Source organism: Rhododendron vialii, chromosome 12a, assembly GCF_030253575.1.
Source record: "Rhododendron vialii isolate Sample 1 chromosome 12a, ASM3025357v1".
In the NCBI taxonomy this organism is placed as follows: Eukaryota; Viridiplantae; Streptophyta; class Magnoliopsida; order Ericales; family Ericaceae; genus Rhododendron; species Rhododendron vialii.
The window spans coordinates 20,017,210-20,139,105 of NC_080568.1; the positions used below are offsets into that span (position 1 = coordinate 20,017,210).

General features: G+C 38.2%; 5 protein-coding genes, 1 long non-coding RNA gene and 2 pseudogenes across 7 annotated transcripts; 6 read left to right on the top strand and 2 right to left on the bottom strand.

The window, feature by feature from the left end:
- The first annotated feature begins 40,670 nt into the window (after window positions 1-40,670).
- LOC131309539 (uncharacterized) lies at window positions 40,671-41,326 on the top strand. The gene is made up of 2 exons (XM_058336156.1): window positions 40,671-40,847; window positions 40,971-41,326. Exons 1-2 carry the CDS (start codon window positions 40,671-40,673, stop codon window positions 41,286-41,288), a joined length of 495 nt encoding a protein of 164 aa, XP_058192139.1. The 3' UTR covers window positions 41,289-41,326.
- Window positions 41,327-42,164: 838 nt separating this feature from the next.
- On the top strand, window positions 42,165-45,165 carry LOC131310003 (uncharacterized). Its single transcript, XR_009195080.1, has 3 exons — window positions 42,165-42,213; window positions 42,779-42,875; window positions 42,992-45,165. It is a non-coding gene; the product is annotated as an uncharacterized LOC131310003 (long non-coding RNA).
- A 19,791-nt stretch (window positions 45,166-64,956) lies between these two features.
- LOC131310005 (uncharacterized) lies at window positions 64,957-67,498 on the bottom strand (annotated as a pseudogene).
- Window positions 67,499-68,239: 741 nt separating this feature from the next.
- Window positions 68,240-78,247, top strand: LOC131310004 (D-cysteine desulfhydrase 2, mitochondrial). 2 transcript variants are annotated; one of them, XM_058336765.1, is made up of 7 exons: window positions 68,240-68,398; window positions 70,021-70,347; window positions 70,778-70,820; window positions 70,964-71,308; window positions 72,363-72,492; window positions 72,658-72,834; window positions 77,901-78,247. In XM_058336765.1, exons 1-7 carry the CDS (start codon window positions 68,312-68,314, stop codon window positions 78,127-78,129), a joined length of 1,338 nt encoding a protein of 445 aa, XP_058192748.1. In that variant the 5' UTR covers window positions 68,240-68,311; the 3' UTR covers window positions 78,130-78,247. The 2 variants fall into 2 exon arrangements, with proteins under 2 accessions (XP_058192748.1, XP_058192747.1); XM_058336764.1 differs by having other exon boundaries at window positions 68,243-68,398; window positions 70,015-70,347.
- An 18,098-nt stretch (window positions 78,248-96,345) lies between these two features.
- On the top strand, window positions 96,346-97,002 carry LOC131309541 (uncharacterized). The gene has a single exon (XM_058336157.1). It carries the CDS (start codon window positions 96,346-96,348, stop codon window positions 97,000-97,002), a length of 657 nt encoding a protein of 218 aa, XP_058192140.1.
- A 24-nt stretch (window positions 97,003-97,026) lies between these two features.
- Window positions 97,027-99,851, top strand: LOC131309542 (uncharacterized). Its single transcript, XM_058336158.1, has 6 exons — window positions 97,027-97,304; window positions 97,608-98,076; window positions 98,266-98,439; window positions 98,509-98,688; window positions 98,871-98,939; window positions 99,774-99,851. Exons 1-6 carry the CDS (start codon window positions 97,027-97,029, stop codon window positions 99,849-99,851), a joined length of 1,248 nt encoding a protein of 415 aa, XP_058192141.1.
- A 7,910-nt stretch (window positions 99,852-107,761) lies between these two features.
- Window positions 107,762-109,218, bottom strand: LOC131310006 (F-box protein At5g03970-like). Its single transcript, XM_058336766.1, has one exon. The coding sequence runs from the start codon at window positions 109,187-109,189 to the stop codon at window positions 107,984-107,986; it is 1,206 nt and encodes a 401-aa protein (XP_058192749.1). The 5' UTR covers window positions 109,190-109,218; the 3' UTR covers window positions 107,762-107,983.
- Window positions 109,219-113,737: 4,519 nt separating this feature from the next.
- On the top strand, window positions 113,738-121,451 carry LOC131310009 (putative multidrug resistance protein; annotated as a pseudogene).
- Window positions 121,452-121,896: the final 445 nt, after the last annotated feature.

Below are 121,896 nucleotides of genomic sequence, written 5' to 3' on the forward strand. Positions count from 1 at the left end.
CCTACCATTAGCGTTTGTTCCTGTTCAATACACGCGATAAAAAAATGAGATTGGTTTTTTCGCTCCCGTGTATTGAACGAGCACAACACTAATGATAAAAAATATAGTTTAATACTTTTTCGGTTCCGTGTTCGATAGAAACTAACATTGGCCTCATTCTATGTTTGCTAGAAAATGAATTTAGAGTACCACGTGACAGTACCCCTCCAGGGGCATAGAATAATTTTTTCTCAATATTCCACCCCAAAGTTTCTCTCTTCTCCCCTCTCCCACGTGCCTTTCTCTCTCTCTCTCCCCCCCCAACTTCCTAACATTTCTCTCTCTCCCTCTCTCTCTCGACACATATGCACACAGACACACACACACACACACACACACACACACACACACACACTCTCTCTCTCTCTCTCTCTCTCTCTCTCTCTCTCTCTTTATTATAAACAAAAACAAATTTCCAAAATGTGGAAAATTAAGATTGAAGGCTTGGAAGTTTTTAAAGGAAAAACATATTTTCTTAGAATATAGTAAAGATAGATATAGATTCAAAACCATCTCAGGAGGGACAAGCATCGTAACAATAACACTTAAAATCAGAGGATTCTTTTATGATCGCCAAAAGTGAACCTTGAAAGTCCCTAGTATCTAGAATGTAAAGCATAATAGTAGAGGGTAAGAAACTGTTACCTCGATGATGTTTTATCTTCAACATTTGGCTACTTAAGGAATGGTTTATTGGTTAATTTTATTAGGAAACCCCTTGGATATCAGTAGAGTTAAGGTGTCCTGTTCAGGCTACTTCTTTTTCAAAGATTGGCTAATAAGAACATACAATGAAATCGCTCCCAATGAGTACCTTTGAATTGGAACAATGCCCTTGGGATAGGCTACTTCTTTTTCTTATATTACTGAGTAAGTGTGTTGCTTAAACTTCACTACTCTAAATTTATGTTTTCCGACTGCTTTTTGATGAATGTCTTGGGAGTGAGCTTAATAATTTTATTTTTGGCTTGTGTGTGTTTGTGAGTTTAGGTGCAAAGAGAGAGTTTAGTGTTATGAGAGGGCTTAAGCCGGCACATGTGAGAGATGGATATTGTGTTGGGTTTGAAATGAGTAGCATGTTAACATGACACTTATGATGTTGGCTAAATCAATTTCAAGCTCGAAGGTTACTAACCGTGGTGATGGTATGCTCTTCTCTTTTGTCATATCCATTTAGTCAAATGAGTTTGCTTGATTATTATGCATGATCGTTCATATCCTGGTTTGAACTTTATAGGAAGGTTGTACCCATATTCTTGTTTGATGCTTGATGATTTCGTATTGGATAAAAATTGCCATTCTTCCTAGACCATATTTGTAAGTATCCTCTACCATTCGTTACCACTAGCGTTTGTTCCCGTTCAATACACGGGATTTAAAAATCAGATTGGTTTTTTTGCCCCCATGTATTGAACGGGCACAACACTAAAGATAAAAAATAGTGTTCAATACTTTTTTGGTTCTGCGTTCGATACACACTAACATTGGTCTCATTCTATATTTTGTAGAAACTGAATTTTGAGTACCACGTCACGGTTCGCCTTCTGGGGCATAGAATAATTTTTTCTCAATATTCAACTCCAAAGTCTCTCGTTTCTCCTCTCACCCACGTTCCGTTCTCTCTCCCCTCAACTTCCCACCATTTCTCCCTCTCCCTCTCTCAAAACACACACAGATAGACACACTCTTTTTATTTTTTATAAGCAAAAAAAATAAAAAATGTAGAAAATTAAAATTGTAGGCTTGGAAGCTTTTAAAGGAAAAACGTATTTGCTTAGAATATAGTAAAGATAGATAGATATAGATTGCAAAACCATCTCAGGAGGAACAAGCACTGTAGCAAAAACACTTAAAATCAGAGGATTCTTTTATGATCGCCTAAAGTGAATCTTGAGAGTTCCTAGTATCTAGAAACGTAAAGCATAATAGTAGAGGGTAAAAAATTGATACCTAGACGATGTTTTATCTTCAACATTTGGCTAATGAGGGAAAGGTTTATTGGTTAATTTTATTAGGAAACCTTGTGGATATCAATAGAGTTCAAGTGTCCGGTTCACGCTACTTCTTTTTGAAAGATTGACAAATAAGAACATACAATGAAATCGATCCCAATGAGTACCTTTGAATTGGAACAATGTCCTTGTGATAGGCTACTTCTTTTTCGTATATTACCGAGTAAGTGTGTTGCTTCAACTTCACTACTCTAAATTTTTGTTTTTTGACTGCTTTTTGATGAAGGTCTTAGAGATAAGCTTAATAATTTTTTTTTTGGCTTGTGTTTGTTTGTGAGTTGAGGAGCAAATGGAGAGTCCAATGTTTTGAGATGGCTTAAGGCGGCACATGTGAGAATTGGATTTTGTGTTGGGTTGGAAATGAGTAGCGTGTTAACATGACACCTATGATGTTGGCTATATCAATTTCAAGTTCGAAGGTTACTAGCTGTGGTGATGGTCTGCTCTTCTCTGTTGTCATATCCATTTAGTCAAATGAGTTTGCCTAATGATTATGCATGATCGTTCATATCCTCGTTTGAACTTTATAGGAAGGTTGTACCCATATACTTGTTTGGTGCTTGACGATTTCGTAATGGATAAAAAGTGTCATTCTTCCTACACCACATTTGTGAGTATCCTCTACCATTCCTTACCACTAGCTTTTGTTCCCGTTCAATACACGGGATTAAAAAATCAGATTGGTTTTTTTGCCCCCGTGGATTGAACGGGCACAACACTAATGATAAAAAATATAGTTTAATACTTTTTCGGTTCCGTGTTCGATACACACTAGCATTGGTCTAATTCTATGTGTGGTAGAAAATTAATTTTGAGTTGCACGTTACGGTACCCTTCCAGGGGCATAGAATAATTTTTTCTCTATATTCAACCCCAAAATCTCTCTCTTGTCCCCCCCCCCCAACTTCCCCACATTTCTCTCTCTCAATCTCTCATTATTTTTTATAAACAAAAAAAAATCCAAAATGTAGAAAATTAAGATAGAAGGCTAGGAAGCTTTTAAAGGAAAAACACATTTGCTTAGTACATAATAAAGGTAGATAGATATTTGATTGCAGAACCATCTAAGGAGGAACATGCATTGTAACAATAAAACTTAAAATTAGAGGATTCTTTTATGATCGCCTAAAGTGAATCTTGAGAGTCCCTAGTTTTTAGAAAGGTAAAGCATAATAGTAGTGGGTAAGAAACAGATACCTCGACGATGTTTTATCTTCAATATTTGGCTATTTTTGGAATCGTTTATTGGTTAATTTTATTAGGAAACCTTGTGAATATTAGTAGAGTTCAAGTGTCCGGTTTTGGCTACTTCTTTTTCTAAGATTGGCAAATAAGAACGTACAATGAAATCACACCCAATGAGTTCCTTTGAATTGGAACAATGTCCTTGTGATAGGCTTCTTCTTTTTTGTATATTAGTGAGTAAGTGTGTTGCTTCAACTTCATTGCTCTAAATTTATGTTTTCTGATTGCTTTTTGATGTAGGTCTTAGAGATAAGCTTAATGATTTTATTTTTGGCTTGTGTGTGTTTATGAGTTGAGGAGCAAAAAGAGAGTTTAGAGTTATGAGAGGGCTTAAGCCGGCACTTGTGGGAGGTGGATTTTGTGTTTGGATGGAAATGAGTTGCATGTTAACGTGATACTTATGATGTTGGCTATATCAATTTCATGCTCTTTGGTTACTAACAGAGGTGATGGTATGTTCTTCTCTTTTGTCATATTCATTTAGTCAAATGAGTTTTCTTGATTATTATGCATGATCGTTCATATCCTGGTTTGAACTTTATAGGAAGGTTGTCCACATATTCTGGTTTGATGCTTGACGATTTCGTAATGGACAAAGAGAGTACCATTCTTTCTACACCACATTTGTAAGTATCCTCTTCCATTCCTTACCACTTGCGTTTGTTCCTGTTCAATACGCGGGATTAAAAAATCATATTGCTTTTTTTGCCCCCGTGTATTGAAGGGCACAACACTAATGATAAAAAATATAGTTTAATACTTTTCGGTTCTGTGCGGCCCGTGATCCTCGATTTTTTCCTCCGCTAGTGACTTGATGGTTGTTGAGACTTCTTCTCCTAGCCTGCACATGGAGCGCACGACTAAGACCTGGCCGAGGGTTGCCCGGCAAGGCCTTCCGGCGAGAGGATGAGTATGTGCAGGAAGAAAGGGAAGAAACTAGGGTTTGAGTGGATAGTCGCGTATATGAGTGCGTACCTTTCCATAGGCGTTATCCTTTGGTATTTATAGAGCTCCCTGACTTGCTCTCCTAGCACGGGCACGTGCCTGACGCGTGCCAGGTGATGTCTCCGTGACGTCACCAAACAGATCTAGCAACCGCTTTTGGGGATGAGCTGGCATGATCCATGTGCGCTCATGATTATCCCATGGCGTAACCATCTCCGCACGTGGGTGAGCACGCGGCTGCGCGGGTGGCAGAGCCCAAAAGAACTTGTCGGTTGCCTAGTTCGCAGGGGAGCCGAGCCTGAAGGGAGTTCGGGCTAGGTGACACAGTCCATGGGACCGCCCCCAAATGGTGGCCGATCTTGGCGTAGATCATCTCCGTCGCCGAACGCAAGGCAAAAGTAGATACGTTGATTAGTATGCCTCGGCTAAGGCCGAGCCCAGATGGAGTGGGTTAGCCGCCTTTCGTAGGGGAGTAGAGGTGGTCCACGGTGGAATCACAATTGAGCTCGGTCTGCTACAATAGCCCCTCAATCTCAGCCGTCGCCGAGCGCGCGGTTGGGATTGATGTTTAAACTTTGGCCGAGTCCTTTTAACGCCGAGTGCGGATCATAGTTACCGGACAGAATTTTGCCGAACCCAAACATTTTTCAACAAATCGTCATGGACATGGATCAATGGAGATGCGCCAGGTGTCCCTCTTTTGCTGGGTACGGCTGACAGGGGGACAGTTGGCACGCGCAGGGCTCTGCCAAGCCATCTAATCAGGCCACGCGTCAGGTGATCAATGGCTGTAGGTTCGGCGGTGCAATGATTTGGGTGGGAAACTCAAACTCCCAAACCCTAGCTCTATATAAAGCGCTGGGGGTAGAGAGAGAAGTCACGATCACTTTCTCTCTCTAAACCTCCATTGCCAGAGCTCCATTTCACGCCCTTTCAACCTCCAGCTTCGATCCAGCTCTAGATTTCCCAAAAACTTCAGGTATATGTTCGACTCCTATTTCTCTTCACCTTTATGTAGTTTTTATGCGCTTTCTCCTTCGTTTTTGGAATTTTTTGTGCTGTATGAATAGTACCACGCTGGGGATGAACAACCTGTTCATCTTCCAGATACAACCTGTTCTTCCGAGCTTCAATAGAGGCAGTGGTTGGTTTGGCTGACGTTGGGATTGGCCGAACCTAAGCCTCGGGCTCAACCGACGTGGCGTTGGTCGAGCCCCACTTGTTTGTAGGTGGGTTTGGCCGACGATGAGATTGGCCAAACCCCTCATCTTTAGTGTTAGAAATTTTTGAGTTCGAGTCTTTGTAGAGTGATATCGGGTGAGCCAGTAGGGTAGCCGAACGTAGTGAGATCCTTGCCTTTTGCCGACGACGAGGTTCCTCATCAATTTCTTTGTGTTGATAGGACTGGCTCACCCAGTCGTAGTCATTTCTTCCGACTCTGAAAGCTCGGGGGAAGATTCTGGAGATTCGTTTTTCCGCGAGTGGTTGGAAAAACACAGACGCCGACACCAAATATCGTCCATCGCCTCAAACATGTCTTCCGACTCCAATGACTCGAATGCCGAACGTGTTTTTGAGTACGGTGCCGACGAGTTCGTAACCGAGCCTGAGATCTCGTTTACAACATCAACCCACTCTGAAGCCGAGCCTCATCTGGGGCCAGAGGCCGAATCCAGATTCGTCCCACAGGCCGACGCCCCAACCTCTGTCCGTTCAGGGCACAGTGAATCCCAATCCGAGGGTAGAGGGGACGATGATCTCTACGAGAGGGGCCAAGTTTGCCCCCATGCTCATTTTTTCAGCGGAAACCCTAGGGAGTACCAAATTTTTTGCCGAGAATACAGTATCCCTGATGATGTTGTAATTAGTCAAGTGGCGAGCAACAGAATAAAGGACACAAGAGGAGACCATCCCGAGCACATCACTGTCCCTTTGATGGCGATATTTGAGGCTGGGTTGAGGTTTCCTCTCCACCCCTTCTTGAGGGAACTTCTGGCTCGGTTCAGCATCGTCCCACATTTCTTTGCCATCAACAGCTACTGGATAGTAATGTCGGTGATCAAGTTGAAGGAGCTTCACAACCTTGAGTTCACCGTCGCCGACCTTTTCCATACTTACAGTATGTCTAGGCACGGCCAGACCGAGCGTTGGTACTTGTCTACACGTAGCAAGAAACAACCACTAGTAGATGGTTTGCCCGACATTGACAAATGGGCCAATTTTTATGTTGAAGTGAGCGGTAATTTTGAGTTCGGCAACCAGTCTAACCGTAGATTCATCGTTCCAAAGATCAAAGACTTTAGAGGTAGCTTGACCACCTTTGTCGTAGCCGAGCATGGTTATTTGTAAGAATTTTTTAGATCGTTGACTGTTGTTTCTTCTTGCAGATCACCGAGCCATCACAAAGACCCAACAGTCCCTGTCCGTCGAGGCGCACGTCGATATCCTCTTGTCACGAGCTTATAGAGACGCGCCGACGCTACTTGGTTACGAGCCGTCCTACAAGGGAAAATAACACTTAAAATTAGAGGATTTTTTATGATCGCTTAAAGTGAATCTTGAGAGTTAGTAGTATCTAGAAAGGTAAAGCATAATTGAAGATTGTAAGAAATAGATACCTCGACGATGTTTTATCTTCAATATTTTTCTATTTAAGGAATGGTTTATTGCTTAGTTTTATTTGCAAACCTTTTGGATATCTGTAGAGTTGAAGTGTCCGGTTTAGGCTACTTCTTTTTCAAAGATTGGCAAATGAGAACATACAATGAAATCGCTCCCAATGAGTACCTTTGGATTGGAACAATGTCCTTGTGATATGCTACTTCTTTTTTGTATATTAGCGCGTAAGTGTGTTGCTTCAACTTCACTACTCTAAATTTATGTTTTCCGACTACATTTTGATGAAGGTGTTGGAGATAAGCTTAATAATTTTATTTTTGGCTTGTGTGTGTTTGTGAGTTGAGGAGCAAAGAGAGAGTTCAGAGTTATGAGAGGGCTTAAGCGTTCACATGTGGGAGTTGGATTTTGTGTTGGGGTGGAAATGAGTAGCTTGTAAACATGAGACTTATAATGCTAGCTATATCAATTTCTAGCTTGAAGGTTACTAACTGTGGTGATGGTATGCTCCTCTCTTTTGTCATATCCATTTAGTTAAATGAGTTTGCTTGATGATTATGCATGATCGTTCATATTTTGGTTTGAACTTTTTAGGATGGTTGTCCTCATATTCTGGTTTGATGCTTGACGATTTCGTAATGGATAAAGAGAGTACCATTCTTCCTCCACAACATTTGTAAGTATCCTCTATCATTCCTTACCACTAGTATTAGTTCTTGTTCAATACACGAGATTAAAATATCAAATTGGTTTCGTCGGCGCCATGTGTTTAACTGGCACAACAGTAATGATAAAAAATATAGTTTAATACTTTTTCAGTTTCGTGTTCGATACACACTAGCATTTGTCTCATTCTATATAGCAAGTTTCTAACCCACCCTATCCACTTCTAAAATTCCTAACACATCTAGCCCACTAATAAGTCTAAAGACAAAAATAACTTATATAAAAGAAACAAGGGCTTTGTTTGGCTAATACAAAAAAATGTATTTTTTTTCATTTTTTTCGATCTTGTTGCAACCACATAACCACCACCACCATAATGACCTTCATCACGTCGTCGCCACCACCACCACCACCACCACCACAACGCCGCCACCTCCACCACAATTACAACCACCACCAAGCCGCCACCACAACCACCACCACCGTCACCAACCCCATCACCATCACCACCACCACCACGCCGCCGCCGCCACCACAATTACCTCCACCACCAAGCCCCACCACAACCACCACCACTCCATCACCACCACCACTACTGCCACCACCACAACCACCACCACCACCATAATGCCGCCACCACAACCACCAATACCATCACCACCACGCCACCACCACAATGACGACCACCATGCCATCGCCACCGCCACCACCACTACTGCCACCACAACCACCATCACAAACACCACCACCGCCGCCACCACCACGCCGCCGCCATCACTCCACCACCACCACCCCTTCTTCTTTGGTAATTCACCTTCCTTTTTGGTCACACTTGCTTTTTTAATGTCTCATTGGCGTTAATGTTTTAAGAAATTAATTTGAGAACATTCTCAAATTTGTGTGTAGACTACAAATTTGCACTTTTAGACTGCAAAATTTACGAAAAGTGCCTTTATTTGTTGTCTAAAAGTGCAAATTTGCAGTCTAAATTTTCTCTAGCATTGGTGTTCATTTAACAAATTTGCAATCTAAAAGTGCAAATTTGCAGTCTAAATTCTCATTGTCGTTCGTGATCATTTAATAATTTGCAGTCTAAATTTGTGTGTAGACTACAAATTTGCACTTTTAGACTGCAAAGTTTATGAAAGTGCCTTTATTTGAAGTCTAAAAGTGTAAATTTGCAGTCTAAATTTTCTCTAGCATTGGTGTTCATTTAACAATTTGCAGTCTATAAGTGCAAATTTGCAATCTAAATACCCATTGGTGTTGGTGTTTATTTAATAATTTGCAATCTAAATTTGTGTGTATACTGCAAATTGACACTTTTGGACTGCAAAGTTTACGAAAGTGCCTTAATTTGTAGTCTAAAAGTGCAAATTTACAGTCTAAATTTTCTCTAGCATTGGTGTTCATTTAACAAATTTGCAGTTTAAAAGTGTAAATTTGTAGTCTAAATTCTCATTAGCGTTCGTGTTCATTTAATAATTAGCAGTCTAAATTTATGAGTAGACTACAAATTTACACTTTTAGACTGCAAAGTTTACGAAAGTGCCTTTATTTGCAGTCGAAAAGTGCAAATTTGTAGTCTAAATTTTCTCTGGCGTTGGTGTTTATTTAACTGTAGGGAGGTATTCCCAAGCACATATATTTAGTTGCCGAACACGTGATGTCTGGAAGCACGCGGTAAGTACGATAGGACCTACCGCCGGGCAGTTCGGTGAACAGCAATATGGACCAGTGATATGAGAAGTCATGGCTATAAATAGACTGTTCGGCAGTTAGAGACATTCTGATTACATTGGACCAAGTTACATGTGAAGTAGTTGGTCCAAGCAGACTGTTCGGTTATGATACAGCCGAACAGATGTAGTAAAAAACCTAGCACGTGATACGAGTGATCACGGGTTGAAAGCAATGCAATTGATATCCGAATAAATGGTACGTGGGACCATAGTTTGAATATAGACAGGACAGTCATCATGCTAAACAAGTGTTCGGCAATATGGACCAGTGACATGAGAAGTCAATGGTCCAGAAAGGTTGTACGGGCTCAAGGACCAGTTACATGTGAAGTAACTGGTCCAAGCCGTCTGCTCGGCCATGAGACGGCCGAACAAAGATGGAGCTCCAATCGAGAGTAGGAGCAAAGGGAATACTCTGGAAGATTCCAGAATAGTCATGTCCCATATAGGGATAAAGATCCCAAGAATATAGGATCTGAGAAAGATACCCAACAAGTATGGGATGTTCGGCTCTTAAAGGAAAAGAATCCTAAAAGGACTCTTTTCCATAAACCGATAAAGGAAACGAGATTCCTTGATATCCTGGGTTTCCTATACGAGTTAGGAATCCTATGGCAATAAGGATGCTTGGACAGCAAGCATCCGTAAATCTATAAATATGAGGAAAACCTAAAGGTGAAAGGTACGCAATACGTTGCATTATTATTGCTTTCCTACTGATAATTAGGGTTTAATTGCTAGTACGTGATACTAACAAAGGCATCGGAGGGCCTTTGCCACGAGAGGCAGAGGTGCACTCACCCCCTGTCTATTTTGCAGATTAGGGTTCAGACGACGAGTTAGGGTTCCGGTGAAGAGGCACGAATAAGCCGTTGCGATCCAGTTGATTCGAAGTACCAATTGTTTTCATCCCCCTACAATTGGCGCCGTCTGTGGGAAATGAAGGAATTCCCTTTTGAAATACGACCATGGTGGAAGTAACTCCAGCAACATCGCATGAACCAAAAGATGTGTTAGATGAGGGAAGGGACAAATCCCCACCTGGGGCTCTGAGAAAGCTCCAGGGTGGGCACAAGAGGAACACGAGTAAGGACCGCCCCCTTACCGTGCATCATAACTCCAAAAATAGAGGAGATGGAGAGACGGCCTTGAGATCCACGAGAAGGAGTAAATCCCATCAAAGGGATGAATCGATCGCGCACTCCAGGAGTGTGCACCATAGCGACGACGTTCTTGATAGGAAGAGGCAAGAAGTCGAGGAGTATGCTCGTCTGATTAAAAAACGAGAGCATGAGATCAGAGAATTGGAAAGGATTAGGGAGCATCCGGAGGATTCTGGACTGTCTCGAAGAAATTCTAGAGGCAGTAGGTATGCTGTGGTACAATACAGAAAAGCTCCTTCACGAGGAAGAAGGAGCAGAAGCAGGAGCAGAAGTCCTGTTATAGGGCGTCATGAAGCTTCTCCACGAAAAAGGGGAAGAAAAAGTAGAAGCCGAACACCGGAGAGAAGGACTTCTTCACGAAAAAAGAAGAGCAGAGACCGGAGTTCTACCCCCGAGGAAGAGGACACGAGAAAGCATCATCGAGACAGGTACGAGAGACCTGATGCTGATTGGGTCAAGACTTCGGCCCACAAGTCAAAGGAGCAAGAGGATGGGACAGTGACTGCACGAGAAGCAGCACGCAAGGCCCTGAGTAATATTGCAGCCTCCCCCTTTACAAGGAGGCTACAAGAAGCAAGGTTGCCGAGCAGAGTGAAGCACGGTGCATTCGTACTTTACGAGACAAATACGGATCCCGTAGCTCACATACAACATTATCAACAGGCCATGTTTATGCATGAGGGGGATGATTCCATCTTGTGCAAGATGTTCCCCTCCAGTCTTGGCAAGGTGGCTTTATCCTGGTTTCATAAGTTGGCCCCACGATCCATACGAGGATGGAGGCAGTTGGCAAAGGAATTTACTGCTCGGTTTTTAACAAGCAGAAAGGCCCCAAAGACTTTTGAAAGTCTTTCCACCATGAAGCAGGAGGAGAACGAGCAGATCAGGGATTATGCAAAGAAGTACTAGGAAACTTTCAACGAGATTGAAAGTTGCAGTGAAGAGTATGCAATTGCTACGTTCAAAACTGGTTTGCCTGTTCGGGGAGAGCTACGCCGTTCGTTGAATAAACATCCAGTAGCCACCTTGGCTAAATTAATGGAACGGATAGAGCAACACGCCAGAATGGAGGATGACATACTCCGTGAGGATGGCAGGGCGGTTGCCGAACAGCCGAAGGCACCTGCCAAAAAAGTGGATAAGCCAGAACCCAAGTCTTACAAAGATAGAAGGGAGTACGGGCAGGCTAAGAAAGAGCCATACAAGGACAAGCAAGCTCCTGACCCCAAGTCCTTCTTCTCTATCACTACGGTTTGGAAGGAGCCAATATACAGGATTCTTTATCGAATAAAGAATCAGCCATATTTTAAATGGCCCCCCAAGTCTAGGCGGAGACAAAGATGCAAAACGTGCGACGAATCAGCACTGCAGTTACCATAAGGATTGGGGCCATATGACCGAGGATTGTGAGGTATACAAAAGGCACCTTGATGATTTGGTCTCTCGGGGCTATCTCAAGGAGTTTATCCAGGAGGACCCAAAAGAGAAAGCTAAGGCCATGGAATTGGGTTACGAGCAACACCCTAAAGGCGTGATCCATATGATACACGGGTTGGCTGCACCTTATACGAGGAGTGAGGTGAGGTTGTTGCAGAGACAGATCAAGCATGATCAGCACGTGATGCGGTTGGGAAACAAGAGAGGGCGAGAGACTGATGTATGCAAAGAGAGCATGGCATTCAGTGATGATGATTTGGGGGAGGTCCAAATACCCCACAATGATGCATTGGTCGTAACCCTGCGAGTTGGGGAATACGACATCGAAAGAATTCTAGTGGACTCGGGCAGTTGTACAGAGGTATTGTACTATGATGCATTCAAAAAGATGGGGCTGGCCCAATCAGACTTAGAACAGTCTACAACACCTCTAATTGGGTTCGGTGCAGGAGCAGTCTGGCCCCTCGGAAAGGTAACGTTACCTGCTCGGGCCGGATCAGTGGTGTTAAGAACGGACTTTTTGGTGGTCGATGTCCCATCTTCCTATAATGCGATTATAGGGAGGACTTGGTTGCACAAAATGAGAGCAGTCTCCTCGACTTATCACCAGATGGTGAAGTTCCCAGGATCAAATGGGATTGAAGTCCTTAAAGGAAACCAGAAGGTGGCACAGCAATGCTTGATTTCCATCATTAAAACAACCCCGAAGGTCCACCATGTTCACACATTAGAAGTACCAGACCAACCAACTATCGAGGATGTTGGAAGAAGCCCGGCTGAAAAAGTGCTTGAGGGCCTGGAGAAGATTCAGATCAACGAGACTGATCCTGAAAGATATTTTTTGATTGGGGAATCATTACCAGCAAACGAAAAGGCTGAGTTGATATGATTTCTGAAAGAATATATTGATGTTTTTGCATGGGTACCTGAGGAAATGCCTGGGGTGGATGCAGATGTGATCTGTCACCATTTAAACATTGATCCTCTGCAAAAGCCGATCATTCAGAAGAAACGAAGGGCAGCCGTACAGCATGTAAATGCTGTGATCGAAGAGGTCGATCGTTTATTGGAGGCCAAGGCAATACGTGAAGTCTATTACCAAGAATGGTTATCCAACACTGTTGTGGTAAAGAAGAAGAATGGGAAGTGGCGTGTCTGTGTGGACTTCACAGACCTGAACAAAGCATGTCCTAAGGACAGTTTTCCTTTGCCTAGGATTGACCAATTGGTTGATGCAACCTCTGGTTATGAGCGAATGAGTTTTCTCGATGCATATCGAGGATATCATCAGATTGCAATGTTTGAACCTGATCAAGAGAAGACTTCGTTCATCACACCACGAGGGTTATACTGTTACAGTGTTATGCCCTTTGGACTAAGGAATGCTGGGGCTACATACCAGAGACTTGCAACCATTATGTTCAAGAAGCTCATCGGGAAGACTTTGGAAGTTTACATAGATGATATGGTGGTAAAGAGTCGAGAAAAAGGAGGGCATATTTCTGATCTGAAGGAAGTGTTCGAAATCCTGAGGAAGTATAAACTGAAACTCAACGCCTCGAAGTGTGCGTTTGGAGTTGGTTCAGGAAAATTCCTGGGTCATTTGGTAACTTTGAGAGGGATAGAGGCAAATTCCGATCAGATTGATGCCTTACAAAGATTACAGAGTCCTAAAACTACCAAGGAAGTCCAGAGGCTGACTGGAATGACAGCAGCACTTAACAGATTAATCAGCAGGTCAAGTGACAAATGCAGACCCTTCTTTCAGTTATTGAAAAAAAGGGAGGGATTTGAATGGGGAGCAGAATGTGAACAAGCTTTCCAGGACCTGAAGAAGTACCTGGCCGAGCCCCCACTGTTGTCAACTCCACAGCCTGGTGAGTCTTTAATTCTGTACTTAGCTGTTTCCGAGCATGCAGTAAGTGCAGTCTTGTTGAGGAATTTGGGGATCGAACAAATCCCCGTTTATTATGTTAGCAAGACATTGTTGGATGCAGAGACGAGATATCTGCCTTTAGAAAAACTTGTCCTGGCACTTAGGACAGCAACCAGGAAATTGCCACACTATTTCCAAAGCCATAAGGTTGTGGTTTATACTGAGTATCCATTAAAATCACTGCTTCGAAAGGCAGATTTCTCGGGAAGGATCTCGACGTGGTCCGTAGAGTTAAGTCAGTATGATCTCGAGTATCGGCCACGCACAGCAATTAAAGGCCAGGTGTTGGCTGATTTTGTGGCAGAGTTTTCCCCCACTGTTGCTCCCTTGCCTCCTACGAGAAAGGAACAGGCAGCTAAAACATCATCCTTGAAGGATCAATCCGTAGCCGAACAGGATCCCAAAGAATGGAAGTTATTCGTTGATGGATCAGCATGTAACACTGGTTCTGGAATTGGAGTTGTCCTCTTTCCTCCTCAAGGAGTTTTGATTGAACTCTCTGTTCGGCTTGGATTCAGTGCATCGAATAATGTGGCTGAATATGAAGCACTCTTGGCAGGATTAAGAAGTGCGAGGACCCTTAAGGCAGAACGGGTCAGGGTGTATTGTGATTCCCAGCTCGTTGTGAATCAACTGTCCGGCGAGTACGAGACTCGGAATGAAAGGATGGCAGCCTACGTGCAGGCAGCAAAAGACTTGCTTGATACCTTCGAGAGGGTATATATTGAGCAAATAAGTTCTGGACAGAATGCTCATGCAGATTCTTTAGCTTGGTTGGCTGCAGCAGTACCAACAGAGTTTAAAAGAAGGGTGGCAGTAGAATACCTCAATGAGCCGAGCATTGGGAGGAGTGTAGACTTGGTCTTGGACGTGAACCAAGGACCAAGTTGGATGGACCCAATAATGGAGTTCTTACGAGACGAGATACTCCCTTCTGATAAAAAGGAGGCCCACAAGATAAGAGTCAAATCTGCTAGGTTTTGGCTGTCCCCAGAGGGTAAGTTGTATAGGAAGTCCTTTACGGGTCCCTATTTGCTATGCGTACATCCTGAGATGGTACAGAAGTTCCTTCATGAAATCCACGAGGGAACATGTGGGAGCCATGCTGGAGGCAGATCTATTGCCCACCGAGCAATTACTCAAGGCTACTGGTGGCCACACATGCAAGAAGATGCAAAGGTGTATGTAAAGATTTGTGAGAAGTGTCAAAAGTTCTCACCAATGATTCGAACACCCGCCGAAGATCTAGTGCCATTAACAAGTCCCTGGCCTTTTGCTCAATGGGGGATGGATATCGTGGGTCCATTGCACAAAGCAACTGGGAATCGAAAATTCCTGCTTGTTGCAACTGACTATTTTACAAAGTGGATTGAGGCAGAACCACTAGCCAAAATCACTGAGCCTATGATAGAAAGGTTCGTGTGGAAAAGCATCATCACTCGTTTTGGGGTTCCTTATTCATTGATTACAGACAATGGATCCCAATTTCAGAAGAAATTCAAGACTTTTTGTGCCCAATATGGAATAAGAAATTTTTATTCCACCCCAGCCTACCCTCAGAGTAATGGGCAAGCAGAGGCATCCAATAAAACCATCCTAGATGGGATAAAGAAGAGGTTGGACAAAGCAAAGGGAAAATGGCCTGATGAGTTACCGTTAGTTTTGTGGGCTCACCGAACAACGCCTAGGAGGTCTACGGGAGAGACCCCCTATTCGTTGGCATTTGGAACAGAGGCTGTCATACCTCTGGAAGTGGGTCTGCCGACCAACAGGACAGCTTTGGTTGAGAGTGGAGGCAATGACAGGGCCCTTGAAATCGAGCTTGATCTTGCCGAGGAGAAGAGAGAAAAGGCCTTGGTACATCTTGCTTCTTACCAAGAGCAGCTGATGAAAAGCTACAACAAACATGTTCATCCTAGAGAATTTGGTGTTGGGGACCTTGTGCTATTAAAAGTGCTCGGCAACACCAAGGTGGCAAACGAAGGCAAGCTGGGGGCCAACTGGGAGGGCCCATATAGAGTAACTGAGATTATAGGCATAGGAGCCTATCGATTGGCAGATTTGGATGGTGATCCAATTCCAAGGCCTTGGAATGTTCATAATTTACGAAAGTTCTTTGTTTAGAAGTATTAAATCCTGTTTTGGATTTACACTACGTGATTGTGTGGGAATTACGAATATAATTCCTTTGTTCTAGTTTTGATTATTTTTTAAAGGGTACGAGTAACGCCCTCTTGTGTTTTACAGATTATGAATAAAATCACTTCTTTCAATTAACTGTTGTGGTATTTAAATACGAACTACGAGTTTGGTTCTCCTTATTCGTATTGGGGAGCAGGGTATACCTTTTGAGTATGTGAAACTTAAAAGTTTTTATACATTTTTAAGTACGTGGCACTTAACGAATACAAGTACGAGACACTTGTATAGAATCCCAAGTATGTGAAACCTGGGTATACATTTGAATGCAAGTATGAACACACTTGTATGTATTTTCTTAAAATACGTGATACTTAGCAAGTATGAAAATACTTGTGTGTTTTTAACAAATACAAGTACGAAATACTTGTATGGACGTTCAAAGTACGAGATACTTATATGGTGTTATAAGTACGTGATACTTAGGAATCCAATACACTAGTAGTTCTAAGTACGTGATACTTAGAAGTTGTGGTGTGAGTACGTGAAACTCAACGAATGCAAGTACATGACTCTTGTAAACGTTTATTGGTAAGTACGAGAAACTTAAACAAACATTAAGTACGTGAAACTTAAAATTCAGAACAGGCGTGAAAGATTTGCTAAAAGTACGAAATACTTATGCAAACAAATGATACATAAACGGTACGAAATACTTAGATTGAAAATTGCATACGAACAGCTGCATCAAACATGGAAGCCGAGCAAAATATAAAAGTAGTGCCACGAAGGGCCGAATACCTGTATTATCCAGAGCATTACCAAACGAAAGTACTGGTACCACGCAGGGTTTAAAAACTACGGTCACGCAGGACCAGCTCAAACTGTTTTAAAAAAAAAAGTCTTTTTTCAAAAACTTACCAAAGGTTTAGTCCAGGTTTTGGACATCTGAGTTTGCCCTGACAGGTCCTTCAGTCGTGACATCCCCTACAGTCACATTCTCCTCCAAGTTGATAGGTTCAGGATTTGAATCTCGAACAGGAGACTGGACAGTCTGAGATCCAGAGGGAATATCTTCTTCTATTCCAGTAAAATCTTCAATTTGTTGTTCAACATCATCTTCCAGAGGAACTTCTTGCTCTTGGGAAGCTGCAGCACGGCTGCTCGGTAGTTCATTGTCAATCCAGAGAGGAGAGTCCTCAGCAACGCCAACTTTCGTTAAACACGTTTCCCAGCAAGCAATCCAAATCTGATCTTGGATAGAGGGAATCTGTTCAACATAGTTAGCAGTTGTGGTGTCGAAACCCTTCTGGTACCCTTCTTCATATGCAGCTTTCTTGGCATTGTCGATCTCTGATAGAGCCTGGTTGAGACTCTCTTCGGCAACTTCAAGTTTTTCTTTGGTTTGGTTGAAATCCGCCTTGGATTTGTCTCTTTCTCTTTCAAGACGAGCAACTGTCCGAAGGAGTCGAGTGTTGTCATTTAGCAATCTGATTTGTTCGGCCTCAGCTTCTTGGTACTTTTGCCCTATGGTTACCATTTTTTGAATGAACTGGCAAAAACAGCGAGTGGTAAGTGACAAGTGTAGCAATATATGATATGTGGTATACGAAATATACATAAAGACTTATATGAAAAGGTTGAGTCACATTACCTTAATTCCATTAACGAGCCCAGTAGACACCAGCCGATCAGGTGACGACAGGGACTCCTTTTGCAAATCAACAGGGAGCATTAACCCTTGAGCCAAGGCTAGAGCAGTCTCAGATGAACTAGCACTATCCCCAACATGAACAAGACGGTCTCCTCTAGTAAAAAGAGGAGTCCATGTCTGGGGGAGTACTTGAGCAGTTGGTGACACGGGGAGATGGGTTTCTGTATCAGCCTGTGGAACAGAACCAGCTGGGTCATCAGACCTAGGCCGTTTGTCCCGATGTGCGTTAGCAGCATCAAGGGAACCCTCCTCTCCCCGAGGAGAAGATGACGATCTTGCTGATCCCCCCCTGTTGCGACGTGATTGTGGGGGCGGGGCGCCAGTTGATGCTACCCTGTTGGTAGCACCACGTCCTCGTGCGGACACAGTAAGTAAAGAACTCAGATTAAGAGGTTGACGGGTCATTGTACCTGGGTTACAAGGGGATCGAGAATAACCAGAAGAAGAAGACTGGCTGGTATCACGATTTGCAATTAACTGCTCGGGTTGTTATTGATTAGAGACTGATCCACGAGTAGATCTTCTGAGTCTCAAACGAGGAAGTGGCACGCCTTCTGAAATGGGAACTTCACCAGGTTGGCCAGCAACAGTAACCCCAGTTTGAAGTCTTGAAATACGTTCTTGAGGAGCAGTTGAGGTGGATGCAGCACTGGTACTGGGATGGGCAAGTCTTCTATCAATGACCCCTCTGTACGAAGGATCGTATCCCAGCAGTATATCGGCGTCTCGACCCCGACCAGCTGTTCGGGTACCAAGTTCGCCTTTATATTTGAGGATTTTGTTGATGTCCTCTGTTCGGACGTAACTAGGCTCTCGTCTTGGTCGTTTGTTAACGTTCTCGGCTGCAAGATTGGAGTTGTAAAACCACAATTAGGCACAATGAAAGCTACGAGAAAGCAGTAAAATGAAGAAATTACAAAAGATGAAAAGCAAGAGCATACGTGGATAACCCCATATGTGGGGGCAATGGAGCCCTAGCACTTGGCCATCTTCCCCTAAAGGCTCGAATGCTCCAGTCACATAGAGGAAGTCGATCTCGTGGTCACGAGCAGAATCAGGCAGATTGAGCACGAAACGCTTTTCTGCCCTCCTAACTTTGAAATAGTAGGTATTATAGTCAGGGTTTAGTACAATACTGTACCACCACTGAATATCCCAAATTCCTAACTGGGTCCCCAGAATCCTATTCAAAGCTATTACACCCATTATCAGCCTAAAGACGTTTGTTGATACTTGCATGGGGGTGAGACGATACCAGTTTAGGATCTGGCGAAGTAATGGGTGGAGGGGAAATCGAACTCCACCTTCGACGATGGCAACAATGGGGATACACATTCGATCCCAGGAACCTCCGTCTCTATCTGCGCCCAGGGGGGCGAGTTCGAGACCAACGTTCTCTGGAACGTTATATTCCCTCCTAAATGCCGCCATGGCAGTAGGGGTTTCACATAATTTCCTAAATTTACTGGGTCTCAAAGGATTCTCACCATCGTCAGCCATGGGTATACTCAGGAAAGAAGAAAGACTGAAGAAAGGTGTAATTGAAACCCTAGAAAAACGACCCACGAATCTGAGAGTGAGATCTCAGAGGGAAGCCTAAGTAGACGAAATGGAGTAAGAACGAGAATCTTACAAGAATAATATGACGATTCCCTGGAATGCAATTGAATTTGCAGGTGGCAGCAATGGCGGATAGCGGGATGCTTTCGCCTGGTTTCTAGAGAGAGAAGGAGCGCGAGTAAGTTTTTGGTAAAAACCCAAAGAGAGCCCTTTCAGGGGTTTAAGGGTAAGAGACGGAGACGAAACGTCTCCTCTCACGCCGTTACAGGTAAAAGTAACGAAAAGCAGAAACCGTTCTGACGCCGTTTCATAGAACGTCAGTTCGAAGTTAATGTTAGGCATATGAAACATGCCACGTGGAGTCATTACCTCGAGATGGTATAATGACAGAGGCGCCAAAAGGCATCAATGAGATATTGAAATTATAACTGCACGGGATCAAAAGAGTTTGGTCTAGATAGAATTCTGTTTCTAAGCATCATATATTGCCCCCGAACAGTGGTAAATACATGAAGCTGGGGAGCAATTGTAGGGAGGTATTCCCAAGCACATATATTTAGTTGCCGAACACGTGATGTCTGGAAGCACGCGGTAAGTACGATAGGACCTACCGCCGGGCAGTTCGGTGAACAGCAATATGGACCAGTGATATGAGAAGTCATGGCTATAAATAGACTGTTCGGCAGTTAGAGACATTCTGATTACATTGGACCAAGTTACATGTGAAGTAGTTGGTCCAAGCAGACTGTTCGGTTATGATACAGCCGAACAGATGTAGTAAAAAACCTAGCACGTGATACGAGTGATCACGGGTTGAAAGCAATGCAATTGATATCCGAATAAATGGTACGTGGGACCATAGTTTGAATATAGACAGGACAGTCATCATGCTAAACAAGTGTTCGGCAATATGGACCAGTGACATGAGAAGTCAATGGTCCAGAAAGGTTGTACGGGCTCAAGGACCAGTTACATGTGAAGTAACTGGTCCAAGCCGTCTGCTCGGCCATGAGACGGCCGAACAAAGATGGAGCTCCAATCGAGAGTAGGAGCAAAGGGAATACTCTGGAAGATTCCAGAATAGTCATGTCCCATATAGGGATAAAGATCCCAAGAATATAGGATCTGAGAAAGATACCCAACAAGTATGGGATGTTCGGCTCTTAAAGGAAAAGAATCCTAAAAGGACTCTTTTCCATAAACCGATAAAGGAAACGAGATTCCTTGATATCCTGGGTTTCCTATACGAGTTAGGAATCCTATGGCAATAAGGATGCTTGGACAGCAAGCATCCGTAAATCTATAAATATGAGGAAAACCTAGAGGTGAAAGGTACGCAATACGTTGCATTATTATTGCTTTCCTACTGATAATTAGGGTTTAATTGCTAGTACGTGATACTAACAAAGGCATCGGAGGGCCTTTGCCACGAGAGGCAGAGGTGCACTCACCCCCTGTCTATTTTGCAGATTAGGGTTCAGACGACGAGTTAGGGTTCCGGTGAAAAGGCACGAATAAGCCATTGCGATCCAGTTGATTCGAAGTACCAATTGTTTTCATCCCCCTACATTAACGATTTGCAGTCTAAAAGTGCAAACTTATGTCTAAATTCTCATTGGTGTTAGTGTTTATTTAATAATTTGCAGTCTAAACTTGTGTGTAGACTGCAAATTTGCACTTTTAGACCGCAAAATTTACGAATGTGCCTTTATTTGCAGTCTAAAAGTGTAAACTTGCAGTCTAAATTTTCTCTAGTGTTGGTGTTCAAATAACAAATTTACATTCTAAATGTGCAAATTTGCAGTCTAAATTCTCATTGGCGTTAGTGCTCATTTAATAATTTACAGTCTAAATTTGTGTGCAGACTACAAATTTGCACTTTTAGACTGCAAAGTTTATGAAAGTGCCATTATTTGTAGTCTAAAAGTGCAAATTTGCAGTCTAAATTTTCTCTGGTGTTGGTGTTCATTTAGCAATTTACAGTCTAAATGTGCAAATTTGCAGTCTAAATTCTCATTGTTGTTAGTGTTTATTTAATAATTTGCAGTGTAAATTTGTTTGTAGACTGCAAAGTTTATGAAAGAGCCTTTATTTGCAGTTTAAAAGTGCAAATTTGCTGTCTAAATTTTCTTTGGCGTTGGTGTTTATTTAACAAATTTGCAGTCTAAAAATGTAAATTTGTAGTCTAAATTCTCATTGACGTTAGTATTTATTTAATAATTTGTAGTTTAAAAGTGCAAGTTTGCAATCTAAATATATAACGAAAAGTATGTATAGTGCAATTTGTCGTTGTGGTGGTGGTAGTGGTAGTGGTGGAGGTGGTGGTCGGGGCAGGGTGGTGGTGGTGGTGGTCATGGCGGCGGCGTGGTGGTGGTAATTGTGGTGGAGGTTGCGGCATTGTGGTCGTGGTGGCAGTGGAGATGGTGGTGTGGGCGTGGTAGAGGTGGTGGTGGTGGTGGAGGTGGAGATGGTGGGGGTGGGGGTGGCATCGTGGTGGTGGTGGGGTTGTGGTGGCAGTGGTGATGGTAATTATGGTGGAGGTTGCGGCATTGTGGTGGTGGCGGCGGTGGGGGTGTGGTGGTTGTGGTGGCATGGTGTTGTGGTTGGGGGCATGGAGGGGGTGGGGGTGGTGGTTGCATCGTGGTGGTAGGGGCGGGGTTGTGGTTGAAGTAGTGGGTGTTGTGGTTGTGGTAATTGTGGTGGAGGTTACGGCATTGTGGTGGCGGCGGCGGCGGCGTGGTGGTTGAGGTTGTGGTGGGGGTGTGGTGGCGTTGGTGGTGGTGGGGTTAGGGGCATGGTGTTGGTGGTGGAGTGATGGTGGTTGCGGTGTTGTGGTGGAGCGGTGGTGGTGGTTGAGATGATTGTGGGGGCGGCGTTGTGGTGGTAGTGGTGGCGGCGGCGGCGTGGTGGTTGTGGTGGAGGTGATTATGTGGGCGAGGTGGTGGTAGATGTGGCGGTGGTGGTGGAATGGTTGTGGTAATTGTGGTGGAGGTTACGCCATTGTGGTGGTGGTGGTGGTGGGGGCATGGTGGTGGTGGAGCGGTGGTGTTGGAGGGGGGGGGGGGGGGTGGTGTTGTGGCGGTGGCGGTGGCGGTGGTAGATGTGGTGGTGAGGGCGTGCTGGTGTTGGATTTTGTGGAGCGGTGGTGGAGGAGGTGGTAGGGGTAGTTGAGCGGTGGTGGTGACGTCGTGGTGGTAGTGGTGGTGGAGGTTTTGATGGGGGCGGGGTGGTGTTGGTGGTGGTTATGGTGGCAGCATGGTGGTGGTAATTGTGGTGGAGGTTGCGGCATTGTGGTAGTGGTGGCGACGGCGTGGTGGTTGATGTGGTCGTGGGGGCGTGTTGGTGGCTGCGGTGGTTGTGGTGGCGTGGTGGAGGTTGTGGTAGTGGCAGCGGCGGTGGAGGAGGTGGTCGTATAAAGTTTAATGAAGGGACAATTTTGTCCTATCAAAAAATGAAATGAACCTGAGGCTTTAAAAAAAGTATCGGGCTAGACTAGAGATGTTTTGGAAATATGAGGTGGACTGAACATGTTACAAAATTCTATAATGGACCTTACAACAATTCTTTATTCTAATAAATGATAGAAAATGAATTTAGAATATCACGTGATGGTATCTATCTAGGGGCATATAATATTTTTTTCTCCATATTCAACCCCAAAGTCACTCACTCACTTGTCTCCTCTCCCACGTTCCTTTCACTCTCTCTCTCTCCCCCAACTTCCCCACGTTTCTCTCTCACACACTCTGGTATCCATCTAGGGGCATATAATATTTTTTTCTCCATATTCAACTCCAAAGTCACTCACTCACTTGTCTCCTCTCCCACGTTCCTTTCACTCTCTCTCTCCCCCCCAACTTCCCCACGTTTCTCTCTCACACACTCTCACCCTCTTTTATAAACAAATAAAAAAATTCAAAATGTAGAAAATTAAGATTGAAGGTTTGGAAGCTTTTAAAGGAAGCATATAGTAAAGATAGATAGATATAGATTGCAAAACCATCTTAGGAGGAACAAGTACTGTGACAATTACACCTAAAATCAGAGAATCTTTTATGATCGCCTAAAGTAAATCTAGAGAGTGAATAGCATCTAGAATAGTAAACAATCATAGTAGAGGGTAAGAAATAGATACCTCGACGATACACACTAGCGTTGGTCTCATTCTATGTGGTAGAAAATGAATTTAGAGTACAACGTGAGGGTACCACTTCAGGGGCATAGAATAATTTTTTCTCCATATTCAACCCCAAAGTCTCTCACTTGTCCCCTCCCATGTTCAAGCGTCTGGTTTGGGCTTGTTCTTTTTGAAAAATCAGCAAATATGAACATACAATGAAATCACTACCAATGAATACCTTCGAATTGGAAAATGTCCTTGTGATAGGCTACTACTTTTTCGTATATTAGCGAGTAAGTGTGTTGCTTCAACTTCACTACTCTAAATTTATGTTTTCCTACTACTTTTTGATGAAGGTCTTGGAGATTAGCTTAACAATTTTATTTTTTTGCCTTTGTGTGTTGGTGAGTTGAGGAGCGAAGAGAAAGTTCAAAGTTATGAGAGGGCTTAAGCCTTCAAATGTGAGTTGTTGATTTTGTGTTGGATTGGAAATGAGTAGCTTGTTACCATGAGACTTATGATGCTTGCTGTATCAATTTCAAGCTCGATGGTTACTAACTGCGATGATGGTATGCTCCTCTCTTTTGTCACATCCATTTAGTCAAATGAGTTTGCCTGATTATTATGCATGATTGTTCATATCCTGGTTTGAATTTTATAGGAAGGTTGTCCACATATTCTAGTTTGATAGTTGATGATTTCGTTATGGAAAAAGAGAGTACCGTTCTTCTTGTACAACATTTGTAAGTATCCTCTAACATTCCTTACCACTAGCATTTGTTCCCGTTCAATACACGGGATTAAAAAACGAGATTTATTTTTTCGGCCCTGTGTATTGAACAGGCGCAATACTAATAATAAAAATATAGTTTAATTGTTTTTTTGGTTCCATGTTCGATACACATTAGCATTGGTCTTATTCTATGTGTGGTAGAAAATGAATTTTGAGTACCACGTGATGGTACCCATCTAGGGGCATAGAATAATTTTTTCTCCACATTCCACCCCAAAGTTTCTCTATTTCCCCTTCTCCAATTCCTCACATTTCTCTCTCTCTCTCTCTCTCTCTCTCTCTCTCTCTCTCTCGCTCCCTCCCTCAAACACACTCACACACACACACACACTCTCTCTCTCTCTCTCTCTCTCTCTCTATTTATTTTTTATAAACAAAAAAAAATCCAAAATGTTGAAAATTAAGATTGAAGGTTTGAAAGCTTTTAAAGGAAAAATACATTTGCTTAGAATATAGTAAAGATAGATATAAATTGCAAAACTATCTCAGGAGGAACAAGCACTGTAACAATAACACTTAAAATTATAGGATTCTTTTATAATCGCCTAAAGTGAATCTTTAGAGTCCCTAGCATCTAGAAAGGTAAAGCATATTAGTATAGGGTAAGAAACAGATACCTCGATGATGTTTTGTCTTCAATATTTGGCTAATTAAGAAATGGTTTATTGGTTAATTTTATTAGGAAGCCTTTTGCAATTAAGTAGAGTTCAAGTGTCCGATTTAGACTACTTCTTTTTCAAAGATTGGAAATAAAAACATACAATGAAATCGCTCCCACTGAATACCTTTGAGTTGGAACAATGTCCTTGTGATAGGCTTCTTCTTTTTCGTATATTAGTGAGTAAGTGTGTTGCTTCAATTTCGCTACTCTAAATTTATTTTTGAGACTTATGAAGCTGGCTATATTAATTTCAAGCTTGATTGTTGCTAACTGTGGTGATGTTATGCTCCTCTCTTTTGTCATATCCATTTAGTCAAATGAGTTTATATGTATCCTCTACCACTCCTTACCACTAGTGTTTGCTCCCGTTCAATACACGGGATTAAAAAATCAGATTTGTTTTTTGGGCCCTGTGTATTGAACGGGCGCGACACTAATAATAAAAAATATGGTGTAATAGTTTTTTGTTTCCGTGTTCGATACACATTAGTATTGGTCTCATTCTTTGTGTGGTAGAAAATGAATTTTGAGTATCACGGGACGGTACCCATCAAAGGGTAATGAATAATTTTTTCTCCGTATTCAACCCAAAAGTCTTTCTCTTGTCCCCTCTCCTACATTCCTTTCTATCTCTCTCCCCCAAACTTTCCGACATTTCTCTCTCTGTAGAAACACACACACACACACACACACTCTCTCTCTCTCTCTCTCTCTCTCTCTCTTTATTTTTTGTAAATAAAAAAAGTCCAAAATGTAGAAAATTAAGATTGAAGGTTTGGAAGCTTTTAAAGGAAAATCACATTTGCATAGTATAGAGTAAAGATAGATAGATATAGATTGCACAACCACCCCAAAAGGAACAAGCACTGTAATAATAACACTTAAAATTAGAGGATTCTTTTATGATTGCCTAAAGTGTATCTTCAGAGTCCCTAGCATCTAGAAAGGTAAAGCATAATAGTAGAGGGTAAAAAACAGATACCTCGACGATGTTTTATCTTCAATATTTGGCTAATTAAGGAATGGGTTATTGGTTAATTTTATTAGGAAACCTTTCGGATATCAGTAGAGTTCAAGTGTCCGGTTTAGGCTACTTCTTTTTCAAAGATTGGCAAATAAGAACATACAATAGGCTACATGTTTTTCTTATGTTAGCGATTAAGTGTGTTGCTTTAACTTCACTACTTTAAATTTATGTTTTCCGACTGCTTTTTAATAAAGGTCTTGGAGATAAGCTTATTAATTTTATTTTTGGCCTCTGTGTGTTTGTGAGTTGAAGGGCAAAGAGAGAGTTCAGAGTTATGAGAGGGATTAAGCTTTCACATGTGAGATGTGGATTTTGTGTTGGGTTGGAATGTGTAGCTTGTTAACATGAGACTTATGATGCTGGCTATATCAATTTCAAACTTGATGGTTGTTAACTGCGGTGATGGTATGCTCCTCTCTTTTGTCATATGCATTTAGTCAAAAGAGTTTTCTTGATTATTATGGATGACCGTTCATATCCTGGTTTGAACTTTATAAGAAGGTTTTCAATGTATTCTGGTTTGATGCTTGACGATTTTGTAATGGATAAAGAGAGTACCATTCTTTCTGCACGACATTTGTAAGTATCCTCTACCATTCCTTACCACTAGCGTTTGTTCTCATTCAATACATGGGATTAAAAAATGAGATTGGTTTTTTCGGCCCTGTGTATTGAAAGGGAACAACACTAACGGTAAAAAATATGGTTTAAAACTTTTTCAGTTCTGTGTTCGATACACACTAGCATTGGTCTTATTCTATGTGGTAGAAAATGAAGTTAGAGAACCACGTGATGGTACACCTCTAGGGGCATAGTATAATTTTTTGTCCATATTCAACCCCAAAGTTTCTCTCTTGCCCCCTTTCCAACGTTCCATTTTCTCTCTTTCTCCTCACTTCCCCACATTTCTCTCTCTCCAATCACACACACACACACACACACACACACACACTCTCTCTCTCTCTCTCTCTCTCTCTCTCTCTCTCTCTCTCTTTCTCTTTATTTTTTATAAAAAAACTTAAAACTTAAAATGTAGAAAATTAAGATTGAAGATGTGGAAGCTTTTAAAGGAAAAACACTTTTGCTTAGTATATAGTCTAATACTTTTTCAGTTCTTTGTTCAATACAAACTAGCAATGGTCTCGTTCTATGTGTAGCAATGGTCTCGTTCTATGTGTGGTATAAAATGAATTTGGAGTACCACGTGACGGTATCCCTCCAGGGGCATAGAATAATTTTTTTTCCGATATTCAACCCTAAAGTCTCTTGTCTCCTCTCCCACGTTCTTTTCTCTCTCTCTCTCTCTCTCTCTCTCTCTCTCTCTCTCTCTCTCTCTCACACACACACACACACACACACACACTCTCTCTCTCTCTCTCTCTCTCTCTCTCTCTATTTTTTATAAACAAATAAAAAAAATCAAAAAGTAGAAAATAAGATGGGAGGTTTGGAAGCTTTTAAAGGAAAAACACATTTTCTTAGTATATAGTAAATATAGATAGATATAGAATGCAAAACCAATGCGGAACAAGTACTGTAACAATAACACTTAAAATCATACGATTATTTTATGATCGCCTAAAGTGAATCTTGAGAGTCCCTAGCATCTAGAAAGGTAAAGTATAATAGTTGAGGGTTAGAAAAGATACCTCGACGATGCTTTATCTTCAATATTTGGCTAATTAAGGAATATTTTATTGGTTAATGTTATCAGGAAACCTTTTGGTTATCAGTATAGTTCAAGTGTCCGATTTAGGCTACTTCTTTTTCAAAGATTGGCAAATAAGGACATACAAAGAAATCGCTCCTAATGAGTACCTTTGAATTGGAACAATGTCCTTCTGATAGGCTTCTTCTTTTTCGTATATTAGTGAATATGTGTGTTGCTTCTACATCACTGCTTTAAATTTATGTTTTCAGACTTTTTTTGGTGAAGGTCTCGGAGTTAAGCTTAATAATATTATGTATGGCCTTTGTGTGTTTGTGTGTTGAGTAGCAAAGAGAGAGTTCAGGGTTGTGAGAGGGCTTAAGCCTGCACATGTAGAGATAGATTTTGTGTTGGGTTGGAGATGAGTAGCTTATTAACATGATACTTATGATGCTGGCTATATATCAATTTCAAGCTCAAAGGTTACAAACTGTGGTGATGGTATGCTCTTCTCTTTTGTCATATTCCTGAAGTCAAATGAGTTTGCCTAATTGTTATGCATAATCGTTCATATCCTGGTTTGAACTTTATAGGATGGTTGTCCACATATTCTGGTTGGATGCTTGACGATTTCTTAACGGATAAAGAGAGTACTATTCTTCTCGCACCACATTTGTAAGTATCCTCTACCATTCCTTACCACTAGCGTTTGTTCCCATTCAATACACAAAATTAAAAAATCTGATTGGTTTTTTCGGCCCCGTGTATTTAATGTGAACAACGCTAATGATAAAAAATAGTCTAATACTTTTTCAATTCTGTGTTTGATATACACTAGTATTGGTCTCATTCTATGTGTGGTAGAAAATGAATTTAGAGTACCACGTGAAGGAACCCCTCCAAGGGCATAGAATAATTTTTTCTCCATATTCAACCCCAAAGTCTCTCGTCTCCTCTCCCATGTTCCTTTGTCTCTCTCCCCCCCCAACTTCCCCACATTTCTCTCTCTCTCTCTCTCTCTCTCTCTCTCTCTTTTTATAAACGAATAAAAAAATAAAAAACTTGAAAATTAAGATTGTAGGTTTGGAAGCTTTTAATGGAAAAACACATTTGCTTAGTATATAGTAAATATAGATAGATATAGATTGCAAAACCATCTCAGGAGGAACAAGTACTGTAACAATAACACTTGAAAACTTAGGATTCTTTTTTGATCGCCTAAAGTAAATCTTGAGAGTCCCTTGCTTCTAGAAACGGTAAAGAGTAATCGTTGAGGGTAAGAAACAAATACCTCGACGATGTTTTAACTTCAAGGTTTGGCTAATTAAGGAATGGTTTATTGGTTAATTTTATTAGGAAGTCTTTTGGATATCATTAGAGTTCAAGTGTCCGGTTTAGACTACTTCTTTTTCAAAGATTGGAAAATAAGAACATACAATGAAATCGCTCCCTATGAGTAGCATTGAATTGGAACAATGTCCTTGTGATAGGCTACTTCTATTCGTATATTAGCGAGTATGTGTAATGTTTCAACTTCACTACTCTAAATTTATGTTTTCCGACTGCTTTTTGATGATGGTCTTGGACATAAGCTTAATAGTTTTATTTTTGGCCTTTGTGTGTTTGTGAGTTGAGGAGCAAAAAGAGAGTTCAGAGTTATGAGAGGGCTTACGCCTGCACATGTGAGAGGTGGATTTTGTGTTGGGTTGGAAATGAGTAGCATGTTAATATGAGACTTATAATTTTGGGTATATCAATTTCAAGCTCGATGGTTACTAACCGTGGTGATGGTGTGCTCTTCTCTTTTGTCATATCCATTTAGTCAAATGAGTTTGCCTTATTATTATTATTCATGATCGTTCATACCGTGGTTTGAACTTTATTGGAATGTTGTCCACATATTCTAGTTTGATACTAGATGATTTCGTAATGGATAAAGAGAGTACCATTTTTCCTGCACCACATTTGTAATTATCCCCTACCATTCCTTACCACTAGCGTATGTTCCCATTCATTACATGGGATTAAAAAATTAGATTGGTTTTTTTAGCCCCGTGTATTGAACGGGCACAACACTAATAATAAAAAAATATAGTTTTATAGTTTTTTTGTTCTGTGTTTGATACACACTAGCATTGGTCTCATTCAATGTGCATGTGCTAACAAATTATTTTAGAGGGCCACGTGACAGTACCCCTTCAGGGACATAGAATAGTTTTTTATCCATATGCAACCCAAAAGTCTCTCTCTTGTCCCATCTTCCACGTTCCTTTCTCTCTCTCTCTCTCTCTCTCTCTCCATAAACTTAGTTTTTTATCCGTATGCTCCTCTCTTTTGTCATATCCATTTAGTCAAATTAGTTTTCCTGATTATTATGCATGATTGTTCATGTCTTTCACACAATTTTTTCAAGAGATCATTTGACACAGTAGGTCGAATTGTTATTTAAATTTTAAAAAAGAACCCTTCTTATTTCTTGTGGTAACATAGTATCATATTATGAGGAGTCCTGATCAATTTGGAAATTGTTATGTTATGTTCCTTTCATGGAATACGAGAGGCATTTTCTCTCTTCCACAGAGTTAAATAGGAGTTTCGACTACGTAAGTATTTTCCCCAAAATTTATATTGTTTTTAGAAGCAAACTTGTTTGGTTACTACCGGTACAACACAAAAAACTGAATCTATCGATGAACAAAGCAAGAGTGGGTAGAAATTGTCGTTTAATACATGTTCTCATTGTAAGAGTTACAATGGCTGAGTTAGGAGTTCTATGGTTGTTAGTATCCATTTTCATTTTAATATCATCTAAGGTGCTTTAGATACCATTGATCTAAATCAAATTATGTTTCTGTATTCTTGCTTGTTTTTAAGGTTAAGGATTACCTAATTTAGAATGGAAAAAAAGGGCCATGGATCACATGTTCCTATTAACCAATCTTGTTGTGATTACTAATATTACCAAAGAAAGTCTTCTTGGGGTAAAGGAAGCCTTCAATTTGAAGCATCCATTAATTTTCGTTTTATTTCTAGATACCTGGTTGAAGTTAGTCAAGCTAGTAAGATCATGGATTTTTTTTTCTCGTTTGTAAGATCATGAAATTAGGAATTAGAAATGAGAAGCTTGATTTTAGAATTACCTTTGGGTGAAATTCCACTGCTGTTCCAATAAATTTTGAATTGCCTTGAATTTAGATGATGTGTCAAAGGCTTTAGTGGATTAGGTGGCTGGTATGCTTGAAAGAAATGATTTCTTGGAGGTAATGGAGAGGGGCTGAGTAGTAGCAACGAGGCAAGGAAGGAGCAGTTCAAAGGATAGTGGGATTTAGCAGGCTTGTCTCTCTTAGTCTCTGTTATGTAAGTATTAATCCTGAAATGGTTGGACGATTCATCTCTCATTGCCCCTTGCTAGGATGGTAATCGTTGACGTACTGCAGTCAATTCAACTCCCTTGAAATCAATGCCCCTAATCTCAAGACTTTTAATTTTTGTGGCGTTTTCGAAACAGCTTATTTCAAACATAACCCACTTCTTTCAGAAATTTCAATTACCTTGCTTTCTGATGAATATGTTTAGCAAAAGTTTCCGTTTGACCAAAAAAACAATATGTTAAACTGCCTAAGGAAGAAACAGAAATCGAATGGGTGAAGTTTTTCCAGTGTTTACTTGTTGATATTCAGGACATGCGAGTAGCGCCTTTTTGGAGGTAAGAAAACTTCAATTCCCTGAAATCCACTTGCTTAGTAGACTGTGTTTTTATGGTCTTTTCCGTATTTGCTTCAAGTCATTCGGCGCAGGTCATGTTCCAGAGAGAATTCCAAGTACCTTTAAACCATCTGAAATTTCTGGTTCTATCTGATATCTGTTATTTTACTCTTGATTACGTCTCACGTCCTCTTTTCTCGCTGAACTAAGAAGGGAAGGACAAAAGCGACTCGGTATGCTAATTCCTCATCCTCAAATCAGTCCTTCCCATGGGTTATTTTCTCAACGAAAATGAATAAGTAATTTAGTTATAAGAGTGAAATCTTTATAGAATTTGAAGTTCTTAGTTAACATGAATTTGAGTGATGGAATAATTCCATCATCATTCATTGGTTTATCGTATCATTAACAATGTCTTCTTTTTTTTTGTGTGAGGAACTTCTCATGAATCCATTGATTTCTACCGCTTCCGTTATTGTTGCTGGATTGGCCATGGGACTTGCTTCTATTGGACCTAGAATTCGTCAAGGGACTGCTGTAGGCCAAGGTGTCGAAGGGATCGCGAGGCAGCTTGAGACGGAGGGAAAAATACGATGTACTTTATTGCTTAGTTTAGCTTTTATGGAAGCTTTAACAATTTATGGATTGGTTGTAGCATCAGCACTTTTATTGGCTAATCCTTTTGTTTAAGCCTAGAGATCTGAAAAATACGTATTTTTCAGATTTTATTACCCTGAACCTGTCCTTCCCCAACTTAAAGAAGCTTGAAATCAGTTTGAGTTACTGCAGAGTTCCTTTTCCCTTACTATGCTTAAGCTTAATGCTATTAGTGGACTTTTTTTTTGGGATGAGCTATATATGGACTATGTAGACAATACTCCGAAGAAATGATTGTTCTTTTTTTTTTTTTCCAGATAATTTTTCTTTTCTATGTTTATTATGTAAATGTAAATGCTAAATCTGGACGGTAAGGCTGTTCGTTATTCCAGGTGTTCCCCGATGCGATTTCGGCTATTAGTGTTGTTCTAGCTTTTTCGGAAGTGCTTGGTTGTTTGGATGTCTCTTTGAATAAACTTCGCAAAGTGCAAGTGAAAAATGTGTCTTTGGCACAAAGCTTGAATTGGAGTTTATTAAGCTTTTGTTAGCCAAGTCTTTGATGCCGGAGACAATGCTCATCGAGCTGAACTCACAGGATGTTGCACATGAATTGTGGATTGTCAAAGACTTGACTGGATTTCAACGTGCATCACCTCAAGGACAAATGAAATTCGTACTTCAAGATAGATAAACAGATGCATTTATGTCCTTTTTGATCAGGTATGGTTCAAGTGCTTAATTTTTTATGATCTTTTTTTTCCCACCCTATTTTGTTTGCTTGGTCCAAAATTGTGAGGACCGGAAGATGTGTGTGCGGCACAACTAGTAGCTATAAAAGAAACAAATACAATATAGTCCAAATCTAAACCTAAGAATTAATTCTCAAAATTCAAACTCTATAAAACACAATGATTGTCAAGGTGCATTTTAGGAGTCTCCTTTTAAATTCATACTTCAAAATAAACCACAAAACAAAAAAAAAGAAAGAAAATAGACAGACCCTTGCTACCCTCCTAAAAATTTCATTTTAGAGGCTATCTCTTTATGGTATAGATGTTACATGTTTTTAGTATCAATTCATATAATATGCAGATTTTTGCATTTTTGTCTAATTTCAATTCGGTAAAGCAAAAGTTACCCATGGGATGTTAATAACTCTTGAGATATTGGTGATACCATGATGGTACTCACACTTTCAGATGTGTTTTTAGAAGCCTACAAAGAATATTAAGAATACATATTAACAATCACAACTCCAACTGTGTGTTTTTATTTCAGTCACATTAAAATAATAAGAAAATGAAAGGCAAAGGAGAATACACTAACGTCTTATTTTTGCATTAAGTAAGTCATTCATTGGTGTAAATTCACTTTTGCAACCAAATACCATGCCATTGTGATGTTTATGTAAACTACATATATGCTTCACATATTTAAGTTTGTTAGATTATGTATGCGAACATATACTTCAAGGTCTTTTGTTGTTGTGCATCGGAGTCTTAAATTTGTTAGTTGTCTATAAATTATTTTTCAGCTCTTGCATTCTGTGTATCTTCACGTCAATGATTCGATTTACGAGTGGTGGGAAAAATTTGGGTGTCAACATCAGTGATACTCCCTCGGTCTCATTTTTCCTGCTATGCACGAGACCCTCAACTTTTTAAAGAGTCATTATAAATTTTGATTCGAATTTGAAAGCCTGGTCACTTTCCACTGCAATGTAACGAGTAGGCCTTCAATTGCAATGTAATGAGTACGCCTTCGGTTGCCTTAATTTGTTCTTCTCACAATAGAGTCCTTCATTCAAGTCTGTTCACCCCGAATAGAGGTCAGTTTTCTCTCTTTTGCTCTAACGTAGTTAAGATTGGATTCTTTTACTACTTGCAAAAAAATGGATTAGATTTGAAGAAATGTTGTTTTGATGTGCCGTTTAGGCATGCTTTGTGTGTTAATTTGTTTTTATTTAAGTTGATCGTCAATGGGGATGTGTTGCTTGTAGAGCTGTCAATAATTTCATTGGTAGCAGAAAAATGGCTTTCAAAAATTGTAGTTCTGTTGTGAACTCAATTTTCCCAAGTATATACCAGCATTTTCAAAATTTGAGCTATGTGGCAGGGCATTTGTAACACTGTTGAATTCTAGCGACTAGCATTTGGCGGTGACTTACTTTGAGGTTTCATTTATAAGGGCGTGTTTGTATTCTTGTTGAAGTCATTTTCATCTTAAAAGAGGAAACATGGACTCAATTTATGGTATATTTGTATTATATTGTTGAGCATAAAAGGTGGCCTTGATAGATCACATAATGTAACATAGATTTAATCTGCCAAGTCAAAATGTCATGGTTAACCTTGGAAAAATTGGAAGTTAAGAAATGCTCTTCCTTTAAAAAAGAATGCTCAAAGTCATATGTTTACCCCTAGTCCCACATTGGTTTGCCACAGAAACACAAGTTTGGTTCTTCTATTTATTCTGAGTGCTAGCCTACTTTCCTTCAGCGCTGTCAAAGGCTGGCAAAACAATAAATGCGTTGTGCCTTGAAGCATGAAGTAATTATTTAACAACGGGTTGGGTTGTTAAAACGGTAGCAGTTTTTCAGGTTCACCGGTTTGACCGTATTTCCAAGGCGGTTTTATGAAAATAGGCCGGTTTAACAAACTAAGTAATTTTGGGATTGAACCAAACCGGACAAGAGGTCGGTTGGCTATTCAACCGGCCGGTCCGATTTTTAAAACATTGATTTGCTGGCTTGGATGCATGCCCATTATGATGCATATGTTATGGTGCATAAATTTTGTAAAAAATTATTGGGAAGTCCACTATAGCATATTTGTAACCCACTAAATCCACTTCTAAATTTCAAAACCCCTCTAGTCCACTAATTAGGTTTTGGTGAGGCCTTAAGTCCAATTCAATTAAAAAAGGAATTAGTTCAGGACCAAAATATCCTTACCTTTAAAAACTGTTAATCTGATATATTTCACTCCTATAAAATCTCCCATATCCCACTCCTATAAAATCTCTCATATTCACGTTGTTCCCATATCCAGAAGGGAAACAGAGTCCAAACGAGAGAGAGAGAGAGAGAGAGAGAGAGAGAGAGAGAGAGAGAGAGAGAGAGAGAGAGAAAAGATTACCCTTTCCATTCAAATCCCATATTTTAAACCCATTATCCGTTCTACGTTTGAAATCCCAGCAGTTACGTTGAAATAAAGCGACAGAAGATTCTCCTTTTCTGATACACTGTATATAACGTAATTGTACATATATAACGTTATATACTCGTTCATCAGTTCTCATTTAACGTGCGATACTTACATTTTACGTTATATACTCATTCATCGGCTCGCATTTAACGTTATATGAGTTTTTGAAATCTTTTTTTATTATAATACAAGAACATATAACATTCCACGTTTACATCTGAACATACATATATTAACATAAAATGGTATATATATATAATTTTTTTGGAGTTTCGCTGCACAAAAACTCCCATATAACATTATATTTTTACTTTATTGAATTGGTCCGCGCAGCGGCCTCAATGACTTGCTTCGAGTAACAATATATGTTCTTTTTTTGTTGGGAGGTACACAAGTCAAGAACTTTCATATAATGTTATATGTTCTATTTTTTTGGAGTTTCACAGCACATAAACTCACATATAACGTTATATGTTCTACTTTATTGAATTGGTCCGCGCAGCGGCCTCATTGACTGGCTTCTGATAACCGTATATATATGAGCTTCTGGAATCTTTTTTATTACAATGCAAGAACATATAAATAATCTTATATATGTTTACAATGCAAAAACAAACAAAAAATCTTATATGTATTACTTTGCCACATAAATAAATACACAAAAAAAAAAGTAATACGTGTGAAAAAAAATAAACATATAACCTTATAACGTTATACATGAGATTCTATCTTTTCTAACTCTAAAAAAAAAAAAAAAGGAAAAAAAAGAAGAGGAGATCTCGTAACTTCTTTCCCTTTGTCACCGTCGCCTTCTTCACAGTCGACTTCACAGGTAACTTAATACTCATCCAAATTTTCTTCGACAATACCCAACAAAAGTTCTGCAAATGGTGTCTTCTTGATCTCCTGGACTTGAAGTTGTGTGAATTGCCCAGTAGGAATACTCCTTATCAGTTTTACGACAGTATTTAAAGTTGACCTGCATAAAATACAGACATTGTTACCGAATTTCATATGCAACCATCTATATTTCAAGTTATAACATCATATATGACCTTTCAATAGCCATTACATAAAATATAACATTATATTAAAGTTAATATGGAACATATAACATTTGTATGTTGTTGTAAATCTAATGAAAATGATACAGATTATCATATATAACCATATATATAATTGGTCCGCGCAGCGGCCTACTTGATCCGAATATATACCCAACATCGATATGACCTGGACAAACCATAAACATTATATGTTATCTTATTTCGGGTTTACAAATCAAGTTCAATCAGATTTCACATATAACCATATTTATGCAGTCTTAATGACAAACAGAATAACAAAAACTGATACCTTAGGTGACTTAGTCAAGATCAAATCTATATATCAAACAGTTAAACATATGCAAACATAAGGCATTATGTGTTACCTTATTTTGAATTTACAAAACTAATATAACCATAGTAAGGCAGACCACTGAGAACCATCAACTATAACCATAAGCATTAGCATTAGCATATCACCATATAAACATAGAACCATGTTGCAGTGCATGTTCAATGAATATTACTGTCTTCCCATATGCAACCAAATAAATATGCAGATAACCGTTAAGGGGATAAAATTGTGTGGCTGCTACTTGTGACAGTTTGCATACTCTACGACAGAGGTTGAGTTTACTTATTGCAAAGATTCCTTAAGTTCGGAAAAAGTCTGGTTTGAACTTCGAAGAAAAGTAATTACTTTCTCAACCTCAAAATCTCTTCCAGTGTAGCTCATCATCATGCGGGATATGGACGTGGTAATAAAAAAATGTTTTACACTGTTAGTTGGATAGTTTGCAATCAGCAGTTACTCTAGGATTTTTTTCCTCCTTGAAAGAGTTACTATGTGCTGTTTTAGAGCTTTTAAAACACATTACATAAATTTCAAGGCCTGCAAGCATATAAGTAGGATTCACTAATTTTTTTCCTTCGGACCATGTGAGGGCTTTGTCTTATTCCATGGAATTTGAGCTATATATCATCATAATTGTTTCAGTAGAGTGATCACTATCAAGAATTTGTAGATGATGAAATTTAGCTGATAGGGACCAATTCTTAGACACAGGGTCATTGAGATTTGTCATGGAAATTCCAAGTAATAGACATACCAGTATACACACACAATTTACATTCACAATATATAACGGAATTCATATATAAGCATCATTTATATAACCATATATACCATCAATGAAATCCCTAACTTAATTCAGCCACACCCTTACGGATCAAAGATTCATATAACCACATATTATCGCAATCAAAACCCTAATTTAAGTTAACCAATACGTAACCGATCAAAGCTCTAACTTAACTTAACATAACTTAGCCAACCCATTCATATAACCATATATACGAAGACAAACATACCTGGTACTCGTTTCCGATGTAGGATTTGACGGCGATGGATTAATGAAGGTGAGCAATTGCGACGAGCGCGACGGCGTCCGATGGAAACGAAGGAGAACAACCGCGAAGAACGGCAACTAGGACCCGACTAGAACAGTCGAATAATGGCGATTAGCGTCCGACTAGAACAGGCGAGGAACAGAGAAGAATGTCCGACTGAATCTGGGTGAAGAACGGCGATCTAGTGCTTTTCTCGATTCTTCTACGGTTTTTCACGAAAAGTATAGTTCTTTCTGGAAAAATAATGGTGGGGGGGGGGGGGGGAAGGGAAATGGGTTTTGTACTGGATTGGGGAGAAATTTTCGGGATAGAGAAATTTCAAATGGATGTTTTTGAAATAAATGAAAAAACAGGGCAAAAAGATTTTTTAAAATAAGGGTATATTAGTCTAAACATGATTATTATATCCTTACTAATAAGTTAGTGGACTTAAGGGGTTTTGGAATTTAGAAATGGACTTAGCGGATTTGGAAAGTGGTATAGTGGACTTATGAAAAATTCTCCCTAAATTTTGTTGCTCAGCGAATGTATATTTTGCCACATGCGATTAAATTTGCTATTGTAATATTTTTTTCTCCTAATTTAGCAGTTTTGGAGACATTTGTAGGTGGATGACTTGGAGGAGGTCAGTGAATATTATTGATGCTTCAACATTCCTAAACTAATTCGAGCTGGGTGTCCTATATGCTAGATACTGCTATGAGAATCTTATGGAGCATATCAAACTGTTTTTAACTCATCTAAACATTCCTAAGCTGGTTTAGAATCTTACATGTAAAATGTTTTTTTAGAAAAGAAATTTTAAATTTTTATTTTTCGGTGTTTGGTTTGCACATGAAAATATATTTCAAAATAATGGTTTTCCCTTAGAGTGAGTATTTGATATTTAGAGAGAGAGAGAGAGAGAGAGAGAGAGAGAGAGAGAGCTGGTTGTGGGATCATTGGAATGGGAGAATGACAGCCTGGACACCCATTGGAAAACAACTTACCGGGTTTTCTATGGTAAATCATTTTAACGCCTAAGGGTGTAAAAAATTTCCCCAAAAATCATTTTTCGGCAATTTCAACAACCAAATACCGAAAAATTTGTAAAATATTTTACGTTCAAACAAACGGAGCTTGAAAGTAACTCACATTTATATATTCAGTACGACGAGTTCGATAATACTGCCACGACCTTCATGAATCATTCTCCAGAAGCATGGGACAACATGCAGTTCAAAGATGTTGCAGTCAAAGTTGCGAACGTTGAACTGGAAGAGCATCCTGATCTTATAAATGAAATGCTTAACGTGCTTGCACTTCGCGTGACCATACACGTTTGGTTGGAATAATGCGAAAGGTTTGTAATTCTCCTAGAAAATGTTTCTATTTATATCACCATGGATCAAAATGTCATTTCCATATGTTGTTTCAGTTATCTGGGAAAATAAAAATTTTGTGTACATTTTACGGATGTTTGGGAGACGTAGCTGGAAAATAATAATAATAATGCCCGAAAATTGACAATGTATGAAAATGTCATTGTTGAATATTTTCTGACCGGTGACACCAAGTTTTGAGGTATGCCTCATAGTCGTAGAATCCGTTTTCCTACATATTGACAAATGACATTCTAAAAAAATTGTTTCGATTATTTTGAAGGAAACAATTCAAATTTTCTTTCCTTGTGTATCATTTATATGCGCTTCACTACATGGTGCATCTCTTTGGAGCCTACTATTTCCGTTTGGTAGGATAATTCTGACGTTTCAGGTTGGTCACTTGCTTCTTGTGAAGCCAAACATGGTTGTTGTTCAGAGCAACAATCTGACTACTATGAATGAAGCTCTTAATGAGATTGCGAGAATCAATTACTTTCGTGATAGCTTTGATCAGATTGGACTGCACAGAAGGTTGTTGCAACTCTCTGTAACTTATGCTTCTTCTCTGTTTGTGAAGTCTGAATCGCGAACTTATGTTGCTTTGTTTGAGCAGAATGAAAAGCATGAGCTTCTGGAGATGAGGCGTGTTGCTACTTATATTTACAAAAAACCTGGTAGATGGAAGTAGTCTATTGCATTATCAAAGAAAGACAATCTGTACAAAGATGCCATAGAGACTGCCTCACAATCTGGGGATTGCAAACTTGCTGAGGGTTGCTTGTTTACTTCATTGAACAGGTATAAACCTTGATGCAAACTCCCTTGTTACTGTAGCGGACATGCGTAGAAGCTCCTCTTTTGTTATGTTCGTGTATTGTATTTAGGGGTGATACTAGGCCGGTCCGGTTTTGGCCTATTTCTAAGAGGGTTATCCGGTTTAAAGAATTTGGTAACCAGGAACCGGTTGAAACAAGACCGGTCTGGTTTCAATCAGTTCCACCAGTTTCGGTCTGGTTTATCCGATTTGGCCGATTTCTTTCTCTACCATAAAAAAAACCACCATACACGGCCACCACCACTATTAGGCCATCCTCGCCGCTGCCACCATCATGCCCAAACCACCATTGAAAGGTTTTGAAGCTGGATTTAAGGGGTTTTGAAGCAAAAAATCAGTGGATCCAAAGGTGTTTCAGTCGATTCAATCGGAGACGATGGATGACTGGAGTGAGAATAAGAGGGATGATGGGTTTTGTTGATCTCCTACTTCCAGATCTGTGGTGTGTGTAAGAGAGAGAGAGAGAGAGAGAGAGAGAGAGAGAGAGAGAGAGGGTGGGAGGGAGAGAGAAATTATAGCACAACAAATTTTTTATGGCGCTATTTATATGCTAACTGGTAAATTTATATACTATGGTTTGTTTTATTTGTCTTTATTCTTTTGCATATGAAAATTTTGAATTTCAATTTGAACTTATGATTTTTTGTTTTACTGGAGTTGTACTCCTTGCACACGCATTTCATGCAGTTGTTCATGTTTTCTCTTACACATTTAGTTTAGCTTAAAATTTCATGCTATAAAGTTCAATACATACAAGGTTCTAATTTTTCCTTATTTTTTACATACTCCAGATTTTCACTGCTATACACATTTTCATGTATATGTTGTAAGGGTATTTGAGCAATACGTTTTGGTTTTATTGAGCCTTGAGGTAACTAATTGTATCCAAATGATTTATTTAATTGTTGGTGATGTTTCTTGACTTTATTGGGAGGCGAGTTCTGCTTTTCACTTAAGTACCTAAAAAGGCTATGAAATTTTTACCTAGTTGACCATCATGCAACATTTCTATCTTTTGAATGCATTTATTTATGTACTTGCTAAATGCAGTGCCGATCTCAGGAGAATGTAAAACTTCTCCCTGTAGTTGTTCAAGAGGAAACTAATCTGAATGGAGCTCAGGACATGGTGCAATTTCAATCGTTATTGGAGGAGACAAGAAATAAAGTGGAAATCGAAAAGGATATTGCAAATTTGGGTTCATTGAAAACTTCTGAAAAGGTCAAGTTCTAGATTTTCTAATCAGTTTTTGTTTGGAAGACAATTAAGACTCTGAGTTTTTTTTTAATTTCTTAAGTTTCTAATTGTGGAATTTTTTGTTATCTTACATGTGGTGGTGTTTAGATAATTCCCACCAGAAAGGAGAGGAATTTGGAAGGTACAAAGAAGAAGCCAGCATCTCCTTTACTGAAAAAGTCACCACAAATTTCCACGCCGAAATTAGCAAAACCAACACCAAGCCCCACTCTAATGTCTGCTTTGCGGTCCATAACAAAAAGGGAAAGTGGTTTAGCATTGCCAAGGAACAAGAATCTTTCTACAGGAGAAAGAAAGGAAATCGTTCCTCCACCACTACACATGTCACGTAGTTTGAGTCTTGCAAATTCTGAATCTCCTCCCACCACGACTGGAAGATCTTACTATGGAGAAAATCGGGGATAAAGACATTGTTAAGTGGGCATTTAAGACATTTCAGAGCAATTTCAACCATGTTAGGTCTTCTAGTTATAGGATGTCTTCTAGGGAAAAGGAGGTTGGTTATCCTTTGGTGATTATTATGGCTCGTACATCTATGGCTATCTTTTTTGAAATATATTGTTACGTGATCGCAGTGAGTTTGGAATTTTTTCCATTTTGTGGATTTTGATCTCAGCCTCATTTGGCAGGTGTCAACCGCCAAGCTGGAGCAAAAGTTCTCAACTTTGACTTCTCGTAAGGAGAACGATGGGTAATTTCGAATCTTGATTTCCTTAGAATGGAGTGTGGTAGTTATTTCTTTCCTGCACTTTTGCTAATTTCAACTCTTAAACGAGATTCGACCAACATAGTTAATCGACTATAATATGCTTGTTTTAAGTGCAGAACTCCACAAACTTTAGTACATACCTTCTATGAAGTTTACCGAAAGGCTTGATGGCCTTTTAATTGCTCTGTCTACGTTCCTTGTCTCACCCATTACTGTGTTCCAAAGTCTGTTGGCGGCTCATCATTGGAGAATGGTTTTTGAAATTATACCAACGGAATTAGATTTCGGTAAAAACTATTTCCTGCATCGTTTCCAATACGGTCACTGAAGTACAAAATTTGGCAATGTGTAGTAATTATACCGTGTTTGCATGGATCACATTGCCTCAATGTTAAACAATGGTGCATATGTGAAGGTTGTCATCTCTGTTGTGTGCACTTTGTAATTTCACATTAGACAATCTATCTCCATTGTGTTTGTGTTTAAACTTTTCTCCGATTTGATCGAATTACTAGAGCTGTAAACTAAACTTTGTTGTTCTCAGATTGAGGAAAGCAGTAGAGAAGATGGATATGCTCAAAAAGGTCAATTGGGAAGAAGCTTGAATTCTCGCTTGGCTAGGTATTCTTTCTCTTTCTACACTCCACGTACTCTCTTTAAGAAGTGCAGTTCACTTTGACAAAAAAAGAAAAGAAAAAGTAGAACTGCAGTTATGGTGCTACAGTGCATATGAGTTTGACCAAACAATCTTAGAGGGGCTTTCATTTGATGTTGTGAAAATAGCATTCAAAATTTCAAAGTAATTCGATATGGCCGACAAGAACCTGCTGTAACTTGAGTCTACACATTGTCACGAACGATTTATGGCATCTAAAGCCCGTCTTTCCGAGCTGTATGTAGTCAAGCAATGCCATTTTCACCCTATTCCAATTAGCTAGATTACTTAACTACCTCAATTATATTCCTATTCTTTGATGCTTCACAATTGTAAACCAGAAATAATTGCATAACTCGTTTTACAATTTTTTAAAAATAAAATGTTCGCAGAGAATGTTTTCCAGAGTTTTAGTACCAGATTATGAATGCAAATCTATGATAAAGTATTATAAACTATAGTTGATTTTCTAATTGGATGTCATAGTCAGTCTTCCTTCTGAAAACAATATTATTGACTTACCAAGATCAGGTTGCTTAAAGGAGCTAGTATGGATCAAAGGATCGCAAAGCTTGCGCCATCTTCTATTGGCTCGATAAGTGATGGAAGAGCTGAAAAACAAAGAGAGGTATATGTTGATCTCATGCCTTTCTATCTCATGTAAACCATCTTCACATTTGAAGATGTAATGGTGTCTTCTGTTAACCACGTGCAGGTGTTTATTTACATTTTTGTTTGTTACAGTTTTCAAATAAGCTGGAGGGAAAATCATATGCCAAAGAAGTGGAAAAAACAGGCCTTCATTCAAAGCCAAAGGTAAACTTTAAATTGTTTAGAATTTTGTCACTCATGTCTTATTGTAGGCAATTAAATGAAGCACCTCTATTTTGTTTGCATTTACTCAATCTAAACGGCAATTATAGGGGCCATGGGATATCAAAGAATCTTTTAGATAAGGTATGCCTTACAACAATAACTCAAGAACTAGTTTCTTAGCGAAGGGCATTTCCCTTTGGAATATATCCTCCCATGAGTTCGAAGGGAAATATATAGATACATTGAAATTGAATCTACCATGAGGAGTCATCGGGGAATAAACACGGAGTTTCCTTTTATATTGGCAAAAGCTATATATACAATTGACAAATGTATTGGTAGACACATTTTCTTTCTGATATATCTGGAATAGTGGGGCTAAACAAGCTATATTACTCAATATATGTTCTCTCTTCCGTTTTATTTCTACTTCAAATTACAATTCTAAACTTCTAAGATCAAGGAACAGATCAACTTAGAGTAGATTTCTACTGATACAAGTGCGAGATAAGTAGATAATGGTTGGTGATCACTGGATGGGCCAATTGTTCCGTTCTTTGGTGTTAAAATTGAAATTGATTGATTGTCAAGTGGGCATCAGAGTGAGTGAGTCACATATTCTGTATTGACTTTTAGGGTTCATTTGGTTGGCCAGGTTAAACATGAGATTGGATTACCATTCCGGTGGGTGATAGTTTCTAGATTTGGAATGCAACAATTGACTGAGAGATTACTTGTCCTTTTTATGAAACCGATCCTACAAACCATGCAATATACAATACCTTGGGAGATGTGTTTTAGATCATTCTGCACTCACATGAATCTGCGGAACTTTTGCAGAGAAGTGATTGTGATGGCTAGGACAAATGCACCTCTTTATGTTGTATATATCTTGTGGTTTTTTTCTACATGTCCATCTTGATAGATAGTGACATTTCGAAAATCGGCAGACTTGAGTAAAAGTTCTTGATAGCTTTGTTATGTAAGACTACGAAATATTGGTCAGTTTTAGTGGTCCTATGATGATGTCATTTTGACTGCGCCTTGTAAATCTATGAAAAGATAGCTAAAGTCAGATACTTTCCATGGTCCGCGAAATTCTTAATGTTGATTCCAATTGTGTTGTAGGGTCAAGTAACAAACCCAAGCCCTTAAATTACTTGTAAAGTTTTGATTCTGATCCTCCTTAGACCCTGCAGTATCAGGACCTCATTGGCACTTTTCTAAATTCCAGGTCTGATACTCCTAGAAAATAGGAAAATTTCAGGTAAGTTATGCTTCTTGTCACAAGACAAAAAGAAAGCAAGAGAAAAAGATATATAGAGATGGAGAGAAAGATAAGCATAGGATTAGTTAGTTCATTCATGATAACATTTGGCTTTTCTAATGACTTTGTTTTCTTTTTTCTGGGACAAGTCCAAAATGATCCCACTGATACAACCTTAGTTCGCCTAGTCACACCATAAACCAGACCCCCTACTAGAGTCACTTCGCACCAGCGCAAGTAAAGTCTCTGGCTTTCAACTGCGGGGATCTAATGACTTTCTTTGCTTATTTCCCTTTCATTCCCTCTAAACTTACATGAGATATCCGATGCAAGAGGGAACCAAGAATCAACACCATCTTCGACCAAAAATGCAGAGGTGAAATATTCACTGGCAAGTATCCAGGTTAATTGAAGGCATAAGTTCCTTTATCTGAAATTGGGACATGGGCCTGTTTAACAATGATGCAATATGGTATTCTTATTATGCATATCCTTTTCGGTAGGTATATGTCCTTTGTAGGTCGAAGATACATCACTACTTTACTTTAAGTGCTTGTAGGAGACAAATGGTGCATGCGTGGACCAGAGGCCGGTTTAGGATGCCTTTGAGGGGCTGAACTGGAGAAGGCGCAAGATTAGCAGTTGGTCTCTTTTTAGCCATATCTTTTGAGCGAAACTTAGCCTAAAGATTTTATTTTGTTTGAGTTTTTGATTTTGCATTAGTGAGTTCTCTAAATCTATTTGTTAAATTGTCAATTATCTTCATTACATACACAATCTCTTCTACCTGATCCGTAGCCAAGTACACAAGTTTGTTTTGGTGTGATTCATTTGATATCAGTTTATGTTTTTGTTCGTCTATTGATTTTTTTAATCGATTTTTTGGTTTTTTTGTGGGATTGACATAGCTGAATTGGGAGTGGCTAATAAAGTATAGTTTGGAGAGGATTGTTGAATGATATTTATGCTTTGTGGATTTTCATGTTTTGTGGTAAGTTTATAGTTTTCATTTTGGAGTTTTTTTTTCTACCTATTTTCTGTAGAGACCCATATTTTTGGAAATAGTTTAAAGGTTTTATTAATATTAGAATCTTGGATAAATGTGAAATTTATTTGATTTGGGGCTTAAATGATAAGGATTGAAAATGGAGGGAGTGCAAGTGTGATTAGTGTATGTGTCAGTATATATGTGTGTGTGTGTGGGGGGGGGGGGGGTAGGGGATTAAAATCCCCAATCCCACTCTCTCTCTAACTCCCGACCTCTCTCCCCTCTCTCACTCCATAACTCAAAAATTTCACCCAAAACTTAAAACCCAAGATAACCATCCTCCAATCCATCATCTACGCGCATATTGGAGCTCGTACATCGTTGGCTAGTGCTCACTGGAGATGTATTGCTCTCAGAGTTGATTTTGGAAGCTAGGGCTCGATATCTCGTTGGGGTTCAGCTTTGATATTTGAGGTAGGGATTTCTTACACTCTCTATATGTTTATGAGATGATTTTGTGCCATGAATAGTGCCTGTGGTTATTGTTGTTGTGGTTGTAGTTGTAGTTGAAATCTACAGAAAATCTGCTCGAACACCCATTTGTATCGATACTGTAGAGACCCGTATTTTTTTATATAATTAAAATGTTCATTAAATGCTTAATTGGGAAAATATGGATTTTGTGGTGAATATTTGAATTGTGGTTTAAAATGATGCAATTGTTAGTAGAGGGGTGTGTGTGTGATTTGCAAAATATGTGAGTATATATAGTGGTGTGAGTGGTAGGAGATCATTTTTCTCCCAACTCTATCTCAAACTCTCGGTTCTCTCTCCTCTCCCTAACGGCTCTCTCTCTCTTGCTCACTCTCACAAAACTCCACCTTATACCTCCAAAACCTTAAAGATCAACCTTCATTCGACCTTCCAATCGCGTTGTTAGGCTTGAAATTCCTTGGGTTAAGCTTGGAGGAGAGGATCTCGGTTGATTTCAAAAGTTTGGAGCTAGGACTCATTCGAAGCTCTTGGGTTTCGCTCCTTGAATCGAGGTAGGGATTTCTAACTTTCTATGTATGTTTATGAGTTGATTTGGTGTCCAAAACTTGCTTTGGATCGATGTTTGGAAGCCTTGTGTTTGCCCTTGAAAGTTGTCAATTCGTGCTGAAAAACCCAGGTGCTACATGTACCAGCGTTTACCCCGGTACATGTAGCAAACCCAGATTTCTTTGATTTCGTTCATTGGGTACATGTAGCGCCCTTAACTACTACATGTACCAAACTCAAATTGCATCTTCTGTTCGCTGGGTACATGTAGCGCCCTTAATTGCTACATGTACCAAAACCCAGATTTTTCATTCTGTTCGCTGGGTACATGTAGCACCCTTAACTGCTACATGTACCAAACTGGAAATTTCTAAAAAGTTTTCCCCTTCATGGTTTGGAACCCCGATTGCTTCTAAACCCTTTCGGACACTTCCAAACCTATCTTAAGCATATTCAATTAAATTCCTATGATTGATTAATGTTATCTTTGGTCCATTGGTCTTCCATTAGTAAGAAACGAATAGGGAATTACATGGTTAAGACTTCATTAAAATGCATCCTATTAATTGTTGGTTACTTGTGAATGTTTATCGCTCGTTAGTGACATTGTTGATATGTTGTAAGATGTCCCTTGTATGAGTGTGATCGTTTGGAAGTCATAGCTAGCATAGTGAATAAGAGAGTAGTCGTAGGTGTCGAAAGTTGGGGTAGGGAGTCTCGTAACGCAAGGAGTGGTAATACGGAGACTCAAGTGGGTCACGTAACGCAAGGGGTGGTAATACGGTGATCCAAGTTGTTAGGGTTTACGTAACGCAAAGGGTGGTAATACGATAACCTTCGTGATTGTTATACGGTGACGCAAGGGGTGGAAATACTGATGGTGGAAATTGACGATAGAGAGCCGCTTCGAGATTGCTAGAGTTGTTAATGTCTTGTGAACTAGTTGGCATATTAAGACAAAGGCACATCTTAGAATGATCTTATTGGCACTCTTGTGAGTTCGTTGTTGACCATTGATTGAGCTGAATCTCTTGACTTCATCCCTTCTACCCATATCATTATATTCATACATAGAATTGGTAGAGATTTTCCTACTGGGCTAGTGTAGCTCAACCTAATCTTTCCTTTCAGGTTCAAACGCTGGACAATAGCTCGCATGCAATGTGTGCTTGGGAATGAAAGACTTTTTGGAAGCTAACCTCATGTAGTTACTTAAACATCTTTGTAATTGACTTTCTTTTGATAAAGATGGGTTTGTAACTATTCATTCAAGAATTTTCCTTTGACGAAACCTTTGAAACTTGTCAACTTGTTCGTACTCGTACTTAAGTTTATTTAGGGCCGGAGTGCCAAAGTTGTAAATCTTTAAACTTGGGGACTTGTTTGTAAAGTTAAGTGAATGGGAAATCTTTTGGGTATTATTCATGTTATGCGAAGACTTTTCAATAAATGAGTTATTTATTTATGTATAAAATAGAGGGCGTGACAGATACCAGCTTCTCTGGAGCGTTTTTAAGCTATTGTTGCATCGATACTGATATTCTTAGTATTTATACAACAGAGCTTAAGGCCAGATTTTGTTATTTTGTTCCAAACTCCATTGTTTTGACCTCAGATCACTTCTAACACTTCTAAAACACCCTTAAACCATCTCTAAGCTTGGTGGCTTGTCCTTTGGTGGCTCGTTGATCATTCCTTTTCCCGAGACACTCGTAAAACGTTACCTTGGGTAACGTTGTAAACGAATGATACATTGTATGGTTGTTTAGGAGGGTCGTAGGTTATGCGAGGCATTGGGGTGAGTGCGAGTGGGTAGATGGGTGTCGTCTAGTGATCCAAAAGGGTAAGACCGAAATCCATGTTCTCATGATCCGTCTTGTTGTTTTCTTTTAATTCTTTGGGTGCTTATCCCATAAGGTCTAGGTGTCAACGATAGCAAGAGATATGCCGTAGGGTGGTGATGGGTTGGTACGTAATGTGTGGTATTATGGTCTACTTAAAGGGAAGGATGTGTATTAATTTATTAGCCAGAGTCATGCTATGGTTGATAGTTTGGAATGTTTTGAAATGTAATCAATGTGGTGTATTGGTAGATCGTTTAGAATACTTGAAGTTTAATCAATGTTGTGATAGAACTGTTTGGGATGATTGAGTTGTGATTGATTAAATGGCCTTTGGATTCGATTGAATGATTTGATGTTTGTGAAATGGGAATGTGGAAAGAATGTAATTGTTAAATGGACACAAAGAGGATTTTCAGGGCTCTTAAAGGATCGTAAATGCCTGGCAGGAGCTAAATGCTCATATTGTATGCTTTCAGGGCTCTTAGATGAGTAAATGCCTGGCAGGAGCTAAATGCTCATATTGTATTTTTCAGGGCTCTTAAATGAGTAAATGCCTGGCAGGAACTAAATGCTGTCGAATCCGAGAGATGAATAATACTGAGAGTACATAAGTTATGTTTGCAATAACGTGTAAAATTGTAAGTATATTAAGTACTTAGCTTGACTAGAATTACTGAATGTGAGTATTCGCAACTGATAGGAGAACAAAAAAATGTGAAAAACAGTACGAGATTGAAATGAGAATGATTACTGTTGGACTTTCTAGAGCCATGAATTATGAAATGAAGAATACTCTGTGAGTCACTGAGTGAGTCTGTTAATGCATATATGTGTTCGGTGTTGTGTAAGTCATTAAATTGTACGGTGGATTATGTGAAATGTGCTACCATTTAGTTTAAATATTACTCATTTGACATGTCGTGTAGTCATAGTGTGTGAAACTTGTTCTTTGAATGCGGTACTGAGTAGATGCTGATGTGATATGTGGGTACTTGTTCCTAGTTAAATAGGTAATCAAAAAAAAAAAGGGGGGAAAGAGAGAAACGTACTAGAGTAGATTGGCTTGAATTCTTTGCTTAGACGTAACACTATTCGACGATTGAAATATCTAGTCTCAGCTCCATGCTTTGTTGTATCCTATGACTTGATGATGATTTTGCATGCCTTTCAATTCTTAAACTATGGCTTTATTGAAATTACTACTGGCTTGGTTGATTCTTTTAAGGATATGCCGGTTAGGCGAGACTAGTTGGGATATTGTAAGCACATGCTGAATATGAATTGAGTTCTTTGCTTGGGAGTCGGGTGAGTATGTTGCAACATGTGGAGTGGTAAACTTTTGTTTCGAGAGTTGATTTGGTGGTACCTATTTGAAACTCAAATCTTTCAAAAAAATGAGTGATGCTTTCTGAAAGTTAATTCTTTGTGTAGTTCATTTGAAAATGGAAATAGTATGAACATGAAGTCAGCTACCTTATAGTGGAGTCAACCCCATCGCTAGTTCTTTATTATGTTATCTCGATTGCCGTATTTTAAAATCAACATGTGAGGCATATATGAGTGATCATTGGAAATACCTCTCAAAAACAAACATTCCTTTGCAAATTTTTATGAAATTTCATCACGGATGGACCAATTTCAAGGACTTTTGAACTGCTCAAACTTGAAGTTCCAATGTGGTAATTCGTCAAAACTACTTAGTGACATGCAACTTTACACTTTTGTTTTGGAAATTGTAACTGGAAATAAATGACTGTTGTTTAGTTTAGACTTCATCGTGTCGGACACTTAGGCATCTTCTTAGTGTTTGTCTTTTTGAGGGAGCTTGTTTTGAGTTAGAATTGAGAACTATTAGAGCTTCACTAGTGTGAGTCTTGGGAACGAGAATAAGTTGGAAAGTAAGAAAAGAAGTAGTTGTGTATTGAAGTTGTTTTCCTTATAAGAGTACGTGGAGGATCTTATAAATCTTGAAATAGAGGAGTTAATCTTAGAACTCGTTGATTATGTATTGCTTAGCAAGGTTATTAAGCTATGATGTTATGGAATCTCGCTATGTGATGGGACACAGTATTTGGAGCCAGAAATGCTTAATGGAAATTAATACGAGTGGATACGGTTTATGGAACCAGAATTGGTTGGTAACATGAGTACGGTTCATGTGGATATAATAACTTATGAATTGATATGTGTCTGTTATCATTGCAGCTTGGTGATTGTTTCGATTTGGAGTTGTGCTAGTCAACTGTGATATCATAGGGTTTTCTTGCATTTTGGACACAGAAGTAGGTGGATACAAAGTGTTGTGTAATGGACACGGACTTATAGAATGAAAATCCTTGATGAAGTGACCTTGTGTGTTGGCTTAAATTTCGGGGACGAAATTCCTTTAAGGAGGGTAGGATGTACAGACCCGTATTTTTGGAAATAGTTTAAAGGTTTTGTTAATATTAGAATATTGGATAAATGTGAAATTTATTTGATTTGGGGCTTAAATGATAAGGATTGAAAATGGAGGGGGTGCAAGTGTGATTAGTGTATGTGTCATAGTATATATATGTGTGTGTGTGGGGGGGGGGGGGTTTGTAAGGGATTAAAATCCCCAATCCCACTCTCTCTTTAACTCTCGACCTCTCTCCCCTCTCTCGACTCCTCTCCCTCTCTCACTCCATAACTCAAAAACTCCACCCAAAACTTAAAACCCAAGACAACCAACCTCCAATCCATCATCTACGCGCATATTGGAGCTCGTACATCGTTGGCTAGCGCTCGGTGGAGATGTATTGCTCTCGGAGTCGATTTTGGAAGCTAGGGCTCGATATCTCGTTGGGGTTCAGCTTTGATATTTGAGGTAGGAATTTCTTACACTCTCTATATGTTTATAAGATGATTTTGTGCCATGAATCCTGCCTGTGGTTATTGTTGTTGTGCTTGTAGTTGTAGTTGTAGTTGTAGTTGAAATCCTTGAAATCTACAAAAAAATCTGCTCGAATACCCATCTGTATCGATACTGATATGCTCAATGTCGATACTAGCTTCTCTGGAGCATTTTAAGCTACTGTTGTATCGATACTGATATTCTTAATATCTATACAACAGAGCTTAAGGCCAAATTTTGTTATTTTGTTCCAAACTCCATTGTTTTGATCCCAGATCACTTCTAACACTTCTAAAACACCCTTAAACCATCTCTAAGCTTGGTGGCTTGTCCTTTCGTGACTCGTTGATCATTCCCATTCCCGAGACACTCGTAAAACGTAACCTTGGGTAACGTTGTAAACGAATGATACATTGTATGGTTGTTTAAGAGGGTCGTAGGTTATGTGAGGCATTGTGGTGACTGCGAGTGGGTAAATGGGTGTCGTCTAGTGATCCGAAAGGGTAAGACCGAAATCCATGTACTCATGATCCATCTTGTTGTTTTCTTTTAATTCTTTGGGTGCTTATCCCATGAGGTCTAGGTGTCAACTATAGCAAGAGATATGCCGTAGGGTGGTGATGGGTTGGTACGTAACGTGTGGTATTATGGTCTACTTAAAGGGAAGGGTGTGTATTAATTTATTAGCCGGAGTCATGCTATGGTTGATAGTTTGGAACGTTTTGAAATGTAATCAATGTGGTGTATTGGTAGTTCGTTTAGAATACTTGAAGTTTAATCGATGTTGTGATAGAACTGTTTGGGATGATTGAGTTGTGATTGATTAAATGGCCTTTGGATTCGATTGAATGATTTGATGTTTGTGAAATGGGAATGTGGAAAGAATATAATTGTTAAATGGACACAAAGAGGATTTTCAGGGCTCTTAAAGAAGTAAATGCCTGGCAGGAGCTAAATGCTCATATTGTATGCTTTCAGGGCTCTTAGATGAGTAAATGCCTGGCAGGAGCTAAATGCTCATATTGTATTTTTCAGGGCTCTTAAATGAGTAAATGCTTGGCATGAGCTAGATGCTCATATCATTTGTCTTCAGGGCTCGTTATTGAGTACGTGCCTAGCAGGAGCTTTGGCTCAGACTCTTAATGATACGTTGTTGGTTTATGAAGTTAATGAGAGGATTTTGGTTTTGGTTAATGGATTTTGATGAAAATCCTCTGGTATTCAAGCTCGAATTACGGAGCTTGACTCGTATTGGTTTGGTTTGGTTTGGTTTTCACAAATCATTTTGCAATCAAAAAGAAAGTTTTAAGGGAAAGCCATTTGATATTCTGTAATGTGAAATTGTGATAGATTGTGATCTCCACGCATGATGTAAATGAGGTGGTTGAGGGCCTATCGTAGGTTTGTTTGGTTTGAAGTGAACTTAGTATAGCTTCTAGTTTGACATGTGCCTCGATAGGAATCCCGATAAGATGCTTAGAACATTGAAGTCGATATCCGTTTGTCTATTATGGTAAATCTTTGTTGCTCATGTTTGTTCATTGAAACTCATTCATCTTTGGTGCATATTTCATCGCATTTTCATATAGCTTGTGTAAAGATTTTTCTACTGGGCGCGTGTTTGCTCAAACCTACTATCATTTCAGGTGAAATTCAAAGAGTTGACATGGCATACTTGTTGTGCATGCATGATCATAGTATTGAAAGGTATTCAAGAGGAGTATTTGGAAGAATGACTATCGTAAATTGTAATATTATTTTCTTCGGGTACTAGTATTTGATAATTTGGGGCCTCGAGCCAAGATTGTAACATTTGTATTTAAATTGAGAACAAGAAAAGAAATGTTATTTAGGTATTATCTGTATTTCAGCGAGGATTTTATTTATTTAAAATGATTATTATTTATGTTGAAAATCGAGGATGTGACATTTTCTATTGGATGAGATTTGTTCTTTGGAATTTTCACACTTCTTGGTCATCAATGTTTAAGGAATCTTAACACATACAGGTTTTCATTAATTGTCTGTGTTAGACACAATGTCCATTTGGATGGTTTTTGTAATTCTAATTTTTCTTCTATTGGTAATCTAATAAACTCGGGCTGTCTATAAGAGTGGATGATACATGCCAGTGACACTCAGGACATAAACCGCCCGAATTCATTTATAATCCAACTGACAAAACTTGTCAAGATGACGGAAGATATTAGTTTACAGTTTGATTTTCGGAATTGTTTTTTTGGCTTTTGGTTTTTTTTGTTTTTTCTTTTTACACTCGACCAATCCTTTTGGTAGTATTTTATAAGTTAATTTCTTCTTCTTCTTCATTGTTTAATTAATATTCATTTTCTACGTGGTTGTGAACTCAGAAAAAGAATGGGAAATTCTGGCGGAAGGAATGCCTGCAGTTACCATTGTGGTTTACTTTGAGTTGTATGCCATAATTTGAGCAAAATCCTCGGTTGTTTTTGGTTAAAGGTAATGGTTGATGTTATGAACCGCAAATTCATTTGTATATTGTTTTGATTATATATAGTGTTGATTGGCTTGTAATAGTTTAATATACTTTTACTTGATTTCTTGTTTGTAAGGATTTTCTTGTTTGTAACGCAACTTGTCAGTCCCTTATCAGCAAAGGCTTGGTTATTATACTTTAAGGATTATTTGGGATCCATCAACTTATAGTTTGGTCTGCAATTCTTATCCCTAACATTTTCGATGAACTTATGGCCTCATAGAGTTTTCTTGTTGTATTATTTTCACATTGAGATTTTTTGAGGATCTAGTTTTGGTATAAGCTTCAACATCTAGGAACAATAATTCAAGAAGAAAAAGAATATTCCTGGAAGGTTTTTTTTCCATTGAATGGATGCTAATAATGCTTTGATGTTTTGGTTTGCTTCTTATTATTCTTGCTCTGCTGCTTGTCTCTTAGAAACTGCATTGATGTTCTCTTCAGTGGTTTCCAAGTTTATCTGTTCCGTATTTGTGAATTGGCGGTATTCAATCTAGGTTTGTTCTTTTGGGATTCAGCTTTTTTGTGGTAATGATCTGCTTGCCTTTGCTAATACATTAGCCTTTTTTCAGCAACTTCATGTGCAGGGGCGACGCCACTTGTAAAAAAATGGGGTCGGATGACCCCATGGAGGTGATAATTACTACAATATTCTATTAGAACTACTAATTCCTCAATGCGTGACCCCAACATGAGGTATTATCACTAAATCTTTTTTCCTCATTTCAAATTTAATGAATTTCACATTCTAAATGTCAGTAGGCAATTTACAAAAGTATTTGAATTTTTTTTTTCATCACAAAATTACATGAACCTTGTGAATCCAAACCAATCAACTTTTTTCTGGAAAGGATTCTCTAAAATTTTTAGCTTGTAGTTTGCCTTTTTCCTAGCTAGTAATTTGTAACTGGGTGAAAATTAATGATTAGTTATTAAGGAGTATGAAGTTATTTATTTATTTTTACAGATCAAGTGAATATTGAGTTTGTGAGTGATCCAATGGACACTAGTTCTTGGGCATTGGAATGGGAAAGAGAGAGTGATAAATTGGTAATTATTTATGAAATGGAAGCGCACTATATGTATCTACGGAGACATCAAGTCAAATAAGTTGACATCCTGTCAACATTTGGAGAGCTTTAAGATGCTGCTTTATGAAAATGTTAGCGCTACTACCGCCACAGTTTTAAAAACGTAGAAAACATGAGACAATGACAGAGTTGTGGATGGTTATTGAAAAGTAAGGCAATTGAGCAACATTTTAGAGTGATGTTATGAGATGTCACATGGGTTACCTGGAGCTGCAGAGCTTCATTTAAGAAACTTGTAAGCTTAGTTTAATAAATTGTTACATTGTGCAATAAAATTTTCCCACTCGTGACACTTTGCTAATCGGCATATGGAAACTCTTTTGTACTTAAAAAGGAGGAAAGATGAACTCTCTTTAGAACCAATACACGCAGGAGGGTTGCGATCAAATTCTTGAGCAAGTTCTTGGGAATAAGTCTTGTTATTCAACTTATCCTTGTGGTCTTGAGATGAGGCGAAACAAAGTGCATTCACTTCTTTAGAAACGTTTGTTCATTTCCTAATACAAAGCGCAAAGGAGCGGGGCTCAAGAATTTTATGAGCATGTACTAGCTGAATGCAACACAATCGGAAGTTAGAGGAATCATAACTCAGAGTCTGAGAGGTAGTCGTTGCAGTTGAACCATTGGTTGGACAAGTTCATGCCGCAAGCACTTAGGTACCTTGATGGTAATTGTATTATTTATTGTTTTATGGATTTTCCTTGAATGGCATGAAGAAATTATTCACCTTTTATCCCTGATTTGTTTCTTTTTCTGCCCGTGTAACTACTAGAAGCTTGTGCAAATTTCTTCACATGTGCTATTGTGGTTGTTGAAACTGGAATGATTAAACACTCTTACATATGAAGGGAAATCAATTAAATTTCTCTACTTGCCTACTAAAAACCTTAAATCATTTGGAAAGGTACACTTCTTGCAGAACTTCAACTAACCAATGTGGCATATGTTCTTCTAACTTGATGTTTATAATTGTTTCCTTTCATTTTTTCAGGTTAATTGTGCCTATTATGTTCCTTCTTTGGCACCATCATGTTCACTTTTATACTAAAAATTAGAGGATGATACATTAGCCTGCAATGAAAGGTGTTTTTTTAATTTCGTGGATGCTACTTCTACGAAGCTTTGTTGGGTATAATTCCTAGTTTTTTGCGTTGCCATGCCACCATTGCTACTCTATTATGAACTACCTTGATGTTTTCTTCATTTCTTGGCTTCTAAGATTTATCATTATAGTTGGGCATTGGCAATATTTGTTTAGTTGTGTTGGTGGTCTTGTTCTGAATTCTACTCTTTTTCTTTTGCTTTCTTTGTTGATGCACCGGCCTTGTCTTTAGTAGCTTCTTGTAGAATAGTTTTTTAGATCTTGTTTCGAGATTCCTTTAAATGTAACGTTGTTGTGTTCATTGTTTGTGTTGTGATAAGATGAATGACTTGCATTATTCTCTAAGGTTGTTGGCTACATTCTCTTCACAAAATGGTTTCTAAGTCATTTAATTCCTTGAACCAATAACTCATTGAATATCTTATAAAATGTATAAACGCTACATACTTGAATTGCCTAGGAAAGGGTATTTAGTGCATATACTTCCGAAGAGAGCCCATGTGGGAAGATGTTTGTTAGATAGATGTCAATCTCTTGGGGTACATACTAGAATCCTAGAATACTTCACAAGGTTTTTTGAAAGTGTCTTTGAGTAATTACTCCCCTTTCCCTCGTCTTAGTTAATTGTAGGATATCCATGCCTAATGACCAAGCAAAGGGCTGTCATGAAGCAGTAGGAGTCTATACAAAGTAAATTCAATTTGGGTTGACCTGGAAATATAACACTATATTGAGCTTCAAACTTGGAGTTATAGATTTACAAGTTACACTAGATAGAAAACACCTGAAGTGATGATAATCCAATCGACAAAACTCAAGATGACACAAGGTAATATTTACTTTTTGGAACTGCTCTCTTTGTTTTCTTTTTCTTGCCCATTCTTAAGGCAGCATTTTATAAGTTAACTCCTTCTTCTTATGTTAATTTTTTTAAATCTTCTGCTTGGCCATGAAATCAAGAAAAGAATAGGAAATGCTGGGGATTACTTTGAATTTTAGGCCATGGTTTGACCAAAATCCTCATTTGGTTCTTTGTTAGTGATAATAGTTTATTGTATGAATTATTGATTCATAACTATGTAGGGTTGGTTATAGACATTGTTGCTTGGCCTTTATAAGTTTAGTTATTTACATGATTTCTCGTATACAAGGGTGAAGGGTTTAATGTTAACAAAACCCTTGAGTGCCTTATTAGCAAAGGCTAGTTCATCATTTAGTCTGTAATGCTTTTTACCTTGAGTGCCTTATTATTAGTAAAGGCTTGGTTGGTATGCATAAAAGATTGGTTGGGATCCATGAACTTGTCGTTTCTTCTTAAATGCTTATTGCCTTCCTTTTCCATGGACTTATGGTTTGATTGTGTTTTCTTCTTGTTCTATATTTTCATTGAGATTTGTCATGCATCTATTTCCTAAAGAGGTTTGCTATCCAGGAACAGTAAAAAAATAAAAAAACCCACATACATATTGATGTATGTATATACATCTACTACACAATACATACATATGTACACTTGTATCTATATATATGGGAGGTTTTTTTTTCCTTGAATGGATGCTATGCATTTTTTTCCTTTGATTTCGTGTCTTCTTCTTCTTGCTTTTGTATTACGAATTGCGTTGATAGTTTCTTCATTCATGGTTTCAGGAAATCAGAGATATACCTTCCTTTCCTGTATTGGTGTATGGCAATATTCTGTTTGGGTGTTTCTGGGTATGCTACATTTTTCTGTTTTAGGTAATGATCTTTTTGTCTTATATTGTTGCATTAAGCCTTGATTTTTAGCAATTGCTTATGGAGTGTTTTTTTCCAAGTTATGAAATTGGTTGAACTGCTTACCTTAGTGTCATAGTTTGTGCAGACATCTTGGTGAGGATGCAATAAGACACTCAAAAATGATTGAAATTTAGTTGTTCATGTGTAACCTGATTGAAATATATTTGTTCACGTGTAACCTCACTAAGATCCTCTATGCATGGTGACATCTTAGAGCATCCGCAATGGGAATAATCAAAATCAATAACCAAAATGTGCCACGTCAGCATTTGATTATCCATTTAGTTCATAATCAAACTTAACAACCTTTACCTCCACATTGGTTTTTTTTTGCATTCCTATAAAAAAAAATCCCACAGTACGCAATGCACCTATGTCCAATAGCAAACGAGTTCCAATCACGCACTCGACCACACCAAATTATTCATCTGGATGAGACGATTCTAATGTGGGGTATTTTTTAGTTATTGAGTTTTGAGTTTGGTTATTGGGTTTGGTTATTGAGTTTTGGTTATTGGTAAAAGTTGTTAAGTTTGGTTATGGAATGAGTGAAATTTGGTTATTTGCTAAAAGACTTGTAACTTTCTTATTACAATGTGAAGTATTTTCTTAGCATTGTTGTTCATAAGAAATGCAAGTTATGTATCCAAATTTGAAGTTCTTTCTCTAAATGGTACATATTTGGGTTGCTTGGAAAAGGGAATATAATGCATATACTCCGTGAGAGATCATGAGCACAAACGTCGTTTACGTTATGTCAAAGTCATTGGGTGCTCATACTAGAATCGTGGGATACCTCATTTATGTTTATTAATGTTTCTTTTCATTGGTTGATATTAATACCAAATTTTCTAACAAGGGATGTTATAAAAGCAGATTAAAAATATGTGTGATTTTGGCTGAGCTGAGAATGGGTCACTCTCATTAGTTTCTTTGTTACTTTTTTTCTTCACAAATTTGTTCCCTTGTAGGTTTTTTATTCTTGTTTTAAAAGGTGATGAACAGTTGCTTTCTGCTCCACCCAAGTTTTCAAGTATTACTATGTCCCTACTATGCTTGCTTATTTTCTAAAGTAACAAGTGTACTTTCTATATTTTTTGTTGTTCTTCATGACGATGTCTACTTCTTTATGCTTGTCAGCCAACGTAGTCTTCATTATTTTTATTAGAGGTATTAAGAACATCTTATGATTTGGGGTCATGGTTCTGCAGCAAAATATACCTTTGGCTCCTTGGTTCTTAGACGTATATGGTGACTACTATTTCAGTGGTATTCTAAGAGTAACCACTTTGTTATATATTGCACTGGTATTCTAAGAGTATCCCTTTGGCTCCAATACTTTTCCGCCCATACCCCCAATGATTGAGGCCTAGATGGGTTCTGTAACCTTTTTTGTTGTACCTGGAACAACTTATGTGATACTACTAGCCCACAAGGAAATATGATCTTTTTAATTTTCATTACATGGACCCTACTGCTACTATGTCTTTGTTGGTTTAATGTAACCCGTTCTTGCTCTTCTACACTGCGGCCCTACTCCACTATGAACTTGTGGGCACATGCCCCTAAAATCTGTATGAAATCGAGTGCGCCTTTTTGATTTTGAAAAGGCGTAGACTGGCCCGTCGTCACCTTGATATCTGACGTTCGAGAGCCAGGTTACGAGAGGGGAAGGGTTTTAAGGCATCCCTCTCTCCCAATCCGGAGATTGGTCTCTACTCGGGCATTTGTAAAACGCTTGAATTCTCTTTTATTAATCAATTTTTAGCCAGTTGGGGAGGGAGAATAGTAAAAGGGGATTTAAAACTGTAACATGTTTGGCAAGATGTGATAAAAATGGCATGCTTGATTTATTGAATCAAATAGTATAGGATGAAAACAGACTGTTGTGGGAGCCTTAAACAGACTGAAAAACACAACCTTGGGATGTAATACGTAAGAAAGAATCAGCATGCCCTGATCAAGTCACTGCATGCTGACCCCACCTACGTATGCCATTACAAGACACGCATACGTCAGTAAGTTCAAACCCACAACTCTTATTTTCAACCCTCTGGGCTCTGGAAATGACCAGTGCACACCCAAGACAAATCAAGTAGGTTATATAGCAAGTAATATACAGTTTATAGCAGTTTAAAAGGGCTATAAAGCCACAAAATTAATAGAACACCCCATAAATTGTGTGGGGACAAACAGAAGCCGGAGCCTAGTTACCATGCAAGGGCCAGCCACTGATCAGGGTTATACTGACGTACGCGGGTCAACCATTACGGTACGCTAGTTTAAGCCACCTGACTAGTGCTTCTCTTTGCACTTTCTGGGTTCTGAGACATGTTCAGAAGGACCCCAGAGGTATTCCAAAACAGCATGTAAACAAATTGAAACCTAAAACTAGCAATTTTAACTAAGGAAAACAGTAAACTGGTTTTATAATATGCTTCACAGTGATGATAATGAAAAGAAAGACATAAAATAGTAAGGCACCAATCCCCACGCTGACCTGCGTGCACAACCACAGAGTGGCGTACGCGACTTAAGGACTGGCGCACGCTGGCCCCTACTCTGATAGTTTTTGAAATCTTGCTAGCTTTATGGCCAGGACTGGTATTAATTACCAGCCTTGATCCTACCAGCCCCCCTCATGGATCAGAACAAAGATATTACCAAGGTGTTATACCTTTGGTTTGTGAGTTTGGAAGGTGTTTAAGCTTGAACTTGAGGAATGGAGGATGAATGGTGTTTATGGCTGGATGTGGATGAGTGTTGCTTGTCTAAGTCTTCCTTATACAAGAAAGAGATAAACAAGAGGCTTGAGACTTGGTAGATTTGTAACTAGAGGCTTAGAAATTGGTAACTTGAGGGAGAGAACTTGTAACCTCGCTCAAGGATGAAGAGAGTGGGGTATATATAGGGGATATGGAGGGTGTAACTAGCCAAAGGTGGCTAGTTGGCTTGGAGTGTAGGCTTCCTTCTCATTAATGAGAGGCAAAAGGTGATGAGAGACCTTGTGAGAGGGGATGGAACATCCCCCTGTCCGAGGCCTGCTTTCAGACGGATAAATAGAGTCCTGGGGTGCCCCAAAAGTCTTATGATCATGGTTGAATAAAGGTGATGGGACTACTTTTGATCGGCGTACGCTGGTGGATGACCTGCGTACGCAAGTCCAAGCCCGATGACTGACACGTGGCAATTGGACCAGCATACGCCAGTTGTACACCAGCGTATGCAGGTAGGGTTTTGCTGAGGCATTTTGGCTTGGGATAAAAGGGTTTCAAATGCTCAAAACTCAAACATACTAACATTCTCGGGGTGTTCTTGATCTTATTCATCATCGGGGAATCAAATACCGTAAGTACACTAATATGGAAAGTACAAAATTGGGTGTCTACAGAACTCCCTCGAGGTTTACTTCATTTTTTGGCTTCTGAAATTTATCTTTATTCGTTAATAGTTAGGAATAGGCAATATTATTATTTTAGTTGAGTGTCAGCATTGTTTTTAGCAATTTTGTCTTTGTTGATGCACCAACCTCTAGTTTTTAGCTGCTTGTGGAATGGTTTTTTGGATCTAAATTGCTTTAATTCTTCCCTTGTTGTGTTAGCTATTTATATTGTGATCAGATAGATAGCTTGCATTATCTTGCGAGTTGTTGGCTACATTCATTTTACTGCACAAAAGAGGTTTCTAAGTCATTATTCTTTGGACAAATAACTCAATGACTATCTTATGAAATGCATGTTACATACGTAAATTTAAAGTTCATATAAGCAATATATAGTTGGATTTTGCATGAGACGGGATTTAGTGCCTATACTTTCTGACAAGATCCCTTCTGGAAAGATGTGTATTAATTTGATGTCAATGTCTCTGGTACTCGTACTAGAATCTTAAGATGTCAAAAGGATTTTCGAAAATGTCTGTGTACATAGTCCCCATTTCTTTGACTTTATAGATTTTAGGACTTTCATGCAAACTGGCCAAGCAAGGGCTATCATGAAAGATGTATGAGTCCATAAAAAGTTAATTCGATTTGGGCTGAACTAAAATTATGATATTTTGTGTCATTTTTGTGTCATATGTTTTACACAAATTTAGATCTTTTGCAATAGGTTTTCGGTTTCTCCTTATAACTTAGAAGTTAACACACAATTGTTCTTTCTTTTCTCTTGCGCCCACTGTAGGTCCACAAGCTAGTCCATGCGCAGCAAGACGAAGCAGTCTTTGGACATGCTTCATTTAGGTTTGTTTAATCTACACAAACCTGCCATTTTTCATGTTTCTTCTTCACCACAACCGTGTTGGCTAACCAGGTCGGGTATTGGACCTCCTTGATGGGTTGGGCTCTCAGGACAACTGTGTTGGCTAACCGTGTTGGCCTCAATTTTCAACATAAATAACAATACCATTTGAGATACAAATCCTCACAATAGTACACACAATACTATTCCTGAATCCTCAAACTTGTCCACAATTATAACGTTTCAAATTAAGGCATTCCAGTACAATACAATACATGCAGTTTATTTTACAAACATATAGATAGCTCCTGAAAACAACTTTTAAAATAAAGACGCCAGTCATGCACTCCATGTACTTCATGTCAATGCCCCTGTGTTGTACCTGAAATGATAATAGGTTTGAGCAAACACGCGCCCAGTAGAAAAATTTTTTACACTAACTATATGAAAATACGATAAAATATGCACAAGAAAATGAATAAGTTTCAATGAGCGAACACGAGCAACGAAGATTTACCAAAATAGACAAGCGGACATCGACATCAATGTTTTGAACATCTTATCGGGATTCCTATCAATGCACATGTCAACTAGAAGCTGCACTAAACTCACATCAAACTGGACAACCTACAACAGATTCTCAACCTCTTCATTTACTTCATGTGTGAACACTACAATCTATATCGGTTTCACATTATTGATTATCCAATCTCTTTCCCATAAAACTTTCCTTTTTGATTGCAAAAATGATTTGTGAAAAACAAGACCAAAACGGGTCAAGCTCCGTTGATTTGAGCTTGAATACCGGAATACGTTAATTTGTGCCCAAATACCGGAAGCCGTTGATTCGCATTAAGAATGCCGGAGGATTTTTATATCAAAATCCTTTTTCCGAAACCAAAATCCATTCTTAAAAAAAAATCTTGATGAAATCAATCATTTGTCCCTTTATCTTTAAACAAACATCAATCTATGTATCTTAATTCTCTAGTTTGCGGAATCGCACATAGCATAATTATCTGTTCATTTTTAGCTTGGTCATCTCACCATTGCGGCTGTTCTACCGAATGGTGATACCTATAGTGTCCAATTTCGCTACATCCACATGTCAACTGATCATTCATAATTCAAAGCATTTCAAACAATCAACCATATCACAATATCGGCCAATAAATAAATACAGACCTTTCTCCACGTATGTCACAATACTCTAAGGAACTTCCCAACCCATAGTAACTCTATGACATACAGCCCGCCTGTATCGATGCTTAGGATATGAGACGAATAGGATCAATGAGACGAATCATGAGGATATGAGTTACTACGTTACCCTTCGGATCACTAGACCGGCTCACACCTACCAAATATACTCATCACAACACTTCACATAGCCTACGGTACTCCTAAACAACCTTATGATATATCATTCGTCTACAACGATACCAAAGTTACGTTTCACGAGTGTCTCAGGAATGGGAATGATCAATGAGTCATCAAAGGACGAGCAACTAAGCTTAGAGATGGTTTAAAGGTGTTTTAGAGGTGTTAGAAGTGATCGGGGTCAAAACGATGAAGTATGGAACAAATGCATCAAAACTGTCCTTAATCCATCTTTATCGATACTAGTCAAAGTAATATCGATACAGATGGGCTACGAGACATTCCAGAGGAAACTGTATCGATACCACCATACCAGGTCAGTTCGAGCAGATAGCAGATTTTCAAGGGTTCAACAACTACTACCACAATGATCATAGGCACGATTCAAGGTATAAAATCACTCATAAACATATAGAGAGAGTAAGAAATCTCTACCTCAAAGTTAAAAGCTTCAAATACGAGACCCACAGGCAAGCCCTAGCTCCAAAACCTTGAACAAACCGAAATACGCCCTTCCAAGCTCAACCCACCGAGATACGAGCCTGATAATTTGAATAGAAGGCGGATTGGAGGTTGATTGTCATGTGTTTTGAGTTTGGGGTGGAGTTTTGAGTGATGGAGTGAGAGAGGGAGAGGAGCCGAGAGAGGGGAGAGAGATCGGGAGATGAGAGAGAGAGAGGATTGGGAAATTCTCTCCCCTACACACACACCCACAAATATATATACTCACACAATCACAAATTGCACATGCACCCCTCCACAAACAAACTTCCCACATTGACCCCAAATCAAATAATTTAATAAATCCCTTATTTATTCCATATTCTAACATTAATAAAACCTTTAAACAATTTCCGAAAGTACAGGTCTCTACACTGAGCGATGCTTTTACTTTGACCTTTAGATGGCTGAAGGAAATAGTGGCCTATGTGATTGCCATTTTTAAACCGTACAGAAGGAAATATGGAGCTGAAATACAACCGGAACCAATGAAAATTAAATACAATAATAACTTCATTCTACTATGAAACTAGCTTACAATGAAGGACAATATGTGACTGTGCATTGTTGATTTGACAGAACATAACGGCATTACAATGCGAGGTTCTTTTGCTAAATTTAAAGTAGCATCACCAATGACGGAAGAGAATCATTTTTCTATAAGAACCAAGGGTCATTCTTTTGATATCGTTTCAGCCTAATTAAGATTCTAACTGAACTTTTGCTGCTCAAGTTTCTCAACAAGAGCCTTCTTTTGATCCTCTAAATGGCATTCAAAAGATTTACCTTAACTGGCTAAGAGAACTTCCTTCCAGCAAAAATCACGAAGAGTGCCATCCACACACCCAGTAGAGTACAAACAAAGCTCATGAGTATCTAGAGGAAGAAGCATTACCTTCCGAAAATCTTACGTCATACTTAATGCATGAACCATAAAGTAGAGTTCTCGAAAAAATATTCAAGGTTTCCAAGATGCCCGTTTCTGAAGTCCAATATTTGACAATCTCAATCCCATTGAAACAATTCCTTGGTCAATACTACCCATTAATTAGTCTTATGGGCTGTTTTCGTATCTTCCGGGTTGTGCTTCAAAAGACAATTATAATAATGGGTACTTGTAGAAATTGGAAGGATACTTTCCCATACTGGATTAGTCAATTTTCAAGTTTTCACTGAACTTTAGTCCTAAACCTTGGGCATAGAACTAATACGGTTACACACTTGCAACATAAGTTACCCATGAAGACCTTGTTGAGAGGGAAAAAAATAAAAAATAAAAAATAAAAAAAGAGTTAAAGAGGGCTTTGAACAGTTATAATCATGAGAGTACCAGGTGCCCAAGAAAGATTAAGGGAATGATAAAAGTCAGGATACTAGCCTCCAACTTTCCATAGAAGAGGCCTGTTCAATAATAAAAGCGACCACATGTAAGGATTCCCACAATAACATAGTGTTGAACTTTCAAACGAAGTATATGATATGACAGGCTTCTCATTCATTGGCAAATAGTATCTGACTATCTGTAAATAATTGAGTGTCCAATATATATAGCGCTTCATAAGATATCAGTGAACCAACTGGTTTTCAGGAGATGATAAAAAAAGAAAAACTGGTTTTCAGGAAAAAATAAATATATTCTCTCAATGAATTCAAAAACATTCGGGGCTATCCTCTTGTTATGCAAAGACTGAAAAATGGGGAAATAACAGCAAGGAATATCATCATAAAGACAGCTAAAAGTATTAACCTCCACTTGAGGAAAAAGGGAAGCAGAATAAGACAAGCACTTTAATTTCATTTTTGTACTAGCACGCACACTTTGGCAAAACAGTGTGAAGTAATGGTTCTGTCCGTCTGAGGGATGAGTGTCTACTGTTTAATGAATCCAGAAAACAGAAGTTTACGCCTGGTTGTAAGAAAGATGAAAAACAGACAGAACGTAGCTCAGTAGCTTGTTTTTGGGTTAGTTTGTATGTAGTTTTTGTCAACAAGGGTAGTATATCAAACATCTGTGAACCACATGTACATCTCAAAGTTGTTGGCGCTCCTTAGATTCAGTATATGGAAGTCTTTTTAATCATTAGATGGAGGAAAAATCTTAGTCATCTACTCATAACTTTGTGTTTGCAAGATTTGATATTGGCAAGCATTGGATTTGTAAATTTCTCATATAATCTTCCCAACTATTAGCATCAAGCCAATTTCAGTGAAAATTCGTGTTAAGTATCTAACTCAGAACGAATTGCCAGTGAATGGAGAGGCTCCCAAACTCATATAGGAGTAATAGCTTTTGAGTTAACAATTTACATATGTGGCGCAAGTTCTAATAATTCTTTTAGTGCAGTATACAGCTCCAAAGGTTAAACAATGTGACTAGGAACTACGGTATCGTGCTCAAATCCCTCCTTGCTCCCCACAAGCAGGTCCAAAAGGGAAGCACCTTTTCCCACGGAGGTAGGAAATCTTGATTGAAATAGCAGAACAAAAGCACACAACTTAGGTTTGGTATTCTGTAAAACGGGAATGCCACGGGGATTCATACAATAGGTTATAGATTTGATTATGCATATCAGAATATCTACATGAAACTGGAAATACTCACAACTGAACCATGAAATAAGTACTTAACATGCATGAAATCTTTACCTTCCTTGAAGACAAGTCCTGTCAATGCTGCAAAGAGTGGCCCAACGAACCAGACAGCTGTTGGGTGGTTGATAACATATTGTACTAAGTTCTCACCAGCTGGTTGAGCAAGGCTGAAATATGTTGCTAAGGATCCAAAAATCCCAAGTGCTCATAATGCTTGAAGAGTGTGCTTGATCTGTTACATATATGTGAATCAACAGCAATGATAAGTCCAATCCTCCAGCTCCAAGGGCATAAAAGAAATCAAGATTCTGCTTTATTGAGCCGCTCAATGGAGAGTCATGGGGACGGAAAGCTGTAGAAGCAGCGATAACAAAAGCGGCAGCGACAGTCACTAATCCTGATCTGTACGAAATCACATGTTGCATCAGGCAAAGTATCATTGCGATGCTACTAAATAAGCAATTTTACTGTTAACTAGATGAACCTCAATTAGTTTGATGATGGTATGATGTATCAAATATAACCTAATTCAAGTGATAAAGGTATGATCTCTCAAACATAACCTAATTTGTGCTGCTTGCTTTATTCTATTCCGATAATAGATTGAACTTCCTTTTTAACTGCCATAAACTTCCAAAAGATATCAAGATCCTAGTTCAGTACATTAGGAAGTATACATGGTACTAAAAATTCTGTACTTAGAAATTACTTTTTCATGAACAACAACATAATTAAGTTCATTCCCCGAATAACGATTCTTCTGCAGCTGGAGGAGGATACAGATTACTTTTGTCCACAGAAGGGCTGAGGCAGTCAATGACGATTAAAGGTTGTTGACCACTTGATGCACTTTCTGGGCAGACAATCTTATTGCTTAAGATTACACGTCCTAATCTATGTTGGCATCCCCTTGAAAGAAAGAAAAAAACCTATGTTAGCATCCGTTGAAACAAAAACAAAAAACAAAACTACTTGAGTTGCTTATCTTTGCAGTTCTATTTTAGCTTGGCTTGGGGCACAACCTCGTATAGTCCACAACTTCTGTATGGAGTAATAAAATCGGTTGTGGACTAAGGGGCCGTTGCTACGGCCTATTCAGTATTGAGAGTTCCCCTGGGGAGTGAGGAAGTATTGGAGCTCGGCCCCTGAACATCTGAAGGTACACACTGAACAGCATTTTGAACATATGCAAAGGGGTAAATAGATTTTGGCATGTGTTTCATTTAAAAAAAGTACTATTATATTTTTCAAATCATCAACTCAAGAATTGAAATTTTATAGTAAAAACTTATTAATATTCAATTGAGTTGAATTTTGCACGATCTCTTAATAAATAAACCTACATAAAATGAAAGATTTTATCACAAGGTGAAACCTAACCTCCTAAAATGAGCACATGAGTGAAAGTCTCATATGTTACAAGTTATATTCCCTCCTCTCGCTAGATTATGAGAGAAAAAGATATATACCCGTTACACGAAATACCCCTAAAATGAGCACAATAGAGTGAAATATTTGACAAAATTGCTATTGCTCTTGCTCGAAGGGTGAGTGTGGTGTTTTAAAGATAGTTGGTATATGCATTCTTTGTTAATGATTGTTTCTGTTGTTTGCAGTCAAATTTTCTAGAAATTGATGAGAGTAATCAAAAAATAATATAATAAATACTGAAATTGAAAAGTCAAGATAAAACGACACTAATATAATAAAGACAGGTGTTTCAATTTTAGTTGTCTTTTAGTGAACTTTTTATACTTTCGCAATTTTTACATTTGAAAAGTGATTAGTTGAGTATTTTTGAAATGAATCTAACAAATATAAAAAGAATGACTAAAAATATTATAGAATTTTTTAAGAAGGATAGAATTTTTTGAAAAGGATAAGAGGATAATTTCACGTGCTAACTCACTTAAACAATTGCTGACCAGAAGAAATCACGATGAAAAATATCTTACAATTAATGTAGCCCAAAGGGCCGTAAAAATACCATATCATTATCTCCTTGCTTCGGCACGACTTCCAACTGAGCTCGAACAAGATGAGGCTTCACCATTTACCCAGAAATTGTGCAATTTTGGCCACGAAACATGAGTTTCATTCAGCACAATTTCCCAACACTTCTCAGGTATCTCTCCTTTTTCCCTGTGTATATCTATAGAAGTGGATACGTACACCCTACCCTTCTCTGCAAACAAATACTGTAGGACTAGTTTTTTTTTTGGCTACTGATGTGGGTATTACCTAATTTTGTTCTGGGAAAAGACACTTTCTTCGTGGGTTGAAGGCGCTGATGTGATTGGAACCTTTTGTTTTTGGTAAAAAAGAAACAAAAAAGAGACACTGATGTGATTGGAACTTGGGATGTAGAAGTGACAGCACTGATTGCGTTCGTAAATTACTGATATCAAGTCTCGGGTTGGGGGTGGGACGGTGGGTTGTCCCTTAAGTCGAGTAATTCGCGTGCACAAGCGTTGAAGTGTCTTGGGAAAAATATTCCAAACTAGTTAAATTCGCGAGAGCAAGGATTGAGAGCGCGAAAGCAGAGCGATGATTGAGAGCAGGAGCGGAGCGGAGCGGAGGGCATTCTCAAGGATTATGTGACTTAAGGTTATACCTTCACCGATCTTGAGCACTTGATGACTCTTCAACTACTCTTTCTCCTCAAAATAAGTAGGAGTCTTTTAAGGTAGGATTTAGGTCCTCTTCGTTTCTCAGGGTACAATGGAGAGAAGTAGAGAACCATTCCAATGCATAGATGATCGCCATTTAATAAAAGCGAAAGACAGATGGTTCAGATCATACCACTTCATTAGAAGTGAAGAACAAAGGTTTAGAGTTTAGACCATACGTGCATGTAGGAGTGGTTTCCGAGGCATGATCTACCAACCGTAGTGGTGTTGCCCAAAACGTTTTGATTTAAACTTCAATGAATGAGTGGCAATTTCAGCCATGTATTCATCTCGTTTATGCAATGTTAGAAACTGGTGGGTAGGAGTGGATCTTCCCCATTCGTATTCAAAATGGAGGTGACAGGGTTTGGATCCACTGACTAAAACATAAAAGGTGATATTGAGAATTTTTTGCCATGGTTGCTTGGTATCATAGAAAGCAGGGGTGAATAAGGGAAATGAGATACTTAGGGGGAAGGTTTAGGCTTCCTTTCTGTTTGTTTGAGAGGAAAGAAGGAAGATTCAGTGGCCTGCTTAACATGCGTCAAGTCAAGAGAGAAACTCCCTCCTTCCCATTTGTTCCCACTGCATCCGCTCCCCAACCAAGTGAAGGAATCAGCACTCTTCTTCCCCCTCCTTCCCTCCGACCAAACATGGCATTGCAGTTTCCATTGGACAATCTTGTCAGAATGTCCGTTGCTTGGTTTTGGGGTCATAGCTAATACTTTAAACTTTACACTCTTAATTGGCACTTAAAAGTTACAAAATTTTAAGGTACATAGGATTAGAAAGCAAGCATGCAATTTATTCTTTTCTACTTTCTAGTTTTTTTCTTCTTCTACTTGAATGGGGAGGGAGGCTAGGGACTCCCTGATCATAAAATCCCTTGACTTGAATTAACGCACGATTCAATCTTTGGTCACTAGCGTGACTATTAAGACTTAAGAGCTACTTACCTACCCTAACTGATACCTTAATTTAGTTTTTGTAACATTTTCCTGGGTCTTTGATTGACTTGGATTCTCATTATGAATAATCATGCTCTTGCATTGTAGATAACACGTTCTCTCAGTTTCAGGGCCCTTCCGAAGCAAAAGTTTGTGGAGAGATATTTATCTCGAAACTGCTCAACAGAAGGTGGACATCACCTAAGCCAGATACCAAGATTCACAAAATAGTGGTCTCTGGTACACAAATACAACATGATGGAAAACCACTTGAAAATGTTTGTTTCTCAAATGACACTAGTCCAGCTTTGGGGGATAGCTTGATGGAAAAGAACAACCAACAGCCATCCTTTTATATTGTGAGGGATGATTTGTTGCACCCACTGGTGAATGGTAACAAGGCAAGAAAACTTGATGGGCTGTTTCCTCTCATTGACGAATATTCAGTAACTGACATTGTGAGTTAACTCTTAACACCACTACATCCTTTTGATTTTTGGCTCCTCGGTAATGTTAGATTTAAAGCTGTTAGAAATTCAGATTCAACACTTATTTTCCACATGTTTGTGATAGTGGGCTCTGTTCAATGTTTATAATTCGTTTTTAACAGACAAGCATGTGGCATGATATTTGCGTGCATCCTTTTTCCCAGTATTAAAAAATTTGTAGAGCACATGTTATATAGCTGGCAGCCTGGCACATGAATATCACAGTCCGTTGTATCAGGTTTGAATTAGCACATAAGAAGATATTCTATGGTGGATCTCTACTGCTTGTCATATTTTTCTCTCTTTTTCTAATTCATATTCACGTAGAACCCACGATGGTTGTTCCTAGAATCTGGAGGCATTTTAGGACTGAGTAATATTCAAATCAGACATTTTCTAGGTTACCTGTGGAGGTTGCCAAAGTGCGCATGCAGCAGCTATTGGTAGGTTCTTAGTTTTCAGGGAAGTACATATATCTTCCTCGCTCTTCGTTTCAAACAAAAAATAAATAAATATCCAGCTTCATTTATGTTGTTGAAGTGAGCCATATATGTAAGTTTTAATCATTGGCTTGTATACCTGGCAGCTGTTTCATGTGCAGAGAGGGGACTGAGGTCCCATTTGCTTCTCAGAGGAGAACAACCTGAAATTCCTACTGCCTACAATCTCATTTCCTCACTTTATGGAAATGTCATATATGTTCCTAGATCTCTTTATGCTAAGAGGGAGGAAATGCTTTCGCAATATGCTGATTCGGTAGCAGGAAGCAGCAGTTCTGTTGTACGCCTTAGTGATATTTTAGAGGATTCCTTGTCAACTCACTTGTATGAGAAACCAAATTTTGAGCGACTGGATGCTCATAGATCTGCTGAAAATTCAAAACGAGTTGTTATTGTCAATGAAGGTGCAGGAGATGCTGTTGGCTTCCTAGGTAACTTCAAATTGTGCTTTTGTATTTACCTTGCGTAAATGTTTGCACATCTTCTTGTTGTTGAGAACTTTTTGACGCAAAGAAGCTTCTGTTCCTCAATGGCCAACTAGATGTAAGACAAATGAAAGAAAGAAAAGAACATTTGTATTGGTGTTGTATTTTTGGTTTGTTTTGGACCTTTGGTTTAAGGTCTTTTCTTTAACACTCATAGACAAATGACCTGGTTGTGCAATAGATTCAGTCAAACCGTTAATTTATGGTTTGAAGAAATAAGGCTAAAAACAGGAAAATAAATGTGGTAATATGGATATAGACATGGGACACAGACACAACACAATGAGAACACTTGGGCTCGTCACTTCTCTAAAAATTAGGTCATGGGCATATTGAATAAAAAATGTAATTTTGTAGTCTAGATATATCTTATGAACTAATATAAACTATAAAAAAAATATTACTTTCAAACTAAGACAAAAAGCATGAATATTATTAAGATTTTGAAGATACAAATCAACGATCGCTAAGTGTATGAACTAAACATCCATGGGGACTTTTACTCTTGGCCAAGTTTGGAAAATTATAATTTAACTTTCTAATGTGTAACATGTCCCAAGAGTGTCCTCAAGTGTTTTAGAGTTTCCACAATGTGTCCAAGTGAAAAATATAAATAGGAATTGGACCCGTATCTGTTATCTAGGTGTTCACTACTTGTCCGGAGAGTGTAGTGTCATGTTCATGTTCAACACGTCGGAAACAGATACGTAAGGCCAGTAGAGGTGTGTGTGCTTCTCAGATGGCTACCCTAGAACTTTTTTGCCTAAGACCCCCGAATGGTCATTTTCAACTAGTGAGTCGTATGCTGCATGGAAAAAGTATTCTGTTGTTATGCTCCGCATTTTATTTTGTGTGCCTTAGTTGCTTTTTGATCAGCTGTCCACTATCTTTACTCTTTCATATTTGACCAGTACATTTTGTGTTTTGGATTGGATCTTTTTGTCATTCGAAGATTGGTTTTCTCTTACTGATAAAGTAAGTGCCTATGGTCTCTTTGTAGGTGTTATTCGGCTGGTGCAGTACTTGTCCCAAAACCATGTTTTTGGAAAAGAGCAAGCCCTTAAAATTGTAATAGATGCTGGGACTGGGACAACAGCCATTGGTTTTGCACTTGGAGCTATATTTTTAGGGTGTGTTCCTAATTATACCTGATAACCAGCTTAGTTAAAATATTTTGAGTTTTTCGATGGTTTTGTTACTTTCTTGTCAGTTGGATTCTTTTAAAAGCAAATGGTGTGGCAGCAAATTATAAGAAATTGCTTGCTTTCTTTTTTTTTGTTGTTCCCGTTTGTCAGGCTGCCATGGGAGGTACATGGAGTAATGCTAGCTGATAATATTGACGGGTACCAGAAACAGGAGGAACGGTTGGTTTCTGAATTCCAAAGGTGTTTTATGGTTCCCATTGTTGACCAACTCTTGAAGAGAGCAAATGGCACGCTCGTGCACTGGTCAGAACGCAGCTGCCCAAGGAAGTAAGTGCGATGCCTGGAGATTGATAAATTTCTATCATCCTTTCCTTTCTGTTTTTTTTTTTTGGTTTATTTCTTGTTTGGGGAAAGGGTCAGGTGTTTGGAAGTAGATTCCATCAAAGAGCAAACTTGGCAATTCATTTGTTCTCACTGCTCTTTGCTACCGGCTGTTTTTTTTTAAGCCCCTTAAGGGGTCGTTTGGATGGAGTATTAGCAAGGGGCATTAGTTATGCCCCCTTATAAGGACGTGGGCCCAGGGCTAAGCCCTTGTTTGGGAAGCCAAATGGCTGCCGGCATTATTTAGTCGCCCCTTTTTGCAATACCGGCCAAGGGGGCATGCGGGGGTATTAATTATGGATGGGGTTTGAGGTGTTATTAAGTTATACCCCCAATCCCCTTGAAATTGGACAATTTTATCCCTCCTTATCCCCCTGCTGCAACCCCCTATTTGCTGGGTTTTCCGATTTAGCAGGAAAACAAAGAAGAAGAAGAAGAACAGAAAATCGGACACAAACCAAACACAAACCAAACACAAAACACAAACCAAACCAAACAAAACACAAACCAAACACAGCAAGTATTCCAAATTTCAATCCGTTTGAACCGGTGGAAAGATTTAAGTTTTCTGATCATTTTATCCTAAATGACCATAATTAAATTTTGACTCTAAGGCTCTCGTTGATTAACCCTAAGAAAGTCGTAGAATCAAATATCTTTTAGGGTTAATCAACGAGAGCCATAGAGTCAAAATTTAATCATGGTCATTTAGGATAAAATGATCAGAAAACTAAAATCTTTCCACCCGTTCAAACGGATTGAAATTCGAAACACTTAATTTTTCAACCTCCTTAAACGGTTTATATATTAAAAAATATAGTTAAAAAATTAAGTATTCCAAATTTCAATCCGTTTGAACCGGTGAAAAGATTTTAGTTTTTTGATTATTTTATCCTAAATGATCATAATTAAATTTTGACTCTAGAGCTCTCATTGATTAATCCTAAGAAAGTTGTAGAATCAAATATCTCTTAGGGCTAATCAACGAAAGTCATAGAGTCCAAATTTAATTATGGTCATTTAGGATAAAATGATCAAAAAATTAAAATCTTTCCACCCGTTCAAACGGATTGAAATTTGAAACACTTAATTTTTTTTAAAAAATCCGAATTTTATATATAAAAAAATGTTTAATAATAATAATACTAAATTCATTAATTTGTTAGTACAAATAAATATTATGGCTAAAATGTGAAAGAATAATTAAATTTGCAATTATATATAAAACGCAAATACATAATGAATTTAGGGACTGCACAAGGGCAATATGGTTATTTGACAGTTTTTACATCATCCACCTTTCTTTATACCCCTATTAATCCTTCATCCAAACGAAGTACTATTTAATCCCCATTCTCTAATACCTCATCCATACAACTTACTATTTAATCCTTCCTCCATAAACATCACATCAATATGGGCTCTTCCTTATTAACTAGGGAGAATTTTTCATAAGTCCACTATAGCAGTTTTCAAACCCATCTAGTTCACTTCTAAGTTTCATAACCTACTAAGTCCACTAATAATTTTAATGACAAAAATACCTCACCTAAGAAGCAAGGGCCTTGTTTGGCTAATAAGAAAATGTATTTTTTCTAATTTTTTTCATTTTTATTGCAATCAATCCGCCGCCATCGCCGCTACCATCACGTCATATATAACATTATATGTAAAACAAAACACGTATTTTTTCATTTTTCTCAAATTTTTTTATTGAACCCGCTACACTTAACATTATATATGTGACAAATTTCTCTTTTTGTTTTTTCCTATTTTTCTTGTATTGTTTTTTTTAATGTTATATGAGTGATAAAATTTTCTAACATACAACATTATATGTGGCAAAAATTTTCTAACATGCAACATTTCTTTTTTATTTTTCTTATTTTTAGTCTTTAACGCTATATGCTGGTCCATATAAAATATATAATATTATATGTGAGTTTTTGAATATTTAAATATCGCAAAAAAAACAAAAACAAAATATATAACATTATATTTGAGCTTCTGCAGCTTTGAATCTCACAAAAAAATAGAACAGAACATATAACATTATATGCGAGCTTCTGTAATTCTAAATCTCACAAAAAAAAAAAACAGAATATATAACATTATATCTGAGCTTCTGTTCCTCTAAGTCTCACAAAACATGACATAAAATTATATGTTCTCAAAACAACATCATATTTTTCCAACAATATTATATATCTCAAAAAATAACATTATGTGTTCACATATCATGCGACCATTATTCTTATTTTCAGTCGCGCCTTGAATCCCAAGCTGAATGTTGATGAGGCCACCGGGGGTCGAGCTTCATTTTTTCATCGTTTCTTCATCAAAACTTTCATCGGATCCTTCAAAATTTTGATTTTTTGCCTCCGAATAGCATTCTCATAACCTCTATATCTACATATATACATATTCAAAACAACATAAACAACATTAATATATCTAAAAAATGAGGTATAATATTATATGTCTAACCCTAGAAAAAACACATATTACATATGACAGAAGATCACATATAACGTTATATATTTCGTTATCCATCACTTATTAAATTGGTCCGTGCAGCGGTCTCTTTGACTTGCTTCTGATAATATATGGATATATTCATATGTGTTTTTGAGAGGCTGCTACGCGGACCTATTCAATAAGAGAACATAAAATGTTATTAGTTCCTTTTTTTTTTAGCTTTATAGGACAAAATCTCATATACAATGTTATAGATTCTCTATGCAAACTGAAATATTTTTTTTTATGTCAATACAAGCTCATAACCATATATATGTATATATGGTCGCAAATATTCTCATATAACCATATATAATCTTACATGGATATATCCATACGTGTGTTTGAGAGGCCGCTGCGCGGACCAATTCAATAAGAGAACATATAACATTATTAGTTCCTTTGTTTTGGAGTTTTACAGGACAAAATTAGGTACCAAGTGCAAATTGTCACATATAACATATACGTCTCGGTAGAAAATATTATCTATAACCAAACCACATTGCTAACCGAGTTTCAAATCACATATTTTCACGTATAAATTGGAGAGGCCGCTACGTGGACCAATTTAATAAGTGATCGACAACGGAGCATATACCGTTATATATAACAGAAGCTTATATATAACGTTACACGGTACAAAATGTCATATATAATGTTATATGTTCTCTCTATTAAATAACATAGAATATTTCTAATCTAAAATGTTATATATAACAATAGAACATTATATATTATTATATCTCTCTCTAATTGTGAATGTTTTAAAAAAATGACATGAAATAACAACAAAAACACACAAAAATATCTTTTTTGTGTGACACGAAAAACACACATATAACTTTATATATTTTTTCAAAAAACACAACCTGTTCCAACCTTATATGTCTAGCCCTAGAAAAAACACACATATAACCTTATATATTTATTCAAAAAAACTCCAAATATATCAGAAGCAAATCAGAGAGGCCGCTGCGCGGACCAAATCAATAAGTGATTGATGAAAAACACAAATATAACCTTATATATTTATTCAAAAAATTTTAGATCTCTAACCCTAGGAAAAGCACACATATAACCTTATGTATTTATTCAAAAACTTCCAAATCTGATGATAACCGGACACGAGACAAACAAAAGACCGGATCAACCTTCTTATAATAATCTATTTTTTGTTTTTACTACTCCAGATTTCTCTCTAGTAAAACAAATAAAAGACCGGATCAACCTTCTTAATACGATAAACAAACCAACTTTAAAGCACGTTCATGAAAAAATAGAATAATATTATAATATAAAACCCGCATGCTGTTTTGAGTGTATAATTAAATTGATGATGCCCATATAATAATACAAAAGACGACGGGGAATAAGGAATGAATGAACCGTAGCCATAGCCATAGGTGGTTGTTTGCTTGTTTTTGTGTGCTGAAATATATAGGGTCACAACCAGCATACACATGCATGAAGTCTTAAAGAGATGATGAGTGGAAGAAGAATACCGTCCGTCATGTTTCCCGAGCGTCAACAGTTGGATGCCATGGATGCACGCCACCGCAAAATTGAGGGTCATGTCAACGGCGTCCATCAAGGGCGGGGGCGGCGACAACAAATGCCTGTTGGCAAGCACCACCGTTATGGGCAGCGCGGGCCCGATCCAGTTCGTGGTGAGTGAGGGAGAGCTCGTCGGCGTGGAGAATTTGGAGGCGGACGGTTCACCAAGGGAGGGGAGGAGAGAGAGAGAGGGGGAGAGGAGAGGCTCAGATCTGTTTTAAGATTTAGGGTTTCTCTCTCTATATGTTATATAGGAGGGTTTTTTAGTCTTGAAAAATATCTCTTTTTAAGTAAATTGGAGTTATTGGGTTGTATAACTCTATTAGTGGACTAGAGGGGTTATGAAATTTAGAAGTGGACTTAGTGGGTTACAAACATGCTATAATGGACCTCCTACCAATTTTTTATATTAACTAATACCCCCTACTATTTTATCCTTCTTTATTAACTAATACCTCCAATTCTTTACCCGCATCCAAACGGCCCGTAAAGTATGAACTATGAAGTATGAACATTGCCTTTTAAATTACTTTTGTATTCTCTTTGTTCCCACCCGGTTGTCCTTTTCATAGCAGTTGCGCCCTTTAATCGGGCCAAAGAGTACATATGTTGGGGGGAAAAAATTACAGATCAGTCATCGAAAAAGGAGCTTATTACACTAGTGTTGAGCAACAAATTTGGCTCACTTTAGCATGTGAATCCAATTTAGCGAAGTAAGCTGCAATATGAAATGAGGGAGATTTTTTTGTGCAATCCAGATTACAAAACTACAAAAACACCTGAAACATCTCTATAGAGAATTACATGCAAGTCAGAGAGGACGATAAAAACCCAGTTTTGAAAGGAGAAATCTAGACTAGGGAGTTGGGGAATTGTTTCAAGCTACTTACTGTTTAACCAACCTTAATGAAGAGATGTTTTTGCTATTTCTGCCTTTTCAGGTTTGGGAAGTTGTTGGCTGGAGAAGTGAAGGAATGCCAGCGAATCGCGCGGCAAACTGGCGTTCTAGTTGATCCAGTATACACTTTAGCTGCTTGGGAACTAGCAACACAACTCAGCCGGACAGAGGTGAACGGAGGTGCGAAAGTGGTGATGCTTCATACTGGGGGTACACTCGGCATGTTTGGGTTGGCGCAGCGGTACAAGTCTGACTTTTGCACCCTCAAATGACTTTAGAATTGATATAGCAGTATTCTATCTGTGTTTAGAGTTTCAAAATGCCTGACCTTATGAAGTCTTGAGACATAATTCAATGAAATCCAATTCATTACTTGCAGAGCTTTAGCCCCAACAGTTTGCTGCTGCCCTTTGTCAGTTTTACTCTAAACTTTAAAAACAAAAATAGCTAGAGATTTTATTGGAATGAAAGTTTCTCCAGTCTCGTCTAACTCACTTCTATTTTTCTTTGTGAGTTGCGGGAATATCCCATTCATAGCTCCGAGATCTACACCTATGAAGTGAAAAAGTCAGAATAATCATCTACTCTGCAATAAGTTGTTTGAATCAATATATAGGTCTTCTTCTCGTTCATTTAAAAAAGTAGAAAGCCCTCTTGTTGGATGACCATGATACTTTCCAAAAACCGAAATGTTTGAATCTAACAGTGGAACAATATAAAGATTTTTGTTCGACAAGATACCAAAGATCGACTCATTCCATACTTGAAACAATCACAGGAAATCCTTTGATAACATGGATTCCTATTTCTCGATGATATTCCACGATCAATACAACTGGCTGGATCCTGTTTACAATCTCATGATAAATAAGCCATACAGCCTCACATTCCAAATTCAACAACCCCCAAAGGGAAATATCCTCCCATTTGTGTACGTAGGAACAGGATGATATATGCAGGGAAGATCTATTTTATGTTGTTTACACAAAAACTAAAATTTCACGTCCACCGTTTATAGCTAACTCACTCAGACAACAGAAAATTGGAAGATCTAGGTGCTGAGGCATCAAGAAACTAAATTCCATATCTGAGAGTTTTTTTCTTATTTCCTCTTTTCCTTTTCCTTGGCTTCCCTTCATCACAATGTGTCGGTTCAAATCCCGGAAGTGGTGGTGGTGATGGTTCTTTGACAAAGGAAAGACAGTGGTGGAGGCGATCCAATGACGGATTAGATCAATTGGCTTGTCAATCTCATTGCAACAATTGTTTGAATTTTAATCAGTGTGAGTTTTCTTTTGTATGTAGGAGTGCGAATGGGTGGCCCATTCTTTGGCTAGAATAGCTAGCTGTGGTTTGTTTGTGACTTTCTGGTCCTTTGATTATATACGGATGCTACTTCTATATGATTATCTCGTAGACAAAAAAAAAAAAAAAAACAAAGAAAGAAACAACAAAATAGTACGGAATAACATTATCCATCATAATGGACTTATTCTACTTGTTGCAACTAATAATTCTAAGTCCCCCGAATAATTATCACGAAAATGCACCGAAAAGAGAAATTAATGATTTAGATAAGAAATCAATGGTTCAGAGATTCGAGACATTTTCAGAATAATTGTTCGGGGTACGTAGCATTGGTCTTGTACAACAGTTTGTGCATTTCGGAACTGATGCATCTTTCCTTCCTTGATGAGCCTTGTGGGTCTTTTAGATTGTGGAAAGGAAATTCTTATCAATCTAGCTACAACACATCTCATAATCATACCTGAAAAAGCAACAAATATATCAATAGGCAAACCCCAGACCAACTAGAGGAAGTCCAGAACTAAACGGAAGGGGAGAGCAGGATGACAAATCCATCAGGGCAGTGGTCAGACTGCGTGCGTGGTAGATGTCTAACAATGGACTCTGGGAAGGAATTTTTTTCATTCTTCATTGTATGCAGTAAGCCTTGTTTATTCTCTCTTTTATGGGGCTTCGTCCCTCCCTCAAATTAGACCAGGTGCACTTTGGTCCTGTGAATCCCAGGTCAATCAACTCACATTTGTTAACGCATTCTCTCAAGCTGCTCTTGGCTCCGGTTCTCCCTCTCTCTACGCCCAGCCTCGGTCTCTCAGCTGACGTTCCAAGAAGCGATTGGAATATGGTGATCGAATCGCTCGCTCGCGTATGGGTCTTTGGGAAAGTTTGCAGTGAGGGATCTTTCGTTGTAACCAGCAGAGAGACATTTTTCGCGACTCGAACCCGTGACCTGCATGTCACAATGGAGTAGCAAATATCAATAATAAAAAACATACAAAAAGGCTTTCATATTCTTAGTAGCACTTTGTAGAATTTAATTATATGGGTACATTTTTTGATGACTTCGTGTCATCCATCTCAGGTCCCATACAAATAATCAAACCACACAAATGATCGAATCGGTGTAATTTTTTTACAATGTTTTTTAAAAGGTCTATGCAAAAGAAATTAGCTCAGTCTGATATCAAAATATGACTGGAAACATGATGGGTAATGTTTACTCACTTTTAAAAGTGGGTGAACAAAATTAGTCAGTCTGATATCCAGTTATTGGAATGCTAGTTGATGATCAAGGGATAGTCATGGTGGTTTGTGAAGCTCTAGAGTGAAAAACTTGTGAATCTAGACCTCCTGGTTATTGTCTCTGTTTTGAGATTAATAACCCTCTTTGATTGTATGCTTATTTCGTATTAATGAAATCTCCTAACATTTTGACAAAAACAAAAAACAAAACAAAATTGAACTACAGATAAAAAAAACAAAATTGAACTTACAGAGATGCGGAAAGTTGAATTCATTTATAGTATTACATATCAGGTCCTTACAGACATTCGATTAAGCTATTTTTTTTTTTAGAACTCTTAAAAAGTGGAGTATATATTTTAGATATATTAAACAATTTCGATTATTTGTGTGGAATTTCGAGATGAATTCTACACAACACAGTATACTTATGGTGTACACCAAATGGTATACCTAAGTTTTATTGTTTTGCACACGTGTGCTTTCTGATCTCGAGCAAATTTTCTCCTTTGGGTGAGTAAACCGTCTTCAAGTTTACCGTGGTTGAGTTAAAGGGTGCAGTTACCCATCCTTCTTTCTTTTTTCGCTGACGGGTGGGGTGGGGTGCTTAACCAGAGCAAGCAGCTATTACCTGCGCTGTGCTCCGGATCCCTTATATATAGCCAACAGCCCTTTGTCCCGCCAAAATTTCATTCATTTTATCTCTCTCTCGCGCGCGCACACACTCACTCTCTCACTACCGATCTCTCTCCCTCAGCAGTACTCTCTTGTTCAGCAAATCAGCGGTACTCTCTCTCTCTCTCTCTCTCTCTACACGGAATTAGTTGAAGTTCCTGTGATCGAAAACCTTATCTAATGAACAGAGCGAAATGTTAAAGATGTGATCGATTGTTTTGAAGTTCATTGAATTCACACAATCTATATATGTTCTCGCACTCATAAACAAGTTTGATTTTGGAGTTACTGGACCCGTAGCAGTTGAATTTCCGATGAGTGACGAAAACCTCACCTAATGAGCGGAGTGAAATCGTAAATTTGAAGCTCGAAAGTGAAGCTTAAACTCGAATCCGTTGATCGGCCATGGCTACGATCATAACTTCCTTAATCTTCATATTCCTGTTCGTAATTACTTCCTTAATCTTCATCTTTTGGAGATCTCGAGGAAACGATCACTGTGATGCTGCAATGCCACAATCGGGGCATATAGTTCTGTTGCATTTTCGCGTATTCTGTTTTGTACCTTTTCACGTATCCTGTTGTGTGTGTATAAATTACTATATGATATCTGTTGATTTCTGAAAAAACGTGAATCATACTTATGGAGCGGTTTGGTATTTCATTGCAGTCTTGGATATGGCGTCGATGTGCCCTTTCTATCCCCACCCCTACCCGATTGGTGCTTGGTAAGCACATATATGGTAACCACATATATTCAAAAAATTGTTCCCTACTTAATATATCTCAGTTGTTCACTACTTAAAAGAAAGATGAAGAGAATATTTGGTATCAATTATAAATTATCTCATATTTAGCTTTTCTAATTAATTTATTTGACCAAAAATATTTTAGAATATGATTTACTACTATATAACTTGAAAGGAAAGATGCACCAAATATATCTACATTTGATTTTTAGTTTGTTAATTACATTGTCCGAATAATCCTAATCCAAAAATGTAGAGTATGCAAAAACAAGATCTACATATATAGTGTCTTACATTGTACTCTCATATGCGCAGTTTCTACACGACGAGAGGTATTTGGCTCCGGCAGCTCTACCTTCTGAGATGGAGCTTCCAATATGGCTAAATCTTTATAACTACTTAAATTTTAACTTTACTTGTAAAGTCAGAAATTTATTTCTGTGGGAGCAATTATTCAACACAATCTCAGTGAAAAACTTTCATGGTAAACACCAATGAGATAGTAAAAAAATTGCACTGAAAATAAATAAACGCTCGTATGTATAGAGTGATGCCTCTAATTTTTATCTTTTCAAAATACACGTATAAGGTGCATGTTGTTCCACTAAGCACTTTTTGGAATTTTTCTTGTTTTGTCCTTAAGTATTTAATTTTTTTTTGCATTTATTAATTTTGTGCCTCACTTTTTTGGTTTTTCGATTCGTCTCGTCAAAATGAATCTAAAAAGTAAAAAATTATGATGTTTACCCAAATATTTTTGAAAATAACCAGTTTTTAGAAAGTAAATATTTTTTGCTTTTCCAATTTCTCTCGTCAAGAGGAATCAATAATCTACAAAATCTGCTGCAAAACTAACTAACGTGATTTATTTTCAGTAAGAACAAAACCTTCAAAAATTGCTAAAAGTTAAGCACTTGTACTAACTCCTACTGTAACAACCCTGATTTTTTGTAAATAAAAATTTCGTTAAATATTTAAATTTTATTTTAACTACCTGGAATTTGCTTTTAAAATTCCTTTTCAATTTCTAATAATCCGTCCTAATTAGATTTGAGATTTATAAAATTATATCTTTTCGTCCCGCACAATTTAGTCCTTTTCTAAAGACAAGTATGCTTATAGAAGCACTTGTATATTTTCATAGTGAATAAAATAAAATCTTTAAATTGTATTTCTTGGCTAGAAATCCTACTTGGCAAATACAATTAGTTTTCAACCGATTAGTTGGAGGAACTGAATTACCACTTCACCTAGTTACAATCTCCAAACCCTAGATGAATCTTTCTGACCATCTTTGAGCCTTATGGACCCCTCTCAACCCTAATTGAGCCTTTTAGACCTAGGGAGGTAATCATTATACTTCATGCCTAGTCATTTCAACCTTACTTATCCTCATTATTCCTCTACCCATTGGATAATGTTGCTAGGGAAATTTTTATCCCTTGGATAATAGACATTAGAATTTGCCAATGAATATATAGATTTGACAAGACAAATCATGGACCAAAGGAAGCCATCATTTTGCTTCCAAAAGAAGCAAACTTAGTCTTGTCATGCATGCAACCCTAAGACTAATAGTCCTAAACCTAAGTTATCCACCAAAAACACTTTTCTAGATTTTCTAAGTACTTATATATGTCTATATATACATATATGCACTTTCTAGGAAAATATTACCCAAGTGACAATATTCTTGTCATTGGAAGCCTTACCACTCATCATCTCCTCTTCCATAGACCTAATAGGACTACTATACTTTAGTGTAATTATACACACACACACACACACAAACACACACTTAGTACTAGAGAGAGAGAGAGGGGGGAGAGAGGCCGAGAGAGAAAGAGAGGGGAGGGAGGCTGAAAGAGAGAGAGAATGGTATGTATGTGCATGTGATTTTGTACACTCAAACAAGCTACCTAGCCTATTCTTACACTCTACCTAAGTACAATGTGACAACACATTTCTAGGCTTCTTTAAGTATAAACCTAGCCAATCATTTTATTCTTTCTTGCAAGCAAGTTTTCCTAGGACAAGACAAGCCAAAAACCCTTTATGATAACCTAGATTTTGAACCTAAATTGGATTGACAAGTCATGGCATGCTTATAAAGCTTGATTGGACAAGACATGGAAAAAGGGAGAAGAGGAGAGAGGGGGGCCGGCCATAAGAGGGAGGGGAGAGTCCATCCTTTTCCTATAAATAGCACCTCATTCTTGCCATTCAACTCACTCCTTCCATCCTCCAACTTCTCTCTAGAAAACTTTAGTGTTCTTGTATCATTTTTGAAGAAATTCTAGGTGTTTTTGAGTTCTTCTTGAGTTCTTCAAGAAACTCATCTAAAGTCGCCACCAAACCACCACTCGACCACCCTTTCGATCCAAAAAGTTAAGTAGTATAGTCAAGAACTAGTTTCGAGAGAAACCTTTCTCTTTCGAAGCTACCGGAAGCTTACCGTAGGAAGTCACTCCGTCCGATAGTCGACTTACTTTTCCATAGCCGCCCTACTACTAAGAAGAACGGTAAAATACTTCTAACCACTTCTCTAAGTATAAATAGAAATGTGTATATTGTTGGTATGTTGAAATGCATAAGAACTTGAAAAATGTTTTACTAAAGGCTTGAAAAGAAATATGACTATGTTGAATATATCGACTTTATTTTTCGGAAAAGCATATGTTGTTTTGAATTTCCCTAAGAGGAAGAGAGAACGGATTTCGAAAGCATAAACTTGAATAAAAGGATTCGTATTTTGATCTTAAGGATGGTTATGAGCATGTATATGTGATTACTTGGTCTACTTGTTTGATGTATGATAAAGCATAAGTGGTATTCACTCCAAAGGTGTCTGTCCATGTGACACTATGCTTTATATTGTGTGTTAAATGTTTGAGCATGACTACGTGATAATATGAGCATGATAAGTTATATAGAGTTGGATGATCTTGCTAGTTTAGTTTCAAGATTTCAATGAATGAATTATGATTACTTACGTGAAAAGTCCTATCGCAGAGTCTTTACATGAAAACGAGACACATAAATCGAGAAAGTAGAAACATGACGCCTAGGGTGTGTTAAAGAGAAGGTGTGGTTTTAAAACCGCAATGTGGCCGGACTTGCCTATTGTGTGGTGTATGTGTGTGTGTGCCAATGAAAACCCGGGACGGTGGAACCATTGTGAGGATACTCGGGAGACCAGAACGGCGGAATCGAGGTTGGGTGTGTAGCTTGGTTATCCGCGGAGAGAGCCAATGCAAAATTTTGTGTGCCAATGGGAACCCGGTGCGGTGGAACCATTGTGAGAATACTCGGGAGACCGGAACGGCGGAACCGAGGTTGGGTGTGTTAAAAACGATTTTGAAAATGATGATTTGGTAAATGAAAACGAGACACGATCTACGACGAGTCACGTAGGAGAAACTTAAAAAATAATGGATACCAACGTTAGTTTGAATAGTGAATATAGATGTGTCATTGTTAACTATTTTGTTAGATACGCATGTACTATGTGAAAATTGTTAATTTTATGATCTATTGATTGTAAGTTAAGGTTTGGTGGATATAGATTATTCTATTGAGCTCCTGTAGCTCATGGTGTTATCTTTGATGACCATGACATATTATACTGGTGACGATGCTGGTATAATGTGCCAGACTTTATAGATGATCAATGTGAGCTGTACACCTTGGAGGCTTTTGGAGCTGAGGAGCTGGTTAGGATGGAAGAGTAGACGGAGCTGTAAACAAGAACCCTAATTTCCTCCCTTTGTGTAATAAATGTACTCTTATGAGAGTTATGCTGTAATAATGAGCCAGGCTCCATTTAGATTTTCAATAAAAATGTTTATTTAATGTTCTCAAAATTCGGAGCGTTACACCTATTGTAACACATAACCTCTGTTTTGATACCAGAAAAAAATAAGTTTCACCGGCTAAAACTAGTGTTAATAGGGACAAATATAGCTATATAAGATTTTTCAAGGATACATTCAGTCATTCAGATACTCCATTTTTAAACTTAAGAGGTAAAAGTGGGGTTTCAAGGGATTTCAGTGAGGACGGGTGCACGCAACAGGCGTTTAATTGACTTTACCACAAAGTAAAATGATTTTTGCACTCTTTTCTTTTCTTTTTTATAAATGCACTTCTAATTTTGTATTATAGTGCTTATAATATGACACAAAATTTAATTCTTAAAGCACATTAGAAGCAAATTTTAGAATGCAGTTTTGAATAGTGTGCAAAAATCATTTCCCATCTTCAAAATATACTTCATGGTATGTTTCAGTCTTATTTTTATTTTGGAAAAATTTCATCAAACAAATTTTTTTTTTTTTTTTGCAATTTCTTTCTAGAATATATAGTGGCTAATTAATCCTTTTGGGCCCGGTTAAATACAACTGCGAATTTACTACATGTAGCCAATTCATAAAAGGGAAATCAAAAATTTCCTTTTATGAACTGACTACATGTAGTAAATTCGCAGTTGTATTTAGCAGCACCCATACTTTTTATCCTCTTGTATGTGTTTCATTTGGCAGCTTCGGCCACCCTTCCTCGCACCGGAGGGAGGGGGGCTGCTGCACCCCATTTTGGGGCCCACCCCGGTCTCGCTTCGATGATCTGAATTGTTCACTTTGTAAAGCTCGTCGAGTAGAACACTATGCAAAAAATCAGCTTAATTGGATATCATTAAGTACCTGATCGGAACCTTTTTATCTTAAAAAGAATGGATCCGAAACACTGGATCAAATCCACTGTAACCCATGGACTGAGAGTTATATGGGCTCCGATCAGGTACTTAATGATATCCAATTAAGCTGATTTTTTGCGTAGTTGTTCTACTCGACGAGCTCTACAAAGTGAACGATTCAGATCATCGAAGCGAGACCGCGGTGGGCCCCAAAATTGGGACAGCAGCCCCCCCCGTCTCCTCGCACCACCCATCCATGTACCTAGGCTGTTTGCTCCCGCACCACCCCTGCAGCACCCCCACGACCCTTTCCCCCCAAGTTTACCTTCACTTCTTGGGCCAGCACCACCCTTGCACCAGTCCCGCCACCCTCGTCCCATGAGTACTTGACCTTCACTTCGTGGGCTTGCACCACCCCCGTACCTAGCCCTAGCCCAATATCATGCTTTGTTGCCCACTTACTATAAAGTCATACAAAAAAATATATATATAATTCAAGTACCAAAAAAAAAGTTACATCATTTTTTTAGCTTGAATTACATCAAGAAAATCAACATTAAAATGTAAATCCCGTTTATAGTGTTTTATGATTAGCACGATCCGATTTAAAGAAAATAACTTTTTCTAGCATTTTTTGTAATGGCCCGACTTTTTGGAAGCAAAATAAAATGATTCTTTAGGAAAATTTTGCTAAATAAATAAAAATTTTCAAAATAAAGGTTTAGCTATTACAATTTCAAGATAAATTTACTGAATCAAAATACATTAACTTCGGAGCTGACTCTAAGCTTGTCACGAATCCCAAGCATACTCAATCTACGTTCCTGATATTCTTTCCGTGTCGAACTGCACCATCATTGGATCCCCTTCATTGAATCCTGCGCCCTCTGGCAAATTGATCGCCGAAACAAACGATTTGCCAGGATACAGACGTATTCGTGAGTGATAAATCACCTAGTAGAATAATCCAACCCAACCACCCCTCTTACTTTACAGATAGCAAACAACAGGATAATAGTAATGCGAAAAAGTAAAACAGAGATTTTTTCATATAAACTAGTTATTACTATCCATTAACCTAATTTGAAATCTAAGATCTCTCCACGAGATCTTTCCTTCCCCAACCGCTAGCCATGCTCGGTCTCATGAGATCATTTCCCTTTACTATCGCAGATACACCTCAGTTATGTACCGAGTGTGTACCCCAATAACTACAACAAGGAGAAAGCTTATCACGTCTGAATCACAACTAGGGTTCGCCTATCTTATACACCACTTCACAAATCACTTCACAATCATAGCTGGACACTCGCCAGGTTTTATCATCAGAAAATATCACTGGATCACTGCCAGGTTTTATCATCAGAATCATCGCTGGACAACCGCCAGGTTTTATCATCAGAAAATATCACTGGATCACTGCCAAGTTTTATCATCACAAATATCGTTGGACCACCGCCAGGTTTTATCATCAGAAAATATTACTGGATCACCGCCAAGTTTTATCATCACAAACATCGCTGGACCACTGCCAGGTTTTATCATCAGAAAATATCACTGGACCACCGCCAGGTTTTATCATCACAAACATCGTTAGACCACCGCCAGGTTTTAAATCATCACTGGACTTACTTTGCCAGTTCCAAATCAAATTCATCACTTCATCACTGGGCTTACTTTGCCAGTTTCAAATTACCACATGCAACTCATCACTTCTCAACATCACACCTGCAAACAATCTAAAAATAAAACTCTCATTCATCCCTTACCTAGTATCGTCTAGGTAAATTCTATTTCGCATACCACCCCATGTCTCTAAGGTCCAATCTAGCATCCAAATCAAGTATCGGTGCAATATACAATTAAAACGAATAATAATTAAAATAAATAATAATTAAAACAAATAACAAGCAATGCAATCACACAACCTCTTATGAATGGGCCGTTGCCCTTAGTCTTGCATGGTCAAGATGTCATTAATAATGTAAGAACTGAAAAGAAAATTTTTAAGAAAAGAAATTTTTTAAAAATATTTATTTTAGGCTCTTATTAATTATTTCTAAGAAATTAGATTGATTAAAAAATAATTAAATACATTAATTAAGTAAAAATATTTAGAATAATTAACATGACCTTATTAAGAGCCCTAAAGGTCCTATGCAACTAGTTGAGCATTAAAAGTTGGGTTCGGAGGGTCGCGGAATTATTTTAAATAAAGATATTAACAAAAGTTGCCGAAAGTAAAACAAATGGATAATAAATTATTTAATATATAAAATAGGTCGAGGTTAGTAACGTTTCATATTTGGAAGGTAAGGAGTCTAAATAAAATTATTCGGACATTTATAATAAGGTTTATAAGGTCGTAAGGAAATTTTGTTTGGAAACATTATAAAAATATAATAATTAGTAAATTAAATAAAAAAATATAAAATTAACAAGATATCATCTTTGAGATGCGAGAAGTCTAGAAAAAGTAGTTTGGATGTTAAAAACATTGTTCGGAAGGTCGCAAAGATTTTTCGTTTGAAAATTTTGAATGAAAATAAGTAAAAAAATTAAATAAATAGATATTAAAATAAAAAAAATGATATTAACAAGTTATGATCTTTGCAGTGTGAGAAGTCTAGGAAAATTAGTCCGGGTGTCAAAAATAGTGTTTGGGATGTCGAAAAGTGGTTTCGAAACATTTAAAGTTACTAAATAAGAGTATATAAATTAAAATGATATAATTAATACGTTTTATTCTAATATGATATTACATTGTAAGAAAATAATATTAAGTCAGTAGTTTTTTATAATATTAATATCAGAAAGATTGTAAAATAAATATCATAATGGTCATCTTCTTCGTAAATAATTACAAATAAAGTATCAAACTCAAAAATAATATCAAATTGGTAAATACGGCAGAAAATGCGCGGTGAACTATATTTTTTTTGGTTCGGGACATAGGGTTAAGCATATAAACACTTAATATACTTGGAAAAGGGGTTGGAATGAATTATAATACCTTGATTGGATCGAATTGAATCAAAAACGAAACTTAAATTTTGGGAAAGAAGGCTTCGGGTTCTTCGATCGGGAGACCTTGGGATCGAATTGGATGATGTTTAGGGATGCTTGGAGTTGTAGGAAGTGATTAGAATGGGGGAATTGGATTTCGGTTGAACGTAGCTATGAAACCCACTTTTCTCGCTCTAACTTTCTCTCTCTAAAACTCCATTGATTGGAGCTTGGTTTTCTTTTGTTTTTCTCTTCTTTTCTGGTCGGTGGAGTGTGGAAAATATCGTGGTATTTTAGTGGGTCAATGGGGTGGGGTATTTATAGGAGAATTTTGGTGGAAGAGAATAAGAGTGAATTTAATGGGGTTGGGTTCATGAGATTTGGAATGGACGAATTGGGTTTGATTTTAGGGTTAGGGAGGAAGTAGAGACTGAGTAGGAGACAGAGAGATGGAAGGAGTTTGAGGTGAGGGAGGAGAAGGAGTGTGCATGCACGCATGTGTGTGTATAAAAAAATTTAAAAAGAATGCATGTATATATTGCATGCATAATTGTATTTAAAAAAAAGAATTGCATTAAGGAAAATAATTCTAATAATATTATATTTAGGAAAAAAAAATTTGGTCAAAAATCCGGATCGTTACATTTTTTGAAGCAAATTTTTAATTGAGTCATCATACTTTACTTATTTAAAAACTCGGGGCCCGTTTCGCTATCTTTTGTTTTTTGGGTTTTATTGTTGATATACGTGAAGAAAATGGTCTTGAAAAGCATAAGAAGTTAAAAAATCCCCAAAATGTCCAAAAATAATCTTAGTGGAATTGCGTCTCATTTACAATTGAGATCATTGCCAATCTCTTTAATCTTATATTGCGAAATGGTAGTTCGAAGATAAAAATAAAAACCGTGTTAACTTGCTCTATTTATTTAACTATGACTTTTTTTAAATCAAATGTAAGAATATATCATTTATAACTTATCGTTGGGAGGGGAAAAAAAAGAGGTAGAACAAAAATTGTGGATTGGAGGAAACAAAAAAAGAGAGAAAAAGAATGGAGGAAAATTAAGGGACTACTTGGGCATCGAACCCTAGAGACACGACATCTTTGACAATCGCAGCAACCATTACAGCAAGCAAATGGTTGTGTTACAATGGGAAACTCTTTTTATTTATAATTTAACTCGAAAACCTTTTTTTTTGGTTGCCCAGCCCGGGGGTTTGCCCAAGACCGAGGGCTTGCGGGGTTTTCCCCGGGGCCGGCCCTGCCTGCACCACCCCTGCCACCCTCTCCCCGTGGCTCGACCTTCACTTCTTGGGCCCCCACCACGCCCCTCCCACTCTCCCGGTTTGCACCATACTTTCGTCCACAGCCACGCCCTTCCCACTCTCTTCCACTTGCCCAGTTTGCACCGTACTTTCCTCCACAGCCACTTCCCTTCCACTCTCTTCCGCCCTCGTCCACCACGCCCCTCCCCCTTTCGTTCACCACACCCCTTCCACCTTCGTCCACCACGCCCCTCCCACTCTCTTCCACTTACCGGGGCTGCACCAGACTTTCCTCCACAGGCAAAGGTGGAACCAAAAATTGATTCTATCTTGGGCTAATCTAAAAAAAAATTTGCCCAAACATTTTGGTGGGCAAATTTTTTTTCAATTTTATAAATCGTACCGGATACGTATCGCGTATCTTAAAATACGTTCAAGATTTTTGGAGGAGGAAGAATACTAAAGACAATAGTGGGGAAGAAGAGTATTTGCATTACATTTGAACTCAAAAAATTTTTTTTGCTTGGCACAAAATGGCTAGAACCTATCCCTATTTATACTACTTCATGGAAAGCTCTAGTACAAAGATATTTTCATACAAGATAAACTTTGAGATAATTCTAGATTTACATTTATGGCTAATTCTCACAAAAAAACTCTGGATATTTCACAATGATATTTTAGAGCTTCTAGAGCTAGATATTTTAGAATTTCTAAAAATCAAGGGCGTTAGCTATGTTGGGGCCTAGGGGCCCCAACCCAGAGTTTTAAATTTTATTTTTTTTATATACTTGATTTCGAATATTATTGATAATTGTTCATATATATAGGTACTTATAATCGTAATAATTTTGGTTTGATTTGATAAAAAATCGGTTATTTTACATTCTCATTTCTCAATTTTTTTCATAAATAAAAAATAAACTTGTGGCTGTTGAAATAACCTAAAGAAAAATGCAAAATTATTGATATACTTTAACTACATTAGGCTAAAATTATTTCAATGTACAAATTTAATGTGTTGGAAAGCAAACACTTTATGATATAATAAGTATACATTCCGACAAAAAATATATAACTATTAAGCTGGCCCCTTGAGATCAAATTCTGACTCCACTACTTATAAAAACTAGATATTTATAATTTTTTTGGAGGGAATTTCTAAAGTGGACCTGGGCTATAGCCCAATCCATGGTGGGTGTACTTCCGCCCTTGTCCACAGGTGCCACTTCCCTCCCACTCTTTTCCACCAACCAAGGTTGCACCAGACGTGGACTTGGTGATGGCTGGTATCCCTCGTGAGCCTGTGTAGCATTTCTACTCTAGTCAAGTTCGCTCGAGGTTCTATTGGTTTTTCTTACATACTACCGGATAATAGGATTGGTGTGACATGTGCACAGATATCATAGTCACACGTATATGATCAATTTGGTGTGATGTAGGTACATACTGAGTTTGTGCATGATCGATTGATTGATATGATAGAGGTACATACTCATTTGTACATGTTCATTTTGGTATGATAAATGTAGATACTTAGTTTGGTATGGAAAAATTGAGCCCACATGTAAACAAAAAGTGGTACACAACAATCTAAACACAATATTGCACTAGTGTTGTGATTGGATTAATGTTGTGTTTGTAGCATTATTGATATGTAAAGTAGTTGTGTCGGATATTGGCATTCAATATTTGGCTAATTATACGGATACCGGATAACTTGTAACCCCATTAATCATTAATACTCTGCATAAAAAATCAAAATCATGTATGAAATGTCTAAAATGCTTTTTAAACACCACTGGTGCTATACTTGAAATAATACGCTTGAAAACTTGAATATTTTGATGTGTTCTCTTCCCTTAATAAAAATAGATTATTCCAAGTTTCCAACAACTTGAGTTATTAAAATAGATTAGTCGAGGTGCGCAAAAGATACCCAGCACAGACACATGTATCAAAGAGATAAAGAAAAAAAAAAATCCTAACTACTAAAAAACATATACCAGCACCCAACACAGACACATGTACCAAATCTATGTAACGTGGGTCAAAACCATGAGAAATTTATTCAACCACACACACTTGCACAAAAATTTTACACACACACTCACATCTTTTGGTGGGGCCCACATATACTGAAAGTGTAATGTATGTGGGCCTTCATATAAATGTGAGTGGGTTTGTGTATAAGGTCCCGTTCAAGAACACCTTCTTAAAAAATAAGTACTTATTTCATATTTTCAAACTAAAAAATAATGTAAATGGAAAATAATTTATTGATTTTTTTTGCACCGTTCAAAAGATCTCAATGAGATCTATCAAACAAGATCGATATTGCTCGAAAAATTATTTGTGTAAACACATTATTTTTGAGTTTGAAATTACCTTTTTAAAAAATAGTAAGTACTTAATTTAGGCAAATATGGGTTTGGCGGAGAGAAATTTGAGAAATTTAAGTTTTTCGATCAAAATTTGGGCAAAATTTTGAAACAAAAATGTTACTCACACAACACCAAACACAACCTCTCACATACATATGGGCTCCACACACACTACTATGTGTGAGTTCCACATGTATGTGAGAGGTTGTATGAGTTGTTGTATTTGGATTGTCCATTTTGAAATGCGTATAAGAGAGATGAGATCAAGAATTTGTGGGGCCCAATCGCCACGTGCGCGAGTTACATAGGATCCTTGCAGGGATCACTGCACCAGTTTCCGTTTTGCTAATAGCAATGCTTATCACTGGCAACCAAACAAAGAGTCTATTTGCACATACAAACTACACAAATCATACACATACCGCTGATGTGGGAAAAAATGGGACCCAAATTCCTTAAATTGACATGTGCAAGATCTTCTTCACCAGAAAGGATGAAAAAGAGACAGAAATTAATCAACAAACAGATAAAAAACAAAACCCAATTCCCATTCTCTCCAATCTCTAGATTCTTAGCAAATTTCACCTTCTCAAAGGTTAGATGAATTTTGAAAATTGTCCAAAAAAGCACCCACGAAGTGAGCATAAGTAAATAACCAAGAGTCGCCCTTCCACATTAGCCAACATATAGATTTTAAACTATTTTCGATGCCCTTAACCATACTATCTCATCACTCATTGCTGGGCATTCAATCGAACACCTAGTAGGCACTATCGTCGAATATTTTTCAATTCTCTAATTCTCTAACCAATGGGTTAGGATTAAGCATCATACCTCAATTTAACAAAATATAACAACACCACACAATTAGGAAAGGGAAGCAACTGCAAAACAATTGTTTATAGCCATTTTAGGCAATTTCGAATGGCTCAGTTCTTACTCTAATATCCTCCCTTTTTTCATCTTGGTTTTTGTGCTTGTATTCTTTAGGGTAAAATACATACTTGCCCCTTAAACTATCCAAAAAATGTTTATTTCGTCCTTAAACTATCAATTGCACACATTTACCTCTTAAACTACCCATTGCATACTTATTAAGGACAATTCACGTTTTCCATCCATTGAACAAACAGAAAATTTAGTTGATGGCTATATATGTCATTTCTAGTACCAATACATGTATTTATATGTATCTCCTCCTTCCTCTCAATCTCTCTCACAGTCCCATCCTCTCTCTCTCTTTTACGTCTCTTATTTTGATAGCCTAACCGTCAGTTACTAGTACACATAAAAAAAGCTTTGGCATCATGATTCTATTAATGGTAACAGCATAATTAGGCAAATGATTGTCTTTGATTGTGTTATGCTAGGGTTTTGGATCGGGTGAGAATGATTTTAAGTGTTAGGGTGTTAGGGTTTTCGAGTACAAGTCTAAAATACCCCTCTTTTAGGCAACATTAGGTTAGTGCTTTTCCGTCCAATCTATGGGTCTTCTGTTTGTTCAATGGATTGAAAATGTGAATTGTCCTTAATTAGTATGCAAGGAGTAGTGTAAAAGGCTGTGCAATTGATAGTTTAAGGACGAAGTAAACATTATTTGGATAGTTTAATGGGCAAGTATGTATTTTACCCTATTGTTTATTGACCAACCAAGAAAAGAGGAAAAAGGGGAGAGAGATTTACCCCATACTCCATGAACAAATTGATCTTTTGTCCATTTAAAACCGAAAAAGAGATACCAGTTCTTTCAAAACAATCTATTTTTGCACTTCAACAAACTAATGTAAAATTTAGTGCTCGAATTCAAGAACCTATAACTCAATTTTACATGAACGGATTTTGTGATTGTTTTGCATGACTTGTCATGCACAAAGGTATTTTTCTTGAATTTTATCTAAACAAAAAACATTTTCCTTCAATTTGAGTCAATGAATACGGAAGGTGGCCGCTATTTGCAGCATACTTCTTGCTACTCGCAGCCGATTAAAACTTTTATCAATTATGGACAAAAATGCCCTCATGCAGTTTGACCATTATACCCCTAAAACCTCATGTTATTTGACCATTTTAACCTTTGAGAATATTACATAACTCATTACATACAACCACAAAAAATCATCTCCTTGATTTCCCTCCTTCCCCCATTCAAACTCCTCCATTTTCATCCCTACCCAGCTGCCATTACCCACCACCAGGCCCCTCCCACCAGCAGCCAAGTCTGCCTATCTTCCTCCTCTCCTCGTCCTCCTACATTGTCAATGAAAATCTCGATTGCTTCCTCTCCCTCCATTTATAAAAAAGAAATAGTTGACCCATCAATACACCACGATTTGGAGTCGGAAGATCACACAATGGAAGTAGAGAAACCTATCACAAATGTTGTAGTGACGGAGCAAAAACCGCAGCAAGATGTAAGCCCACCCTCCATTTTCAATTCAGAAGCCCTCCATTTTCAATTTCAGTTCTGGCCCGACACAGTTGGACACGCAGTGCCAAAACTTTACTAACTTTTCAGACTCTAATATCTTAATTATGTACAACTATTCGGATATTAATATCCGAATATTGTCAACATTGTTGGACTCTTATATCCAAATTTAGCACCAGTTTTCAGATATTAATATCTGAATGAAACTGCAGAGAATCATGCACTTACAGTTGGATACACAGTGCCAAAACTTTACTAACTTTTCGGACTCTAATGTCTGAATTATGTACAACTATTTAGATATTAATATCCGAATATCGTCAACATTGTTGGACTCTTATATCCGAATTTAGTGTCAGTTTTCAGATATTAATATCTGAATAAAACTGCAGAGAATCCTACACTTATCTAGTTTGTCTTTGGGTGTTACATGGTGACACTTCAACACTTGGTAGTTATGTAGGGCCATCGACTTTACCTACTTCGACTAGTCCTTCATACGATTATATTGAGCATTTTACAACGGAGACGGTGAGTGTTTTTTTGATAGAGTATTTATCTTGTGCAATCTTATATTACGGGCTATAATTTTTTGTTATGTGTGTATAGGTTTTTTCATCCGATGAAGCATTGGTAGATTGGATAAGATGCACTGGTAAACAACACGGGTTTATTATTGTGATTAAGGATCTGAGAAATGTATTAAGAATCGCACACCTAGGATGAGATTTTCATGTGAAATGAGTGGTAAGTATAGGCCATTTGTGAAGAAAGTTGATGGGAATGAGGTAGCTGTGAAGAAGAGAGTGCGATCCACGGGCACCAAAAAATGTGAATGCCCATTTGAATTGAAAGCTATAAAGGGCAATGACGGTTCGACTGTCTCTGTCCACAATGGCACCCACAACCATCCTCCAGCGCTGTACTTGGAGGGCCATTCGTATGCTGAGAGGTTGTCAACAGAGCAGATTAGCACAGTGGTTGATTTGTCAGTCGCTTTGGTGAAACCCAGAGAAATCCTAACCCATTTGAAGGTTCAAGATCCTGAGAACGTAACGTCTATGAAAACTGTGTACAATGTACGACAAAAGTATCGAGTGATAGAGAAAGCTGGGAAATCTCAAATGCAACATTTGTTGGATTGGCTAGAAAAGTACCACTATGTTCATTGGACCCGTGGGAACGAGACTGAGAATGTCACGAAGTTGTTTTGGCCTCCCTCATCTGCCGGGGAGATGTTACGTGCTTTTCCCCATGTGTTAATGATGGATTGCACATACAAGACGAATAAGTACAAGTTTCCTTTGCTTCAAATTGTTGGTGTAACATTGACGAAGATGATTTTTTGTGCAGCGTTTGCTTTCATGAAGTGTGAAAAAATGGAAAACTACACTTAGGTCTTGGAGAAACTAAAAGGCATGATGGATCCCAACGCGCTTCCGTCCGTTATCGTCACGGATAGGGAGTTGGCGCTTACGAATGCCATCACAAATGTTTTCCCTCATGCTACCAACCTCCTATGTAGGTGGCATATTGGCAACAACATGTTAGCCAAGGGTAGAAAGATGTTTGATGACAAGATGTGGGAGGAGTTTATTTGCAGTTGGGGCCTAGTTTTCCTTTCATCGAGTGTTGCGCAGTACAAGGAGCGCCTTTGTGTTTTGAAGTGTAATTTTGAAATGGTTCCTGCAGCACTTGAGTACGTCAAGAAAAATTGATTGGTACCCTACAAAGAGAGGTTTGTAGGAGCTTGGACGGACAAAATTATGCATTTCGAAAACCTAACAAGTAATAGGTAAATGCTTCATTCGTAGCTCTGGCATTTTCCTTAATATTCATGTTATTCACGCGTTTTTGGAAAATTTTCATATATTCATGTTATTTGCTACGGTTAATATCTTGCCATATTTATTCATAAGGCGGAGAGTTCACATTCGCAGCTAAAAAATCATCTTGAAAACTCGCAATGCAATTTTGATACTATATGGGAAAAGATTCACAGATTGATGCTGTTACAAGTTACTGAATTCAAAGCTTCGTTTGAGAAGAGCCTTAATTCTGTGCAACATGATTTTAGGACAACTCTATTTGATAGGCTAAGGGGAGTTGTTTCGTCGAATGCCATGACACTTGTTTTAGCGGTATCCCATCAAGTCGAATGGTTTGTGGAATCGAAGCGTCAGTGCGAGTGTTCTTTGAGGCACACCCATGGTTTACCTTGCGCTCATGAGATTGCTCCTTACAAGATGGCAAATATCCCCCTACCGATTGAGTTAATCCACGACCATTGGAAGAGGCTTTCTTTGCTTGCAACCCAGAATGAGGGTTCGATGGAGGAGACGCTTTTGGCTTACTTTGATTGTTTTTACAACAAGTTCTTGAATGAAGATCAATATGATGTAAAGCTCAATTATGTTAAGAAGATGCAAGAGCTTGCTCATCCGAAAATCAGTATTCTCGTTGAACCCAAAGTGAATGCACAACCACGCGGTCGGAAGTCAACGAAAGAAAAAAATGCAGCCAAAGACCAAAATTCGACGTGTAGGGATTCTTCTGGCCTCCCTTCAAACCCCTAAACCCGTCAAATAGAAACCGCAGCTCAATCTGAAAGGGAAAGCAAAAGTTCCAGCACAACTTTTTATATGCCCTTCATCAATCAGTTCTCGGAACCAATAAGACCTTACATAGAATCGGTCAAGGATGTTGAAGATGATGGGAATTGTGGGTTTTGGGCAGTGTCGGGCTTCATGAAAGGCGATGTTCATGAGTGGTTAATGGTAATAAGTGATTTGCTGAAAGAGTTGGAAACCCATTTACACCTTTACGAACAAGTGGTAAGGGGGACCCAAAGGGCTAGGGAATTACTTCACATCTTGTCATAGTATGAAACTCTGGCGCCCCAGGAACATTGGATGACAATGCCAGACATGGGTCACATCATAGCATCTGCTTATAATTGTGTCCTTGTCTATTTATCAAATGTTCAATGTCTTACATTCCTCCCCCTCCAATCGAAGCCTTTACCCTCTATGAAACGAAAGGTTATTGCTATCGGGTTTGTTGACGGCGGAAACTTTGTACAGGTATTATTTTGGTAAATGATTTGTTGTCATCTATATAATGAATTGTGTTCCTTAAGTCCAACTTAATTTATCTTTTATAAGTACCTAATGCAATTTGACAGGTATTCCTAAAAAAAGGTTCCCCTATGCCGCCAATAGCTTGCAATTGGAAAAGACATCATATTTCTATTGCTAAAAATTAGGATGCAGCACATGTTGCGGCCATTCAGAAGTTCAACGAGATCATCGGCGTTGACGTAGCAACAAAGGAGGTCATCCATGTCAATTAGTCATTTTTAGATTGAGAAACGATTTAATGTGTTGTATTATATAATGTGTTCTAATGTTATGAAAATTGGATAAATACGTCTGCTTGTAGTTTTCGGATCGTCAAGGAAACTCTTATATTGTATTTCTGTTTGAAAACTCATAGTTGTCAAGTCTGTGACATTCTGTTCAGAAACAAGAATGTCATAGTTTTCATTCTGTTCGGAAATTAGAATCCAATTAAAGGTATACAAAATAAGATATTAAAGTCCGAACATGGGTATAAATTTTGGATATTTCTTTCCGAAATTATTGATCCAATTCGAACATTAGTATCCGAATGGTGTCAGGCTATCTCATAGTTTTCATTCGGTTCGAAAATTAGAATCCAATTAAAGGTATGCAAATCAGATATTAAAGTCTGAACATGGGTATAACTTTTGGATATTTGTTTTCGAAATTATTGATCCAGTTCGAACATTAGTGTCCAATTGGTGTTATTCTATCTGATAGTTCTTATTCTATTTGGAAATTAAAATCCAAGTACTGGTATATAAATCAGAAATTAAAGTCCAAAACTTGCTATATATTTCGGATATTTATTTCCGAATGAATGGGCTGTAATGGACGAAAAAGAGTGTGGATATTAAAAGGAGAATTTGAAAATTAACTCCCTTATTTATTATTGTTGAAAATGGTTCGGCATGATTATTCAATGAAATTTCAGATTCCCTAAAAAATTGCAACGGGTTATCTGGAGTACAAAATGGGTTTTTGGAGCAAAATTCTTTCTCGTCAAATGTGCTGACTGATACTTCAGATTCTTTCAAATAATGCAGTGGATTATCTGGAGTACGAAATGGGTTTTTGGAGCGAAGTTCTTCCTTGTCAAACATGCTGACAAGAGTATTCAATGACACTTCTGATTCTTTCAAATAATACAGCGGGTTATCTGGAGAAAAAAATTGAGTTTAAAAACATAGTGGGGAACGATGTGGCAACGATGGACATAATCGAACTAGACTAGGTTGGCTCGAACGACTTTTATGTAAAATTTTAGTTCATAGAATCTTATTGTAAAATATGAAATTCATGCAAACCCTTTTTTTTTTGGTAGTGTTCTATGTTTGTCTAGAGCATTGTCCATTTGTACGGCATTCCTCATTTAAATCTAAATTTTCACATACGAGTATTGTCTAGCGAATTATTTGTGCCTATGAAAGTATCAAAAATGATTCAAACCATAAAATTTACGTTTTGGTGTCCTACTTAGCATTCATATTTTCACAGTATCCAATTACCACAAATATGCTAATAGTTATTCGCAATAAAACAAAAGTCATTCCACCATAGAAAGTAGTCCATAAACCATGGCCATAAAGTGTCCAAAATAAATACAAGGCCATAAAATCCATCAAAAACAAGTCATATAACACCAAGTCTCAAGTACGGTCACGGCGCCGGCACCTAGTGTAATGACTCGAGCGACGATTCGAACTAGGGCCTGCTATGCTCGCTTCAGTAGCCTCCGTTCCCCTCAAAGTCCTTCGCACTTCAACAAGTGCTTGTCGCAGTTCATACGGGCAAGTTGAAGTCGTAGCCCTAGTACCACCCAAAACACTGTCCAAAATAGCCAAAGCAGCTGCATTGCACTCTTCCGCACTCTCGGTATACGACACCTCTACGGGACGGGGTGAGACCCTGAAGTGGGAGACCGTCCAAAACCAAGGAAGATAGTTGGGGTGTGACTCTCACGGGACTCCACGCTAAATCGGAACTCGTTTCTTCGCATTCATGATATGATGGCGCCAATTTTTCCATTGACCATCTGTGTACGCGTAAACCACACTATACGAATGACTATTAGCGCCTCTACTACCTCGCAACGGGACTAACGGAGGCCCAGGGATCAACTACACCATGCCGAACTGCCTCAATACTCTATCAGGTGGGTACGGCTCAAGGACGGCCATGGCACGAATGCAGCTAGTGTAAAAAACAACATCTGCGACTACACTTGCATGTGGCTCATCCTCCCCTACATTATCATATGGCTCATCCTCCTGTAGAACAACATGTGGCTCATCCTCTTGTACCTCCGAATGTATCTCAATCTCCACATCCTTCTCTACCTGAGCATGTTGCTCAACCTCCACAACCTCCTTTACTTCCGAATGTACCTCCTCTGAATGCACCTCAACCTCTTGCCTCTGCCCTTGTCCTCGTTTCCTTTCCGAAGTTAAAGTTTGCTCAGCCTTCCACTTCCTTGCAGAAACGGTAGGAGGAACTCGTTTCATTTCTTGTACATTGCAAACAATACGTTAGAACCGTAGTTGTCAAAATCGTACGATTTACACAAAAACGATAAGAATTTATAAATGAATCAAGGTTTATCACATTATTGCATTTGACTAATATGAAACCACATGCAAAACTATAGTATTTATTTTCCTACTAGGTACTAGAGTCTACCTCACGATGTTGCTTAGCCACCACATCCTCCTCACCCCCAACCTCTTGCCTCTCTGCCCTCGTCCTAGTGTCTTGCCTCGTTTACTTTCCAAAGTTAAAGCTTGCTCAACCTTCCTCTTCCTTGCAGAAACGTTAGGAGGAACTCGTGTCATTGTATTTCCTGTACATTGTAAACAATACATTAGTCTAACGCTTGAATTAAAGGTAGGTGAATTAGATGCTAATTTCTGAATAACGATACATAAATCAGTGTCACACCCCGTGTCTAGAAACACCCAAAACGAAGTTTAACAAAGAATAAACTACCGTGTCAGGTAATACCAATGACAAGCCACATAAACCTTGGCTATAGAATTATATCAGAATCCATCAATGGTAACATGACAAAAACTTTCCATCAATAAACTTTTACTTTCAAGCTCGTAAGAGAAGCATTAAATTGGCATAAGACTTGCACATGTAATAAAATATGAGCCAAGTGTAAAGAAAACCCCACCTCTAACTTCTACACAAAAGATTCACCAACATGTCATTCACGGCCTATGTATCTCAGACGACCTCGAAACCTCGTTAACACCTAGTACATAATTGATATCACCAAATCACCTTTACGAAAAGAAAAAATCAAGTTTACTTGCACAAACCAACATATGAAATGCATATCCCTCCCAAATAGGAGACTCAAAGTTGTATTTTTAAAGACTAGTCCGTACAGAGTTAAGAACCACGAATTTATAAGATCAAATTAGATATATAGAACAGAAACTACTCAAAAAATTAGAATAATACAACCTCTTTAGGTCGCTCAATTAATTCCACAAACTTAGACCACATGCTGCGGTCAAAGTATTTCCAACAGTGTCACACCAAATTGTAAAATCTGCCAAGATTAAAGTATACACCCAAATGACCTGGGATTTGGTATAACTCATAATAACACATCAAAGTTCATCCTTGATTTTTCCCGGAATTTTATAAGCAAGAGAACCAAGTCAAATTCAATCTCAAAGTCAGAAATTATGTGCAGGAAACACAGTTTTTCAGCAGAGCAGTTTGTGATCGAATATTCATTACAAATCGTGTACTTCATATTTTTCGATGATTCCATCGCCAAAACAACTAACAATCTTTAAGACTTAAAAGGACCCATAACCAATAAACTTGTCTAAGTAAAACAAATTTGATGAAAAACACAGTTTTGGATGCTGCCCAGTTTTTCCAAAATATCTCAACATCAATAGTAGTAAGCAACTTCAAAATTCTACAAGTTCATGCTCATAATCCATCTATATACCAACTAACATGCATCAATCTTGGGTTTCCATGATCAAAATCATATTATCCATACCAATTAACAATATTTGAGAATTTAACATGAATTAGGTATAAAATCACCATGTAAGCACTATAGAACCCTAATTCTTAAATCTCTTCCATGTAGGTTGATTCTATATGCACATATTCATCAATACTCATAATTTAAGGAAGATTTCTTATCACAAGAAGATAAATTTTCAGATTACATGTCAAACTCCAAGAGATTACTTCAAGTTCTTCAAGCCAAACTTGGGTTTTCCTATATTCTTTTTCAATGGAGAAGACAGAACTCCGAGTGGGGTAATGATATGAATGTTTATGGGTTCTCACAATTGGATTCTAATGAGTGAAATAGAGGGGACAAATCAGACTCTAATGTCAGAATGGGGTAAAATACTTTGGATATTAAAATCCGAATGAGGCAAAATATTTCAGATATTAAATTCCGAAACCTTACCTTACAAATTCAGGATTTTTGACCTAATTTTTTTTAAAATAATATTATTAGGAGTATTTTCTTAATGCAATTAATTTTTTTCTTTTTAAATACATGCATTTATTTTTTACATACATGCATTATTTTTTTTTCCTACATGCATGCAATTCTATTTTTTTCCCTACACAGGCATGCATTCTCCCTCCCTCACCTCACTCTCTCTTGCAATATCTCTCTCTCCCTCCCATAGCTCCCTCTCTCTCCAACCATAACTCCCCCTAATCCTTTCCCTCCAAGAAAAACGAAGTTCATCCCCCCTTGCCCAAACCAAAAATTTCCCTCACCACCAAGAAAAGTCCGCATTTAATTCCTTCCTATCCACCTCCTACACCCTCTCTGACCTCGAACTTGGCCCTATTTCGTCCATCTTCAAATCCCATGAACCCAACCTCCATTTAATCCAATCTTACCCTCCTCCACCAAAATTCGCTTTTATATACCCCACCCCATTGACCACGGGCACACGACCATTTCCCCACACTCCACGTAGTCAGAAACGAGAGACAATAGAAGCCAACTCGAGCTCCAAGCTATGGAGTTTTAGAGAGAGAAAGTGAGAGAAAAAAATGGGTTTTGTGCTTAGACCCAACCGAGATCCAATCCGACCATACCGATCACTTCCTACAACTCCTAGAATCCCCAAACATCATCCAATTCGGTCCCAAGGTTCCCTGATTGAAGAATCCGAAGTCATCTTCTCCAAAGTTCAAAGTTTCGATTTTGAATCAATTTGATCCAATCGAGGTATTACAATCCTATCCAACCCTTCTCTAAGTATATTTAAGTGTTTTTAAGCTTAACTCTATGCCCCAAATGGACCCATGCATCAAAACCATCGCGAAACAACAACAAAAAAAAACGATTCTGCTCCCAACTTTGCGGCCGCAACCTTCGGACCGCAAGGTCCAATCATTTTCTGTCGAACCGCAATGTTTGACTCAGTCAAACCTTGCGGCTGGGGCTCCCACCGCAAACTTGGTTCTTTTTTATTAAAAATCGTTCGAAACCATTTTACGACCTTCTGAACAACGTTTTTGACACCCGAACTATTTTTCCTAAACTTCTCGCACCTCAAAGATGATATCTTGTTAATTTCAAAATTTTTTATTTAATTATCTATTTATTATTTATTTTACAAAGTTTTCAAACGAAAAATCTTTGCGACCTCATAATTCATGTCATTAATGCCCAAATAATTTTTTTTAGACTATTTACATCCTAAGATGAAACTTTGTTAATCTCAACATATTTTATTTATTAGATTATTTATTATCTATTTATTTTACTTTCGGCAACTTTCGTTAATATATATTTTTTAAATAATTCCTTGGCCCTCCGAATTCAACTCTTGCCACTTGAACATATTGTAGAAGATCTTTAGGACTCTTATTAAGGTCATGATAATTATTCTAATATTTTTACCTAATTAGTGTATTTATTTAGTTTTTAAATCAATCTAATTTCTTAGAAATAATTATTGAGAGCCTAGAAATTTTTTTTAAATTCTTTTATAAAAGTTCTTACTTTATTATTGACATCGTGGCCAAACAAGACTAAGAGCAACGGTTCATTCATAAAAAGTTGTGTGATTGCATTGCTTATTAGTTATTTTAATTATTATTGATTAATCGTATCTTGCACCAATACTTGATTTGAATGCTAGATTGGACCTTAGAGATATGGGGTGGTATGCGAATAGAATTCACCTAGACGATGCTAGGTAATAGATGAATTGAAAAGTTTTATTTTTAGATTACCTGCAGACAGAATTTTGAGATGTGATGAGTTGGATATGATGGTTTGGAACTGGCAAAGTAAGCCTAGTGATGATTGATGAATTAAAACTAGCAGGAGTCCAGTGATGAATTGATACTGGCGGGAGTCCAGTGATGATTGTGAAGTGGTGAATAAGATAGGCGAACCTTAATTATGTAACGGCATGATAAGCTTACCCTTTGTTGTAGTTATTGAAATGCATACTCGGTACATAACTTAGGTGTATCTGCGACAGCAAAAGAAAGTGATCTCATGTGATGGGACACGGCTAGCGGTTGGGGAGGAAATATCTCGTGGATGAGATCTTAGATCACACGACAGGATAATGGTTAGTAATAAATCAATTTATGCGGAAAAATCTTTATTTTACTTCTTCTTACCATATTTATCCTGCTGCTTGCTAACTGTAAAGTAAGAGGGGTGGTTGGGTTGGATTATTCTAATGGGTGATTTATCACTCACGGATACGTCTGTATCCTAGTAAATCAGTTGCTTCGGCGATCAATTTGCCAGAGGGTGCAGGATTCAATGGAGAAGCAGTCGAACATAAGAGGAATACCAGGGACAGAGATCGAGTTCACTTGGGATCCGTGTCAAGCCTAGAGTCGGCTCTGAAGTTAATGTATTTTGAATCAATAAATCTATCTTGAGATTGTAATAGTTAAACCTTTATTTTGGAAAATTATATTTATTTAGCAAAAATTTTCTTAAGAAATTATTTTATATTGCTCCTGAAAAATCGAGACGTTACACAATCATTCCTGGACAATGTCAATGGTTCGTGTCATTGTCTAATCGGTTCACATTATATGATGAAAACGTTTAGACTGAAAAACTTACAGAGACTGATTACAGAATTGGGGTAAAATACAAACACGACTCGGGTAAAATTTAAAGTCCGAATGGGGCCAAATATTTCGGATATTAAAATCTGAATGAGGCAAAAAAATTCAGATATTACATTCCGAATGAGCTATGCTAACAAATTCAGCTGTTGCTGTAATACATAGAGGCCAATCGGCCAATTGGATACTAAAATCCAAATGAGGCAATAAATTTCAGATCTTAAAATCCGAATAGGGGGCAAACAATTAGTTTTTAACATCCGAAACTATGGAAAACAATCGGCCTCTAATGTTCGATCAAATCTGAAATATATGAAATAGCAACATACTTACTGTGGATTTCTCAAAAAAATTCAAACTAAAATCGAACAAAAATAAAAAACACCCGCTTAATAACAAGATTAAAAAATTTACCGATGTTCAACTTTTAAATAGTTGGTGGTGCCGGCGTGTTGTGCTTTCTTCTCACACCTCCTTCGCCTCAAAGTCGTACTGCTATTGTGGTGTGGTGAGAGTGGTGTTGTGGTGGTGACTGATGGAGGATAAGAAGAAATAGGGCAATAGGAGAAGAAGAAACGGGGGGGGGGGGGGGGGGACGGGGGGTGGGGCTGTGGGGTGGGGGTTGGTGGCGGCGGTAATGGTGGGTAGGTGGGTGGCGGCGGTAATGGTACCTATGGGTGGTGGGAGTCGACTGGAGCTGTGGACTGGCGGAGCTGTGGACTAGAGAGAAAGAAAACCTAGGTTAGAAAAGGGAATGAATGGACTGAAGAAGGAATGGATTGTTGGGTTGTATGTATGTTATGTTTATTGTATAGAAGGGCAAAAAGGGGAGTTCAGGGATAATTTCTTAGTTGTAAGTAGCAATTCCTTATAAGGGGGTGGTTTGTAGGTAGCAATCAACTGCGAGTAGCAAGAATTGGGCTGCGAATAGCGGCCACCATACGGAATACCGTATGGATCACTCTGCTCATCTAAATTCATTCTGTCGTTGACATTAATACTTAAAACTTAAAATTAAGATGAACTTTGGTAATATGCATCACTATTAACAGAGTGAACATCATCGTAATTTTGTCACAGTGTCTGCTCTGCAGTGCAACCCGCACTATAGTGGCTGGATCGGCCGTCCATTTGACGACGACGGCTCGCATTTAATCCTAGCTTCTGTTGATCCGAGCCGTCCAACGTTGAAATGGACGGCCTGAAACTGCTATACATGTACTGTAGAGCGCCCCGCCCTACAAGATCCCTTAGTTGCTGAAGCACAAAATCTGAGGGATTCTTGTGGCTAGTGTAAAAAAACGAAACCGATTTAGGTTTTTTCATTCCCGAAGTGAACTAATTCTGAAGTATAGAAATTCAAGAACCCAACTCCACGAAGCAGAGAGAACAGACGAGAGAAAAAACCAAGCTTTATATGACCTGTATTGCATATTCTTCGTGCACAAGGAAGAACCGAAGAAGTACACTATTCCAACCACTTTCATCAACTCGTTGCAGGAAGTAGAATTGCAGAAAACCACGTGGAGAGATATCTAGCCATAAATCAGGCAACCACTTGCAAGAGCCAAATTTCTAGCAAATTACCAAAAGCTCCCAACCACAAACAAAGCGCAAACCATTGGAAGCAGGGATAAATCAGTGTGCCTTGTCCATCGCTATTTTGTTTGCGAACCTCACAGCAAACAAAATAGCGATGGACAAGGCACACTGAAAACTCAACCAATTCTCTTATTATATACCTCGTATGGAAAAGATCAGATGTATTGCTGCAAGGGATCTGGCAAGAGTCTAAACAGGATAGTAGTTTTTGGAACTTGATTTGCTGCAAGAGCCAATACAGCTCTATCCACAAGCTCCCACTCAGTGTCTCCTTCTTCTGAGTAAATGAATTAGTATACAAATGGTGCAAGAAAACTCAACCAAATAGAATCAACGAACAAAATTTTGTGGTAGCGTCTAGATTAATCTTTTAACAAACCTTGCTTTGAAAACAGAGGTAGCAAAACATTCATCTACCGTCGCTTCACAATCCTTTCAGGTACGGTCGAGGCAATTGTGAGGGAAAATAAAGTCATTGATGAATAGATATCAATACTAAAATGGAATGCAATAAGATCACAAATGGTTGAGAAATTTCAAGTCAAGGCAGAGCACGGGGCCAAGGCCAAGGCCATGGTAGAAAGTATGGGAATAAGTGGAACTCATAGCCCGACGAAATATTGCCATCATATCCAACCAGTGATAGACGGCCTTCTTCAACGTCACACCACGTGATTTCGAGACCAAACCTGATTAGTATATACCTGGGATTAAGCGGACAAAAAGCTATTAGATGTGGATATTGGTCAATCCTCCAATTATAATAAAACTTGTATAGTTCAATCCATTCGGTTGCTGAGACCATTGTAGTGTAACCATAACTCTCTAGATTCTTCTGAAGCTTAAATATCTTGAACCCGAGTAGTAATTGGCTGGCGTCATCATCCATACGATCATCCATACCACAGTGCAGCATCCCATCCGGAGATTCTGTCAATACGAAATTCTGAATGCCGTTCGATTGGGGCAGCTTGATCAACCATACCCAATTATGTGAAGCATTAGGGTCATAGGCAGCAATGGTACTGTGATACGCAGACCAATAAATGACACCACGCAAAACAGTGCTAGGCCACCACGGGACTAGTAGGAAGGGGATAGACCCTCTCAACAAGGATTGTTCCCACACACCAGTGTCGGAAGAATAGGTCTCGACCAACAAGGTGTCGTACCTAATCTCGCTTGCGGTCCTCAAGTCGGCTTGAACCACCTTGTATTTTCCCCGTAGGGTATCGCTTACAGCGTCGTGGATTTCCTCGTATGAAAACCCTATTGCCACGTTCATGGCACCGCACGTTTTGTTGCTTGGTTTAGGGACCTGGACAACCCGGTCCGTGGCTGGATTGCAGACGTAGTATGTGCTGGGGTGGCGTCCACAGAGGATGATCCCGTTGGAAGAACCGACGAAGAAGCAACCTAGTTTGTCGATGAATTTGCGCGATTTCATGTACGTTGTCTTCTGGGAAGCGGGTAAGAAGGAGAGCCTTGGTGTGGTTATGTCACGGATTTCCTTTGGCACGTAAAAAGGAGAGCCTTGGAAAAAACCTAATAGCACCGGAGAGCGCAGAACAACCTCGGCATCTCCAACGCGCATGGATTGGTACTTGGAACGGAACGAAGGAGCGGAGAGGAGACGGTTCCATCTCTTCGACACCGATTTGAATCTGAATACTGAATCCACAGGGAGTCTGAGAAAGATATCAAGTAGAATATCATCGCACAGTGGTTGAACATGCGCCATTCTCATTCTCTCTCTCTCTCTCTCTCTCTCTCTCTCTCTCAATTGGCCGAACCAGAAGGAGTGTGAACCTTGTAGGTAATTGTGAGAAATTTTTGGGTGCCGGGAACCAGAAAGGAGTGTGAACCTCGTAGGTAATTGTGAGAAATTTTTGGGTGCCGGTGGGTATCACGTCACCCGGCCAACGTGGTGTCCAAGCAATACATCCGGGTCATCCAAAAGTGTATTGGATGATACAGATCGAAACACTCTCTCCTCTCACCCCAACAAGGATGGGATCAGGGGGGGTCTAGTAGCGGCGACCGCCACGACAAGAATTTTAAAAAATGCAATTATTATATGTAAAAAAAAAATTTATGCCAAACTTTTATAGTTTCGCCACCACTAAATTTTTTTAGTATACATTTCGCCACTGCTAGGGTAAAATCCTGGTTCCGTCCTTGCACCCCAACACTCTCTCTTCTCTCTTTTCAAATCTGAGCCGTTCAAAATCAAAATGAACTGCTCGAATGTGCCGAACATACACAACATGATACCCGCTCGGCACTGAAAATCTTCTCAGGTAGTTGGTATTGATAACTTTTTTTGGGTACAAAATATTGGAAAGGATAACTGTAGTAGGCCGGATTAGCATGTATACGCCCACAGGTCATTTACACCCAAAGTCCCAGTGGCCCATAGGCCCAAAGCAAGAACAAGATCGAGTTCTTATGGTCCGTTACCCGTGTGGGAGATATTCGGGTTGAAGGACTGTCCCGGTTCATTCCAGAGACTGCAGCGGATCACTGTTGTCGAAGTACGGAGAAGATCGGATCGGCCACGTGGCACCATTCTCATCCAGGCATGTGGCAAAGACAAACGGAATACGACGAGCTAGTTTGGCTTAGGGATCGTACGGCCCAGCCCCGTGTCATCACTACAAATTACAAAAGGCCTCGCAGAGCAGTCCCCCATGAGTAGAGGAGCGATTTTCCGCGATCGTCGGTAAGGATGTGCAGAGCCAACTCCACGCGCCCACATAGCTGACCAGGCCCCGCCCGACAAGCTCAAGGCTAAATCCTTCCTGGTGCTTGGGGGCAGATGGGGTTGGTGGTCAGTGACGTCATCCGGCACGGGATTGGGAGCGTGCTCTCTCCCCGAACTTGGCCCTCAAGGCAGGCATTTTCCTATATACTCTTTCCGTCCCACTTTATTTCGCTTGTTTTTTTTTTGGGACGTCCCAAAAAATTGTTTATATTTCATAATCTATAATATTTTATATATTCAATATGGATCTTGTTTGATAGATCTCAATTTATTTTTTTAAACAAAGTTTTCGAAATCATAAAAAACATTATATATTGCGAGATATAGACACTTTTTTGGGATGTCCCAAAATGGAAACAGACGCAACAAAGTGGGACGGAGTATATGACAAGGATAAATCATAACAAGGTATGTTTTCCGGCCGGTAGGCACTAACCGTGCGTTACTTGTGCAGCGACAGGGAAAGTGAGAGGAGAGCTAGCAAGTCCATTACTTGTGCAGCGACAGGGAAAGTGAGAGGAGAGGTAGCAAGTCCATTCTAAAGCCAAGTAATTGATATCAAGTGAGAGAAGTTTAGGAGTTTAGAGTAAACACCACCCCACAATAACGATGATCTGATCACACTTCCCTAATCAACTACAGTAGTTCTTAACATGAATAGTGTAGACTTGTAGCGCACTAATTTTATGGAGTGTAGTGCGTCTTGGTACGCTTTACCAAGATCTTATCATCATGATTCCAGTCGTTTAAATGATAGAGTTCACACTATAATTGTGCTAAAAAATCAAGTTAATCATAAATTATACTTTCCTAGATGATCTACTCAACAACCTCTACAAACTAAATCGTTCAAATCACGAAAATGAAGTCGCAGTGGAGCGTATCGTGGTGCTCTAGACCTGTGTAGTGCATTAACGCACTAGGGCGAGCCCTTATATACATATATACATACATATATGTGTGTGTGTGTGTGTGTTACATAAATTGAAATCGTGCCCTTCAAAAAAAAAAACATAAAAATTGAAATCATACATAATAAAATCAGAATTTTATGTAATTTCCATGCGCTACACCTTTTATGGGGCATGTACAAATAGGCTTCTCGTTGAAGTAAAGAAAGAAAGAAGACCTAGAGACTACAGAATAAAAGAACAGAAAATGAAAGGGTTAATAAAAACTCAGAGGACAAATTTAATGAATTGGGGAGCAGAGTCCTAAAGTGGAAATAAAGGGTCCATTGCAGTGCACGTTGTTCTCTTGGAAAATGCACGGGGAAACTTATACTAAGGCCTGTTCCAATATAACTTTTTGGACTTTTTTGGATTTTGTTCTTATTTGAATTTTTTTTAAGTTTGTTAGTTTTGCGCCTTACTTTTTTACTTTTTAGATTCATCTCAAATTTGAACAAGAACAAAACCAAAAAAAATAGAAAAACTAGAAAAAGTTGTTAATGGAACGTGGTCTAAATATAGTTATTCGGAATTATATCTTGCAATGCGATGGTCCTTATGTGACCTAATGTGATGTATAATAAGACTGATGACTAGGATATTATTTGACGGTTCGAATTGTATGAGTTTGGATGTGGTTATTAAATAGAAAAAGAAGAAGAAGATGTTAATCGGATATCGATAAACATTTTATCGAGTTGTATTTGTCAGATAAGAAATAAATGAACAAAGTTTTGAACGTCTATTTTTTTTTTTATGACAAGTATGATTTGTTCATGATAGTATATAAGATGTTGATATGAGGTCACCTTATTATTTTGCATAGATCATAAACATATTAATAAAATTTAGACAATTTGAAGTGTCAAAGTGGAAAGCTTCCCATCCGCATTGCTCACAAACAAAAAGTGATCGTAATAATCTTCATTGATGCGAAAAATAACGGATTTAACAGTTGAAATTTGTCTTCGAATATTTATTATTTTAATAGTAGTGTGTACAAATAAAGTTGCAATCAAGTAACCAATGAAGTCATGATTGATCTTGTTTTAGTTTTTACAACTCTTGTGGTACCTTGCATGATTTTACACGACATATATGTGCCGTTCTACTAACTTGATTGGATCAATGAAATATAAGAGTTAATATTGTCACGATCCATCCCATACTATTGAATTATGTCTAGTATAAAATAATACGAAAATAGAGAAATTAGTGGTTGGAATTCTAAAAATTATTCTATCAACGATGCAGTACCAAATACGACAGGAGATCAAATAGGTACACTACATATAACGGCACATTACTATACTACTAATAAAAAGAATATAGTAAAACTAATAAAATGAATAAAAAGAAAAACGACGAGAGTAGTATCGTTGGCATTTGTTAATGAATGAGATATAGAAAGCTCAGAAATCAGAATAACCATATACCCAACTTAACCGCATTGACTAGCAAAGAGAAACGGCGTTATACTAAGAGAAATGATTTTACCATCCATTTTGTTTTTATTCACATGAAAGTATCAAAATGCCCTCCATACTGAAAAAGTGAATCAAGAAGTAAGGGTACTTTAGTAATTTTATATGGATAAAAGTCAGAAGTGCCAATGAATAAAACGAAAATGTTAAAATCATTTCCCTTATACTTACTGGCAGAGAGTTCCGTTTGTAGGCTAATTTATAGGAGTATTTTTTTAATTTCATTTACTGGAATATGTGTTAGACGTTAAGAGCATCTCCTATCACACTCCATATCTTCAAGATATCGAGTGTCGACATACTCTAATCCATCTATAAGAAGAGTCTCCGTAAATATCTGTGTTTAATTAGAGACTCAGAGGATCAGGAGTTAAGTTGGGTTTTGAGGGAAGTTTTTTAGAGTAATAAGTGAAGAGAGAGATAGAGAAGATTTATTAAAAACCGCGTCTAATGTTTTGAGACCTCAAAACGAACAAATTCCCAAACATAAAGACTCAAAATATAATTCTTCATTCAATAAGTGAATATAGATAGTTTGTTGGTATTGGAGTTATAGTGAATAGCAGTAGTTGTTTCTACAGACATGTGGTGGAGATGCTCTAAGTGGCAAATGCTGCAGAGATCTCCACACAACACAAGACCAAGAAGCCCATACGGTTAAGGTTGGCCTCCCATTGCAGCATCTGTTGTACCAACATGGCTCTGCATCTCTCTGTTTCAGAACTCGTAATAACCAAGCGGAGCGGCGCCTTACAGCAGCACCACAATCCCACAGCTGCAACAGACCTCAGCATCAGAACCTATAACAGAAAAACCAGAAGAGGAACTCCCCCTGATACCACCAAAACCTGATACAAACCATTCCTTTCCTTCGAGATCTAGCAAAGGGTGAAAAAAAATTCTTAATTTTAAACTGCTCTGGGTATCAAATTTCCGTTAAATTTGGAATTCGCAAGCATCAGCATCAACTATTATATAAACAATTGAACGTATTAGACAATTTGCATAAATTAATGGGAAGAGTCAGGTGGCAACAAAGAGAAACTAGTTGAAAGTGAGCATATTGTCGCAATCAAAGCCGAAAAAAATCAAGCAAATCCTGGAAGACCAAACTAGGAATCCAATGACATCAGACTTGCTTCAATTCTCTTTATACATGTCAAGTGCATATACAGCATATCCATATGGATGGCGTGTGGGGACGACAGCTTGAAATTATTTTTTATAAAGGAAGAAGTTCGAGCTGAGGAACTATTTATGGTTGATGAGGCTTATTCGAGGTTGGGATCTTTCTATCTTGCCATTATTTATGCATGTTGAGAGCCAGCCGCAACCACTAGCCACCCCTGCCTCCATCCTTGCTAGCCATCGATATGAGGGAAAAAGGAGGCATGTTTAGGTACACTGACAGCGTCGACAAGTTGCTAATTTTGTTTGGAACTTTGGGCAGCGTCGGAAATGGGATGATGACCCCTGTTATGATGGTCATTGTCAGCGGACTGATCAACTCGTACGGAAGTATGAAACCCGATACATCTTCGGCCAGCCATACCAGGAACAAGGTATATATAAGCAACTAGCTAACTACTAACAATTTACGAAGAAATAACATACTAAGAATTGGAGTGAGAGCAAAAGGTTTCTTCATGCATTAATTGTCCTCTCTATGTTATTCTCAAAATAATGGAATTGCATGAATGATCCATTTAAGAACTCTCATGAAGCTACTTAGGTCACAAAATGAAATGAACTTGTCACTTGAAGATTATCCCGTGTTGCCATAGATTTGTGCTACCAAGAGAATTTGCTAGTACTCTTGCTATGATATTTTGTCAAATTTACTTCCTACGTAGTCTTTTGACTGTGTCTTTTCTGCAGTATGCACTCAAGCTGCTGTATCTAGCCATTGGAGGCGGACTATCGGCTTTCGTGGGTATGTAAAGTACTTTTTTGCTTGTTCACTACTTCATTTTCATCAATAGATTTAGGCAACAGGCTTAAGAAAGTCCAAGAGTCCAAGAGTATGAACTTTTTAACAGCTATATTTCATAGCTATTCACGTATCACTAAATCTCTCGTAGCTATTTTACTATTTTTCAACAAGAATGGATATTGAGAGCATATAGGGAAAGGCAAATATATCTTCCTGTGTGGTCAACTTAGGGTATTTCCATTAACGTACTTCTTATATGCACACAAAAATCATGAAATCTAGGGTCATACAACAGAGATTAATGGTAAATTGCAAATCACAGACTGGTTGCAGAAAATAAATAAACCAAATCGATGGTTGAATTTGAGGAGGTAAATAAGTAATTGCTAAAAGCCATCGGTAACAGAAACAATACAAACGAAGCACAAAGATTCTCGGAGATCCACACCCAATTTCACCCATGTATGGATACTCAGGGTTAAGCATCTGTATTTCACCTATTAAAAACTTAAATAAATATGTCAGCAACATAGTGTAAAGCGAAGTCGAGCATATTCGCTGCAAGTCATCTTCTAGACTGATACTCTAGATATTTTATTAGATTCGTAGTCTGTCTAGCTCGAGCTATCACTTGTATATTCACCCTCTTGGGAGGGATTGTATAAACCCAATGTTTGTACATCTACCTTGTGAGAGAGGGAAACCGCATCCACCATGTTCACAGTTAGGGCTGTGTGAATGAGTTTTGGTCTGTGTGTACCATTTACTGAGATAGATTGAGTTCTGGTCTACGTGTATCAGTGAGCTGTGCGATTGAGTCAAGAAAACTCATTGATAAAATGAAGTTTTTTTTTTTGGTTTTGTGATCATGATAAAATGAAGTGTTTGACTTCGGTAAACAACAATGTAATATAGTAAATACATAGTGGATACTAGCGAAGGTTCTTGGGTGGTGTTTTGCCGGTGTACCCATGATCCATTAAATCTGTGTAATCTTTTTCAAAGATTTATAAAAAAAAATTGCTGGAAAAAACAAAAAAGGTAGACTAAGCACATGGCCCAACCACTATTATAATCACTCAGAAAATAAACCTCTTTGAATATATGCCACCGTAAATCTTCAGACGTTCCTCCTTTGTTATGTTGTCTCTTCCAATGTCTATCCCAGTAATTGCATTGTTATGGCCATTACATTTGACCAGTTGTTGACGGCATAATGTTTATTAAAGCCTCTCAAAGTCGACAAGCATATATTGCACAAATCCTTTTTGATAAAGTGTCTCTAACATTCAAAGCTCTTGATTAGGTGATATCCTGCAAGATTAGATCGTGAATCCAAAATAGTATACGTAGAGTAAAAAAAAGAGGACATTTTCGGATCCCACAGCGGATGTCCAAGGATACATTCCGCCAGACGTTCACACCAGTTGATCTCAAGGTGGACATCCACCCTCGGATCTGGTCTCAGATCCTACAACTAACAACTTTGACTTGCACGTTAGGACATAGCATTTTCACGTAAAGTATATAAACCATCCATTTAGTAAATAGACCATCATCAACAATATGATCAAATGATATCCCAAACACTCTCCCCATTATTTATGATGGCAGAACATAAGAAATACGAGCAAAATAATTTTAGATCTTGCAAGTAGCTATCTCATAATGAATTCAATAATAAATCCCCTAAAGATGAACTTTGAAGATGAGATTGCAACTAAATACTTGCAACCTAAAGTGAAGAACAACTAACTACTCCCCGAGCTACGTTGCGACTTCAAATCTCTCTTAGATATTCACTCAATAAATGAAAACTCAAAACAAGGTGCATTTACTATTATCTCGATATGAGTGTGCGACTATTATATCTAATGCAAAATAGAGATATCTTGCCCATAATGACACATGAAAGATGCTACATGAGAAAAAGTATGCAACCTCATAATGTAAAAGCACTGAGAATTTGCAAGAAACAACACTGTCCACGTCTCAATAATGTCCACAAGTATAACCACACTATCCGTAGGATCAAGTAGGACTTTCACTCGCTTATGGAACATTGGAACTCAACAAGGAAAAGTGTACGAAGACAAGAGTCAATATATATGAAACCCAACTTGTAGAAACAATTCCTATAAGCTAATATTATAAATTAGCCCAACTAAATAAAGTAACATGACTGAGGACTTAACAAGTATAAATTAAGGGGACTCCATGCATTTCAGCACTTATCACATACGAAATGCAAGTCTGTATTGAGTAGATATCTCTTTCATCATATTCATGCAAACATTCAATTTGCAGAAGGAGCATGTTTCACTAGGACGGCAGAGCGACAAACATCACGCATGAGAATGCAATACTTGAGATCAATCCTTCGGCGAGATGTTGGTTTCTTTGACTACCAAGCTGCTTCTTCCACTACGTTCCAAGCAATATCTGGCATCTCGTCTGATGCGCAGTCAATCCAAAGTGTCATAGCAGAGAAGGTGTGTTAATCATTTGATCTTCTTAGAACACCCATTGGTACATTTTTCCCCTTTTGTTTCCGCATAGTTATAGTTACTAACATTTTCGCTTCTTCTCCTCTTGTAGATTCCCCATTTCATGGTTAATTTCTCAACTTTCATCGGCTGCATCATAGTGTCCTTCCTACTTTCATGGAGACTGGCCTTGGCCGCCCTTCCAATGACGCTTCTCTTTATAGTTCCGGGGTTGGGATTTGGGAAGCTAATGATGGAACTCGGTATGAAGACGAAAGATGCTTACGGGGTCGCTGGTGAGATAGCTGAACAAGCGATCTCCTCGATCCGTACTACATATTCTTTTGTGGATGAACACGAAACCCTAAATAGATTCAGCCTAGCACTTCAAAAGAGTACGGAGCTAGGTATAAAGCAAGGGCTCACAAAGGGATTACTGCTGGGGAGCATGGGAATGATTTACGTAAATTATGCCTTTCAAGCTTGGGTTGGCAGCGTTCTTGTAACCACGCGAGGAGAAAGTGCTGGTGAAGTTTTCATCGCAGGACTCTGTGTTGTTTTAGGAGGAGGGTGAGTTATTTATCTTTGTTCTTTCATTAACTTAGTTAGCGTTTCCTTCATATCCAACAATCAAGGAATTACCGAATTCCTTCATATCCACAAAGAAGGAAAGGATGTAACCATCAAAAACCACTTATTTGATAGCAAAAAAATAAAGCCAAGTAATTAAAAGTTCCGCCAATGAGTAATTGGTTATCCAAAAGTAATAAATATCACGCTAATTTATACACAACAGTATCACGCGTTGTTACTTTTCAACCAGAAGTTCACTTAATTCATTTGTCTCCCAGTCAAAACTCAAATTTATGTTTCTTTTTGGAACTTCAGGTTTTTGATGAGCACCCTCCCAAATATGTCATTCTTTGCAGAAGCAAAAGCTGCAGCCACTAGAATATCCGAGATGATTGATCAAGTCACTCTCATTGATATTGAAGATGAAAAAGGAGAAACTCTAGATCAAGTAAGAGGGGAAATTGAGTTTAAAGAGATTGATTTCAGTTACCCATCCCGGCCAGATACCCAGATTCTTGAAGGATTCAATCTCAAAGTGGAAGCTGGTAAGACAGTAGGTCTTGTTGGAAGCAGTGGTTCCGGCAAGTCAACAATTATTTCTCTGCTCGAGAGATTTTATGACCCAGTCAAAGGAGACATCCTACTTGATGGATGCAACATAAAAAGATTCCAGCTTCGATGGTTGAGATCTCAAATGGGACTGGTTAATCAAGAACCAGTTCTCTTTGCAACAACTATAAAGGAGAATATTCTGTTCGGAGATGAAGGAGCTTTGATGGAAAATGTTATAGCCGCAGCTAAGGCTGCAAATGCTCACAATTTCATCACTAAATTATCCAAAGGATATGATACTCAAGTAGGTCATGATTTTTATGTTTCTTTGTGTACGTTAGAGATTATCTTATGCTTGATGAAGGTGACATGGTGAAGTTTTGAACCGATTCCTCAGGTAGGGCAACTCGGAGTTCAGTTTTCTGGAGGCCAAAAGCAAAGAATTGCCATCGCAAGGGCTCTACTAAGGCACCCGAAGATTCTTTTGCTTGATGAAGCAACAAGTGCTTTGGATGGCCAATCAGAAAAACTAGTACAAGTTGCACTAGACAAAGCTTCAGTTGGGCGTACAACAATCACAATTGCCCACCGTCTTACAACCATACGCAAGGCCAATACGATAGTAGTTTTGCAAAATGGAAGAGTACTTGAATCAGGATCTCACGATGAGCTAATTCAAATGGAAAATGAAGGCGGGGCATACTTGAGAATGGTAGAACTGCAGCAAATAGCACAAAAGGAAGCCCCTGAGAGTTTTGATCATCCGTCAAATGCCAGAAGCGACCACGAAATCAAGAGTTCAACATCTCTCTATACTTCATGTAGTCCAAGTTGGCAAGGTAGCCCAGTAACGGAGAAAATTCACATTCTCTCCTTTAACTTTGAGATGCAACCTCATGTTGAAGGTGACGGAGAAAGCTTGAAAAAGTCTTCCTATCCTGCTCCTTATCAATGGCGTTTGATGCAAATGAATGCTCCTGAGTGGAAACGGTCATTGTTTGGTTGCATTGGGGCTATTGGTTACGGGGCAATGCAACCATTTTCTTCGTACAGCCTGGGAACACTAATCTCCGTTTACTTGTTGAGGGACCATTCCAAAGTAGAATCGCAGAGCAAGTTATATTCTTTGATTTTCCTAAGTTTAGCGGCTCTTTGCTTCATCACAAATGTCCTCCAACATTATAATTTTGCTATCATGGGAGAATGTTTAACCAAAAGGGTACGAGAGAAAATGCTACAAAAGTTAATCACCTTTGAGGTTGGATGGTTTGATAAAGCCGAGAACACAAGTGCGGCGATTTGTGCACGGCTAACCACCGAGGCAAACCTGGTTCGGTCCCTTGTTGGAGATCGGATGTCATTGCTCGTTCAAGTGTTCACCACTGCTTCCATGTCTTTTACACTAGCACTGGTGGTCACATGGAGACTGGCCAGTGTAATTATTTCCATGCAGCCTTTGCTCATAGGTTGCTTCTATGGAAAGCAAGTTTTGATGAAGAGCATGTCTGAAAAAGCCAGGCAAGCACAGAACGAAGGAAGTCAATTGGCAAGTGAAGCAGTAGTGAGTCACAGGACTATAACGGCATTTTCCTCTCAAGAACGAATCCTTAGTCTCTTTGCAGCTGCAATGGAAGGTCCAAGGAAGGAAAGCATCAAACAATCATGGTTATCAGGTTTTGGACTGTTCAGCTCCGAGTTTTTGTCAACAGTTTCTATAGCTTTGTCTTTCTGGTATGGAGGAAAGCTACTGAGTCAAGGATTAATTTCCTCAAAACAATTGTTTCAGGCTTTCTTCATACTGCTGAGTACAAGCAAGACCATTGCAGATGCAGGAAGCATGACTTCAGATTTAGCAAAAGGTAGTTGGGCCGTCAGATCACTTTTTGCAGTCCTAGATAGGAAGAGTGAAATTGAGCCAGATGACCCGAAAGGAATCAAGGTTGATATGGACATCAAGGGTCATATAGAGCTGACAAATGTATCCTTCTCATACCCTTCAAGACCTCAAAGAAATAATCTTCAAAAGCCTAGATTTAAAGATTGATGCTGGAAAAACAGTGGCTCTCATAGGAAATAGCGGTTCAGGAAAGTCCACAATCATTGGACTCATTGAAAGATTCTATGACCCGACAAGAGGATCAATTTTAATAGATGAAGTAGATATTAAAGCTTACAATTTAAGGAGCTTGAGGTCTCGTATTGCGTTAGTGAGTCAAGAATCGACGCTTTTTGCAGGAACTATCCGTCAGAACATTGCATATGGAAAAGAACATGCTACAGAATCTGAATTAAGGGAGGCAGCAATTCTTGCCAATGCTCATGAATTTATAAGGTATGAATGCATCACCCTCTTTCCATAGCAAAAGCATACTTCTCTATTTGCTTCTATAGTAATGAAAGACAGTGTGATGCAGTTCTATGAAAGAGGGATATGAAACATATTGTGGAGAAAGAGGTGTCCAACTATCAGGAGGCCAAAAGCAGCGGATAGCACTTGCCCGTGCATTTCTAAAGAAGCCAGCTATTCTTCTTCTTGATGAGGCAACTAGTGCCCTTGATTCGGTGTCGGAGAATCTAGTCCAAAAAGCTCTAGATGAAATGATGCTTGGGATAACTTGCGTGGTTGTTGCTCACCGGCTATCCACAATACAGAAGTCAGACACCATAGTTGTGATAAAGGATGGAAAGGTTGCAGAGCATGGATCACACTCTGATCTACTTGCTGTTGGAAAAGGTGGTTATTATTACTCACTATTAAACCTCCAAAGCAATTGCTCCCTCAATTCATGATCCAGTAACTAGACTACATCAAAACAAATAGTCTCAAGTTTGTCATTACTGAAATTTCGTGTGGAACTTCTTAGCTTGAATTTTAGCATGATATCACTTCAGGCTTATGCATATCAGTTGTGATGAAAGTAAACCTGATTTAACCCAAAATAAATGGCCTAAAATGTGGTTGAAGAAATTGTAAACCTGATAGTAGACAACAGAGACCCAGACATCAATGGCCTTCAAAGTCGTCGTGCATGCTGGTGCAAGAAGAACCAATAATTCAAGGGAGCAAGTTTGAGCCATATAATTAGTAGTTGAGTAATTGATAAATTGTCTGAAATCTATCTTATAAATTGATGTATCTATGTGTGTATCAAAGCAGGGAAGCAAAGTGTGAGAAAGAGAGAGAATAAGAGAGTGAGATTTGAGAGTTTTTTCATTGTTGTATTTGTGAGTTTGAAGCAATTAAATCAGTGTGGTTTTTCTCTCAAATTGAGTTTGTGAATCACCGCTAGTGCTTCTTGTGTGAGTAATTTGCCTCTCTTCAAGTTGAACTCTTGGCAAGGGGGATTACCATTGTGGGAGTAGTCATACAAATGTATAAGAAGAAAGATTAAATTGTTCACCTTATTCTCATAACTTATTCATGAGGCAAATAGTTATTCGGGTAGATAACCTAAATTCTGAAATAAATAAAAAAGTCGGATCTTTTCTTTTTCTAGAGATATAGACAACCAATCTATACCACCATTGGTTAACTTGGATCAGTCTATCGAAGACCTTGACTAATCCAATAAATGCAATATAGTGGATCAGTCTATAAAACCTATGCTCAAAAGAAAAAGACACTACAAATTAGGTCCTCATCAGAAGATTTAATAGTGGATTTCTTGTCACTTCATTTCTTTTTCCATCACTTCAACTCCCCTATTCAAGA

Excerpts from the sequence above, each read along its gene's own strand:
- LOC131309539 (XM_058336156.1), top strand. The coding sequence starts at position 40,671 with ATGCAGTGCCGATCTCAGGAGAATGTAAAACTTCTCCCTGTAGTTGTT. Across the intron at positions 40,848-40,970 it reads CATTGAAAACTTCTGAAAAG|ATAATTCCCACCAGAAAGGA; the intron begins GTCAAGTTCTAG and ends GGTGGTGTTTAG.
- LOC131309542 (XM_058336158.1), top strand. The coding sequence starts at position 97,027 with ATGGATCCCAACGCGCTTCCGTCCGTTATCGTCACGGATAGGGAGTTG. Across the intron at positions 97,305-97,607 it reads ATGGTTCCTGCAGCACTTGA|ATTGATGCTGTTACAAGTTA; the intron begins GTACGTCAAGAA and ends AAAGATTCACAG. Across the intron at positions 98,077-98,265 it reads GTATTCTCGTTGAACCCAAA|TTCTCGGAACCAATAAGACC; the intron begins GTGAATGCACAA and ends TTCATCAATCAG.
- LOC131309541 (XM_058336157.1), top strand. The coding sequence starts at position 96,346 with ATGAGTGGTAAGTATAGGCCATTTGTGAAGAAAGTTGATGGGAATGAG.
- LOC131310004 (XM_058336764.1), top strand. The coding sequence starts at position 68,312 with ATGAGGCTTCACCATTTACCCAGAAATTGTGCAATTTTGGCCACGAAA. Across the intron at positions 68,399-70,014 it reads AATTTCCCAACACTTCTCAG|TTTCAGGGCCCTTCCGAAGC; the intron begins GTATCTCTCCTT and ends ACGTTCTCTCAG. Across the intron at positions 70,821-70,963 it reads TGCGCATGCAGCAGCTATTG|CTGTTTCATGTGCAGAGAGG; the intron begins GTAGGTTCTTAG and ends TATACCTGGCAG.
- LOC131310006 (XM_058336766.1), bottom strand. The coding sequence starts at position 109,189 with ATGAGAATGGCGCATGTTCAACCACTGTGCGATGATATTCTACTTGAT.